This window comes from Phalacrocorax aristotelis, chromosome 1 (genome assembly GCF_949628215.1).
Source record: "Phalacrocorax aristotelis chromosome 1, bGulAri2.1, whole genome shotgun sequence".
Taxonomy (NCBI): Eukaryota; Metazoa; Chordata; class Aves; order Suliformes; family Phalacrocoracidae; genus Phalacrocorax; species Phalacrocorax aristotelis.
In genome coordinates this window covers 176,894,239-177,038,417 of record NC_134276.1, presented here as the reverse complement: position 1 = coordinate 177,038,417, position 144,179 = coordinate 176,894,239, and the positions used below count along the sequence as shown (strand labels likewise).

Below are 144,179 nucleotides of genomic sequence, written 5' to 3'. Positions count from 1 at the left end.
CTTATAATATTCAATTTCTGCCTCAGTCCAGACATTAGCTGGCGAGGAGGCATATCCACAGTCTGAGTCATAAACTCCTGCACTTCAAGTAACAGCAATCCCATTCCCACAATGTTTTCAAGCAGGCGCTCCATTCCCTGCCTCCTGGGTAGTTAATGATGGAAACAGCACACGCACCATATGCTTGCTGAGGCAGTTCAGAATAGCTCTGTTGGTCCTGGCCCAAAACAAGGAATGAAAAGCCATGGCAGAAATATAAAAGAGCCACCAAAAAATCTTGTTTTAAAAGAAGTCTGACTTTGGTTTTATTTACCTTTGAAGCAAATTATTGAGCTGGGACTTATGCAATCATCTTGTGTATTCTATTCAGATGGTTTTGTCCATTTTACTCTACCCTAACGCCTACAGAACTGATTTCTGCTCCCAGGAGTACCCCACTACAACTAAACCTAATGAATCCCAGACTTTGAAACTTATGTTCTCAGATACAATTTGCAAGGCCCCATTATTAAGCTGCAGTCCCACACACTAAATACCTCCTTTGCACCTGACAGCTATCAGTGAACACTCTACAGGACATTGCTGGTCTCAAAATCACGTACCAGGTTTAACTCTTAAGAGAAAGGCAGAACGAGGGTTTTTGCTCATTCCCAGTGAGAAAAGGATGAGGGAGTTCACAGGCAATGCAGCCCTGCTGGTATGGTGGTAGTCCTGGTAGAAAGTGGAATAGGGACAGCTGAACAGCGAGCATGAAGGATGAAGGCTGATTTTGCCATGTAACCATAGTGACTATGGAGAGGGTGACTGCTGTGACACCAACCCAGAAGGCTACTGCATCTGTTTCTGAACAGAAAACCTGCTCCACCATGAATGGCAAAGAGGAGTTAAAGAAAAGGATGGCCTCACATAAATGGTCTGCCAGCCAGAATGTTTCAGTCAGATTTTTTTCCTGGGTATGCAGTATTCACACCCATAATAAGATCTTTTTAGGATATGTCAGTATTGACAGCCTTTCATTTAGGAGAAAACTGCTGTGATATAGAAAAGCTGAGTTTTAACATTTTTTTAAAACTATGTTGAAAAGCTGTTTTAAAGAAAAAAATAATATAATAATACATTCATGAAAAGGTAAAATTTGAAATGAAATGTTTTGTCTCCCCAAATCAAAACCAAACAATCCAGCTAATTTAATACAAATTTTGGAATGGTTGTTGCTCTTCTTCTACTTCAGAGCAAGTGAAACATTCAGAAAATTAGAATTTTGACTGGAAAATACATTCCCAATTCAATTATTCAGTTTACAATGCAAATCTGACAGCCGCTTGGGTTTGTGCATATATTAGCATAGGTTTGCACATATTCCGCACATATATCTGGAAATATTTTGATATTGCTAAAGCTGTTCCTGATAGACTATTCTAATCTTCCTTCCTGAATTATCTGGGAAAAGGAAATATTAAGTCATTATCTGAATTTTCTCATTAACCGTATCGCCCATGTATTAGATACCACATATGAAATTTTGGTGTACTTTCCAAAGCAACTGTGTACTCTCATGGTCTCCTTTTTCCCTAGAAAAGGTGCATTAATTTTATTTTTAATAATGAAGGGTAAATGTGCCTATGGTGGGTTAGCCTTGGCTAACATGCAAACACCTTTCCCAGGGCTTGCTCACTTCATTCCCTTAGTGAGGTCAGGGAGAAAATAGGAAGAAGAGGAACAAGAAAACTCATCAGTTGGGATAAAGACAGGGAATTCACTTACCAGTTACTGTCAAAAGAGACTTGGCTTGGGGAAAATTAACTTAATTTGTTCACAACAAAAATAAAAAGGTAATTATTAATTCACATAGTGGGAACAGAAAGACAAACATTAAAAAAACACATTTCCTTCCCCCTTTTTCAGACTTAGGTTCACTCCACCCTCCTCTCCCCTGCTGCAAGCAGCACAGGGCTGGGGTATTTTGCTCAGTACACAGCAGTTTCTCTCTGCTGCTCCTTTCTTATACTTTTCCTCTGCTCCAGTACAGATCCTCTGTGGGCTGCAAGGGATATCTTCTTTGGTACCTGGAACACCTCCTCATCCTCCTGCTCCTATGATCTTTGGTGTTCCCTCTGCTTTTTCTCACTGTTCTTCCCTCCTCCTCTCTCGGTGGTGTTCTGCCCTTTCTTAAATGCATTTTCCCAGAGCCACTACCAGCTTGGCTCATAGGCTTAGTTGTGTCCTGTCAGTGGGTCTGTTGGAGCCAGCTGGAACTGGCTGTGTCCACCATGGGGTAGCCCCATGCCTCTTCTCACAGCCCCTGCAGCCCCCCTGGTGTCAATCTGAGCTGGCCAGACAGGTGAGATTCAGCTCACTTTCACCAGTTAGAAGTTTGTCCAAAGAAGACGTTTTTCTCTATGAAGAGGATAAGACCTTCTGAGAAAAATCCATCCCATCTTTCTGAAGTGTTTCAGGATGGTACAGCCCACCCTTTGGAGCTTCCTGTTTCCTGAGATGAAGAAACCACAGAGGTCACAACTTTTTTCAGTATTGGTTGAGAAAAGACCCCTCCCTCATCACAGCTGGTTGTCCAGGCTCTCCCTCTCACCAGGAAAGAACATTTGAAGATCAATTCTGGCCTCCAAGTGTGGGACTTCTCTCATTTCACCTGCGGCATTATCTGATTTTTAGCCATCAAAAGCTCAGACACATGATGGAAGCTTGTCATCTGATCTCCTCTACAGTTGATGAGAAGAGTCAGGCACCTTGAAGGGCAATTCAACATACTGACTTTAAACCCTTGTCTTTGGATAGAAGGCATCACCATCCTGAAGTATGAACTCTTTCCTTTGTCTGAAGAGGGGATCTTGGTGACTGACATGACTAAACACTACTTCTTCAGATATCACATCCTTAACCTTCAAGACCATATGGTGAAATTAATTCACAGCTCGCTTTCTATACCAGTCCTTGTAGTTGTACCTGATTGCTGTTATTTACAGAAGAGTCTGACAGGCAAAGAAGGAAAGTATTTAACAGAAAAAGAATTATAAAAGGAAAGCCAGCTAAATAGCCTGTCATCTGCAGGCTATAGACTCACAGCAAGCCATCCTGCCCTCCTGCAAGTCCCTGCCATCAGACAAGAAATATAGATGAGAGCAGCCACTCTTCTCCCTCGAACATGTTTTGTGTTCAACACAAAACCTCAGCCTGGAGAACCTGAATAATTTACAAATTGTAGTTCTGTGTTTCCTCGTCTTTATATGTAACAGTTAAATTTATTTGGCAGCCTAGAACTTAGATATTCTATCATTGTCTTGCAGTCAGTTGAATATGCTCAACTGATGCTGGAATGATACACAATCCCTAAATAAAATTACTGACATGTATCAGTGACAGCAAGAGCACCTGGAAGACCTTTGTAAGAGATGCACTACTGAAAAAGATGTAAAATCTATGGCTGAGGTTCTTTCTCCCCCTATACACATATTCCTCCGTCATATTTAATAACCTAGAATTTTGATGAGGGAAGGCGTTAAATACTCCAAAGCTTTCCTGTCAGTGAACATTAAGGCCCTGTATTGTGTTAGCCCAATACCAGATGACACAGCTTTCACAGTTTCAGAGCAAAGTGTTGAGTTGCCCCAATTTCAATTACAGTTGATAATGATAAATGGCAATGTACTTGTTTCCAAATGCTCCATTCTTTCTGAAGAGATAAATTCACAAAGCCTGTCATCCCAACTGCTGCTCAGTTCACTTTCACTCTTTTCTGTGTTTCAAGGCAAGTTCACATGAATTAGCTTTCAAGGTGTTTACTTACATTGTATCTTGAAAAATGTATTCTTTTAGTAAAGTTACTGCTATTCCTATCAGGTTTAATACTGTATTTTGTAACTTCTGTCTCTTATAGTTAGCAAGAGCTATAATTTTCACAACTCATATTGTTTTGAATTTCTCTACATGTAAATATTCTCTCACCTGTAAGATACCAGCAGTATTTTCTCTATTGTTCTATAAATATCTCTCCCACTATACATCTGAGCTAATCAAACACGTTTAAACTATAATAAGCTGCGCCCACCCAGCAGCCCCAACTAATAAAGTTTTGATGTTTCTCCTGTGCTGTTATCCTAATCAAATGCAAACAAGAATATTGATCAGGTTATTTTAAACAATAAAAAATGAAAACCACTTCAGCAGGTGTGTAACTTCTGAAGGTTTGTGCAATTTATCTCCTGCAATTTTTTCTTTGCAATCTCCTGTGGTTGTCACTGGCTGCTCCAACTGGTGAAATTAGTGTTCCCTCATGGGTATCTGCTTTTGAAAAAACTGCACAGGCCCTACCCTCTTTAAAAATACCTTCTCTTCAGCAGCCAAAGAATGTGTCACTTCTCAAAATCTTGGCTTATGCATCTGTTTCTTCAGGTTATGTAAAATACTGTTCCCCGCAGAGACTGCCTGGGGTGGTTCCTGTGCCTTAGTGCATTGTGCCTGCTGGTGACCAGCAGGACTGTACAAACCATGGGTGGAAACTTAGTGACTGCTTTTATCCCATCTGATTCTGTGTCTACCACTGACCTGCAGGACTGTACAAATGAAGGGTGGAAGCCCAGTGACTGCTTTTTTCTTTTTATTTCCCCCCCGCCCCCCGATGGTGTTTCTTCTTGATTCATCCCATGGTTTCAGTCAGATGCACAATCTCTTTCTATTTCTTATTACACAGCATTTCTGTAGGCTGATAAACAGCTGCTGGATATTTTCTATGCCAAAGAAGATCATAGCAGTGACAGGGAAAGTGTAATTCTTACAAAATAAATGAGACATTATGTAAATAATACACTTTTAAAGCCTCCAGGCTGCAAGGTGCTATCCAAATAAGACAGTATCGCCCACAGCTTCATGTGCTGCTTAAAAAAATCAGGGTTAAGTGTCAGTTTAGATGTGCATTTCAATTAAGGTTAATAGTTCCACTGTCTATGACTCATGCAAAAGCATTTGTTTGGGAGTGAGGCAGGCCACACGTGAATTTTTTTCTCCAGGAGAGATGTGTTTGAGAGGAACATTTTGTACATGAGCCTGATGCTTGAACAAAAGGACTTACAAATTCTCTGCATGGTTGAATAACTTACCCAAAGCAGCTAAAAACTATTTTTTAAAGAGTTCTTTCAAAATACAGCTAAAATAAAGTGGTGAAAACTGTAGGTTTCTTGGAAGATGAGGCATATGTTCCAGTATTTCTCCTTTGGGCCTACATGTTGCTATGGGTTCTTTCTTAAACCCTTCAGGTTTCCTATTCTTTTTCTTTCTTCTCATTGTATTGCTTTCCCATTCTCATGTAAGGATTTTACTTTCATGCGCGTAAACCTTCTGATTACTGTAGTTCAAGAGTAAGTGATCAGGGAGGCAGAGCTGCCCGAGAATGGGGCTGTCAGGGTAGGCAGCAGTGCTTGCCTCCCTTTAAAAAGAGTTTTGTAGTATAGGGATGAAAGGTGTCATGTAGGAATTTAGAGACAGATCCTGGAAACTTAGGTCAAGCGGTTAAATATATTTAAATATGTGGGCCTTAGTACTGTTTGTTAGGTGCCAACAGCATGCACTGTTTTAGACATTGAAAGTGTAATGAAGAAATCCCATACTCTGAAGGACTGATAAGACGTGATACTGTCAGGAGGAGGTTCTGAGCGCTGGGTGGCTGTTGAGTAACAACTTCAACAAAAGCCTTTATTTCCTTTCCTTTTCTGACTAAAACAAACAGGTTGTCATGATGATGGAAGGCTTAAATACCTAACGTTTTACAAATAGACGTCCATGGTACCAAAAACCTCCAAAGGGGGTTGATATTTCTATCATCTTCAAAGGAATCTAAAGCAAAATAGCATTCATTTCTATGAGTTACACAGAGCAAACCAGGAGGTATAGCAAAAATGAAAGTATGTGGGTAAGTGAAAGAGCACAGGAGCTGTACTAAGTAAGGAGATTATTGTTAAAGCAGTCATGAGCTAGAAGCAAAAGCGAACCCATGTTCAGCCTGATCTCAGGGCTGCTACTGATCAAAGAAAAGGCCAGGAGAAACCCTCACTCAGTATAAAAAGGCTGCAACAATTAATCATCAGAGAAATCTTTTGTTATTGATGTTGTTTTGGTGGAAACATATTGGGAACAGACCTGAAAATACTCTCCCTGGCATTTTGCCTTGCTGTCACAGGCAACTGCATGGCTTTGTTTCCAGGAGGGCATTCTCACTGAGAGCAGGCAGTAGTGGGGCTGTTAGCATTTTCCCCTGGAAGAATATAAGCCAGCCAAGTCATTTTGCTAAGGAACTACTTGGATTTCTGCAAAATGTGCTTTTTTCCACCCAGCTGGAAAAGTAGCTTTGCAGAAAAGGACCTGGGTGTCATGGTGGACACCAAGTTGAACATGAGCCAGCAACATGCCTTTCCTGCAAAGGCAGTTAATGGTGTCCTGGGCTTCATTAGGAGGAGCGCTGTCAGCAGGTTGAGGGATGTGATCGCTCCCCTCTGATCAGCACTGGTGAGGCCAAAGCTGGAGTGCTGGGTCCAGTTCTGGGCTTCTCAGTACATGAGAGACATGGAGCTACTGGAGAGAGTCCAACAAAGGACCATGAAGACAATTAAGGGACGGAAGCATCTCTCCTGTGAGGCAGGGCTGAGAGAGCTGGGACTGTCAGCCTGGAGAAGAGAAGGCCCAGGGACATTTTTTCATTGTGTATAAATACCTGAAGGGAGGGTGTAAAGAAGACAGTCAGGCTCTTTTCAGTGATGCCCAGTGACAGGACAAGAGGCAATGGGCACAAACTGAAACACAGGAGGTTCCCTCTGAACATCAGGAGACTCTTTTACTGTGTGGGTAACAGAGTACCAGTACAGGTTGCCCAGAGATTGTGGAGTCTCAATCCTTGCAGATAGTCAATAGCCATCTGGACATGGTTCTGGGCAACCAGCTCTAGGTGGCACTGCTTGAGCAGGGGGCTGAGCAAGATGACCTCCAGAGGTCCCTTCCATTCTGTGATTCTATGAAAATGAAAGGTAAAAAGAATTCAAAGCATTGAATACTTCATTTTATGAAAGAGGAAAGCTGTTTTCCATCCAGCACTGGTAATTACATCTTGATTTTTACCTTCTGCACATAATCTCCACAGAACTTCAGCACAACATATCTGCCCTTCACTCCACCTGCATACAACACCTTCTGTTGCAAAAACTTAACACAACACTTAAACAACACTGCAATGACAAACAACTGACAACTAGATAGAATCAACCAAATCCTGTCTACTTCATAACAACATCACTGCAATTTTTGGGAGAAATAAAAAAACTCTTTTCCTTAACATTTTATGCAGGAAGGAAAAAAGAATTGCCTGACTGAAGAGCCTCCAGATTTCCATGGAAAGGCAGAGGGAGCTAAGGGAGGTAGGTGTGACCATGATTTTGGCAAGGGTGCTAAATATTATGGAGCAGGTTTGAAATACAAAGGAGAATGGGGCCCCAGGTTGCATTAGGGCAGCAGTTTTAGCATACCAGTCTGGGCTCTGGTACACTGGCTCCCTGGTGGTGCTGCCTCAGCTGAAGGTCTCAAAGAAAAAAAAACATACATAATTTTACAGGTTGCTTGTGGAAACACAGACACATCAAAAGAAACTTTTAATCTGTTCTGATGTTTGCTACTCCTGGGAGAAGAAAGCACTTCATTCTGAGTTAGAAAATATGGCTGGAACCAAGTGGCTTCACTCTGCAGTTCTCCAGAACAATTACTATTGCAGCTGGTTAGACGGTGACCTTAATTTCCAGAAGGAATAACAGTGTAGAAGATTCATGCAGCACTGTATTGATCTGCCTTGCAAATTTGAATTTTCCTTCTCATCAATTTGTTCACATTGCCCATGTCTGCTGGTGCCTTCATTCATTAATTGTCCGTTACAGTCTTGTCCATCTTTAAGGAAAACTGACACTACAGGCTGGATTTATTCCACTCAGTGAAGACAGAAGTCATAAATCCTTCATAACAGGCTTCTTCCCACACTTTTAACTCTATTCTAGCACTGCAAATAATTACTGCATGCTTCAGCTGAGGGATTTTTTTTAATTGGCTCTTTGTAAGAAACTTGCAATTCAAATAAATTCATGAGCATTTAGAAATGTACACAAATCACATACACAAACTGCCTCTTCCTTGGCATTCCAGCTTGGGTTGTAAACTGGCACCAACAACCTGCTTCAAACAGTTCAGCAGTACTTGAATGCCTCCTTCCTATCAGTAAAAGTACTAAACTTAAAGTTTCTAATAACATTAGCTTCATCTAGATATCACTTTTTTTTTCATTGCATTTTTTTTCTGTTTAAAACCACTTAAAATTAACCAACCAAAGAAATTTGACAGTAGAATTTTAATGAGCCATGCTAACTCCTTCCATGTCAAGTATTATTAAACTTATGGGTTATTTTACTTGGTTTTAAAAACTTGGTTAGGTGGCAAGTTCATTTAACATCTCAAACCAAAGCACTTTATTTCAGTTCAAATTAATTACATTCAAGACAACATATCTAACATTATAGAGGGAAAAGGCCCAGATACAGCAATTAAATTACATTTCTTCATTAAATCAAAAGAATTCCATTCTCTGTCAAAAGGACAGATTTTCCCTGTTTACTCTAGGGTGCTTTCATCTCGTATAGTAAAAGAAACAAAGTGAGTTCGTATCTTGCTGTTACTACCTGAAGGATTGTAATGCTCGATATGGTCTGCCTGTAAAGAGGCGATGTATTTTGTGCAAGGGTGGTTTTTTTTGAAAGGAAAGCTATTTCTGACAATGTTGCAAAATACCAAAAGATACATGCCCAGTCTAATTTAGTGATATGATTCTGTATTGCCACTGGCCACGTTGTTGAACAGCAATGCAAACTATGTCAATGTTCTGGTTGCATTGCCTTATTTTGCCATGAGAAATGTTTTCTTTTTTTGAAGCACTTGTTAGCATAGTTAGAGTCTGACAACACTGGTGGTTACAGTAAGTACAACCTTCCACTAATTAAAGGACCTACTGCGCCTGAGTCAACAGCATAGAATTTGGGAGGCACCATGTAGGCCATTCTGGCATTCTCCAGCCAAAACCAAAGCCCCTTTCCCAGCACCAGACCAGGCATGCATTTGTGAGCTGGCTGAACACAGATATTCCCCCATTCCATAGGCAGAGTATTGTTGCTCTGAGTGGGGCAAACCAAACACAAATCAGAAAAAAGGTATCTAGAAATTATCCATTCATTTTTACTGCTTATTTAAATGATCGTGCAACCTGTGGCTCTATTTTCCTGCTCCAGGTATGGTTTGGGAAACTCCAAGAATTTCTATAGCCAACTTCAAAACTCAAACCAGGGGCAAGAGCCTCTCAACACTGTCCAACACAAAAGTCTCAGGCCCTCAAAGGGTTCAGGATCCAAAAGCTGTTGAATAATGCAGGTACTGAAGCAGCAGGATGACATATCAAATCTGCTTACTGCCTTCTGCCACATCAGCTCTACTGAATAATCAGGCAATTCTCTGCTAATAGGACTTTTTTTGTGGTAAGTCTGACCATATCTGCAGGTAGCAGAAATCAGTAGCCTCCTGGAAGGAAGCCAGCTGGCCCTGGGAATTGGTAGGAAGGTTTGATAAGGACCTATTCTAGCTATCCAGTTAACTAAGTGAATGAAGAAAGATCACTTTAGATTATCAAACTCCACAATTTTGGTGCAGAGAACAGTCACAGAATAAATAAAATACATTTTAATATTTCACTTAAAATTCTTTCTGCCCTGTGCCTGGCCATTCTACCTGACATTAAGATCCACTCCACATAAACACATCCACAGAGGTCACGTTTTAACTACAACACATTTGATACCCATAGAGGAAACCATATAATCATGCTTTATTAGCTGACATGTAACATTATGTTCCACAGAAGAATCAACTCTGTACAGGAACAGGGCACAATGACAAAATATCAAAGGTCTGCCACATCTCATCATGCAGATAGCAATGTGGTCCTTATGCTACACTGCAGCAATTTATTAATTAATGTACAGAAATGTTACATCTTCTATAGAGCATCTTTATTATCCTTCACTTTCTACAGATGATGTCCTATAGGGATTTCAGAATAAACCACTCCCATATCAGTATTATTAAGAATAAATATTGTTGTTATTATTATTGATATTATATTGACACTTCTCAGGTCATTTTGATATCCTTTTATACAGAAACAGAAATCTCACAAAAGCTGCCAACTGTGAAAAGCAATAAAATGGATGGGCATTTTCTCAATGTATTCCCTTCAATTTTGCTGCTAAAATAAAAATTTGAAATTGAGAACTCGTGAGCCATCAGGCATAAGGATGGCACTTGTTTGGTGGTATCCAGAAGAAGCTTTCTTTTCAGTTTTGGAAACACAGGCTCTTACATATGAACACTAGATTTTAGTAGAAAGCCAATTCTTTCCTGACACGGTCTTGCTTTTTTGCCTGCGTAGACTTTGTTTATCTTAATTATCGCAGTCTTTTTGATTTTCTGTTTTGAAGCAATCATCCTTTCACCTTCAAGACCATTGTCCTCCATGTGTGTCTCTGGGAAAACCCATCTACTTTCCACAGAAACCTATCTCCAAACTCCACAGGAACTTTATCACACTTCCATATAATTTTGAGTTTTTCTTTTTGTTTTATTCTCCCTTTTTTTTCTCTTACATTATTTCCTTTTCTCTCCCCATGGCTCATTTACTCTTTAGGGAAATCTTCCCAACAGGCTGTCATTGTTTAGCCAATGCTATATTGTGCACTTTATTTTTGACATTACTGATTCTTTAGGTTTTGTTTCTCCCCTGTAGTTGTGGATAACTGTGAGTCCATAAGGAGACCTCTCTCTGGTCGATTTTCTGAGATGAGGGCTATACCACCCTTGTACAGCCTAGGGTTCGCTCTTTGGAAAGAGACCAGAAAATATAGTTTGCTCAAGAGCAAAAACTCGGGTGATCTGGTTAAGTTGCTCCTTCCGCAATTAGACTGGTCCAAAAAAAGCATTTACATTTAGAAGCCCTACAGCCTGCGGCTTTACTTTAATCAAATAAGGGCTGCTCTTGTAATTTGTTTCCACACTAGAAAGTGGTTTACACCTCAAAAAATGCAGTATTAATATGTGCCATTCTGCAAGGGCAGCCCCCAGACAATTTCTGTTCATTGGTTAACACAAGTTCTGTCATTCACTGGGGAATGCACATTTCCAGCTTGTCATACAAACGAGCCAAGGGTGAAAAGAAAATAGGGGAAAAATTATAGTGCCATAATAGAAAATGATGATGCATGACCTGAAATGACCAAAAAATATAGACTAAAATTGAAAAATCCTTTTAAAGTAGTTGCAATTAACTGACCGTAATTGCTGCATATGAACACCAGACATCAGCCTTGTGTTAGTAATATTGGCTTTCAGTCACCATCAGGAAGGGCATTTCAGCTTATTATTTTCATCAGATGGATGAATGGTCCAAATTAACCCTTTACATTGTTTTATTATATTAATATTAGTATTAAAATAATGTCTGCATTATTTTAATATATTATTTTAATATAATATCTGTTATATGCCATCTATTCCTCTGCTTGAATACTGATAAACTTGGAGCACTATATGAATTCAAGGTGCTTCAAAATGAAGAAAAAAACCTCACTTGTTCTCAGTTTTATCAGTCCATATGTCACTCAGAAGAAAAAAAAAAAATCACATTTAAATAATTTGGGTTAGCCCTGCATATTAAAAATGTGTGCCTACAGTCTGGGTTTTTACACCACTCCCAAGAACTACACTATTAAGATGCCTTTGTACAACCCAATGACCATCTCCTCTCATGTGATGGTACTGCCAGTACAGAACCGTTTTAAGTTAAAGGAGTAAGAAAGGAATTTGCATTTATAAGAAAGAGGCTTTAATTATGAACACAGGAAAAATAGTAACTTAAATATCATAGATCAACACTTAATGAATATGTATGCTAGAGTTAAAAACAGATTTAGTGATGGCTTTTGGAGCTGTTCCTCTAAAAACTACTGCTGTGGATGTCACTCATCTTGTTTCTGACAGATGAGGCGTATCAGAAAGCTCCTGTGTTGTTAGAAACTGATTTGATGATGGCAGTGAAGATAGCTAACTTGGTGGAGAGCACTCTGGTTGGACACTCTGGTTCCAGAAAAGAGAAAGAGGGTGGAAGCTGAACCCTAGGGTGATGACAGTCTTGCACTTTGAACAGCTACACATGAGACAAACTGCTCGAATCACTTTTAGAGAAAGAAGGACTTACCTGGAAATGTTCTTCCACAGTCTCAAGGCTTTAGATCTCCTTAAAGAAAAGAGAAATTTCACCAAGGAATGTCAGAAGCATCTTCAATAAAAGACCAGGCAACCATCAGTTAAATATTTGCAGATCACCCTGGAACCTAATGAACTTCAGGAAAAATACAGACTTCCCTGCTGAGGTTTTCTGACTGGCATATAAAAGATGTGAGAAAATGCTATATTTCAGGAACCCAAACTTAAAATACTATCTTGTAAGGAAATGCATTTCAGCTCACAATATAAACAACTCTGACATGTCATCAGTTACTACTTAGTAACCTAAACATATAGGTAAGTATACAGACCCTCTCTCTTTGTTGCATAATATTACATCTTAATATTTTTAGTATCTTCCAGTAACTCCTGTTTCTGAAATCATGCGAATGACCACACTCTCCAAATTATCATCTAACCTTCCTCAGTGCAAAGAAAAGCTGGAAAAGTCATGAATGCTTAAATAGCTAGGGAACAATTAGAAATTAGCACATTTTTTTTTTAAGTCCTCATTTTTAAGGCATTGGTAAAATGGTTGGGATTCTGATCAATGAATTCTGAATATCTGGCTGGGTTAACCCCAGGGCTTAGACATACCTTCGCGTAGCAAAGGCAACAATGATTTAAGATATTATTGCTCCTCTCTGACATATGTTTTATTCCAGCAGGACAGTAGACAGTAGAAAAGATATATGATCGTTCCTTTAGCAAAGTCAAACACCTCAAAGGACAGCCCAGGCCACCAGATTTTGCACAGAAATGATTTACAAGTGCTCGCATGGCCACAGACTGTGCTGCAGGCACAATAAGCACCGTCAGAGGGACAGGAACAAGTAGCTGCAGGGCGCAAGTGTCAGAAAGCACCTTTTCCCTTTGCTGTGTTGATGCAATCATAAGCCCAAAGAGAAGCATGAAAGCATGCACAGAAATAAAAGCAGGGTACCAGAATTTGCATGGTGTTTGTTTATCCTGGTGCTGACCTGTACGTCATTAGCTTGCATAAGGGTATAGAAAACAATATTCAGAAGGCGTCTCATTTCTGAGAATAATGGGGTTATATATATGCTCTTCCAGCTAATGAGATTCCTGTTTAATGCTTTGTACTGTATCATCATAACTACATAGTAGTAAATAAGTCTGCATCTCTGAATGCTGATAAAGGAAGCAGTGGAAATTTTAGCATCTGAACCTGTGCTGAGCAATTTCACTGCTCCAAGCTGTACTGCAGTGCTGGACAACAAAGCTGCTTCTGCTACCACAAAGGCATATTTCTCTTCTTGTTCCAATCATTGACTGCATGATTCAAAAAAGCTTATTAGAAAAAAATTAATACCTCCTTAGGTATTTATATTGGCATTTTCAGTCAGCTTGGTAAGACTGATTTCCCAGTGCAGCAAGACAAGAGATATTTTGCTCTAATAAGCTCTTTGTAGGAGCTGAAAATAAGACACTGAAAGGTGTGAAGACATCGTCAATACCGACAGATTGACATCCATGATAGGATCAAATGGTTGTGAGAAACTGCCAATACCTGCATGTCTTCAGCGTCGCTGCCATAAGCAGTCAGTGGCTGACTGTTTTGAAGTGTTTCTCATGAATGTAATTAACTGTAATGATGGTTGATAAGGTTGGACACCTAACTGTCACCATCTAAACATCAGGCATCTGTTACAAGGTATACATTTCTGCTTTCTAAATTCAATTAAATGACATCTGAAAGCAGGTCATCCCATTTAGTTTAGACTCTTAAGGATGGCATGAATTGCCCACAGGAGGTGCATACCTCTCTCCATTGCCTCTAAGGAAAGTCTTGGTAAGTGGGCTGGACATTACACTTTCTTTCTCATTCTCTAGTATTTAATTAATGACTATGGATTGCTTTATTTACTTGTTCTTGAATATTCAAGCTTGATGAGTTGCTTTGGGATTTTTTTGAAAGGAACATATATATGGTGGCCTTTACTTTGGAAATTCATAGTTAAATTTTGCTCAAATTGAACGTAATGATGTCCTTCAATAGGAAATACTCTCTCTAATAGATAGCAATGAAATGTAACTTAAGAGGCTGCTGAAAATACAGGGGTTGAAAAATGGCTGTAATTAGTTGAACTTCATTGCTATGGAAACGCTATTATTATCTATTTATTATTATGATTATTATGATTATTATGATGATGATTATTATTATTATTATTATTATTATTATTTTGATTTTGATTTTGATTTTGATTTTAGGTCAAGGCTACGTTAAACTTACTAAAGGAAAGAGGAAACAGGGGAAAGGAATGCCTGACTATAACAATCAGTTTAACAGTGAGATGAAAAGTAATACAAAAATTAGGGTTAGAAAGTTCAAAATAAGAATTGCAAACTCTCTATTATTGTCATACATAAGAGCAGTTCTGCAACACCGTCATGTTTCAAGAACCATAACTCAGCTACGAGAAACCTGCCCAAGTCTGACATAGGTTTAAGATGCAGAGGCATCATTTCACAGTCTGACTTGAAATATGGTAAACTGCAGAAGTAATCTGTCACATTCCTTCTTGTCATAGACGTTTTTGCTGGGACTTCATAAGCATGATGAATGCTTGAAGAGTAATGAAGGGGAAGATTTACTTTATAGCCAGTCCAATTTAGACTTGACTTAGTACTGGACTCAAAACCAGTGTATTTTCAGTAGGCTGCAATTATAAGCTGCACAAGAAACACCACAAGCTTCCTCCTCACCTTCCCTTCAGCTCTCCTTAATGCTTCTTTTCACCCTAGAAAACTTGGGATTTCCTTTCCCAGCTAAATTGCTACAGCTTATGTATGTGTTTAGCAAAGCTGGCAAAAAGGTCAACAGCTAGACAACAGACTCGAATTAATGTATGCTATGCAAAAGGGACTATTCACAAAGGAATGTAAGTATAGAAGTACAAATGAAGACCCTCTCTATAATAAGAACGGGACTGTGAAAGGGAGCCCTGCAGACAACAGCCCTGGCCAGACGAGTTGGCCAGTGCAGTGACCATCACAGTGACAATGGTTCCGTGTGCCCTCATCTCACGGGTGCTCCATCCTACAGACCTCAGCCCAGACGGGCTGTGGCTTGGCTTCTCTTCATGCTGAAACAAGTCACAGTTGTGTATAGTTGTACCTAGGTGAAAACTTGGCACACAGTTGGAGTTTGGTGTAAGAAGACAAATTCTCCCAGCTGGAATTTCATTGGACAGATAACCCTGCTGGAAAAATAGCCTTCTGAAATACTAATATATCCATTACATTTCCATGTTCCATAAATAGTGTAACCAAAATGTATGGGAACCAGCTATGACTTTTCATATGGTTTGTGACCTCTCTAACAGCACTCTCTGTGATGTGTGCTTGGAAACCAATAGTTGTTATCAGCTATAAAACAAAACTTGTTGAGTTTTTCAGAAGTTAAAAGTCATTCATCTTACTAAGTCTAGTTTTGCCTTTTTTGTTCTATAGTTATGATTCCATCTCTACAGATATAAGATTTGAAAATTTCAGCTCATTTTTTTCAACCAGATACCATAATTTTTCTTTTGAAACCCGCTGGCTTGTTCTGACTTGCCAATGAAATAATGTGTGATATTCCTTCTTCATAACATAAAATTTTAACATGGAATGTTTTTCATTACAGTCTGTCTTCTGCCTAATGGCACCCAGATGAGTGAGGGCTCCCCATCTAGACATGAAAAAAATGAGGTTTTTTCTGTGACTTTGCTTCTTTAAGTGGTCCCAATAGTCTTGCTGTGAAATTAGAAACTATAGATCTAGTAAGAAGCTCAATTTTAAGTCCAACTTCTTCAACTTGTAAAGAAATTCAAATAACATTAGTTTATGGTTTCCTAAATCATATGGCTACAGAAGTGATGCTATTTTCTAAGGTGTCCCCATGCTGACATCTGGAAGATAGTGAAGCTAAGGGCTCCTGGCAGTGCTCTCACAAGGTAGTAGCTCACCAATTTTTTGCAGGTTTTTTGTAAGTTTGCATTTGACCTAGTACTACCTGGTATTAGCCCTTTCCCCCCTCCCCGAATTTTACATAAAAGTTTTCATCATGACACCTTAAAGCAATTTACAAAGGAGAACTGGATCAATATCTCAATTTGTACAGGCATAAGTTACCTGGGCTGTGTAACTGAGCAGCCCAAGGCTGACCCAGGCTTCCTGAGCATTCAAGATCTGATTAGCCAAATGTGAAAAACAGAGTTAGCAATGTTACAAATTACCCTCCCTTGGCTGGAAATCCACACCTCTCACCTGAGGCACTGTATCTGTCCATACTCTGCCCACAGCCCATTGCCATGACCAATAAAACAGCTTAACTAGCTGGCACTGAGGATGGACGGAGCTAGGAGAGTCATAACTTCCAGCTGAGGAGGTAGAAGCATGATTAAAACCAGTAACACCATGACTTGGGGCTTCTTGGTCTTCCTGTGCCCCAGATGCCCAATGGTTTCAGCACGCACCCAGAGCATGCCCTCAGCTCTGCCCTGGGATGTGTAGCACAGTGCATGTCCAGCTCACTGGCATTTTTTTTTTTCTATTAACACTGCAAGTTCTGGTGTATATTTTAGCTTGCAAGAAGTGTCTTGAGTAAAGACAAATCCCCTCCCTTTCCTAGCCAGGCTTTTCTGGCAAGAGTCAGCTCTGGGCACACATATGCAGGTGTCTACCTGTAAGCTGGATGCCTTAGCTCCCAATATAGCCAGTGAAGAAAAGACAGTCAGTGGAGCCTAGGCTGCAGGCCATCTTTTCAGATGGATTTAGCTGCTTCAACTTAGCCTTCTGGTGCCATTTGAGATGCCCTTCTGTATCTGCCTTGCCTCCAGCAGCCGCCACAGGAGATTCTGTAGATCCTGTGACATATCTGACAGTCCCAAGTCCCATGGAGATGTGTAGGTTCCCCAAAGGCATTGTAAATGACATCTGAATCATGCACTTGGTTTCCTTTGGAAAGAACTGAATCATTCTCTAGGCTCCAGTAGCTCTCAATCGACTAGCGTGGGAGTCTCCGGCACCCCACTCGTATGTAAACGCCACACAAAATCCGGCTTTCTTCTGCCTTGTCTAACTCTCACTGCTCTGTCATCTTTACTGAGCCACATACTAGGCCTTTGTTTAATTTATTCTCCTGCTCTGCTAATTAACACTCAAACATGGCTCTTTATTTTGAAATAGATTTCAAGTTCCTTGCAAATATTTCTTTCAAAGTTTAATAGAACCTGTTAGGAGCTATTAGAAGCTGTGTCGACAGCTTGCTAGGACTTCACTTACAAAGTCTCCATGTTTTCTCCTCAGATAAAGGCTCTCCCTCCTGGTCTCCCGGTTCAAGAGGTCTACATCTTCTGCTGAACTATAAAAGTTTGCTTTCCAAACTTCCAAGCCTAATGCTTTTAACTCCCACCTTTTCTTTTTCAAATGAAAAGATAAAAATCTTCATAGTGTCTGTAGGAGGTTGGGTTTTTTCTGTTTCACATTCAGTAAGTTTATGTGACTCCTTTCTATCCACTGTTCCTGGGTCAGGATGCTATTGCCTACACCAGTGCCTAAGTCTTTGTTTGAAACAGTGAAGGAAATGCAGCATGGGACCCATGTCACCATTTTTGCGCATTCTGACGTGAAGGCTTAGCTCCATGGCAAAGTACTGAACACAGGAACTGAGACTGTTTCATTGCAGTTGGACAACCAGGGCTGAGGCAGAGCCAAGAGATGTTGATGTCGAGGGTCCCATCTCTAGGCTGAGCAGTTTTCTCCTGACAAATTCTGCAAGGATTCAGTAAGATTTTTGGTTTGGTTTTCAGCTAAGTCATTTACTTTCTTTAATTTGGAAGCACTGTTTTCTTCCCTGACTCTCCCTACTGTCTGTTAGCAGTAGAAGACCTGGAAATAGATGACCATGAGAGCAGGGCGTGTTATTGGCACAGGTGCTATGTCCCAGGCCCCCTAAGAATTTATGCACCTAAGCACATCTGAGAATCCAGGACTCACAGTCAGTCCTTGATCTTTGATTCTGAATCCTAAGATCACATCAGGATCACAGCTTTCATTGAAAAGAAAAAAAAAAGCAAGTAGACAAAAGGTATTTGAGTCATCACAGGTTCAAGGGAAAGAGTTTGGACGCATAATACCCATTTAATCAATGCAGGAATCCAAGTGAGGGTGAAGGCAAGTCAAACCTCCTGCTATAAAGAACACCAACAGGAGAGAAGGAGGCATCATCCTGCCTCTCCTCCTGCATCCAGCTCCTGCATATCAGTAGTATCTCTGAAAACAAAAATAAGCCCTTATAATTGGGAAAGCAACCTCCCTGCTCAACATTTTCAGCTCTGAAGTGAAAGCCTTGGAGTGGAGAAAACCAACAACACTAAGGCAGGGCTGAAGCGTTCAATCATTTTGATTATAGCAACAAATTTTTAGGCAAAATTCTTATTGTAGCAACAGCAGCTGCTGAGGATGTCTGGTTTGAGTCTGGTGATACTTCCTATGCTTGGTACCTCAAGGGACTCTCTGAGTAATGGGGGAGCTCCCCTTCCCTTGGCTTTTCTCCTTTCTCCTCTAAATTTAGGGAAGCAGAAAGGGACTGAACAGTGGACAGGCATCCCAGTCATTTCTAAGGGCCTAAATCCACCAACACAGCCCAGGCAGGAAGCACAAAAGGGATGTCCCCCTGGCACTAAGCACTTGGCAGAAGGGATGTTCAAGGCCAAACGCAATCCTTGGGGGTCCCCAAGCACTCTCTCAACAGAAAAGTCTGTGTGTAGAAAGAAAAAGATGGACGTTTGCATTCAGTACTAAAAGGCACTGCAAAGCTTCTCTTGTCTCTCTGTAGGGAGAGAGGACCTCTACTATAGCTTTTGTGGGGCAAAGAGGCACCCTTCTCTCTGGAATATGTAGCTCTGCTACCCAGAGACCCCAGGGCAACTTGACTTGCTCCTGAGCTGATTTACAAGGTCTGGGGAAGAGCAAAGAGATTTTATACTCAGCGATTTTAAAGTTAGCTAAGAAGCTAGCAGCGCTTGCCCTTCAGCATAAGCAAATCTCCTCTTTCCCTCATGAGTACCAGATGTCCCCTGCTATCAGTTTATCCAGGGGACAGACAAGCACATTAAAACCACCTCTGTCACTCCGTAACAGGAAAGGGGTTGGGTGGAGGGTTTTGGACAGAGGGAGATCTGAAGGGTCAGAGGGGATCAGGGCACGTGCTCCTGTGACTACACCTCTGGTCTAACTCTCCCTGCGTTCTCATGGAGGAGGGAGGGATTTTGAGAATTCCCTCTGGATATGACTTGCAACCCATTATCCTCAAGCTCATAAATGAATTTTCAGAGAGCTTCCACTATTTCAAGTATTTTTTATGAGTGGTTTGAGTTTCTGGGAAAAATGTGACTTCAGTAGGAGGTCTTTAATTCTAGCATCAACAGATTTTCCTTTAAAATCATGGGCATATTCTTTGTGATTTTTTGGACCTGTAACCTGCAGAATATTTTTTATTCTTCCCTCACCAAAGAGATTGGTAAGATCTGACTCTGTGGCCGGAGGTAGGAATGCAGAGTTTAACAGTAGGCTGAGTTTCCTGTGATATACCCTGTGTGAGCCCTGTCATTGTTCACAATTATTGCTCAACACAATTTATAAGAGAAATGACAGTAATCTACATTTCCTCTAAAACTATTATCATTCTGCTCTGGCACTAAAATTCAGCTGCCCTCAAGAAATGTTTCAATAGGAACCTCCATATATAATACATGTGTTCAATTTATTATTAATGCACTTCAATCTGAATCGCAAATTCAACATGATGTCTGAATTTTTTCGTCTCATTCTATTCTTTGTCAGCTCTTATAACATGTTCATCACCATAGCATCTGTGCAACAGACCCATAGCACATTAAGCAATAGACTTAAAGATCAGTCACATGCATAGACTTAAAGATCAGTCACATGCCCTTTAGCTTCTCAGCTTTGCCACAGAGGTAGAAGTCTGGACCAAGTGGAACATTCAGTTTTGATAGTATTTTTATTTAGTTTGGTATGATGCAGGTTTTCTTTTAACATATTTGTATTTGAGCCAGAAACAATTTGAGCCAAAGCAATGTCTCTCACCATCGGAGTATGTGATGGCCAGGTCCTCAGCTCCTGCACAATTAGTTTCATGGTGTCGGCTCAGCCATGAAGAAAGGTCCATGCCCATGAGAGACAAGTCTCACCTCTGTGACAGAGAAAATGCCAGTCATCACTTGGCAGTTATCAGCTTTAGTCTTGATCCCAACACGTGAGGATGGTTTGTAGATATTCTGGGCCCAGGTTCAAAATAAAGACTAAAGTCTAGCAATTAGCTACAAGTCCTATGACCTAATCTCATCTGCATGCTGAGCTGCAGCAGTGGTACCTTATGCCTGGCTACAGTGCACGACTGATGGAGCAGCGAGTCAATCACACACTGCTCACGTGTTAGTGTTTAGCCTTAGGTTAACCAACAGCCATGAGATACTGGGGCAAATCCACAGGTGTGGGATCCTGAAGTGGTGACACAGCGTCCCAAATCTGATCACTCCATATACCACCCCAGGAGAGATGCAGGGCATCATTAGCACCTTCTCTGCATCCCTCTTTCAGACAGCAGAGCACCATCTCATGGGAACACAGCAACTGCCAGACTGCATCAGACTAATACCAGTCCTCAAGTATCTTTCATTTTATAAGCCAGCATCAGACAATTTTGGCTGGAAAGTTAAGCTTTCTCACCAGGCAAAACTTCTAAAGCTCCTTGGGTCCCTTCCCAGCACTACCCATTTGCTCCCGCGGAGAGGTTTAATAACCCCATTACCACCTAGTGAGGATAACGACTGTGCCACTGGGCATGCGGAGGCAGCGGGACCATTAAGCTCAGATCCACATGCTGATATCACTGGGATTTCAACAACCTTCTTTGGGAAGTTGAGAAACAGGGGGAAATGAAGCCCGAAGCAACTCAGATGCCACACACTGTCACGTCCCTTTGCAGAAATCTAAGGAGCTACAGGGAAGTGTAGATTTTAGAAGTGGTTATCTCTTTCCAGGAGCACAGAGTATTTTGCTGTCCGTGTAAATATTCCATTTATGACTGTCATCTTGTTATCCAGCTCCTGTATGTTGTTCAAAAGGCACCCCTCAGTATACTGCCTCAGACAGTAAAATACTAAGAATCCCACTAGTCAAGTTATGATTTGCTACAAAAGCACAGACACTATGTGCTATATACCAGCTGGAAGTAGTCCATAAGTACATCAAAGCACCCCTTCTGAAGTTCTTTGAGAACGTGAATGGCAAGCTAGTAATGCAATGATACTACTGAACAACTTCACATCCAACCATGGCAAATGTGAGATTGCTTTACTTGAACAGAACAATCTAGCCAAATTATCTTTCAAATCTCTGAAAATAAAAAAAAATCTTTCATGTGAGTAAGCATTTCAGAAGAATGTGGCTGAGCCAAATAATCATTATCCTGATATTCAGAAAACTCACTTTATTGAAGACCTCAGCATATATTACAATATTAATGCAGCTAGAAGAACTGGGGAACAGGCTGAGCCTAACATCTCCCAGCAAGTCAGAAGCAAACCTGGGAAGACAAATCCAGCACTCTGACTTGCAGGCTTCCTGTGCATCAGGCCACATCTCTCCTTCTAAAGACCTGTGTTGCCATCTCTGCAGTATATCCCCAGGTGTTGCAAAGCATGCTGCAATCCCCAGAAACCAAAGAGAGGCGAGAACAGCAGCTTCCACCCTAAGAGCCTGATCCTGCAAACAAGAGGTGTGTATCTCTTTCTGCATAGGTGAGCCCACTGAAGGACAGTCAGGTTGTATCTGCCTGCAGGACAGAAACCTCTCAGGGCCAAGTGCTCATCTGTGTAACCTGAGCCAGGATCTCACCTGAGGCAAGGCATCACGAACAGATAGGAAGTCAAACTAAGAAGGGAGGAAAGAAGAAAATGCTATCTGTAAGATGATAATATATTTACCACAGTGGATTGAGAAAGGGCTGCAGGAAAGCAGGTCTTGGTCAACAGATATTTGATAAATGCTGGGAAAAGAGTAAATTTTAAGAGGCTGTGTTCCACAAACAGGCTTTAATTCAGAAGGGCACTCTGTTCAAAGTGGAGAAAGCACAGCAGCAGCTCTTAGCTGCTGTAAAAATGACTTTTTATAAGTAGAGAGCTGGATCAGTGATCACAGCAGCAAGCATGAGACCCTATGAGTTTCCCTTATGCCTGTCTGTGAGTTACATGCTTTCCATGCCTGTGAATCCCTTGTGCCAGACAGCCAGCCGTTTCCCAAAATAGGCCAGCCTGCTGATCCCTTCTTTTTTCCAAGCTGAATTTCTGTTCATGAAAGCCAGCTGTCACTCAGGTGTTCCTATTAAATTTGTAGTTCATAGTGGTCAAGTGTTTTAAAAATTTACCAATGCTCCATTTGTGTGAAATAGTTCTGTGATATTCTAAGGAATTATATTGTAGTTTATAAATATTTGATTAATGTGGTTGCTAAAATATTACGTTATCAGCTTTTCTCTATGCTACACCCTTATCAAGAGTTTAAAATCAAAGTACGTGGAGGTTGCAAGGCCCTGCTTTAGCGAGCATAATCTGGGGACAAGGAAGCTCAGGGAAGGCTGAGGGGACGAAGGCTCAAGGACATGGGTGGCCCGCTTGCGTGTGCACAGAGATGTCTTATTGTCCTAAAGATGCGACAACTGTACCTCCATCCCCAAATCTGAGCACATGAAAACATCTTTGCAAAACTGGGGAAGGCTGCAGTCTCCCAGCTGCTGATCCATCCAAGACCGGGAAAGAAGCTGGCATGCCCAAGGCAGCTGTGCAGGGAGCTGTGAGGATTTACTGCTGGTGCTGGAAAATTAGACCCCTTTGGGGTTAGGCACCACTAAACAGTGCCTTGGAGGCTCTGGGTGTTGGATGTAAGCACTAATGGTGGAGGGGGGCAAGCCAGGTGAGTGCCTAGTCCTTTCAAACACTGAGCTAAAAATGAGACCAGAAAGGGTATGGAACAACACCCCAGAGCGGTGGGTTTTATGATCCATGGATAAAGGTATGAGATTTCCCAAGGAAAAATCTTATTGGACAAATCAGTACATTTAATTATGTTAATGAATAACCCAAAAATGAGCATTGTCCAGAGCCATTAAACAATTAATACTGCTATTTCCAGGTTGATCTACATTTAGCTTATTTTTTTTTCTACTGTCTGATTATTAGTAAGCAGAAGCAACAGTCACCCTTGAAAGAGACATTCAGTTTGAAGCTGCCAGAATTTTCCTGAACTGACTAAACATTTCCAGCAGATTTTGTGAATGATCAGAAGGATCTGAGTCATCTTATTGAAGAATTAGAAAAGGAAGCAATCTTTAAGCAGTATCTCACAGAAATACTCTACAAGATCTTTATCTGCTCAAAGGGCATTTTTTTGCAGTCTAGATTTTGATCATAACGGTGATTCACTAAGACACTTACAGATGTGTTTTAAGTGCATCTAAAGTCAATGGGTCTTGCATAAGTGCATACATTCAAGTGTACCAAACTACTCTGCTGGAAATGGATCGTTTCTCAGAACTTCAGATATTAGCCCTGACATTCATCTGGGTGGTCTGCGATCATGACCAAGCATTTCTGGCAGAAACATGCACTGTGTAAAGGACTTACACACTCAGTCTCAGAAACAGTTTGCCTCAAGTCAGAGCTAGTTAAATGGTGGGCATGCCAAAATTTTAAGAAAAAGTATGAAGCAGACAGCTTCCACATGCCTTGGCTGTGAGTAACTGATGAACAGCATGGTATCAGGAGTGCTGTGGATAAAGACAAAATCCTTAGTGGAAAAATGTGGAGGTTAAATTGCCCTAAAAGATTAAAATCTCTGGTGACTTCACTAGAGTGGGTGTTGCCCAGGTCAGGAAGGATGCCAAAGACTCTATATAGAGAACTGAGTCTTTTGGGGGGCTGATCACCTTGCCCAGATCGCTAGTGTAAGAGCAGAGACTTTCGGTTGACCTGGGATGAAACTGCAACCAAGAACTCAAGAAGCTGAAAGAGTCCTGAAGTTTTATGACAGCAGAAGACGACAATAATGGTACAGGAAGTGATAGTAAGAGGCTGTAAAAATTATATTGGATGCTGGAAGAAATGCAACTGCATTATGCCTGTCCCCTGAACAGGCTAATCAACCCATGCTGGCTGATTTTATTAGATCTTGTGAGTGACAGATAGACTCTTTCACACTGACATGTGCTTTGTAGATATACTCTAAGCTCTCCATGGAGAACTGGACGACTTTCATGACACTGTGAGTGAAACTGCAGACCAGCATCCTCCCAGGTACTTACACACACAGATAATGAAGGTCTTTGCTGATCATATTAAAGATGCTGAGACACTTTCTAGGAGACCAGTATTACCAGGAAATGACCAACGCACTGCTGCTTCCACAGGGTAGGATCAACTCCTGCACCTCCAGACAGGCGTGAGTGGGAAGCGCAAGAGGGTCTCAGTGGTCACAGACACCCATACTCCAAGTGCAACAAACAAGAACCAGTACAAGACTCTATCTGCACTGTTCAGTGAAAAGTGTGCCAGAGCTTAGACAAAAAGTGAGTGCAGCTAAGGATGGGGCTTGGCAGAAGGAAATTAAAGCAATTAGCACCCCCATTAAATGCTACTTTGGGCATGTTCTCAGCCCCTTGCATCAGTGAGAGGCAGAGCTCTCAGTAGTGGAATTTAATTATTTTTTTTCTAGAAACAGGACGGTGCATCATTCCTAAATAATTACAAAAAATGCATTTAAAAGGCTGTGTGAGGGTCATTCAGGGATTGAAAAATTTCAGAGGGGAACCAGAGACATTTTAGATTGACCTCAGATGAACTGTGCCATTATGGAAAGTCAAAAGGTTTGTCACATGTGCCAAAACACAAGACAAGCCAAATGAAACAGCCCATGTTGGTGGTACAGAAAAGGGAAAACCTGCTGCTTGGAGCAAAATAAGCATCAGTTTGTTTAACCTGCTGAAAAAAAAATAGTTCTTATTTAGATATATTTTTAAAAAATAGCAGAATCGCCTTTCTAGATCTGGATGTATGTTGTCAAATATTTTACATGACTCATCGCTTATTTTTTAATGCATTTATTAGAGTCGTAGCCATAAGAGTTTTTTGGGTTTGCTTTAAACATTTCTGTTATTGAATCCTACTGGCACCTCAGTTTAATTTGAGTGAAACCCATCTTTGTGCAGACGACAATATGAATTCAATGCACTATTTCAATCATCGCAATAAGAATAAGCAAGTTTTAGGATAGTGAATATTTACTGCACTGGCCTTTGAAGTAAAATGCAAAGTTGTGGATGCACATGACTGTAGAAAAACGAACTTTTAATTCACATATAGTAATGTTTATTCCAGAAATGCTAGTCCAATGAGGGATGTGATTGTTGTTATCAATCACAGATAACCACAGGCAGGTGAAATATGGATCACTCACAGACCCCATGGACTCCACAGTCACAATGTTTTTATCCTCAAAAGCAGCGAGAAAGGCTAAACTTTTAAGCTGAAGTTTTAGTCCTGAATTATTAGTTTTTCATTTACTCCTTTACTGTTTTTCACTTTCAGAGCTGGACAGGTAATCTAGATTTGCTTTCAAAGTTACATTTCTAGGACATTAATCTTTTCAAGGGCAGACTTTGGATGAGTGGGTTACAGTAAAACTTTGAGACTCAGCATGTTATTTTTTCTCTTGCATCTTTGCTGGTTTTTTCCTGCTCTGCACAAAGATACATTCATACTTCAAAGACGCCTGCTCTTGGCTCACTGCATATTAACCGGTGGCTTCTGACGTCTGCACATGACAGCATTCACTAATGCTTTTTCCTGTAAATCTCTTTTTCTTAATCTTCAGCTCCAGTCCTCTATTATAAGTAATAGATATTTACTTCATCTTACTTTAGTGCTTTTCATATCATCACAATTTCAGATGAAAATTTCATTGGGCCACTCTGGTTTGAAAATGTGAAAGCACCTGCCATTTTGATGCCGTTTTGAGGAAAAGAACAAATATGTGCTTGAGGCCAACCTGCAATCCGGTGTGCACTTTCATGCGTGTTTTCTGTAAAAGTCACATTTCTAAACTTACCTTGCTGCTGGTGAGGAATACATGAAAGGTAGGCAGAAGCCCAAAGGCTGCATAGAAAACAACACGCAGCATTTGCAGCCCCTCTGACTGATTCTGTCAAAGCCATTTATACCATTCTTCTGGAGGCCAAAAGAGTTACCTGTGTATAAGATCTCCATGCTAAGAGGCAGAGTGGGACATAAAAACACATAAACCGAAGAAGGGTTATTGTCCTTGTACTTCTCTTTATTTCTTATTTGTTCCTCCTGCAATTCAACTTTCCTCTGACTCTGAGTATGATGCCGCAATCTGGATCGTCTCACATCTGCAGCTAGAGGCCAAAGAGGGAAGTGAACCACGGGTAAAGGCAGGGACGCTGTCTGGGTGGACCTTGATCTGATGTATGTTATACTGGTCCCCAAAATTTGCAGTCAATGGACCATTGTCAGCTCTCTACACTGGCCACGAGCCACCAGGTTTTCTTTTTGTCAAACTGTAAATGAACTCTTGATGTAGCCAATTTGCATGAGATATTGCTCACATAGTTCTGAGAACAAGCTGCAGTGAGGTTTGGGCAAGGTTGACAGAAAAGCAAATCTTTCTCATTTTTTTCATAGGTAGAGGGCTGGGGGTGGGCAAACACCACAAGCTTTCGTAGTGCTCATACCACTTTCGTCGTCTAATTTCAATTCCTTAGTTTGAAACTGTGCTCCTAATCCTACATGGCAGGAAGAAATGTCTTCCCTAGGAAAAGATTGGCTATGATGTGAACAGGAGAATATACGAGACATTCAGTATTCATGTTAATTAGGACTGTTTGAACAGTGTTTATACAAGTTATGGTTGTTTGAATATTTTAACGACTGCGGGGGGTTTTTTTGTGAAAATGTTTGCGTGTGTCACACATTTGCAGCAGAAGAGCTCATCTCTCTGCTCCATTCATTGTCCGCTCAGATTCAGCCTGTGCAAAGAGTTGATGTGGCAGGCAGAAACATGTTAACCTCTTCACAGTTAAAATAGGACCGATGTATGGGGCACTGTGCTGTTCCTCTTCAGAATGGGGCATGTGCCCCAAACGATGAGTCAAGGCTACCAGATCGGAAACAGCTTACCCAGAAGCTAAAGCAGATTCAGCAAATGTTTAGTGATATTAATGACAGCTGAACACAGTCTCAATGGAAAGAGCTAATACATATGGCATCTGAAAATAACTTCGTCGAAATGGAATTTTGATGAAGACTTTTTATGCAATCTACTACTCTTAGCTTGACGTCATAGCTTGTTAAAAATAGTTCATGTTAATACCACCTTGTAATGGCTTTCTCTAAGTGTTTGATACACAAGGGAGGAAAGCAAAAAGGATAAGAACCCTTTACTCTGGACACCACCCACACAACATGGTTGCTGCCATAGTCTTTCATTATTGCCAGTAATACATTATGTTATTACTTCTTTACACACTAGCAGTTAAAAATTAGTGTTGGAGAAATCTGTATCTCTCCAGCATATAGCAGTCCTTGTACGCCTCAAAGGAAAGACATATTTTGATAGTGTCAAATGTTAAAGGGAAGTAAAACAGAATTCTTTTTCTAGTTTTTATTTAGATGGGAAAAAAATTACCTCAGTGTGATCAAGATGACAAGAATACAATATCAGTCAATTTGGATGATTATTGTAAAGGGGTGCTTTTGTTGTTATTATTTTAGTTTGATTGTTTATAAACAGTAAATAGGAATCTTTCTGCTGAAAGGCTCAGGAGATGAAAACTAAGGAAGTGCACTAATGGACATCTATCAGATTACATGAATTTTGCTTTCTTAAGTTATTTTTTCTGGGATTTCCTTGTCAACGTGATTTTTGGACAACCGTTATATTAAACAGTGCTCCAAAGCTACACAGTACTGCTTTTCAAGTATAACTTTTCTTCATCATTGTTCCTTTTTCTCCAGAAAAAAAATCATTTGTGACCCAGGTCTACAGAATAGGGCTTCCAAAGGTGGAATGAGTTTGTCCAAATTAAAGCTGGTGGCAGGCTGCGAAGTGTCCATACACCAAGGGAACGGAGTCTGTGGGGATGCTGCAGAGCCCACGTGTTGAAAGAGCATGTCCTGAACTGCAAACGCCTCTCCCCAGAGGGAGGGGATGCCTCCTGCCACGGACGGCTTCGCTGGCTTGGGGTACCAAGGAGTCTAATTCAGTGGTGCCAGCTGCCAGGTAGGGTTGTGACTTCCCTGTGCTTTCCAGGCAGCTGTGTACGATGCAGCGGAAACCTCTGGCACAACACACTAGCCCAGATAGCTCTAAAAGTTCAGCGCTAAGCTCTGAAACGTGTAGTCCATTTGCATAGATATTGTTCACTGCACTCACACTCACGAGCACTACTTGCTTCATTGTCTGAAGAGAAGGATAAAAATCCCTTTTTGGGGGGACAGAGTTTTATTTTATTGCGTGCTAGTGCAGCATGACAGAAAAATTAGTGGTCTCTGGAGCTGACAAGCTCTGGCAGTGCCTCAGCACTCACGGGCCCACTGCAGCCTTCTCATCTGCAGCTCGGTGTGTGGCAATGTTAGAGAGGTTATCCGCCACCCTCCCGAGTTACCTGTGATGAAAGAATCTAGCAGCTTCTTCACAGCACTTGTGTTTAACGGGCATACAAGGAAGGGTTTTCTCCAACTACGTCTTACCCTCTTTTAACCCCAGGGTCAGCGCAAGGCTGAGACTACCATTTACCTGACTCCCAGCTTCTCCCTCTGCACAGTACCTTATACACAAAGCACCTTTCAGAATTGGATGAATAATATTATCCCCATTTGGTTTTGGGGTTTTTTGTTTGGTTTTAAAGAAGGAAACAGAGGCCTAGTCACTTAGCATTTAAGCTAAGACAATGTAATAATTTAATGATCAAGTTTGGACTAACAGAGCTCTGGTACCCACATCTGGAGCAGATCGATTAAATCTGCCAGACCCAAAAGCATTTAGAAGCCTACACTCCATTGATTCCAGTGAATCCCAGGGTCTTAAATGCAGCCTCTTGGCTTTTATCTATTGGTCCCTGCTGTTTCTTTTTCCCTGGCTAAAGAACAGAATAGCCTGACATTTTCACCTGAGTGAGTTTGTGTAGACTAGCAGCGGGGCAGAAGCTTGTAGGACCAGAGCACCCATGCTCAAAACCACAGTATAGCCAGGAACTACCTTTCTATGGGAAGCCAGGACTTCTGACACAGAAAAAACATGAAATCAACACTGGTAGGAGGGAGGGCCCCTGGGATCCTTCCTTGCACATTTGACAATAAGTCCATTGTCCATAAAACCCATTACTGGAGATCTACAGTGCCAATAAAAGGACAGAATTTCTCCCTTGTTTATTTTTTGTTTGAATCCTTTGAGGGTGGAGGTGGTTACTTGTATTATTTTAGTATGCTTTTTAACAGAAACTCATCTGAAGTTATGTAAAATTAATCCAGAAACACTGGTGGCCTTGTAATACTGATGAGGCTAAAGACCACATGCAGCTGTGAAACTGTGAGCCGCCACTCACATTTCAACATCGGCTGCTATGCTTTTGATGTCTCCTTGAAACTGCCTCAAGTTGGTCTTGAAAGAGAAAATAGTGATGCTAAAAAAGGGGAAAAAATGAATTTCCTATGTAGAAGCTAAATTGGATATTTAAGCCTGACTAATTGGAGGCAAAAAACATGAAAGCTAATAAACAAGCTGTATTATCACCTTAAACACAACCAAAAGCAGGTTCTGGGACAATATCTAAAAGTGGAAAAAACCTCATGGTTGGAGATAAAGACAGTTCAAAAAATGAAATAAAAAAAATAAACAACAAAAAAGAAAAACAAAAGGTGCAAAACCCCCAAAAAATTGCTCACCACCAGCCAGCCGATACCCAGCCAGTCCCCATGCAACAGCAGCCCTGGCAAACTCACCCCTACCTGCCCCCCTGCAAGCTTTTGCTGCTGAATATGATGTCATATGGTGGTTTGGGACATCACTTTGGTCAGTTGGGGTCAGCTGTCCCAGCTGTGTCTCCTCACAACTTCCTGTGCACCTCCAGTCTGCTCACTGCAGTCTGCAGCAGAAAAGGCCTTGACCCTGTGTAAGCACTTCTCAGCAAAAGCTAAAACACAGATGTGTTATCACACTGTTTTGTTCACAAACCCAAATAATATCCCATATGAGATCCTATGAAGAAAATTAACTGTATCCCAGCCCAAACTAGTACAATCCCTCGTGCAAAATGTGTAATAACCGCACCTCTAGGGGTCTAGAGTTCACACCTAGCCCACGGAGGCGTTTAACAAACCTTGCGTTATGCTTGACCACATTGTTTTATGGGCTGGCTGTGGTGATCTCTTCATCTGTCACGGTGTCATCTTCACGGTGTCATCTTCATGGTGCCATCTTCTCGGTGATGTCACGATTGTCACCGGTGGTCAACTGTGATTCCCAGAGTGTGAGGGAAGGAAGAAAGCACAGTGGTTTCTCACTTTCCTGCTGCTGGGGATGCACAGAGGGCAAGGTGGGGCAAGAAGGAGAGGAGCTGGTAGCTGCAGTGATGCCTGGGAGAGAAGGATCTCCCCATATGCAGGGCAGCCAAGGAGCAAATGTTTCACTGTGTCCCCAGCCTGGGGGATGCTCTGTGCTTTCCCTTGGTCTCTCGAAGCCCAATCAAGCCTTAAAAGAGAAAACACAGGGAGTGGGGAGGAGCAAGGTACAGCTTTGTGGCAAAGGACAGAACACGTCCGGCTGTGAGCAGGAGGGGACATGCAGCGGGCAGTGATGCTGCACCCCACTATGCCCAGGCCCTGGCAGAAGCTCTCCCCACTGACCTGCAGCTTCTGCAGCTGCCTACCTCCTTGTGCGGCACAGCTCACTCACCTCCTGCCCACAACCAGAGCCCCAGCAGATGAGAACCAGCAGGATTTGGCCACTAAGACTGATTTGGGATAAACTGTCTCTGGTCTTCACAGTGTGGTCCACATCCAGCAGACCCCTTGGATCCTGCTGCAGGCAGGCCAGTGTGTGGACACAGGGACTGTCCATTGCACTTCTGCCCCCCTCTCAGGCCCACCTGGACCTGCATCACCCTCCAAATCCACCCACCTAGCCAATGGGCAAAAACACAAACTCCTTCTCTGTCTCTGAAAAAAAAAATCACAGCTGATCTCCCAAAGGCGTAGTCCTGCAGAGAGATTTGGAAAAGATCCCCTGCCTCCCACTGCCTTGTGCCATGTGGTACAATTTACAGTTTACACCAAGCACATGATGTTGTAGAACACCAAGACGTGGCATTATTCAAGCATTTTTTTTTTTGATGTGACTACTCTGCGAAGCCGTGGAGGCAAAGGGGAAGGGGGAGAGGGCTGCCATGTCTTCGGCACTCACCACACAGGTCTGCTCCCTTGCCAGCAGCTCTGCGAGCGAAGCCCACTGCACAGGAGGAAACACCCTCATTAAATCCTCAGGACAAGAGGACACAGAGGCATGCTGCAGCAGTGTTGTTGCTGTCACATAACACTGCTTCTTGGGCAGCCAGCACATTCCAGCTGACTAGCTAAAACTTCTGTCTGCGATTGCACAGTTTAGCGTTAAGGTCTGAATGCTGTTACACTTACCCCACGCACCACCTCTGGGTCCCAAACAAGGCGGCTGGCTGCAGGAGTGAAATCAATGTTGGTGATGCATGTGTAACAGCAGAGCTGTGCCTTGCAGAGGATGTCCACACTGCTGAGTGGCCTGGGACAGGCTTTTTTAGGGAGGCAGAAAGTAAATCCCAGTGCCAGCCATAGACAGATGCTGGCACCTCTCAGCTCTGCATGCTGAAATCTCTATGGGGAGTCAGAGAGCTGCAGTCTCAGCCCCTTCCTTTAGCTTAGACGTGGTAGCAACAGCCTAAATGAGGCAAAGCTAGCCCCACAAATCACCCCAAGGACCCACTGTGAACTACAGACCATTAATGTGTATCGTCTCTGTTGTTAAGCATATGGCTGCCTACCCTGCCAGTCATTACAAAACACCTCACCTGAAAACTTGGGGAAGCATATAACAGAGTTTGTCTAGAATTTTTAAATAGACACAGGCAATGCAGGAATGGCTGAACCAAAGACTTACCAGTTACTGCCTAAAGATTCAAATACAGATAAGTGAAACAGGTTTCCCAGTAATAAGGATGGTAAAAGTCTAGAAGTTATGCCTTATTTGAAGGGATCTGAGGACTATGAATAAAACTTAATGAACAGCTCTTGTCCAGGACTAGAATATAAAAATTTTCTTAAAGTAAATTCTTATAGATGCCTTTGAGGGATGTTTATTTCCTGACATTAATTTAGCTAATGCATCTATTTTCCTTGTATTTCTCTTCAGGTCTGAAGGAAATTTGGTATTACAGTAAGACTTAAAAAAAAGCAGAAAAAAACATGTCAGTATTTGTCATTATTTTTTATAAATTATTATATATTCAGCACTCCAATCATTCCGCTCAGTACTATTATATTGATTGGTAAATCAATAGTTCAGTGAATATGTGGTTGGAAAATCTAATTTCTGAATTTGGTTTCTAAGCAATCATCTCCATCTGTTTTTTGGCATGTCCCTCTGCAGTGTCCCTGGCACTGGCCATATTCCAGCTGCAAACTGCTCTTCATTGACAGCTGTGCTGCTTTTAGACAGCACGTTGTGGTTCCAAAATTTAATGTTCCCAACTGTGGTGACCATACAAAAGGAGCTGCAGAGAACTGCAAATTCATTCCATGCTGCGCTGGACCCAATTGCTTAAGGTGACATCTCCAACAAATGTTAGTCAGCTTCACAGGGAGACTCAGCCCTGTACTCATCTACCCTTGTGAGCGAGGTCGAAATTCACTTACCTTTTCCCTTCCCAGCAGCTCTCAGGCAGGCTACAGCTGCACTGTAACGAGGGGACGGGCAAAGGCGGGATGTGAGTAAGTCCTGAGTACAGGATGAGCAGAGCTGAAGCTAGAAAAGCTGCAGAAGGCAGACAGCAGTGAAGGCAGATGCAAAGAAAACAAGGGAATAATCTGCATAGTAGGTTCAGGCGACTGCAGAAGGAAAAAAAGCAAAGGAATAACATGAACTCTGCTTACAGCTTCTCAGATAGCCAAATGCTCTTCCAAGAAGTGCTTTTGAAGTATGCCTGGAGCTCACATGATAGGATGGTTTCAGTCAGAGGTGTATTTCTTGCAACAAAAAAAAAGAGACAAAAGCTTGGGAGTCTGTGGGGACATGTCAGTCCCACATCACCTGAGCACAAGCAACCTCCCAGGCAGGCTCTGACTGCACACTCCCTCCTTCTTCCGAGAAGAACGCAAGTGCTGAAAAAGAAATTATTTCTGGGGCAGTGGAGGGGAAAGGTTCATGAAGTAGCCTTGGCACTGCACACCTGCGAGAGCAGGCAAAGCACCAGAGGGGCAGGCACTAGGGGCACATTGCCCCTGCGCTGAGCCTCTGCTCCCGCACCAGGAGGGAGACAGATCTCGCTACATTTTCTGTCAACAGGCACTTGCAGAGATCAGTTTGACCCATACTGAAAGAGGTATTTAAGATATCGGTAAAATCACTTTCTGGACATGTCTGATCCATCGTCTTTAGCTCTGGAGAAACCCAAGCAGCCTGCTTGGAGTAGGCACAAGGCATGCATGGCACTGAGGTGTTGCTGCACACCCTGTGGGTGAGTTGGGTGCAGAGTTGCCAATTGCCTTCTCCTGCTCACCCCTGCACCTGCGGGGGGAGATTGGACCTTCCAGCTGCAACATGAAGCCCCCAGGCACTCACATGGGCCATTGTGCTGCCGCTGCAGTGGCCAGTGGGGGATGGACAAAAGGGGAATGGGCAAGGATAAAAGCTGCAGCTGCATATCCTTATGACTACTTGTACTCAAACCAGAATCAGTGACCACCGCGGTAAATCCATCATCTCTGAAAGGTCATGGAGAACAGGAGAGGTGCCTGAGGACTGGAGGAAAGCAAATGTCACTCCATTACTAAACAATGGCAGCATTTTAAGACTTTCAGAGCACCAAACACTGCATTGTACCAACAGCATTCATAGGCATGAAGAAAATAAGATTTTCATAAAACCCTGGTGCTGCATTTAGTCACAAAGCGAAGAAATCCCTGTAAGGAACTGAGAAATCCATTCTATATTTAGCATCAGCCTAATAGGATAATGTGGCTACGGTTTCCTATTCTTCAGATTGATGGAGTTTTGCATTGTTTCATTGCAAAGGCCAAGCTTCTTAAGTAAGTCTGATCTTGCTGCTTTGGCAAATAAGCTGTCTTAAGGTCAAGGGAAACAACTTCCACTTTCTTCTTTCGGTAGTTCATTATCTTAGGCAGGTCTAATGTGGCTCTGAGGAGGCTGACATGAAATCATCTGCTTTCTGTGTTTTAAAGAAAGGGTGCCTATACCATTCTGCAAGACAAAGATGGATTACAGCCATCTATTATAGCCTCAAGCCCAAGCAGTATCTTTTTCTTCATGTTACAACTCATGTTTACAGTCTATAGGAGTCACAACCATTCTACAGAGAACACATTTAACTTAAAATGGTACTCTCTGACTTGCCTAGCAACTTTTCTCCAAATTCCATTTTGGGAGAAAACTGAGAGCTTCATGTGATAGTAAAATGCAGCGATGATCTAACCAGATACAGAATATAAAATGAACACACCCTGAAAGTTTCAGTATAGCCTAGCTGTGGCCCCGGTTTTAAGCAGATCTCCAGTCTTCCACCTGCAAATAATACAGGAGATGTTAAATGAAATGAAGAACATTTTGGGGCCAAATTTTCAAAAAGTGTCCACCTCCAATCTCTTTTTTTTAATATGCTAGAATATTGCCATCTGTGAATGTGAAGCTGTGAAAGTATGAATCTGAAATCTGTCAGCTGTTCATCAACATGCTCATGAGAAAAAAATGCAAGCGACAGAAGGCTGTGTTTTGGAGAGGAGGTTGCAGAGGGTGGGGGAAGCACGCATATTTTGCCAGAAGGCAATGAGAAGCCGTACGTAGAACATGGCTTGGGGTGCTTCTGTAGGCTGTGCCATGGAGCCAGGAGCTCTGCACCGCGCACACCTGGCTGGAGCACACCCCGCCATCCCCTCAGAGCCAGCGTGTGACAGATCCGCATCTCTGGGGCCAGGAATCAGACATGTCTGCAATTTCAACATGTCCCAAGGATATTCAGTTAAGTAGGAAGGAAATGCTGGTAATGGTGCACCAGCTAGGTACCCAACACTAACATCTCAGTATTTGCTCATGAGCTAACTCCTGACTATTAAAAACAATCATTTCTTAAATAACTTGTCTCTTTAAAAATTAAATAATGAAAAGTATTTCCAAGGGGAAAATAATGTATTATAAAAATATTAACATTTCTGATAACTTTAACCTGATAGAAACCTTTGCTTTTTTTTTTTTATTTGTAATTTGTTCTCACTCAGTCAGTATTCAAAGGCTCTATTATGGAATTGTTCAAGCCACTGCTTGTAATACAGCATATTAATATATTCATTTTCTCTTTCTAGTAGCAGTTTTCCATTCCAATTTCCTTTATCTGACTTCTGCATGATTTATTCTGATGATAAAATGCCCTCCTCTTTCATACAGTTAATTCAGTCATGGCTTTTAAAATTCATATCTTCACATTAAATATGCTGGCAAGTTTGCTCATGTCAGATTGGTCCCTTCCCCCTCTAGTTTTCAGTAACCTATCTGAACAGAGGCTTCCTCAAATTTCCTTCTCTTTTAACAGTTTTAATTTAAAACAGACCTTTTGTAAGAGAAGTTCTAGGAACAATAACTGTTTCATACATGAAAAGGCCCCCTGACACACAGCATTATATTAATTATCATTAGCTGCATGCTTCTTAGCAATTCTGGCACTGGTTTAGAGTACACACCTATAACACTCCTAATCGTGTCTCAAAATTTGTTGGAACATCAACATTTTCTCAGTGCTGAATAAGGCCCCATAAGAACAATAACCGTGTTCAGAGTCCAAAGGTACCATAATCTGCTCATCTCCACAATATGTCACAGCTTTTGATCTCTGCACCAACCTTTCTGTTGCACTAGTTTATCTTTCAAAAAGGTGCTCATTTTTGACATTTTTGACTCTACAAGTTTAAAAGATGAACAAGCAACAACCTTTTGTAAGTTGGCTTAATGGATGCATTGTTTCTAAAAGCATTGCTGGTTTAACTCTGTCTAGTTTTGACTAATCCTCAAGTCTTAATTATACAAGGATTAAATAAGTTTTTTGACTCTTAAAGCAGCCCCAGAAATGCCAACAACCACCCCTTGGCGAGTATTTGATCCCTAGGATTCCCCCACTCACAGAGCATCTTCCTGATTGACCCAAAACTCCTTCCTCCAGGTGCAGTTTTGCTTCTACAGGGCTGAAGGCCTCTGGGGGCTCAGGCAGATCTGCTCTGCATAAACACATCACACTGTGAGGACCCCCTTTACAGAAGATCATTGTACCTACTTATTTTTAAAGGATGGCTAAAAAAGGAAGTGAATGTAAACGTGTTGCCCGTCCTTTACACAGTATCTGAGACATAAGAACTGCATTACCCTGAAGAGTGCGGTCTAGGTTCAGAACCTGCCTCAGTCTGAGAAAGTTAAACCTTGGTGGGCTACCTCCCATGAAAAAGCACTTTCACCCCTTCTTGGGCCCAGAAGCCAGGGAAGAATAGGAGGGGGCTAGTCTTTGAGGACTGGTGGTTAAGCCAACTCTTCCTCTTAGAACAGTGAGATCTAGTTTGTAGTCCCAAGACACATGAATGGTCAACGGACTCACCATCAGCTTGTCCTCCAGATGTGCTTTAAAAGAAAGCATTTAAACATGGACTTGGTTCTCTAGGGGAAAAATAAGTAGCTGCAATCAGGATATTCTGGACTCAAGGTCCTGCGCCGCTGGAGATCCATCCAGACTTAAGCTCCTTACCATCTAGAGACAGTAGAAGATGTCAGACACCATCTGGCCGTCAGTGTTTTCTACAGTCTTGCCCAACACAATGCACCACCTTGTCTGCAACCTAACTGGGGCTCCTCACTGTCCCATGTAGCACTGAGGAAAGCCAGACACCCCTCTTTGGGTGCTTGGGGGCAGACATCGGACCTGCATGACTGGAGCTGGCTGTCAGCCTTGTCCTGGCTAACCATTACATGTCTTCTTCATATGGATACTGCTCACAGGTCAGAATACAGACAACTTCTAAGCTTTGGGCAAACTCAGCACATTGAGTTTTCATGGTATGCAGCTGTAACACATTTTCCAAAACTTGAACACCTCTTGGTCCTGTTTTCTGGGATCTTTCTTACATTCCAGCACCTTTTCCAAAACACCGTGGTAACAGCCTCTCAGATCATGCATACAGCTCTACTAGCTCCCTCACCCCTCTCAGACACTCTGCTTGTGTATTCAGGGATTTCACTGGTTGCCCCAAATATGATACTGGATTAGGAGTTTTAAGCAACGATTTATCACCTCCTTTTTAGGTTGACTTCACATTAGGATGCAATAACACTATCTTGAGTCTGATAATTTCTAGTCAATAACACCTTCCACATGAGGCATGGGGTCATTAACAAGAAGAAAGATTTTAAATTGTTTTAGAAGCCAGCTCATGCTAGTCTTTGAATTGGCTCCTCATGTACCCCAGGAGACTGGTTTGAGAACTGGGATGGCCAGTGGCAGGCAGGGGACCGATACAGCTAAAGAAAGCGCATGAGCCACTTCAGAAGATATGTTCCAAGTTCCTCCCCAGGTCTTTTGCCTTTTATTCTCCAATTCAGGTATTACATTTCCACTGGTTTCCACCAGGATTGTGCATGCACCTTGACATGTTCACAGAAGTTCCACGATACAGAGTTTCACAACTGGGACAGGTCCCTGCAATCGGGACACCAGGGTGACAAAACAGATTCTGGAGAATTTCCCACTGAATAGGATGGAGAGAACATAATTACCACATCGTAGCACTATAATGTCTCATAAACATAGAATAGACTAGATCCATTTACCACAAAAATCACAGAAAGTAACTGATCAAAGAATATCTCTTTTATGTAAAATATACATTTGTAGGATATAATTTTAAGACATCTTTTATACTTATTGATGTTGGTTTCGCAACACTTTGAATAAAAAAAAAAAAAAACAAAATAGTCTTGCTGCCAGAATTTTATTTCTCATAATACTTATAGTTTGAGGTAACAATGAAAGAAGACTGTGTGCTGTGAACAAAGTTGGTGATGTCTGTCTGCAGTCACATTTCTGTTATCAAAGTGAAAAGTAAACTTAAGACTTGGCATGTACACTAGAATTCATACAAATATAGGTCATGGCAAACTGAGAAAGCAAGGACTTATGCAAACCTACTCTGTTCATATTTGTGACCTTTGCAAAATATACCATTATTATGACAGGAGTCAAGACAGATGTAGTTTACATCACTATCATTATTAAGTGCGTGTCTTTGTATGATCCACAGCACAACTTACTGCAGGAACCAGGAATAATACACACAGGGGTGTGGGTCTTTGCATGGAGCCTTAGCAATGATGACTTGAATTCAGCTTTCCTTGATATAGATAAAAACTGATATTCCATGCACACACGTTTTATTTACAGCTGACTCATCAACAGTGACTAGTCACCCCTTCCTCTGGCAGCAGTAATTATGAGCAGTCTTTAATCTTCTTTAACAAGCTCTACTTCGCATGTAAAGTCTCAGTGACCTCCTCAAGGCGTGAGTTGTTTATCAGGGCCCATTCAGCAGCAGCAGTCTCTTTCCAGTACAGTCCTTGGTATGGCTAAATTCCATTGTCCCTTTTTCAGCAGTCAAAAATCCATGATAAATTCTGTACAACACTGTAGTTAATATAACAGCAGCACCAGATATTATATTAATTCCTTTGCTAAAAGCTGTTTGCAATTATCTCTCTATTGACAATATCTTACCAAAACTAAATCAATGTACATCTCTAAATATCAGAAATGTATGCTTTGATAAATACATTATTGTACAAGAATTCTGACATGCAGGTCATGCTACCGGGCTAGGCTATATACAGAAGAACATGTTACATGGTCGACAATAAGTTATATTTCTTTTCCTAACAAAAAATAGAACATGACAATCAGGGATTATTCAACAATCTCAAGGATCTCTTAAGATTTGTGTTGTTATGGTCTTCCCCATGTAGTTCTAAAACTCTATGGTTTAGGGTAATTTTTCCTCACCAGCCCAGAACATCAAATCTGCCATTGCATTTGTTGCATCCGTTGCATAAACAGAGGTTAATATTGAATGAAAAAGCCAGTAGAGGAGATACAGTTTCAAAACTGTAGTGAATGCTGGTTGCTAGGAGGAAGATTGATGCAATAGGCAACTGGTCAGTACTGTAAAGCAGCTACTAAATCCCACTCAAAAAATCTTCAGAGTGCTCACATGAGTTAGTCTAGACAATACTAACTTGCGCTTGAAAAATATACATATTTGTATCTATACACATAAGTGTAGTCCATATGAAAAAAAGAGAAAAGGAGAAAAATGTCCTTAGTTAACCTTAAAAGAGGGGGGCATTTTAACAGTAACTCTGTGCTTTATGGATACAGATGGAGAATACAGGAGACAGGTTGCAAAACAGACAGACAAACAACATATAGGACAAAGCACCTCAGAAAACATTGACTGAAGAAATTTTTGAAGCTCGTGAGCCAGAGGTATAAGGCTGGTCAAAAACCCGACAGCAGTACAAAAAAGCCCCCAATAATCTTCTCAATTTTACTTGGTACTCAGCCTCTGAAAATGTTGAAGAACCCTGGAGTAGAGAAATGACTACAGTACCAAGCAGCACTTGCTAGCTTAAAATTGCAAGTCTGGATGGCGTTTACCTTTCTTGCATGTTTTGTGCCTTCCCCAAGCCATTAAGAAAGAGATCTGGCTTCTGCTTGCGTGTAACCAGTAATGACAACCTCTTTGCAGTTATCTGTGTGCAAACAACCGGAGACATTCAGAACTCTGATACAGCAATCCAGTACCCAAGTAAGTTAATCACAAAATAAAGCCATTTATAAACAAGTAGATCATTAAAAAATAAAGGAAAAAGGTTAAACAAAGAAAAACAATCCCACATGCAGACCAGTTTATCAGTGCTTTCATTTCAGCGGGATGGTACAATGCGAGAACACACATCCAGAGCCCTCTGTGGTCTCCGTGATCGGCAACACTGCTTGTCAGGTGATGGAGACAGGATGGTCCATGCAAATGAGCAGACCCAAGTCACATTGTGTGCAACCAAGACACGATTCCAGACATCTTCAGAATGGATTAGAGTCACAAGAAATGGAGGTTCAATGGAGTGACTGATAATTAGTTGGAAGCACATTATTTTAAGTAAATCTCCCTGAAAATATGCTTATTTATTGAATATACTGGCCAACGGCATCCACTAACTGTCCTTTTATTGCCACATGAAAGTAGGACAATATAGTAGATAAATGGAGAAGCGCTACTTCAAGGAATTTTTAAAAGCCAAGATAAAAATCTTCAGCTACCCAAGTGGCATTTCTTACTACTGACAGTTATATCATGCAGGAGTTATACCATATTTGTGGAGCCTATGGTTAGTGCTACATTTATTTCCAATATGTGGTAAACAGTATTTGAATTAATACTATGTAGCCGATTGATGCCATCTGTTTACAAGATGGAAGGGATGGGAGACCGAGAGCGCCTTAGAGGACAAGGTGAGCTGTAGGGTGATGTTACTGGAGACAGTCGCAGAGCATTGCCTGTCAAGCCAGCTATGTTGTTTAAGCTTCGAGATTTTTCATAGCCTTGTATGAGAAAATGCACAGACATCAGTTGAATTCAGCCAAAAAAATAGACAAAGACAAACAGTACAATGTAATGTAATCCAAGGAGCTATCTGGGACTCAGAGGGAATCTGCCTGTGAAAGAACTCAATGCTGAGACACATTACTACCAGAAGATACTAATAAATAAAATTATATACAAATTAATGCAGCTACTCATTTCCAGACAATTACACAGACCATCACACAAGAGGTCTGACCTGCTCTTCCACAACCCATCTTGCACTCAGTGCCGCTCTATTGGCTTCAGCAGGGTAGCAGAGAGTGCAAGATAAAGGATCCCAACAGGGTTACTGGGTGAGCTATATTGGCTAAGTGTAATCAAAACCACATTAAAACAGACTATAAAAACTGTTAGAATTATATGATCTCTGCTAAACCCAATTCCTAATACAGGATTATTTTTCTTAAAAACAAATAAAACAAAAACCAGATAAATTGCTTACAGCATGTGTAAAACACTTCTGCAGAGGACTGAATAATAATATGAGAAAGAAGGTCCATCTTCAGAAATATTAAACCTAAGACTTTATATCTAATATTAAAGTATAATAAGATAGTCGAGTTTGACATATTTGCAAATGCCTCCTGATTGGCAAATTTAAAACACTATATTTGTGCTCCTTCTCCAGCTGACCCAAATGAAATAATTGTTATTAATCCACGTAAGCAGGTAGTAAATAATTAATCATTAAATGAGGCAACCACATAATGCTTCACAATTTGGAGGGAACGTTGCACTTGCAGACATTTCTGTTCACATACACTGTGAGCTCTAGCTACCTACTTTTTGCTACGTATAGGTTGTTTCCACCTTGTAGAGGCTATGCTGTGAAATGATGGAAAAGCATTGCTATTCACTGCATCGCTATCTTCATACTCAAGGATTTTCAATAGCACCTGAAAAAGCCCACTTATGAAGAAAAGGATCAGCGCATCGGTCTGGAGAAAGATACCAGCAAGGAAATACAACGAAGATGAAGCTGGACAGGACCTCTCTCCTCAAGTGCATGGATACATGCTTCACTGCAAGCATGAGAAGGCCCATTGATTTCAGTGGCACTGCCTGTTTCCTTGAAGACAAGTATGCATCTAAGCATTCGTCAGGTTAAGACATACAAGTATAAACTGCTTATAGTGAAATACTGAAATTTTTCCCACAGAAACTGTAAAATTTCAATGACAATACAGCTAAACATTACACAGGACATCACCAGATATTTTTTTTCTTATTGAAATAGTTACTGGCTCAAATTCCAGATCTCCAGATAACAGACAGTTCACAGACAGTTGTTAGCATCTTCAGGAAAAATCATATCTTAGGGCCTCCCCTAACAACAATTACCCTGTTTCTTGCCTACTGAGAATTACATACTGTAAAGCTATACTTAAAGCAAATGCATAACCTCATGTCTGCTAAATGTTGTGCAACGTTATCTCCAGATTGCAAGGGCAGGCTAGACTGTGATGCTTCACAGACTTCGATACATTTCAAAAACAGCCTCTAGTTTCTGAGTTTCTGTAAGTATTTACACAGATTAGAAAGAATCATGTTTGAAATGGGAATCGAGGGGAAGCACAACACTAGTGTACATATTTAACCTCCCCTGTAAACATAAAGCTTACAAAAAAAGATCAAAATAATTAGGTATCTTTCTTACACAGAAAACTAGGAAGGTATTTTTAAAAAATATTTTTCCTGCTACTTTTCTAATGATAAAAGCAAAGAACTGATAGCAGAAGATGGTAAAGATGACAAAGAAAACAGAACTCCTAAAAAATGAAAACCAGATACACAAGATGAATAAAGATAGAGGCATGATCCAGAATTGGTACTTTGCAGGTATTATAGTGGGGGTTTTGATCAGCTCTGAATCAGTATCATCTTAGAGATGGAGATAAGGTGTTAATGCAAAAAAGGTCAGAATAAATTATGATTGAACACAACCAAGAACCATCCAAGGAACCAACCAAACAAGAAGGATACACCAAAAGAAAGAAAGGGAAAAAACAAAATGAAAACTAGTAGACTTGATGTGTGAATTAAATTCAAATATTCAAAACCATTTGGATGCCACTTGAAGATGTTTTCTGCTTATGAGCTAACTTCCCTACTCCGTATAAAATAAAATTGAAAGCCAGTGGCTAAAACATTTCAGCCTAGATTATGGTTATCATCAGAGCCAGTCAAAGAGCACATTTCTCATTGAGAAACTGCCAGTTCTGAACTCAAGCCCCATTTTCCTAGTGAAAGCTATGAAACAATTTTCTCTTGAATCTAGGTTTTGAAATGAAAGTGTTCATGTGGTCCCAGTATAAAATATGCTTTCTTTTTATATTAATATGTCTTTAGTAGTTAATGGGTAACTTCTTTTATTATTTCTGATCTGTTCTAATTATGGTTACTGCCAAGCAAACAGCACTCAAATGTTTATACTACCACTCCTAAAAGAAGTCAATAACCTTATCTTGCAAGATGCCATGACAGTCTGCCTTATTCAGATATTCCTGACCTCCTCAAAGACTGGACTCTTACCATTAGAGATATTTTAAATAATTCTAGTTGTTGAGAAGACAACGCAAGATATACAGTCAGTGAAAAGCATCCTAAATCTGTACAAAAAACGTTTGCAACAAGGTCCCATTTAATCTAAACATTATGTATAGGAATATGTAAAACTCTGGAATATACAGACAATCATGCTGTTTGCAAATACCATACACATTGAATTCTGTTTGCCTATCTGCTGTCACTGACCTCATGCTTTTGAAATGTAAAAAGAACATTTTCAGAATAACCCAAGAGAATTCCTTTAGGGTCTATGGCTGGCTGGGACAGCTATGTTTGCTGTTCAGAAAGCAAGTTAAAAAATAAATTAAAAAAAAAAAAAAAAAGCAGATAAAACTAAGCCAAGAACGCTGTCCAGTGCCACTTGGCTACTGCACATGAACTCTTGCAGTAAACAACTGCACATCAGCACTCAGGAACGTGAAACCTGTTGGAATGGTATAATTTGCCAAGAAACCAAAGCAATTTGGATGTAAGGAAATGGCAAGACTACAACTGGCATTGCTGATCTTGGGGCTGTGCCCTGAGGTTAGGTTTGCAGCCAAAGCCAGCTGTGGCCTGATGGGGTAGCCACACCGTCAGTCACACAGGTGATACGTACAACAGAAGGTTTTGCAAACTCCACCTGGGGAACCCAATCCTACTGAACAGTGAGTAATCAGATTTGAAGAGGCTGAAAGACTAGAAAGGCACTTTTAGCACCTTGCAAGATCAAATGTTGTTTACTGTGGTTGAATTCTGGTTGGGGTATACAGTCACGTTCTAGCATCGGTGGTGTATTACAAAAAGGAAACATTTTGTGGCATTATAAACTCAAACTTTTCTTTGAAAGAGATCTAAACAGCATCTCATATGATATGCTTTGTTGTGTTCAGAACAAAAACATTGCTTATTTCTGACTTTTCAACCTTTTAAGTGTAATTTATTCAGCTGTAATTTTTACTAAGTTATAAAGTGCAGACCAAAGTTATTAAATAACTAATTGGTCTTTTAGAATGACAAATGGTATTGAGTGATGAATGGCTAAATGAGCAAGGTCTGAATTGCAGGCTTTTCCATTGAAGATAACAGACAAATGAAGACACAAGTGAAAATGAGGGTCCAACATCAAGCACGTTTTGTGAACACTAAAGGACATGAATGTTTCTAAAAGGAAAGCAGGAATAAAATGACTAGGAATAAAGAAAAAAAGATACATTGTGAGTATAGTCTTTCCTCTAAGAGCATTGCGCACATCATTTTACTCTAAGATTGCTTTTCACAAGCACATTGCTGAGTAACCTTTTATGATCTAATGAAAGAAGTCCATACCTTTCCTGATCCCTCCATCAGTAGCACACGTGTAATCACCTGTCGTCAGTAGGAAACATGTTCCCCCTCTTCTGTTTTTGTCTCTTGTACTAGAGCGTCTGATGGGAGGGAGCCTTTCACCAGGTGAGAGTGGCTGCTCACTTCCTGCACTGTCTTCACCTGATAACACTGGTTAAAGCACCATGCCCATTTACAGACAATAATGAATGAGGAAATGAGACATCACAAAGAGCTTATGCTGAATGCTGGATATTCCCATCACTCAAAAATAGTTATAAGGTAAATCATTAGAAGAAAACAAGACTGCAATTAACCATTAATCAGTACAAAATGGCAAAAAGTATATTTTTATTCAAGAACAAATGATCTTTTGACTTTCCTGTTCTTCTTTTAAATCTCATATAAAGCTATACTAAACTGACATGAAATAAGAAATAATCAAACCAAGGCTCAGTTATTTGCCTATAATGGACTGTAACTTTTCAGAGTACAGTCATCCTTGGGTATTTCAAACAACTATTTACTATTTTGGCTATCCTTTTTGCTAAGCAGGAGGTCATGTTGGTAATTTTTGCTTAGAATATGTTGTTTAGCATATTTTAAAGACAACCCCTCCCCCATAAGGGTTAAATTTTCAACATTTGGCACTAAAACTTGTTTAATAACACACTTAGCTTTCATTTCTATATTTATCACACTTGCACTGCTTGTCATCATAAGTACCCAACATTAAATGCTGTCTTTGGTCTCTGTAGTTTATTTTGTCAAACAGCAAAACTCTTACCTCTCCTGATTTGGCACTCCCAGAGGACTCTCTTTTAAAATTAGCTACTATTTCAGATTCAGGTCACACTTCAAGAAAAAAATCTCTGCTCAGTACAGCACATAACAGGTAATGGCATGTTATTGACTTCATCTTTACCTTTGCATTTAAACCTGAGCACGTGTTTTTCTGCAATAGTAATGCAAAGGGTTATATTCAGCCTTGAAGTTTTGCACAGAATTCCTAGTGACTCTAATAGAATTCTCTACCAGAAATAAAGCTACAGTGCGTGATGTGAGTGGTGGCACTACTGAAGAGGAAGTTAACTCTTTAAAATGGCTCCTTTTTGCATATCTGCTTTCTCTGCTTTCTCTCTAACTTCAAGGATTATAGCACCTTGTAAATAAAGCTGCAGACACAGAAAAGCGTCTCTTTGCTCTGATCACACTGAGCCTCCACCATTCCAGAACACCTTTAGTAGGACCTGACGGCATGAAAAAGCTGTTAACACTTTAAAGATGTTGTCTGAAAGCTGGTATCAGTGAAAGCACTGTAAAACTAACTGTGTTCCACCCTCAGTGCGAGTCCTTTCAAAGGTTTCCATCCTCTTAAATATATTTAGGATGTTCAAAAAGCTGTGTTAACTTTGTCTGTGAACACTCACTTGGAGACTGAAACTGAGCTTCTTTGAACATAAATGCTATTCAGTAACAGAGCAACAGACCAAAGACAGATATTGTTCAGAGAGACTGATCTTCCAGACTCTTTTAAAAAATAAATTTCAATTATTGAATGACACCAGTAATGGGTGGTTTTGCTGTTATTGTTCTTTGGCAGCTTTCCAACAGGAGTCTAATGACTGGTATGTGAGCTTTGTAATCAGATTGTGCTTGGCTTACGAATAAATACATTCAAGAAACAGACAAAAAAAATCCTTGCTGCTAAAAATTTTGGTTTAATTACACTGAGAGGTAAAATTTACTCTTTAATTTGAAGAGATATGGAATATGGGGTAGTGGCTTGGAGGGGCAGAGGCTGTCATTTGATATGCATTTTCACAGCGAATGGCATAAAATACTCCTTATCCATCATTTGGAACTCTAACAAATAAGGTAATATAAATCACAAAAATCAGCACTAATAATGATCATGTTGTTAGGGGCTGTCATTTTCAGTTTTCTTGACAAACTTCACATAAGCTATGCTATTATCATTCAATTAATAGTAAATATCATGCAATGTCTCATCTAACACAGATGAATGAGGTTCTTCTAGCCAGGGAAGCAGAATGCCAAATGGAAAGAAAGCTAGAATGAGAATTTCTTCTTATTTCCTTTGAGTGCTGGGCTTTTGATGTAAAGCACCTGCTCCTTTTAAATGACTGCTTCTTTGTAGAATCTTGCTTAACAGGCCACGATGTGGCACAGGCAAAGCTGACACAAGAGACAGACACTGAGGCAAAACACCATGGAGTCCAACAGGGTGGGACACGGTGGCTGCTCAAATAGTCACAGTCATGCAGAAAAACAAGAAACATCCACACGACGCAACAAACAACAGGCAAAAGAAAAGGTTGATATTATCAGCAGGAAAGCATTCTCAACAGAGCAAGCAAAACTGTATAGACCAGCTACATAGAGGTTTGGGAACATCACTATACCTATTTTGCCCTCTATGAGACTGACACACGCAAACACTGGAGGGGAGAAGGGTGGGAGCTACATCTTCTCCTGGCAGAAAGACTGGCTGCTTTCTGACTCCTACCAAACATACTGGTCTATAAAGTGTTTTCAGAGGACATGCATTTCCAGTGGGGTCCTACCTGATGATCTGTTGTGCTCCATCAACTGGTTGTCCTTGCCCAGGCAGATGTCACCCTGTGTGCTATTGCAGGCCATGTTCAAGTCTGTCTTGCAGAAGGTGGGCGAGCTGGCTTGAGGAGCAGGAGGGATGTGCTTCTTCCGTTTCCTTGGCAGTTTCTGCTTTGCCATGGCCAGAGAGTAGTACATCCCAAAATTGTTAACTATCACAGGCACGGGCATGGCTATGGTGAGCACCCCTGCCAGAGCACACAGGGCTCCCACCAGCATGCCTGACCAGGTCCGTGGATACATATCCCCATATCCCAGGGTGGTCATGGTGACTACAGCCCACCAGAAGCCGATAGGGATATTTTTGAACTGTGTGTGCTCACTTGCTGATGGGTCATTAGGCTGGGCTCCCACCCGCTCTGCGTAGTAGATCATGGTGGCAAATATCAAAACACCGAGCGCCAGGAATATTATCAGCAGCAAAAATTCATTGGTGCTGGCTCGCAGAGTGTGGCCCAGCACCCTGAGGCCCACAAAGTGACGGGTGAGCTTGAAGATTCGCAGGATCCTCACGAATCTTACCACCCTGAGGAAACCAAGCACGTCTTTAGCAGCTTTGGAAGAGAGCCCACTCAGGCCCACTTCTAGGTAAAAGGGCAGGATGGCCACAAAGTCAATGATATTCAAGAGGTTTTTGATGAATTCAAGTTTGTTGGGGGAAAAAACAACACGTACTAAAAATTCAAATGTAAACCATACCACACAGACTCCTTCCACGTACGTCAGGGCAGGATCTGTCTCAATTTCATACTGTAGCACAGCTTCTGTCCCATTGACGACCTGCTCAGTTTTGTTTATAATAGTATTGAAAGCCTCATGTGTTTCCAGACAAAAGGTCGTGATTGAAACTAGGATGAAGAATAAAGAGGCAAAGGCGATGAACTGAAACAAAGAGGGAAAAGAAACATCAGAACCACACAGCTCTTCACATTAATGCTAACAATGTCAGTGATCATTCTGAATCTTTTACTGATTCATTCCTAAATGATTCACAAATTTGTATGCATAAAACTTTGCATCTAGGCCAGAAGAGAGCAGCACACAGCTCTCACACATAGGCCAGGAGTCCAAGAGCAGGAAAAGTCTTGTTGATGGACACCATGGGAGGCTGCAACTCATTCAGGAAGTAGCAAAAAATTCTTTAAGCTGTGCTAAACCATCTGAATTCCATTCAGTTGTCAAGGTACTTTACAAACAACTCCCATGCACACCAACCACAGCAAGATTTGAGGCTGTCCACCTCTCGCATAGTGGAAAACTGGGCTGACCCTAATAATTTTGAGATTACGGTTCAGTGATTCACACCTGGCCTGAAGGGTCCTAGGAACAGATCCAAACACTGTGTTTCCTTTGGATTTTCAGTGATTCACAAACACAGGATCTTTACTGAAAAGGCCTTCCATATTACAGGTATAGTTGGTTGCACAGCCTGTTATGTTCACAGTTATCCAGCACTCATACCCTTAGGCAGGACTAAGAGCAAACCTAGCAGAACCTCTCTCACTGTGGTGGCAGAGCTTTGCCAGTATGTTAGAATCCACAACCCTGCTATCAAAGTTACCAATCCAGGACAATCTGAACAAACACGGAAATACAAATTCCATTCTAGTAGCGGCACATGAATAGATAAAATACAGTTAAATAACCTGCAGACAGCCCTCACAGATGATTGTTAAGGACTTAAAAAATATTTACTGCCTGATCTTCAATTCAGTCATCACAGTCAAGCATTGAAGAAAAGAGAACATCCAGGACACGATCTCATACAAATTAACACTGAGCCAAACAGCTGGAGGGGGGAGATAAACTTTCTTACACCCAGTAAAATGTGCCAAATGAAAAGGTGTTTTGAGCCAGTTGTTCCTTTGCTACAATGGTTAACTTCTTTTAAGTGACAATACATTACCACCATGCTAGCACTCCAACAGCAATGGTGTGGTACATGAATAGACGCTGTGTTTAAATCCCTCCCTGAGCCAGGATTTCTAACGTGTTATCAGTGTGCTTGTTATTCTGGATTTTCAGCTTACTAGACATTTTATAGCCAATATTATCCTGAAAAAAACCCTCTGAAGACCTGAAGATTTTTGAAGGTGTTAGGGGCCCAAAAAGACAAAAAGATGCCTAAACAGGTTTGTGAAAATACCTAGTGCCTATGTGCTTCCTTCCATATCTAGCAGCTTGAAATTTTACCACTGCATAATATCAAGAAAGAAACACATTTCTTTCAAAATGGCAGCAAATTACTAACTCTTTTGGCTTCAGGTTTTTCTAATTTTAAACTGTTACTTGAATGTAAAACAAAAATACATGATAGGGGTCTCAGAGTTTGAGGCAGGCTTTTCATCCTTTTTAATATTATTTATTTTAGTAAATAAGGTATTTTATGTTCCCTTTAATACTACTTACAATCCATTAATTCCCAATCTGAAACTGAGTACCTTAAGGAAGCCAAGCAAGTAGGAAAAACAGTAGAAAATGCTCTGCAGGCAAAGTTCAAGCTGTAGTTTTAATGTATACACAATGTGCATAAAGATCAATCATCTCCTATATGTTCAAAAGCTCACTGTTTAAATCTTTCTTTGGGACTTCGTTTGTTGATTAAAAATAAAAATATACATATTTTTATACATATACATCTCTTAGTATAGGTGTAAAATAGAATGTATATGAAAGTATGCATACATAAAACTTATACATACTATTATTTATAGTATAGCATATATAGGTGTGTATATGTATACAAATTTTATTACTGATAGAACATTTGGAGTCAGTATACAGAATTATTTCTCATTTGTAAGCCACCTCCAGTGGTATGTTAAAGTACCATAATATATGGGGGATGTTATTGCGGTCTTCCAGTACTTAAAGGGGACTATAGGAAAGATAGGGGCAGTCTCTTTAGCAAGGCCTGGGGTGACAGGACAAGGTGCAATGGTTTTAAATTAAAGGAGGGTAGGATTACACTGGATATAAGGAAAAAAATTTTTTACAGTGAGGGTGGTGAAGCACTGGAATGGGTTTCCCAGAGAGGTAGTGGAGGTCCCATCCCTGGAAACATTCAAGGTCAGGTTGGACAGGCTCTGAGCAACCACATCTAGTTAGAGATGTTGCTGCTCACTGCAGGGCGGTTGGACTAGATGGCCTTTAACAGTCCCTTCCCACGCAAAGCATTCTGTGACTCTATGACTCTATCAGAATCTCTACTACCACCCCACTGGAAAGGGCAGCTTACAGTCCGGGTTCCAGAGGTGCAGGCAATAGAAAATGTGGCAGCAGGATGCTGCTATGTTACCACACCAAAATCTTGAATCTCATTGAAAGAAATCTGGTAACAATGGAGACAGAACAGCAGCCATCAGCAAGAATGCCTCTGTTAGGTCACTTTAATCCAGGCTGCAACATTGCCGCAGAACTGAATTTGTATACTTCAGATATCAATCACTAAATTTAGTGTTAGCATGCAGATTTAGTGTTGTGTGCCACAGGAGTTCATCTGAGCTGGTACAACACTGAATGGTTGCATTCTTCTAACACAGAACATTAGTTAGACAAGAAAATGTTGTCTCTACATCCAGTAGAGAAAACTGCTTTTATTCTGAGAAACAAGCTTAAATTTGCAATGCAGGCCTGGCAAATTTATTATATTCAGACTCACAAGATACATCTATTTATCAAAAAAACCCCATATATCTAACTCTATCAGATATTTGCAGCTTGTTTATGGCTTCCTTTCCTCAATCAATGAAACAAAAGTTATTACCAAGCCCCTCAATTATAAAAACTCTATATCTGTTATCTTTCAGAAAGGACTGACTCATGGACTGAACTGAACACTTATCATCCAGTCTGAACTTCTAGTCACGAGCTAAGCAAGCAATCTTACGCTGTCTGGCTGATTTTTACCGAAAAGGCTTTTCTGCCTTTGCCTTAAGAACTGTCATGGTTTAACCCCATCTGGCAACTATGCACCACCCAGCTGCTCGCTCGCTCCCCCACACAGAAGGATGGGGGAGACAACTGGAAGAGTAAAAATGAGAAAACTCATGGGTTGAGATAAAGACAGTTTAATAGGTAAAGCAAAAGCCGCACACACAAGCAAAGCAAAACAAGGAATTCATTCACCACTTCCCATGGGCAGGCAGGTGCTCACCCATCTCCAGGAAAGCAGGGCTCCATCACACTAACAGTTACTTGGGAAGACAAATGCCATCACTCCAAACATCCCCATATTCCTTCTTCTTGCCCCATGCATGACGTCATATGGTGTGAAATATCCCTTTGGTCAGTCGGGGTCAGCTGTCCCAGCTGTGCCCCCTCCCAGCTTCTTGTGCACCCCCAGCCTACTTGCTGGTGGGGTGGGGTGAGAGGCAGAAAAGGCCTTGACTCTGTGTAAGCACTGCTCAGCAGTAACTAAAACAGGCCTGTACTATGAAAACTATGAACCAAATCATAGCCTTTTACTAGCTATTATGAAGAAAACTAACTCTACCCCAGGAAAAACCAGCACAACTACAAAATTCCTGCAAGTTCATACCTCATTTATTCCTGGCACCTGACACCAACATTCACAGAAAAGCCTTAGTCTTGTGTTAGACAACTAGAGGCAGCAAATACAAACAGATTTATATAACCTAAGTGAATTAATCTCAGTAGATCTTTGCAAAATATCTCCATAACATGGATAGAGAATTTATCAGACTCTAAGCCACTGGTGGGCTAAGAATGACCCTTGGGAGGCTACTAGAGCATCCTCCAGAACCTTCCTACAGAGTGAAGGAGGGGAAAGCAAACAAATTTGTGGAGGTTGAGGATCACTGGAGCTAAGTCAGCACTGTAGCTTGCAAGCTCACTGAGCACTTTTAATAGATAAAATATTGGGCAACTTCTTTAACAGCAACAATTTGGTGATTTCAGACAACTGTGAACATTTTTTGTCTGAAAAGAACAGAAAATTACATTCAACCTTACCAAACTAAAATTTACCAACAATTCAGATACAATAAGGATTAAGTGGGCATTCAACAGTGCACTGAATCTAATAGTATGTAAATAATTAGCACCTGTTTCTGGGCTGAATTTCAGAAAGAGAGTCCATTCTGGTTCAGATCCTTTATAAAAAACATTGAATACCAAGGGATTAACCACAGGTAGAACTGCCTGACAAACTACTTATTACTGTTTTGCTCAACACTGACACTGTGAAAGGCCACAGTGCACTTGGAATTTGGCACTTGGCAAAGCAGATCGAAATTTTTGACTTTGCACCTACATTCAATGGCGCTTTATTGTCCTTAAAGGAAAAAAAACATTCAGTCATTTCCAAAATCCGCTGAGTATCCTACTCTGTTATCCTAAAGGCAATCATCTTTCAGAGGTTAGGATAAACAAAGGCAAGAGAAAACTATTAATGTGGTGACAGATTTGTTGATAATCCCAGTTTCCGTTCATAGCAATGTAAAACAACAAGATGTACACATTCCACCATGCACACAATAGCATATGCATCACTTTTTGAGCAAAAACATTCATTCCTTTTATCTCTTGTTGCATTTTGTTTTAAACTGTAAACTCCTTGGATCAGAACATTCTGGGTGAGCTTGCACAGCACTTACTGTGATGAAACCTCAGACACAAAAAGACCTACAATGTTATCGCAATAGTCAGAGGGTTCAGAGAACATGCAAGAAGAAAATGCAATGGCCAGTGCAGGAAGGAACATTTTATCAAATAAGAATGCTTAGGGATTTACTTTACATTAACAAAGATATTTCCTTAGTATTACATTACATAATACTAGGCAATGTGCTGAAAAGACTCCAGCATGTTTTTCACAGTTGTAATGAAAGAAATGAAATTGTCATGTGCTATCCTCACTTTATGCTTTCCTTCTGCTTCATCCATCTTTCCTCATTTTGAGGGTAATGAGCCTCTAAAAACACATCCATTTTTGTTCATGTGGGCAAGAACCACATTTCAGACAAAGTTGGTACAGATCCAAACTCCCAGATTCTCTGGTGGATGGGGCCAACCAAGCTGTATTCCTCAGTCCTGCTAATGTCCACAAAAATTGGGGTACCACACACAACTTTTGGTTTGTTGTTTGGTTTTTTTTTTCAATGAAACACACAAATCTAAAAGGAGTTAGCCTGATCATCATTTCAGAAAGGTCACAGCAAGATACAAATTTTTGTTTGAATCCTTAGCAACCTTTCACTGTGAGAAGTTCTGAAAGCTTAGGTTTTGGATAGTTGCAAGACAAATTCAGCCTCGGTATGGAGTAAAACAGCTTCAGCGACCCCCTTTTTTAAACCATATATTGTCGTTGGAGCATATGGCTTGAAACTCTTTGGAAAGAAGTTGACGAAAAATTTTCAAATATGATCCAAATAATCAGGATCCTTTTCTCATTTCCTAAAAGTTTTTTTAAAATAGTTGTTTCTTGTTTGTCTTAATGGATAAGATAAAATTATCTTTCTTCATTTAGGTTTTCTTTTTTGCCCTGAGGGACAACATTTTCTAAGTGAGAGAATGGTGGTACAGACACTCTAGGGCCACCAAACCAGACTTTTTCAAAATTGAAATGAATACAAATTGAATTAATAAAAAGGTCAGTCCGTTTTTGCCAGAAGAGAGCAGTTCAAAGTTACAAAAATGTTCAGTATGTAATACACAGCAAGCAGAAGATTCCTCATTAAGTAGTTAAAGCTCTCAGTAGGCTGCTGATTCCCCCTGCTCACATTCTGAAGGCAGTGTGCACCCATTTTTGTTCATGTGTGTCGGCATCACACTTCAGACAACGTTGGTACAGATTCCAGCTCCCAGCTTCTCTAGTTGATGGGATCACCAGCCAAGCTCTGATGCTGAGTTCTACTAATGCTCACACTAAGGGGATTATACATCTACAACTTGATTTTTAATGAAGCACATAAATCTAACATGAGTGTCAGATGCCTGCAGATAACTCATTGGAAGCAGAAAATTGTATGATTCCTATTCTGAATTCAGTGTCTCATGGGGAACTGAGTTGCTCAGAGTTTAAAGCAATTTCAAAAATGACAACTAATTCTAGGACTGTAAGTTGAGGAGCATGTGGATTATCAGAACTTCTGTGCATCCAATGTCATGTTTTGCCTCGCACATAGCTCCTAAAGTGCCTTGAAAAAATAAGGTCACTTTCAAAATCATGTCTGGAGATGACCTGACAACAGCCTCATAGGCCACGTCTGGATTCCACAGTAGGAAAAAGCACCTGGTCAGAGGATGCTGTGGCTCAGATCTAACACACCTGCCCAAGTTTCCTTTTCAACGCAAACCCAGACATGGCACTGATTGCATAACTTGTCATCACCCTGTGATGGAGCCAGGACCTGAATTCAGTCATTCTAAGGTTTACCAGCTTAGACACAGCCCAAACAAAACAGAAACAGAGCTAGAAATTGATCCTCACACTCAGGTGGCTTATTCGTATTCATAAAATCAGACTCATACTACTCCATATTTAAGATATGCTTTGTCTGTTCATCCCACACCCTTAAAACAGGCTATTTCTACACTTTATTTAGTATTCCAAGATGGACAGGTCATAGTCAGTGAAGAGGTTAACACACAGCTAATTGTTGGTAGTCACAGTCACACTTCTTGTTTCATAGTTAAGTTTTGAATAAAATCTCTCACAGTATTTCAGTATTTTCCCAGAAAGAGCCTGTATCCTGTCTGGATACAATTCATTCTGGGGTTGGATCTCAACACCTCCTCCTTCAACTCCCCTCACTGTGTAATGTATATTTTCTATCATCAGTATTCAATAGCAGCTTTTAAGGTTCGGTTAGTTCATCTGAGTTTTATTCCAGGGCTTAGAAGGCTTGCCCTTGACACACTTGAATACAGAAAAAGAAAACTACTGAATATTTAATAAACCCTTGGAAATACAACATTTAATATTCTCTAATGCAGGTGCAGAATTGCCTTTAAAGAAAAAAGATGACAATGTTACTTTAAATAAATATATTCACAAGCACATTATGAGGCTTGATACATGCATGTTGCTGGAATTTAAAATAATTTTAAAAACCCAATAATCCTCTCCACCACACTTAGTAGACTAAAACCACAGCTATAGGGAGACCATCACAGAAAAGAGGTTGTGTTTTATTTCTTGAAGAAACCATCTTTGATGGCTTGCTCACTATTGAAACCAAAACCCTGCTTTCGTTACACCAGATGTAAATTTACAGAATGACTTAACTTTTCCTGACCAAAACAAGAGTGGAGGAGTTTCCACAGTCGAGTTCTTGGCTTTCCCACCAGATCATTCGTGCTAAACAGAACCCTCAAGACAGAGTAACTTTTCTGTTGGATAACAAAGTACTTGAAAGTATTTTTTAACATCATACTCATTTTGAAAAATCAATAGTAAATTTCCATACTTTGGAGATTTAAAAATTATTTCCAGTGATGCCTGTTCACATTTGTTAGTTTAAGACTCATCCTTTCATAGTTCAGAATATGTTACAAATTATTTTAAGAAATAACTGACTCAATTTCTTCCTCCTCCTAAACTTCTGACCACAAGAAGTAAGCTAACCTATGCATTAAACACATCCAATCTCATTGACTGCAAAAATTTAGTCAGATCTATTCACTACAAAACTGTATTTTACAATTTTTCTTCATATGTACTGTAAGATTCACTGATCAACACTATTTCTTAGAATAAGATCGTTATAAGTGGTTATACCACAACTAAATATTCTCATCATAAACATTATAATCTGATATTGACCTTTTTTCTCTCAAGGTTCAGGGAAAAAAAAAAGTCTTTGCTCCTGTAAATCTTCCATATATTTCTCCTGTAATATTCTCCACAAGCCTTTTTTATTCTTCCAGGAATTAAAACCCCCGGTTACTTTGTGGAATCCCCCTAATTCTGTAGCAGTGAGACCCAGTCAAACAGGGAACAAAGCCAACGTCACGTACGGTTTCCAATCGGCCACAAGTAACTTGTGACGCTGATTTTTTAATCTAGTTTTATAGCTGCTTAGTCATATAAAGTCTTAAAAAAATCCCATAAAAGTTCCAATAAATTTGAGGGATTTGGGTGTTCAATGAAAATATGACTCGACTACGGATGTTATTTAAGCAGAAAAGAAACTGCGTTTGTAAAGTACAAGGCATGCTTCACTCTAATGAGTAGCAACTAACATCGGAATGAAATAACAGAATTGGATACCAATTCCAGCTTTAAAGAGAGCTGTCTCTGGGTTTAGATTTGATAGATTGTCCTCATTTCTGATTTTAACACGATAGAGTTTTCCCTCTGTTTAATTTCATCTGGCTATCAGAAGACTCCTAAAATCATAATGTGATTTCAGAAGGAGCTCTTGTGACGACCTTACCCTCTCTGTACGTTTTAATGTTCTCTGGGGTGAAATTTAAATATTAACCTTCATTTTACACAACCTCAAACATCTCACCAAACAGATCATCAGTTTCTGCATGACTCTATTTCTCAAAGTTGCTATTCTTCCTTAGCTATAAACTCCCATTGGAAAATTATCATTTCACGCAAAATAAAAAAGGAAAAGGCACATATGTTTTTATGGGTTTGCGCATTTTCAGTGCATTGCATCTAGGTATACTGAGTAAGAAAACAAATACCATCAGTAACTACTAACCAAACTACTGGCATTTAAAATATAAAATCAAGGCAAATATACTATCGGTTTGCTTCATCACTCATAAATCATAATCTCTCCCATTATCACTCTCCAAAGACTAAGGAATGGATACAGACACAACATTTTAAATAAATCTTCAAGGGAAAAACAAAAACATGATACATGAAGTATCAGGCACTAAGACCAATTTAATGTCTCTAAAAATCTGTAACTCATCCTCTTTCGTGGGGATAAGGTGGAATGTCAGCATTAAACTGTTTTTAAAATGTGTACATAAAGATTTAAGAGCTCAACCTTAGCATCCTAACTGGGACACTCTGGCCATTATAATTTTTCAACCAACATCAAGCCACAGTTTGTAGAGCTCTTGTCAATATTTTCATTTTCACCCTGTGAAAGGTAAGTCTACTCTCTTCAAATCCTCAGTACAGTTCTTCCTCATTTGTACTCACTCCTGCTAACATTATTTGGCATTCAATTTAACGGTTAACATTCTGCTGCTACAATTCTATGCATAGTCATAGTTGAATGAAAAAATCTATACATCAATATGCTTTTATTGATATACTGTTTAAGAACAGCCTATAAGTAATATGCTACGCATAGATTTATAGTGAGGGAGTATTTACAGCTCAGACTGGCTACCATCTGTACGTAGTAATGGGAACATAAACATTCTCTTGCTTGCTCATTCTTTTCCCATTTGTTATAGTTTTACAAAACAGTTGTCTTTCATTACCAGCTGGAGCACAAATAAGAAGGTTATGAACGCCTCTTTTCGTGTTCAGAAATCCAGGTCCACAATTAAGCCTCTCTAACTCAGCTGTCAGGTAAATCAGCAGTCTGACACCAGTTTGACCCAGATACATATCTGACTCAACAAATCTTAGACACATCTGCATTTTAAAGCAGATCATAAAGAAAACAGAGTTATAAATTATGCTGTATTTTAATTGCATTTAAGTGCCATATATCTTCCCAGAGGATTTAAAACTGATTTACAAGCCTACCCTCATAGAGAAACATGTTCTACTGCTCAGCATGGAAAACTGTCTCTGCTGAACAACTGGAAGGAAGATGTGACAATTTGTTTCAGTGGTGGGGCCACACTTCACGCAGTGGGAGTCCCTGGGACAGGACTGAGCTGCTGCACAGGACACTCCCTTGTACTCCATCCCTGGTTGCCTCACATCCAAGTAAGTTACTAATTTCCTAAATGGCCAGTGCCATTTCCCACTAGGCAAATCAAAACCATCTGACTTTGTTGGCCCATTGAGCAGCTAAGTGAAACAGGTCATACCGACACAAAACATATATCCCACTGCCTGTTTTTTTATCTCCTGAAGACTCAGCAGAACTTCTTGAAAAGTGATTATGCTGCCTCCAGAAACTTTCTTTTCCCATCCACTTGAATTTATCAAGCTTGTTTCATTTGTGATCTTTCTGAGCTGTGACTACTGCAGCAATGTTTTAGGTTTTACAGCCAGCTGTGCTGATTTTTTTAACTAGACTTGGCATTTATATTCAAGCAATCATTTTTTAAAAAGGCACCAGCAAGACTCACTTTCAAAACTCACTTTGACCTTGCTTAATTGAAAAGGTCTGCACGGTTACACAGCCGGATAAGCAAACCACTGCCACTCACTCATTAAACATTGCTATAAATCTATGCACTCAAACAGGCAAAATATTTCTAGTGGCTGCAAAAATGCAATGGATGCTCTTCCTGGAGTCAAGACAAAGGTGAGAAAAAGAGGAATACTCGGTCCATATTCTGGGTCTGGTTTCAGACATTCAGAGGCTTCTTATTACTGAAAGAGCATCTTCCAAAAAGAAGCTAAAATTCTCTGAAGGGCTGGAGAAGGCAGATTTTGAAGGACCCATATCAGCCAATCCAAAATTTATGTGCTGAGTTGAATTAGCCTCTCTGTATGCTGTTTCCCTTCCCTAGACTACCCGCTGTTCACACAATTACAGCAGAGATTAGGTTCTGGGACCCGGCAACTTGAAATACTACACAGGCAGTATCTTTCTTTCTGCACTTGATTTATTGTGAAAATGTTTCATTTGGCTCAATGGGTCAAAACTGGAAAAAAAAAATCTTTGGTATAATATTATTTATTATTAGCAGACTTTCATACCCATGGAGACAAACAGAGGGGAAAAAAAAAAAAAAAGATAAATTCTTAAGAAGACAAATTCATGAAAATTCTATTATAATGTAGTTTGCCTAGTACATAAACCTCATGTCCATTAAAATTGCAGAAACATCAGCCCTAATATCTCTGTCTCACTTAAGCACTCAGGCTCATTTATGTCTACTTTTTCTCTCACTCAAAACAAGTCTGATGGCCTAATTTAAAATTACACTTGGGCAAATTTAGACAACTTCAAGACTTCGAGGCTTGACACCAAGATTTAGAACAGAGCCCATCTTAGCTTTCACCAGAGAAGTATTATAACCAAACCATGTAACCTTTTTTTGCCATCCCAAATCTAATCAAAACAAACTGGAATTATTTACAGTTTTCCAGGCCTGTGTCTTTCTTGTACAACATAATAACAGAATAGGACTTCTACTGCAAGTGCTGGGATAGAAATTACCAAACTACTTCTTAAAAATTGAAGGGATGGAGCCATTACCAAGATACTGAAAAGTGTATGCAGAGCCTTCAAACAGCTGATTACCAGGTCTCTTTTGACTGGGAGCTCTTTCTTTCCTTATACTGATTAAGCAGAATTTGTTTAATTTTTCATACCTACACCACAGTAATAGAATACAGTTGATATTAACTGGTACCCGCTTTTTAATTGCGAATTAGTTATGGGAAATAAAAAACATAATGAATAGGCTACCTTGACTATGGAATTACCTAAATCTTAGTTGCTTGGTATGGTCGTCTTAATGATGAGCTTATTATTCTAGACTTAATAAAAGCAAATTATGAACCCAGAAACTTCAACCTAAGGCTTGTTACAGGAACTGTCACAGTTGCAATCCAGTAGACAAAACTCCTCTGCCACATGCAGTAGTAGCGTAGCCAAAACCAGGAGTAGTTTAATTGAATCACAGTAGAGCACACAGTGCCAAGACTCAATAGTCCCAAGCTCTGTGGTTCTGACATGAAAAGCCTCTTGAGAGTGTAGATTTGTTTTTTTCCCATGTGTCTATAGCTTGCTCCTTTCTGCATTTGAGTCTCCAGAGCGCCCCTGCCCTGGTACTGTCTCTTCCCTGTCCTTCACTCCCTTTCTCAACCCCAGCTCTACTCCTCAGGTTTACAGTTGGATCCCAGACTTCCCACTTCTCTTCTTCTGAACAACTTGTTCTTACCTTATTTGTATATCCATGTCCTGTATCTTCAATCACACCTTATTTTCATACGTAGTTCTCTCCCCAGAGTTGATGCACATCCCCTCTTCCAGGGTCCTCCTCCAACCTCAGCCTTCACTTCACATGCTACCCTGGCTCTTCGTCCCAGGCTGTTTGCTCAGCCAACCCTCTTTCCCTCCTAGCCTCAATCTCTGGATCTTTCTACCTCCCTGGTATAGGTATCATATGTGGTACATTTCTGGAGGGGAGGATCTTCAAGCACTTCTTCTCTGACGTAAATCACAACCACTTTCTTCTTCCCCATCTCCATAAGCATCTCCCTTCTGCTCCAGCGCTGATACCACCCCATGGTCTCCTGCTTCAGCCACTCTCAGGTATATTCTGCTTCCACTCACCACCTCATCAGGATTTTTATGCCAGTATACTCTCCCTGTGTGGTTTCTGTGATTTTCATATTTGAATCTGAAGAGCACACGTGCCTGCAGCAACCTCATCTGCTTTTTCCAACCAAATTCCTGGTCTAATGAAAAACATTAATTCTTCCTTCAATCCTGGCCTCACTTTGAGGCTGAAAGCTTCCTCCCCACATCAGCTGGATACCAGGAAAGTGGAAGGGAGCATAGGATAAATGCTGACCTTAGTTAAACAAATATCAAATGAAAACCTCTTCAGAGGAAGATTTATGCCTTTCTATAAGCAAATCACTGGATAGCGTATAAAATAAAAACGGTATCTCAGCTTTAACCTTTTCCTAGGCCAGACAAGACAGCGTCCTTGGAATTCCTCCATGATCTCACAGGAGCCTCTGAAAAGTCTTTTAATATTAAAAAAAACCCCAAAACCCAAAATTTGAGATACCTGAATTCACGAACTGTGTCCCCTAACGCCTTGGTACAGCTGAAAGAGTGAGGCACTTGGAGAAGAGTTTGAGGTCAGAAGGGTGTTTTTATGAGAGGGGGAAGGGTAAGGCTGTTAAAGCTCCTGTGCATGATGTATGTGAGTATGCTTCAAGCTCACAACACAATCACATAGATCAAAGCTAAATTTAGAGACAGTGAATTATTCATTGCAACAGTAGTCAGCTAGGCTTATCTGGACTCTCAGGAACTGAGCATATCACTCCAGACAAGACTAATTCATATACGTTATTTTTTCAGACATATCTTTTGGCTTCGTGGTGCAAAAAAATTGCATTGGTCAACCAGCTGCCCAGAATCTTGTTGAAGGGTTTCCTAAAGATAGGTAAAAAACTATATGTAGCTTATTTGCAGCTTTTAATACATTAAAATCCCATTTACCCCTGTCTCCAGGGATACAAAGGTGGCAGTTCAACTGAACTGAGAAAGGGAACATAAGAAGGAGAAAAGCCACCAGTGAGACATTTATTAGGATACTCACAAAGTGTGATGTTCAGATTTCCTTCCTGCCCTGTTCAAAACAGACACCTGAACTGAGATGAAAGATAGTTCAAGTCCCTCCTCTAGATCCTGGGAGAAGCATGTTTAAGCATATGAAAAAGATTACACAAGTTTATGAGAGGGATTATATGACACTGTGCCTGTGATAACAGGGAACTGGACTCAAAGACCCAAGAGGCTCCTCCAGCCCTCTGGCCCCATGAATATTTCCAAATCCAATTTACACATTTATTTAATACATAGATTATGTTCTAAGCTATTGCCATTGCAAGCATTAGCACTGAAGCCACATACAGCACCATTTCAAATGTATTCCTATTATTTAATAGCATCCGCATTGCCAACATTATTTAGCTGAAACATTCTCTTAGAGCTTTATCACCAGTTCGCCCTAGGGACTGACACTAATCCTTGTACTCAGGGCTTGACTAATTAGCACAATGACAAATACCAGTGATGTTGTGCAGAGACCATCATCCTGCTGAAGATTTCTTTATCCAAGAGCTCATTATTGATGACAGGGAGCTTGCTAGCAGCAGAGGGGAACTATGCAGGACTTGCCTTGTGACTTCAGGAGAACCAAGGAATGAATTCCTGTGTCAAACCTGTCAATCCACCATAGCATATATCTCTTCAGAACCAGGCGCTGGGATGGACAAGAGCATTCATCCCACTCCAGCAGGCTTCAGAAGCAGCCTTCCCAACTTGCTGGGGAAAGCTACTGTCTGTCTGCTGCACTTTTGCTTCTTATGACAACTCTTCTCTCTTCAAGTGGTATAACAGTTATTCCAAAAATAAACATATTTTCCTTTTGATTCAAAACCCTTTATTTATTTTTTAACTTACATTAATAGCATACTTATGAAAAATCAGCAGTAGAATAATCACAGTGGATCTATTCCAGGATTTTTTTTATTAAATTCTCCACACAAAGGGGTGTGGGAAGAAATATAAACTTAGTATAAACATTTGGATGTCCTGGCTGGCTAAAATTCATCTGCAGCAAAGCAGCCAGCAATACCAATACTTATCATTTATGCGTCAGAGTCAACATGCCATTGAGTTGGCTTGGGCAGTTCTTTCTCCATGCAACTAGGATTTCGGGCTAGCTAAAGGAAAATAACTCTGCACTGGTTACAGTTTGGGCTGGTATCTTTACAACTATCCTCACAGCAATGAAAGGCAACGTTTGTAGCATGCAGTGGAAAGCATTAAGGGAATGCAATTCTCTAGAGTGAGTTTCTGTGCTGAAGACCAGAGTCAGGAAATTATACAGTAAAGGGGGTCCTTGACATGACTTGAGATCTTGCTGCTTATTACACACGGAGTAGGAACTCTTGGAGAATGAATTACGACTGCTGCCATTACCAGGCAGACTATGCTCACTAGAGGCTCTTTGTGACTGTAATCTGCAAAAGCAGTGGCACACAATGCTGCACGGAGGCACAGTTCACAGTTTCCATTTCCAGTTTAAGGTCTACATGTGATATTTACTGGTGGCACATTCCTTTCGACCGGTTACGTCTGTCTGCATACGTCTCTTAAATAAGGAGCAGATTACTTATACATGGAATTACAAGTGTTGCCACTGCTGAAATATGCATGTGACATGCCAGCAGAGGTTGGTCACTGGTGGTGTTTATAAAGTGGCAAACTGGGCTTTGGGGAACTCTCTGGTTTTGATTTAGGGCTTTGCAGTCCTGATTTGAAGGGTAATAAATTATCTTTGTTTACATATCACTGACAGACATACAACAACTTAACAAAATGATGCATGCCAGGAAAAACAACTTTATTTAACAGCATACAAGCGGAGAAGACTAGTGGCAGGCTTAGCCTTCATTTTCACCTTGTTTTTTCAGCTCTTTCTCATCAGTTCACCTACCCACTCTTCTCTTACTGTTCTGCAGTTTGAGATGTAGAGTATGAAGATAAGCCATTTCATCATGAATTTTCCAGATGGTTTGCTTCTTCAGGATTTGAATGAAACCCCATTTTCCTGGTGTCTAGTGATATTTGCCCTGATAACTCTTGGGGAAACTGAAAACAAAAGCAAAAAATTAGCAGGATGCTAGTGGCAACTGCATTCTTTACAGTCTCTTAATTCCTAACAAAACCACTGTTACAAATGACTCTTAACTGTTAAGACTCTCTGTTCCTTAAGATGTTCATAATTATAATAACTGCATTAAAACATCAACCTTTATTCAAATAGGGGTTGGTGGAGCGGGTTTTTTTGGGGGGATGGTTTTTGGAGTGAAAATACTAGAAGAGATGATGCTCACTAAAATAGTCATCACTTGTGGTGTGCAGGATTACTTTGCCAAGCAAGAGCAAGGACACGTTAAGAGACTGTATGTGACAAACCTGGAAGACTGGAGGAAACAGAAGCAAAATTAAATGCACCAGAGAGTTCTTTCTGGTTTGCAGCACACAACAGAGAGACATCTTCTTTCTGCTCCATTTTAGGAGTAAAAGGCTGCTTCTTCCGTTAGTAAAAGATATGCTATACTGTAAATGTTATCTCAGTCAGGTATTTCCTCTGCCCTCAACGCATGAACAGCTCAAAAAATGTCATTCATGAGCAAGGTTTACCATGTATGCTATGTTTATAAATATATTTATAATATATGTTATTTCTAGTTCAAATACAGATTGCTTATACATCATCATGTTTGACCCGCAGTTTTATAACAGGCACCTTTGGTGCATGTCTCTCAGTGCAATTATGAGTTTGGCCCCTAGGGAAATACAGGGAGTGACCTGTGTCAGATGAGCATGATGGAGGTCTCACAAGGGGTGCCAAGGTTGAGAGCAGCACATCCACTCAATAAATGGACGAACGTTGCTACAAAGGGGATTTTTAGCATTGCAAGAAACTACAGTCATCTGATTGCACAGCAGTGGTAGTGACTACTGTCTGCAAATCCAGTCCCTCTCTTCTCTCGGGGAAAACAATGAAAAGAGATGTTGCTTGCTAAATTGAAATGAATAATAAAGAAACTCACCTGTACAGAATATTTTTTATCCACCCAGCTCAAGTACTCCAGAAAATCCTTGATACCATCTGTAATTGTGTGGGCTGGGATTTTGGATCCCAGGTGCTTCTAGTGCTTCCTGATCCTGAGCTCAAGTCCATCTCACCATGGCAAGGGAGGCAGCTCCCAGTCCACAACACTGCTCCAGATGTCCCAGTGCCAAAAAAGGACTATTTCTAGCTCCCTCATATACAACAGAGATGAAAATTATTGAAGTTCAGATAGAAATAACCTGTCTTCCACATGTCTTAGGGAGGTTGCTTCCCAGACCTTCAGACCTCTCATTTCTCTGTCATTGTTAGGTGAAATGAAAAATTCCTAGAGATTGAATGACATCCAGTTTTAAGTTAGGGTGTTTAGGTAAGTAAGTCTGTTGTGCTTTGGTTTGTTTTTTTCTCTTGGTCCAAATATGCCTACTTGCACCTGCTTTATTTATGTGAATTTGAACCAGGACATGCTTTCTGCACTAGTACCACATACACTGGTACACAAAAGCAGCACACAATAACAGCTATTAGTAACACCGGCACATTTGCACATCACTGAGAGCATTTGGAAGGACTGCATAGTGCATGGCACTTTCAATTGCAAATTCTTGTGTGGAGGCAAAACTCTTGTCTCAGACCTCCAAACCTACATACTTGCACATGAATACCACATTTCTAATCGTATCTTCCTTTGTGCTGAGTGTGGACATTGGTATGTTACCCTGTTTATCCAAAATAGTCTTAATACATAAATATGGCACTTACGTCTTTTAAAACGCTGTGGCAGCGGATCTTCCAAGAACGCTGAAAACTGTCAAACTTCTTCATCCTGTAAGTCTCAATATATTTTTGGGTGGAAGGACATAAAGAGGTGTTATACAACCTCTGGAAATGTTCCAGTTCGAAAAACCATAATGTCTGGTCAAGTCCCTTAGTTCTAGCACATCATTTGTATGCTGCTACTTTACTTTCTAAAATAATGCAATCCAAAAGGTGAAAAGCTGCAGTTATTCACAGAAAAACTGTTTGCAAAATTTGCATTAGGAATTCCAGTCTCTCTAGAAGAGAACTTAATTTCTGCTCTCCTGTCTCCCTCCTACAAAGGAGGTTTCTCACCAAAATAGCCAGTAGCTGGGATTTCGGTTGTTTGCAGGGGAGGAGAAAGATCATGTTAAAGTCTCTAAGGAGTCAATGCATGCCCCAAGCTACAGCCTTGGATGGATGTGGAGTCCACCTTTCCTCGCCTTCCAAAGGGCTACACAACAGACTACAAACCCCCAAAATTACATGAAAGAACATTTTTGTTTTCTAGTCAGCCATAACCATGATCTTATCCCAGTTCTTAGTGGATAAATTTTCTAACTGTAACACCCCAAAATACTCTCTCTCTCTTTTCCTCTTCATCTCTTCTTTCTGCATCAAGCGCCATCTGAAGTGACAGACAGGCAGACAATGCACCAGCCTTTTCAAATCCTACTGGGAAACACACTTGAAAGAAAAGTATCAAAACCATCCAAAACCACACACAAAATATAATGGCATGCAATTAATTAACCTGTCAAGAGAGAAGCAGACATTATTGTTCTGATGAGCTTTTTAGATTGTGGATTGCTTCCTCTTGCCAGGTGCAGCTGCAGTGATAGCAGGGGGGAAGCTCACAAAAATACTACACTGCCAACCCATGAACAAAAATTGGCCTTCAGACAAACGGCCTGGCCACACGCTCACTGAATACAAGAGCTTCTCTCCAGAAGAGATCAGACACAGAATGAGACAAAGCATGGGTGGGTTTTTATTTTTTTCCATTTTGCATAGCTGGCACCAAAACTATTTCTATGATTTAAAAAAGAAGGGGGGGAAAAAAAAAAAAAAGAGTGGCAGGAGCTCAAGCAAAGCCAAATACATGGAGCTTTTCAGGCTTGATCCTGTGAAATACTGAGCACCTCCTGCAGTGGGAACTGAGGATACTCAATAGAGGGAGAGATAAGCAGAACATCGGACTGGTCTGGTGAGAGCTGTTTACCCAGGCTCCCTGTAGGAAACATATGAATGTGGGAATCTGACAAAGCTCTTTCGCTTTATGGAAAATAAAAATAGTAGAAATCTCAGTCTGTACACACTGTTTCATCTGATGCTCTTGGGCTTTTATCTCCGTTTCTGTATGGCATTTATAGCAAACTTTATGTTAGTGCTTCCAGAGCTCATGCCTTGCTATCACAGCTTTCTGGAAATTTTTTCACTTGATTAACTTTTCGTCTACTGTTTCTTGATTATATAATGTCCTAGTGCAGCTCTTGCAGCTATCCACAGTGCCAGTTACAGCTTTGTTTTTTGGCCCAATCTTTAAAATTTTTCTGGGATTCAGAAAATTCTCTGTGTTACACAGGGTTAAATCACTACCAAGATTTAGAGAGCTTGATGAATAGTTGCCATTTCACAGGTTTCCTTATTCTGGGGCCTTTCTTGTTCATAAGATCATTGTAGTTTATTCATAAGGTAAATGAGTATGAAACAGATAATTCTTCAAGTACAGACAATTGCAGTACCAGGATGGGAGGTTCTGTGAAATAAAAAAGAGTTATTTATGTATTATTCACTTTTTTTTTTCGGATTTCATCCATGAAATTTCAGCTGAATCTCAAAAAGCATCTTGATGAACAGATACACATTATAGTCTGGGAACATATTGTAAAAGCTAGGTTCTGAAATTATGGATAGCAAGAAGTTGGGAAGCAAGAAATATTGTTTCTCTTACAAGATTACTAATAGGGAACAGGTTTTGAGAGCACTTTTGTAAAAAACAGGGTTATGGACACTTATGTCCCCAGCTGAAGTATGTGTCAGGCTAGCTGAGATGGAGTTTTGCTTGCTGAGTATAGGTCTATGTTTAAAACATAAAGAAAGTTTCATTCCCCATGTCACTGGTAGGGATTTAATTAAACGTTTCAACTACTAGCATGCTATCAAGTGATAAAATGCTTCAGATATTAGCAACAATGTGAATATCTAAGTTTCATTAACAATTTATTTCAAATATATGAAAAATGATGCTGGATATGACCAGAAAAAGTACCAAAATGTCTATCATTAAATCCCTTTTTATCTACCACTGGCTAATGATCCAAATATTCAGACGTTAGAAACTGAGGATGAAGAAAGCTGGGAAGGTTTTTGTGCATTTGCAGACAGATAGACTTGTGCCCACCCTAAAAGGACTGACTGCTGGTATATTACATTACTATTGTCACAAATCCATGACTGCATCAGATAACCAGAACAAGAAAACAGAAACTCACTACCTGTAATGGTTGAGTTAAAGACTTTTTCTTATTTTTATTTTACTAATCTGATAATAGTACTATGTGAAAACATGACTATATTTGTCTTCTGCAGTTCTGTGTTATTGAAATAAGCATACTGCAAGAGGCTAAAAAGTCCACAGTGTGACATTACCATAACTGGTTTGGCACATGAGGTTCTTGCACTTTCCAAGGGAAGAGTATAGGGTAGGTGGAAAACTTCCCTTATGAAAGCAGTGAGCCAAAATTCTGTGTAAATAGATCCAGATACTAAAACATGTTGGGGTATTTTTGGCTGCAGAAATTACAATGCATGACATTGGCTCATGTAAGAAATGGTCATATAAGATTTACATACACCAGCAGACGCACATGGAAAATTTGAAAATTTAGGCCCGTGAAAGATGATAGAAGGCAATAAGGCAAGCTACATGTAAGAGCAAAAGAAGAACATATATCGGCTGAATGTACATTTACAAGGCACACTAGGGAAGCAGTAGGCCATTAGATGATACAAGGTGTGGTACACATGTACCCATCCATGTGACAGAGCAGCAGCAGCCTGCACAGGAAAAAGTATCTTTCCCTCACTTCATTCAGATCCGGGCTGCCTGCAATGCTAGCTGGTATCAACGACACTCTCCCAAACATACAAGATGATTCAGGCTTGTACTCCTTCAGTGGCGGATCATCAACATACAAGACCTGATTATGAATGCAGCTGTACTGGTATAATAACAGAATAACTTAGTACGATGCAATGGAGTGTCATGCTGTTAGAATTGAGACCAGAAACAAACCCATTGTCATGGAACGGGGGAAATGGGAGAGTAAGCCAAAAAAAGTAACCTAGCCTGGCAATGTCAGACCATCTAAGATGGTGACTGTGCAATTCTTCTGAAGTCATTGTGACGACAAAGAGGTTTCGATGGGGCGCGTGCTTAAGAATCTTGCTGACCCAAGAATAAACACATTGATTTTGGTGAAGTGATGCTGACTCTGTGTCTCCTGTGTGTGTGTAACCTCTCAATGTGCAAGACTGCTGCTGTATTGTTCTGCAGCTACTAGGTGGAGTAAATTTATAGAGAAGCAATAAAAGAAGCTCTGAAATCCATTATTACGTGATCCAAGATTTGGCTCGTGACAGGGACCTTAAGATCTTTCTTTTATCCAAAGTAAATCTGGAAAAACTCATGTAATTTAGAAGTACCCAACAAATTTACTGAGTGCGGGCTTGTAGGATATGCAGAGATGCAGCGCGATGATGGTCTATGAACCATGAATTAATATTCTCTTGCATGCTTACCTCAGAAGTGAGCTTGAAATGAAGCTCAAAATGGTGACAGCATATGTAAGAAAGTTCCATTTCTCCCATGTCCCTGCTAAATTTTTCCATGAAGCTATCAGCATGATACAAGTGTTTATTAAACTAAATTTGGATTATATATATGCATTGAGCCACTGGAAACTCTTCATATACCAAACCAGCCAAACTGAAAGTACTCAGCTGTCACTGTAAACCAGGCACGTGTGGACAGGTTGGTGTAACAGAGAAGGTCAGTGAAATAAATCTTACCTAGCTCTCCCCAAGGCACTTCTAAGACTATGACACTGCCATTTTTAAGATTACCAGCTGAAATAACTTACAGGAGACTGCAAACTGTTGTTGCTATTTCCAAACTTTAGTTTCATAAAGGGAATCCTAATTTCACCAAATAATGTAGCTGAGTACAAAAGAAAAAGTAAACACAGCCTTATGCAACCTCTGGTAAAATTCTTATTTTAGATGCATCCCAAGTCGATGAAATGCCAGCAGAAATGTTTTGAATTAATGGCATTCAGCTGATTAGAAGCTTCATTTTGATCTTCAGCATGAAGTTACTCTAAACCTCAGGCTAGATTTGAGATCTGTTTATTGTATGTGTGCTAACTAGCTCACAGAGAAGACAGGAGGAATTCCCAGGTTAGGAGGGAAAGGAAGGCTCACATACTTGATGCAGAAAAATAAAACATTTTTTTTTCAATTCAGTGTCCTATCTTTTTTTTTTTTAAATAATTACCTGCAAATAGGGCAGTTTGATTTCGTTCAGAGGCTTTCTGCCACCATGCAGTACTGAAGGAGCACTTCTTCAGGATTTTCTGTTTCTCTGAAAGGTGTAATTTGGACAGTTGGTCTAAGTCATGGATAAAAACACCATGAGGCACAGGTTTAAATTTTCTGAAGTTCTTCCTCTGCTGGGTGTGTAAGTGTTCTTGTGTGCGTTTGTATATTCCGTTCAGTTCTTACTTTTTTTTTTTACATTTTCAGCCCACATTGTTAATAAGGAGAAAACTTTGAGAAAATATAATAACCCATTCCATGTTTCAACTACTGTAACAGAGATTTTCTCACAATCACTGAAAGAGGAAATAAATTCTGGGCTTTAAGTGTTTAATTTATTTTCTCAACTTGGTGGACTGAGAAAGAAGTAAAGAAGAAGGAAGAAGCCATCAGGACCTTCTAAATCAGTGCCAGATATTGGAATGAAACAGAAAAATAGGACTCAATCTACCTAAGGGAACCTGTCTACTAGTGGGAGCTGTGGTGCACCTTTAAATGAGCTGTTCTTAGCACAGCATTGCAGAAATACACCACAAAACTGTAATTCATTTTCTTAGAGCTGACCTTCAGTCAGATGGTTATTTATAGTGTTTCCCCTGGGACGAGCAGCCTGATTCCTCTAGTAGACAGCCTGGTTGGGGAAAAATGGGGTACGGGCAGAATATTTCCTCTGATGATCAGTACCTATTTAACATAGCAGCCATTCACACATGTTGTGGCAGTCATTCGTGCCACTGACAAAAACAAGTTTCTGTAAACATCTACCACCTCCCACAGAAAGACTAGGATCGGATGTGTACTTTAGACTCAGACCTCTAACTGTGCACACATCAGATCAGAGGCTTGTACCGTTGCACAAGCATGTCCACAGGTGGTGAGTTAATATTGAAAATTTGTGAGGAGGGAGCTTATCACAATTACCATAGCTGGAAAATGTGAAATGAAACAAGCATTTCCTCTGTCAGTGCAACAGCTTTGGGAATTGCTCTTGTGCACTCGGCAACAAAGGGCAGAGAGGAAGAGCTGCTGTTTAGAAGACAGGATCCCTCCCTGACAAATACACATAGCTGAAAATGTGCCATTGCTACTGGCTCCTCTGCAACTTCCATAGCATGCTACTTCCTCTATTTAGAATGTTTTAAGAGTACATCCAAAGAGAGACCATATTTTCACTAGGAACAATAAAAAAATACATCATCCTATCTTTAACAGGACCATGCCATAGGCAATCAATTTATTCGCTTTCCTAATGAAAAGGTAAATAAACATGACATAAATATTTAATCTGCAATCTTTCCCTCTTGCCAATATGTGGTTGGTTTCTCATAGCAACAACAGCCGGGCGATTGTCAACAACAGGCCACTTGAGCTACTGCAAGCCTGGACTAATTCCACTGAATGTAACAGTCCTACATCTGTCCTTCATCGTAGCTGCTCCTGTGGTGCCAGCTGGAAAGGTTTGCTTATGGTGGTTCTGCAAGCCAAGGGTCAGCAAACAGTCCTAGTCACAAACCCTCCCACCTCCCCTGGCTCATCTACCTTGGACGCTTCTCCTACAGGGATGCAGGAACAAGTGGCTATAAACATGGATAGCTATGTGCCCTCCAGAAAGCACTGAGCAGAAATAGCTCTGTAACAGTGAAAAGCAAGGAGAACAGAAACCCAGGCTGGTTCAGCAATTTCAGAAGTTAGTCCAGATTCAAAGTGGTGTGTCAGGAGCAGCATCTGACTCACCATCATCTCACTGTGATAATATTAAGCCTTTTATCTTGTAGCCCCTACTGCATTCTCCCTTTTGGCAATCAGTCATACAAAGTCCCTGATTTCATTCTGCAGATAATCATGCCATTTATCAGTGAACCAATTTTCTGCACGTGACCTTCTCCTTAACATCTAGTTGGCCTTGGTCAAACCCCCAATTAAAGATTCTTCCTTCATCAGTAAACTGTTTTTATACCACTTTTTTAGCATAATAGCACATCAGTCAAGACACCAGCAGTTACTAAAAGCAGGTTTCACACTCCATACTAGGTAGCTTTTTGTTTCTCAAGCTGCCTATAAATTTCACAGCGCAACTAATAATGCATGAAAGCAGCTAAATGTGAGGAAAATTATAACAAACTGAACTATAATAGCTTTTTATTGCAGTTTATGTTGCCAGTGTCTGGAATCCTGGAAATACTACTGATCAAATCACTATTATTGCAAATAATTGCACGTAACACAGTAATTTATTCCCTCATAATATTTGACTGCGAAAGAAACTGTCTAGATAAATTATCTGGAGTGTTCCAGAAGACAAGGATTTAATCAGAAATTAATCAGCATATATGCAGTTTGAATTTAATAATAAGGAACTGTCAGTCCAGGTAGAAAAATTCCCAAGTTAGATTTCACCATAGTTACTAGCCTGTTATAAGAATATGAAATATGATCTTAAAAATCCTTGTAACCAATTGACTACATGTGTCAACTTGCCTTGAAAGATTAACTTAATTATGCAGAAGGGGGGAAACAGAGCTGGTAGGATTGGCAGGATTTAAAACTCTTTGATGTATGTTTCTTAAGTGCTGAGATAGGGCAGTTGAAAACACATATAATACTATGAAAATGTGCTTTGAAATGCTTTGAAAATATACAGTGCTACATAGCTGCTATTACAATTAATGTATCTAAAATGTGAATGCAGACATCATCTTTGAATGGGAAATGTTATTAAATCCTTGACCAGACTGGGATATCTCAAAGAGGTCTTATTAAAGAATGTTCTCTTCCATCTTCTAAGTTCCTGTTATTGAAGGACTAATAAATCTCTGATCAAAGTTAGTGGGAAATAAGCCTGTGTTCACAATCTAGCACTTGCTCATTTTTCTTAATCAGCATTTATGTGTTTTCTGTTTCTTCTTAGCTAAAAAACTCCATTTTTCTTGGGTTCCAGGTTCACGGGCCAAATTCGGAGGTCTTAGACATCACATGTGACTTACAGTCCCGAACCCCACCAAAACTACGATCTAGAAGAGCCTTCTCATCTGTCACCAGAGCTTGGAGGTGCCCAAAATTACCAGCTGACTCCTTATTGAGTCTTTATAATTTTCCAGGCATAAGGAGATGCCCATATCCTCCTTACTCAGAACAGCCCAATTTGGGGAATTTTAAGGGCTTTGTTCTGTTTAAGCTGACTGAGGCTCCAGAAAATAGACATTCTCCCACATTTATAGAGTGTCCTCATAGAATTCCTACCTTCTAGCCTCTTTTTACAGTCACGGGAGAGAGTCAGGCAATTTTAAGCTACCACTCATCTGACCTGTAAATATGCCTCCTTTAGAGCTGAACCACAGGATATGAAAGTGGGCATTTGCCTCCGCTGACTATGAAAGGAGATCAGTGTGACTGAACTTCTCTGTGGACACCAACGTTTGAGCAGATGCCTCCCATCTCCGTATCTGTTGCACTCAGAATACTAATAGCACTGAAACAACATGTAGATACTTCATAAACAGAGAGCAGATTGCTGGTTAGATCTGTTAGGCTTCAGTTACCCTAATTCTGAGGTGAGGGAGAGGGGAAGTACAGATGTAGAATTCACATCATCTGAGGGAAGTCTGAAATGTTGAATATGAGGTATTACATTGGAGAGAAAATTCAGAATTTTTGAATGTTTACGGCATTCTAAAACTTCACTCAAACAAAAAAGAAAATCAAAGTGAGGAGAATATTTTCCCCCGAACTATTTCATTACGGCTAGACTGCATCCCATTCTTTAGATGTCCTTGAATGTCCATTAAAACTTTTTACCAATCCACATGTTTGTCTCAGACCCTGAAGCACAACAGTATAGTTTCTGCTTGTTACATCTCAGGCCATTTGTAGCAGTAAAATTATGTCAAAAGAAAGAATCCTGCTAAGTCAGGCATTAAGGGGAACTGTAATATAAGGGCAGGTTTTAAAAGATTTTTCCCAATATATTGTTAAAGCCAGACCAGAAGAAATTCTTATAGAAAGAATAACGCTGCAACTTTATCAGGTCATGAAACAAATGTGTTGTATTAATTTGACCTTCAGATACATTCTATTTGGTTGAATGACTGGCCGCTTACGCCTTTCTATTTAAAGTGCAGATATACAACCTGGGGTAGAAAAACAGTTAATAGAAAGGCTACAAATGAACTTCTATACTAGAGTGACAAAGCACTGTAATGAACAAAACCTCTTATTTTAGATACGAATTTAAATACAAATTACGAACTAGTTTGCTCTAGAGAAACAGTGCAAAGAAAAGTTTAAGAGAAAAACATCTTTGATATTGTATGGTTTAAAGAGTGCTTATAACCCCAGGGACCAGTGATATTTTCTGTTACACTAGCACAATTTAATTTAACGGAGGCAAACCTGGATTTGCTTGCTACTGTTCAGGCTAGACATCATGATTCAGAGAACATGAGCTTTTAAGGTCTCCCCAGAGACTTACCAACAATACTGGCTCTTCGGGGAATGATCCCTTTGTGGGAATCTTGGAAGGTGTTTTAATGCACACACTCAGGTGTGAAGCTTTTCTGAAGACCTCAGGGCTGAGAGCGGGATCTTCAGTGGGACAACATGCTGCTGAGAGCAAGAGTGACTGCAACAAAACAAACTTTCTTCTTGGGCCACAGTGCATTTTTTACAAAATTAGCAAGTCATCACAGCACATCTCTTCACCTTTGCACGTTTTAAAAATCAAGAAACTGACACTTAATGCTGTCAAATGAGTTTCCTTACAGGAGGTCAGAGTGATATTTCCCTTCCTTCCCATGCTGTGGCTCCACAGCTAGGTGTAGTATCCTCGCTAGTCACTTACGTCTCTTTTCAGAACACCACCTCTAACTTACTAATCCTGCCATCACATTTTCTCGTTTATCCAAACCCAGTTTAATCTCTTTACTTCCTGCTTTGACTACTAACTACTGAACTACTAACAAAGCCTAATCCTCCCATGTTCCCTAGGTAAAACGGCACTGAATTCAAAGATAAGAAAAGGAACTCTAGACCATAAAATTACTTTTATGAGGGAAAAATAAAGCTAAAACCACTCTGTTTTTCAAAGACTTTCTTCATATTTTCTCTATCATATGAATGCTTTGAAAATAAACAGTGCTACGTAGCTGGTGTTACACTTACTGTATCTAAAACCAAGCTTTTCAGGTTATCATAGAAAAACTCATTCAGAAAAAACATAAATCACAATACTCTAGTTCTATAAAAACCACATTCTTGAATGTTTTTATGAACTAGTTTCACAAAATACATACACAGAACTGTGATACACAGAGGCCAACTAAGGCAGCACATTAATATTCCCCTTCATAATATTTGATAAATAAGTCAATAATAATATTGACAACAAACCTCCTACTTCCTAGGCGTGCTACCATTGCTATATTTTCTTAAGCTATATATATTTTACTGTGACATATTTTGCATTTCTTGTTTCAGTTAAGTAGGGCTCTATATGGATCTACCAATGGCAAAAATAAACAGATAAATGGAAGACAGACTTGGGTTTGTTCAGCCTGGAGAAAAGATGACTGAGGGGGGATTTCATAAATACCTAGAAATATCTAAAGGGTGGGTGACAGGAGGATGAGACTAGGCTCTTTTCAGTGGTGCCCAATGACAGGACAAGGGCAATGGGCACAAGTTGGAACACAGGAAGACCCACCTCAATATGAGAAAAAAACTTCTTTCCTGTGAGGGTGACAGAGAAGTGGAACAGGCTGCCCAGGGAGGTTGTGGAGTCTCCTTCCCTGGAGACACTCAAAACCCACCTGGACACGTTCCTGTGCCCCCTGCTCTAGGTGTCCCTGCTCATGCAGGGGGGCTGGACAAGGTGATCTCCAGAGGTCCCTCCCAACCCCTTCCATTCTGTGAGTCTGTGAGAAGAGTGACCTCTTTAATATACCTACAACAGATGGATGATTATTGTGTTGCTGGGTGAACTCCTCCTATGTAAGAAATAGCAGACCAGTAGAAACTAACATGAGTAGATTTATAATCATTGGATGTAGACATTAGGTGAAACATTGTCCCTATGGAGTGAAAAATTAATTTTCAAATTGCTGACCTTCAGAATTGCTGATAACTATATCTATTTATACCTTTAGGTTTACAGCATATGAAAGAGAACTTCAACCTGCTGCCTGGCAGATGCACCTTTAGACTCTATGCTCTCTTTTGTGCTCTGGAACAAAAGAGGGAAAATAATAATAATGAAGTTCAAAAGAAGCAAACATTACATTGCAGATATCTCTTTAAATCTTCAAAGCTAAGAAATTATTAGCAATTAGGAATGAGAAGCATTCAAATAATAAAATTCACATTAAAATAATATATTTTTGCCAGCCTTTAAAGGCAGTACCTTCATTCTCTGATATTAAAGTATGTTTCTCATATAATTAGAAAGGATCTGTGATACCTTTCCCCTTATTTTTACATCCTCAGTCTACACATACACAGACTGCATCTTCCTATGGAGTTATCAGTGCAAGACAAAGCAAAGCAAAGCAAAACAAAGCAAAAATACAATAGATACTGCTTCCCTTGAAAGAGGAAAATCAAAGCAAAATTCAGTACCTGATGAAATCCTTTACCAATTGCTTCAAAAGTAAGAGTACACCATGGAAGAAAGCACTCTGTTTTCCCATTTAATTCAGTCAGTAAGACTCCCAAGGGGAAAGGATGTCTGACTTATGAACTAACGCCTCAGGAGTTCTCAGAATTCTTGAAGTATTTAGTTGCTTTACTTTCCTTGTCCTTCATCCCCGAACATCACGTAATAAGGTTAAAAAACAGCCTGAGTTTTGACAGGCAGGTTTACGCATGCATTAAACTGCTATGGCTTTCATTTCTTCCTTTTCACATGACAAATGGGGATTAATTATCTATATCTTTAATGGTGCTAAAATGTGCTTAGAAATAATATCTGAAAAAAAAAACCACGCAGAAGATAACAGCAAGAAAGCTTCTGTTCAGCGCTTTTTCTTTTGCAATGTAAAAATGCTTGCTGTAGAGACCTAGAAGTGACTTCATTTTGCGGGCATGTTTTTGTAGCGTAGTGGTGCAACACTGTTTGGTTTGACTTTTAAATTTGCTTTCAGATATTGAAAAGTTCTTAAGTTCTGTGGAATTAATTTTCATTTTAACTGTAAAGTAAAAATCTCATACATTTATCATAATTCCATGAAATTTCTTTCTAGGGAGCTTTTCTTTACCTCCCTTGTCTAGATTGTCTCCACCTGCTTACATATACTTAACAGCAATCAATAGACATTAGAAGGCTAGGTGCCTTCCTTTCTGCAGAACAGAAAATATGCAAAACATGTTCTTGCCCTTTGAGACACTATACACCAAGAAGGCTTTCTGAGCATGCTAAGTGAACTAAGATCAGAAATGTTCAGCTCAAATTTCCCATGAAGAGCTACATTTGCAACACTCCTTATTATTCTATCCTCACCTTTCTCAGGGTTTTTGGGGTTGAAGGTGGCATTTGTGACTGACCACTGAAACCAGAAGGGAGCCAACAGAAAGGAAGGAATCCATTAAACCTCTTATACTCATCATATAACGCTAAAACAGCATTCCTCCCCTTGTTTCATCTGCTACCACTCAGTATGACAGCTGAGGAGTCTCTGTACTTCACTGTTCAAAGCTAAGAAGATGATCAAGTAAAAGCCCTCCCTGAACCTTCTCAGTCTTTTTCACCTCTGCAAGTCAAAAGGGCAAATTTATTTGTTGTCAGACAGGCTATTGCTCCTTCTTAAAATATGGGGGTGGGGGCAGGGAGAGGGAAAAAATAACTGTTTCCCAACATTCAGCAAATCCCTGTTTTTTACACATTCCTCTCCAGAACTGTGTTCTCCTTGAATGTCTTCTCAATGAAACAGGGGTGGTTGGTGGGTCAGGAAGCTGTGAAAAGTAAAGGAAGGCCAGAGAAGCCAGGAACAAGGAAAATTGCGGCAAAAGGGGCACTGTCATGGAGAAGGAGGGCCTAACTAACAGTACAAGCCATCCATGAGTGACTGTCATTTGGGAAGTTCATGCGATGAGCAGTCTGCAGGCACGGGGTGTGAAAAGCATGTCCCATAAAACAAGTACACAGGATATGGGGCACACTTAAATGCCTACACAAAAATTGCCCATAAAATAAAAAGGCCCATAAAATGCCTACACAAATGCCCATGACGTGATAGCATCTGGCCCTCAGAGTACATTACTACAGTCGAATAAGATAATTCAGCAGCAAGGTTTATACTCCACAGTGGATGCTTCACAGCATAGATATGACACAGGCAAGATACTGTGACGCCAACCAGAATCCCTTTCACAAGAGATCACAGAGGCAGGAAGGTTGCCTTTCTGGGAACATACACTTTGGTACAGAGCTGAAACTGAAGATGTTAGATGGACAACATAAATGAAAGAAAAATTTAAAAGGAGACAGGGAAATGTTTCTGCCATTGACTATGAAGGTTACATACAAGATACTGCTTAGAGAGAGCTTCAAACGACAACAGATGGTGTTTACATTATTTCAATCCTACTTGACTCTTTTATGGATATATCACTTATCTATTGCTCCATTTGCCATGTAAACAAAGAATAACAGAAGAAGTTTAAATACTTGCTTTGATTGTGCATTTTCTTTTTGGTATTGAAATGGTTGCTCTTCTTAATTTCATACTTCAGTTGACTCACTTTGATACTCATTATGAAATAATAAAACTAGGAAATAATGAGTTATACAAAACATACATTTCTGCAATGGTCCCTTATGACACATGCTTGGGGCTAGACATAAAATAAAACCACCTTTCTGTTTAGCAGGCTTTGGCAGAGTTATATTTAACGTTGAATAATGTTGTCTAAAATGTTTGTTAATGCATGGATACACACAAAACCACAAGGGTTAAAATGGTATCTCTCTATTCTTTCTCCATACCCTCTCTGCAGAAAATTCTATAAAATGCTATTTGAAGTCACAGTGTGTATACCATCATACACTAAATAATTTCAAATTACCATCTGTAGATAGACATGTATACATGCATATTTCACACTTCCAAGAAAACTTGTTATATGTATGTTCTGGTATAATAATATTTGTAATTCTAAAAGTTTCCTTTTCTATATGAAACAATTTTCTCTCTCTGCCTCTACTGTATTAGGACACATCCCACAGTTAAAAGAAGAGAAAGCAAAGACAGAAGAAGAAATGCTACTGGCTGATTTGAAGTTACCGAAGAACACTGACTAGGACCGACCCATAATTTCACCTGCTACGGAGACCCTACGTATCCTCTGCATCACATACAGTCAAATGCAGTCTTCCTTCCTAGCAAGTGCTATCTTAACGTGTCAAAAAAGTCTGATAACTGATTATAGGGAAGAAAAGAGACAGGAAACCACACAGTTTTCTTCACCTCCTTCTGACAACGTGGGAAGAGCTGAATCAGTGGGCCCTCTGCTGTGCTTCCAGCAGGGAAGGGCATATTCACCACCCCCTCACCTTGGACAATGGCTCAAAGCCATGGTTTATTTTTAAACAATTTAATAATAGAAGGCTGAAATAACCTTCTGAGGTCTGAATGGGTCGGATCAGCGTGCACATCTGACAGCATGATAACTAACACTGCCTGCGCAGCTAGTAACAGTCAGGGGTAATCTGAACTACACTTGATTGAAGTACACAGCCAAGCGCTAGGTGTGTTTTGAAGGCAACCCCTCAGGCTGCAGCTTCTCACTCCCCTGCCCAAAGCACCAGCTCCGTGAGTGGGCTCTGAAGCAGCTGCAGCAGAAACACAGTGACTATTAATTGTGGATAGAAAAAGCCATTACAAGTGACAGGGGAAGAGGAAAAACACTGAAGTCTCAGGCATAGGGACCTGCTAAAGGAGAAACACAAAATAGTTTTAAGTCACATTATTTCCTCCCATAAAGCACAAAGAGAGTGGGCACCACTGAATGTAAAATGAGTAACTCCAATAAAAAAATCCAGTTTGCATTCATGCCATCGATAACTTGGTTTGCACAAAATACATGACCCTACATATTCTGTGAGCATAGAAAGGCTTGTTAAAACAAAATCCACATTTAAATCCACAAAGAAGGGAAATTCAGACTCAGGGCTCCTCTGAAATGTGATTTTATAAGGCACTTTTCACATCAGCCAACTTCCAGACAGTTCCCTCTGTAGAGAAAGGAGCACTATCAAGGAATCACTCTCTCCACTTACTACATAAGGTTCCTCAGAAGACTATTCTCTGAATTTGGCTGTGGTTTCATGAGAAGCACTGTCATTCTGACTTAAATTTTCCCAGCTCACATGCTTTTTAAGTCATCCATTTCCAAATCCACCTCACAGCACAGCTGCACAAAGCTTTGTGGCAAAACAGCAGAGGGAGCAACGCGGGAAGGGAAATGATGGGTTGGGGACAAAGCAGGACTACCACAGGCCAATATCACACATATGGCTTTGTCTGGTAAAACGCTCCTGGTAAACCTGCCCCTGTCTCACCGCGGCCAATCTGTACAATCCCTATGGCTTTCCAGAGCAACACACATCCTGAAACATCCAGTGAACAACAAAAAACTGAACAGTCTTTCAGTAATAGTAGAATAATCAAATTCAGTAAGGCCTTAATTTGCATTAAACCAACTTTTCATTGATGAATGAAGAGGGAATAGTTAACACACAAACAATCCAGCTCAAACAGCTTATTCCAGCAATGGAAAGTGACAGCATATGCACACATATAATCATATGGGAAATAATAACGGTACGTCCCAGTGCACTGCATAGCATAAGAAAGCCAACTGCCCAAGAGATACGTCAAGAATGATTTATTTGCATACAGGGCTCTCTTTCCATGTGTCACCGCCTGATTTCTTCAATGCAATCACCAAAAACTCAGTGGAAAAAGAGTTATAGCTTCTTTCCCTTACTTTATCTCTTGTCATTTGAAAATAACTTTAATACTCCTTTAAAAGAAATATAGGATCTTTCTCAGTAGTTGAAAAACTGGAGGAAGCTGTTTAAAAATACTTTGGTTCTAACTCACATTCACATACACATAAGCGGATAAAATGTTTTGATTCTACTGAAAATATCAGTATTTTGATTTCAAAAACACATTGCTAATTCAGAAACTGATTGATGGCTTTTCTCATCTCTTCCTGTAGATGTTATCTCATATACCTACCTCTCTCAATACCATCCAACTTTTGCAATGTGATTGTTTTGCTTCTGTGCATCTATTATATTATTTCAAACCAGTCAGATGTATACGTAACATATCCATAGGTAGTAGTCACAAACCTATTATCTTCTTTTCCTCAGAAGACTACTCTCTTCTTGCTATCTTCTTTTACTTCTTTGCTTGACACATCCTCTACTGCAACTTCCCTGGGATGTTTAAAGGAATCAGTATCTACTGGATAAGAAACTGAAAAACAGACAACACAAATGACTAGTGGTATCATCTGGTTTTCCCTGTAAGAATTGCTTCTGGAAGGCAGTTCTGGAAGAACTTTGCCAAAGGTTTAGCAACACTATCTGCAGTATGAGCTTTATCCAATGCACAGGGGCAAGCTGAGTACGAAACAATGCTGCCCCAACCAGTGGTCTGACAGATGAGTGGATACTGTGTTTTCAAATCACCAGTAGCATTAACACTTAAATAACATTAAATCAGAACTCCTCCAAAGGCAAAGGTAGTGCTCCTGAAAAGCATCCTAACTGTTCCCATTACTGCTGGACTTCAACAGTTAGTCCATCCTCTCTTCTTCCCATGTTCTACCTGCCACCAAAGCCCTTAAAGACACAATCCTGTTTCTCATGCTCTTTCTAGATTTACTGAAATTCTGAAAAAGTGCAAGTTCTTACAAGATTTCCAGGTGAGTTTTGAAGATCAGTGAGCTTTAACTGGCCCGGGAAGGTTTTGGAAAAATGAACAAAAATATTATGAAGCAAGACTACCTATTATATAAAAATTACGAGATGGTACACCATTATGGTGAAACAGAACGGTTTGCAAGAAGTCAATCTTAACACAATCAATTAAAGTGGGTCTGGATGAAACAAGTCAATCAGTAGCATTGAATGGCATAGATGACAAATGCATTAAACAGCTTTGTTTTCACTGATTTTCTTGTTACTGTCAAAGGAAATGAGGACAGAAATTATACACACAAAATGACATAACACTGACCACATTTTGACCTAGTCAAATAATCTAGATGAATAGAAATGTTCAATACTTGATACAACACAGCATTTTTAAACAGGATGCATTTGGTATTCCTGTTGATGATCTGCCTACATTGTACCGGAGATACAAGCAAACTATTGCTATTGTTTCCTTGACAGCATCAAAATTGTAATAAAAGGAGTCCTTGGTCAACAGGAAACAGCAAATCTCGTGAGAGAGGCTGCACATGTTAAGCATGTGTCCAAGTCAAAGGGAAGGAGCAATAGTGCTCCACCATGGAGTGAGACAGGTAGACACACAAGAAGCTACAGTCTAAGTGCCACACAGTGAGTGCCCAAGATACATGCCACAGCAGACAGCATAGCTTAGCCATGTGGGAGCTGGAGAGTTTCCTGATTCCCAGCACAGAATTTAAAGGCTTGTTCAGCAAGGGAGGAGGTGGGATGTACCGGAAAATCTAAAGGCAGAAGAAACCCAGCAAACAGACAAAGACACTGTCACGACATTATTCAGGGAGGCAGTGCAGAGACAGAGCCCCTTGGATGTGAAACCTACTGAAAGGTAGAGGTGGGAATGTCTACAAAAGTAGCCACATCCAAAGTACTTCTAACACTACTTTAGCAGTGTATTTGGCACAGTATGATCAGGTAGTGACAGATTTATTTCAGCAGTAACAATTACTGCCATTCTCCATGCTAAACTGCAGAAAAGAAACCAAAGATATCAACATTTAGTCAAGTTTACTGATGAGCTAGACTTATGCAGGGTAGGGGATTTCGTGTCTTCTATGTTTTCAGTTTGCCTAGAGAAAAAATACTGCATTCATTCATCATCAGCCAATTTGCATAAAGGAGAACAAAAGCATAAACAATCATCAAGCATTTTTATTTTCAAAACGTTGCGGCCAGAAGCCTCTCTTGCAAATTTCATAACCTGAGTTATTTTCCACCCATATTAGATAAGCGAGGCAAGGATGATTATGCATTATACAAATTGCATTAGACAAACCTCTAGAACAAACTATACATTCTGAGCTAATGCCTTTTAATCACAGTCCTGCATCAGCAACTAGGAAAAGTCACCCAGCTGGAGAGAATGACTGGGGTATGTGTCAGGAGACTCAGTCCCCAAAAGTCACCTTGCCTCCGGGACCGCAGAGGCTGAGCTGAGAAGGGTGGGAAAACCTTCTCTGAGCCCCTTAAGAATGTGTGAGCTGCTGAGGCCAGCAGCAATTCATTTCTGCAAGGTTCCTGATGCTCTGCAGCCCCACAACAGTCAGTCTCAAGTCAATTTTGCCTCTCCTCTCCACAACCCCAGATAACCTGAAAAGGTTACCTGGAAGCCTGAAAATAAAACAGATGCATGCAGCTCTCCGAAACATGCATATGCCACAGAGATTACACCAATGTAAATGTACCACAGTCAGGATGCAATCAGGAACAGGTTTGCTTTATTCATAACAGGAACCACATCGCCTCACCATGCAAATGTGAATCTATGCTGAAGAGAGAGGTAGTTTGTGCAGCATCAGTTATGCTTAAGTCATTTCCCCCTCTTCTTGAGCTCTTTTGAAGAAGCTTGGGAGACACATCTGTTCATTTTGTTATTTGACTGCTGGTAAGCAGACAATAAGGACTTGTAAATACTCATAAATACTGCAGTTACCAGTTCCTCTACATACAGTCATGAATTGCCACCAATTCAGTAGGGAAGACTTCAGAACCTACAATTCAACCAGCTAAACATAAGTTCTTTCTCTCCATAACTACCAGGACTTGTTCAAATACAAAGTTATGTAAACGTAGATCATTACCTAAGTGATTTAAAGGCTTTAATTAACTTTATTTGTTGGGTTTTTTTTAATATATGTTGCCCTTGCATTTAAACGAGCTTTTTATTTCCCTGATAAATATGAAATATTTCACATAAGAAAGAAAAATAAGCCTCTATAAAAGCAACATTTCTTCAGAAACAAGGAAATATATGTATCTTACAGTTTTACAACGCCTTCTATTACACAGGAATATGCAAATTAACACGTCATGTTAGTGAATTACATGTGGAAGTAAAAAAGGAAATGGCCAATTTTTAACAAAGTGCTGATAATGTTTGGGATGTTCAGAAGAAACAAAGTAGAACCATAAATTATTTAATGCACATCCTAAATACATGCAATTAAAAGATTCCTATCTTCTGCTATTAACTCAATTGCGGTAGTACCAAAACCTACAATTGCACTGAGAGCAGAATTTCACAAACACTGATGCGACAAGTCCCTGCCCCAGAGAGTTTCTAACATAATTTGGATCCATGAAATCAGTAATGCCTTAATTGCTTCAAAATTTTAGATGAAGAATATAACTACCTATTTGATGAAAGCACGGAAGATATTTCTGAATAAGCTTAGTGAAAATGCTATTTAATTAATTTGTTATAAGAATATAGCTCTTTGTATAGTTATTTCTACTTGCATCAACTTGGATAGCCAACGAGCCTTAATTAGTTGCGATTTTGACACGAGCATGATCTTCAGGGACAGTGGAGTAAGTTTACATTACAGCAATTAATCTGTTAAGCCCTGTAGCTGTATGCTTAAAAGGTACATAATACTTATTACTCATGCAGAATGGAAGCAGATTGCGTGGATTATGTGAGAATAAAACAGCTACGCAGTATATGATTCTTTCCCTCTCTCTGAAGTAGATATATAAATTAAAATTACATATATAAGTTTATATATAATGTATGTGTTCTACATATAGATATATGCATGTATAGAATTTATATATACATACACACACAACACCATTCACTCATTGAGAAGGACAACGTTCCTTGCAGTTTCAATCGGCTAACACACACGAAAATGAGAATTTGGGTTCTCCATGCTCATTCTAAAGACAGATTCCCAGAACTCGTTTACACGAATGCTGGCATTATGGTCATTTGTCTTCCTCCCAGCTACATAAAAGTCAGCTTTCTCTGCAGTCAGGTGAAGCAAGACTGCATAGTGCTCTAACACAGCATTTAACCGACAGGTCCTGGCTTCCAGTTGCTTCCTTTTCATCCTTAGACCGCACCAATCAAATAATAGTAGAATAGTAAATCTGGAAAAATTACTCTCTCCTTTATTCTTATGGCAGATTCCACAATTTCTCTGGCTCACTGGGCTATTTTATATGGAATCCAAAAAGACTACTGGCATACACAGCATTACGCAGGCATTAATGATCAAACGTAGATGCCTGCACCATAGACATCTAAATCTAGGTTCCCTTCACAGACAGTGGAGAGAAATAAGCATTCTTAAGAGGCACAGCATCTCAGCCCAAAGCAAAGATTTTCTCCTGCCCTTGCAGCCCAGACAGGCATGAGATAATAGTCCTGGAACATATAAACTGTTTGACATACTCAGTTCTACAGAGAAAAGCCAGGAGAAGCGGAAAGCATTGCTGGAGATGTCCTCTTCTGTGGATGAAAGGTATATAAAGACAAGTGCAAAACGAAGCAGACATGAGGGAACTAATTGAAGTGGCTCCAGGGGAAAAACCTCACAGATAAAGTCACGCCCACAGGAAAGGGCAAAGCACAATCTAGGTTCAGGGTGGTTTAACTTCATAAGCTGCAGAGGTTATTCTCTGTCTCCTCAAAGGAAAAAGCAATTCAAATACCAGCAATCACCAGGCAACGTACCTACTAGAAGGAACTGAGCATTATATGGATGGTAAGAAACCGGACGTTTTCTACTAGATGGATCTTCTGGGGCTTGCTGTGTTCCAGACAGGACCAGACGAGCACAACAAGGAGGGTAATTCCATAACTTTCCCGTAACCAAGTAATAAAGACAGGAAGTATTTTGCCTTTTAATTCACCCTCGGGACTACTCTACAGAGCCATGACATCTGAGTGATAGGCACTTTGGGTGCTGATATTAACATTAGCCTCCTTACTTTTATGGACTGTGTTGCTAAGAGACTCTTATGTGCTTTACTCTAAGGTTACAACTTTTTTTCTTTCACTTTTTTTTTTCATTTCCTGTGAGTTCTCACTTGCCATTGGACCTGTGCCATAAACTTCAGTGCTAACCCTGAACTTCTCCAAAGCCCATGAGGTAACCAGCTTTCATCTGGAAGCTTCTCTGTTTCATGTGACTTTAAAGAAAAAAATTCAATAGACTAAATATATAATAAAGCACCAGTTTTAAGAATTAATTTACTGAAACTTTTAACTTTATTAATTTAGCATGACCAGTGCAGACAGGAACATATGCAAACATTGTGCATTACAATTCAAGGTGAAATGCTCAAAATCAATAGGTAAGCATGGAATGGTTTCCACATTCATTTATTAGTCTGCAAATAAATGACTGAAGCTTAGTTATTCCTTTCTTATTCCATGCTGAAGAGGGGAGGTACACATGGGAGCTCAGGGACCCAGTTTAGTTTCTTGTGGGATACGCTGCATGGCTGTTTCAAAAAGAAACAGAAAACACTTGTTAATACATGGAAGTGCTCATGGTCCTGTCTTTTTCCACAGGACATGATTTAGACTGGGGCGAGGGGAGCAAATTACTTGCTAATTCCTGCAGGATTTTGCCTAGGGAGTAGAAAGATTGTCACTAAACTCAATTGAGACTACTCAGACCTTGTGTATTTTCTTAGTGATTTTTCTCCCTGGCTAACAAATGGTTGGACCCATGGAAACCTCATGGTGCTAATGCCTCCTACCAGGAACATCAACACAGCAAAGCAGATGTTTTCATGGGCTGTGAGTAAAACTATCATTGAATTATTTTCCCAAATTGATTGTATATATTTCTGCTGCATCAATTCCTACATCTTTTCAGACTGTCTGACTGGTTCTTGGTTTTGCACTAGCACTCCACTCCGAAATGCTGATTATTTTTCAAAAGGCCCGAGAGACTGGATGAGCCTGCAGAGAGAAGGACATAGATGTTAATAAATCCACAATGAAATAATTCCTAGAAATTTGTCCTTAAAGTGTTTTCTTAGGAACAAAAGCAGCTGAAATGAAAATTATAAAGCCTGCATTCATACATTTTAACAGGTCTTCTCAGTTCAGTATCAATGTTCAGATATTTTGATGCGATAAATCTGTCGTGGAATTTACACAGTCTATAGGCTTATCTGAGGGTGAACTAAATATTTGGCATAGCAGACAGCCTCAGAAACATTAAAATGGTTATTTGCACATAACATTTACAGCTCAATAAATCTACAGAAGAAAGTGAAAGTCACAGCTTCCATGTATAGCCCAAGCCCAAGCCTTAGAGCAGAATTCCTGCTGAAAGTAGCACTATCCTGCCAGTCCTTGTTTTCTTATTAGAAAGATTTTCTAGCTAGAAGAAATCCCCAGCCATAGTATGTTTTTGCTTTAAGCTGAGATTTTCATAGGCAACATCTCACTTTGAGTCTAGCTTTAGCCAAGGGTTACCTTCCTTGTGTTCTAGTCAATCTCAGGCTTGCTACCACAAGGGTTGCAGGCAGCATCTCCCCTCCAGCACTTATTGTCCTTATCAAGTGTAAACAATTAACATTTGCTTAAGGGACTTCAAGAGAGCACTCAGTTGTCCCCTTTCTCAGTAGACTGCAGTTTAGCTAAATATCAGCTCTCAGAAGAGTTTCATAAAAGTAAATCCTAATTAAAACTCTTTTCAGAAGAAAAAAATAATCTAGTTTGGTTTAGAGGCTTAATGGTGTATTAAAGAATTCTTCTGCACGTGATTAAAAGGCTCCTGGACATCAGAGCTGTGGCTGAACTTGGAGATGGGAGATTTTCTGAGCTCATGGATCCAGGAATTTGTTTTGACACGTGCTGGATCTGTGCTGTGGCCAAGACTCAGATATAAAACAGCTCCTTCTCTCCCCTCTTCCATAAGGTTTCCCCAAGAAGGAAAGCCAGGCATGCAAAGCTGGGAGTCTTGGGAGGATCTGGCAGATCCAGAATCTCTTCAGGCAGAAATTGTTCAGCCTTGACATAGCCTGAGGCACCCACCCAGCTCACCAAGAATTATTATTTAAATCTTTCCCACAGCTGTAATTATCATACTCCCAGCATGCAAAACCCCCCTTTTCCTCTGCGGCAGTAATTTCAGCTCCTCCACAATCCTAACATTCGTATATTTTAAGAGAGTTTTTTGTTCTCATCAAGAAAAAAAAATCAGAAGTAAACCTCCTGAAAGGCTCTTGCTACAAGAAAAGTCATTAAAAACAAACAAAAAGAAAATCAAGGATTTTGGTAGTTTTTTGCAGTACCCAGAAGTGCACTAGGTTACTTTAGCACTACAGTTACCTTAGGAGAACCCATGATCTGTAAAGTGTTTGTAACATGTATGTTATGTGAATGTGGTTACAAGAATAGAAGAGACAGCAAATGAGCAGTGTTAAACAAAGATGAAGGGAAGTGCCTGAAGAGGGGTTTATCAGAGGCTGGAATGACTAGCAGATAACTGAGGATCTAGCAGACAACTAGTGTGGAAAACAAGCAGCTGAGAAGCAACTGGAAAAAGCCAACTTGCTACAGATAGGTTCCATTTTGAAAGGGCAGGGTCTGCACCTCAGGTGGAAAACATGTCAAATTCTTCCAGCTGAGAAGTCATGCACACACCAGAGCGACTGACCTTCCAGCCTGGATAGGTCTGCAGGTACGGATACACTGTGGGGACAGGATTGATTTGGGTCAAAGACCCTGAAGTATAACAGCAACCAAGCTCAAGTCAGAACAAAAGCAGGAAAATACACTAGGTTTATATTTTTCAGAGTATAAATCCAGGTAGGGCTAACAGATCCCCTTGACTGAATATAGATCTAGTGCATAACAGAGATAAAAAATTCAAGAAGTTGGGACGAACACAAATACTTTTGCAAACATCATTCTTAACCAGGGATGCCTTCAGGAAAGCAATATGCTGGATGAGGAACCAAGAGTAGAATTACTCTTCTTAGTCTATAGAGAGAGATGTGTACCTCAGGAGAGTGATCTGTCTTACCCTATGGTAACTCTTTTTACTGATTACGATGAGAGTGCAGACACTAGCTAAATGCAGACAAATAAAGTTTAGATGGATTAGGCTAGGCAAAAAGAATGGTATACTCATTGATCATTTCCACCACCAGTTACTCTAATTCTGCACTACCCTGTCTCTTACATATTGCTGGCTGGGATCAGCATTTCAACAGGTTCAGTACAAAGAGTAACACGTATCAGTGACCTGCATGCAGAATGTTAGACAACATATACCACTCTAGGAAGCAATTTTGCATGGTCCCCAACCACAAGCCATGTACAATGAGAAACTAGGAATTAAAAATCTACAAGAGAAATTTCAGCTTCTCTTAATTATGTTTCTAACCTGTGTGTATGTGTATCATCATCATTAGAACACACTACTACTATCAAGAAGAGATTTACAAGAGGTTTATGCAAATGATATTCCAATGAATGTACCTGCGTCTTCCAAATAATCAAGTGTAGAGCTTTATGGATAGCTTCTGAAAGTTGCAGTTACAGTAGAATATGAACTATCAGAAGGTCGTAAGAACAAAACTCAGCTTATTCTTTTTCTGGGAAGCATGATTCAAATCAGTAAAGTTCTTCAGACTTCCATCTACCTGATAAAATGTTTTTTTCCACTCAAGTACAGACTCTAATACTAAACCTGTTCGTTCTTGACCTACTGGTTAAGCACAACTAAATGAGGTCCTGTATGGTACTCTACTCAATGTGAGCAGAACAACTTCTTGGGGAAGTTCTTTCTGAAAGGTTTCATGGGTTTCAGAGGTACCATAAACAAATAAATATATATTTCCATTTATTTCCTAAGACTGTATGAAGTTTAACAAGGCCAAGCACTTGGGATCCTGCACTTAGGTCACAACAACCCCATGCAACGCTACAGGCTTGGGGAAGAGTGGCTTGAAAGCTGCCTGGCAGAGAAGGGCCTGGGGGTGTTGGTTGACAGCCAGCTGAACATGAGCCAACAGTGTGCCCAGGTGGCCAAGAAGGCCAATAGCATCCTGGCTGTATCAGGAACAGTGTGTCCAGCAGGAGCAGGAAAGCCATCATGCCCCTGTACTCAGCCCTGGTGAGGCCACACCTTCAATACTGTGTTCATCTTTGGGCCCCTCGCTACGAGAAGGACATTAAGTTGCTGGAGCCTGTTCAGAGGAGGGCAACGAAGCTGGTGAAGGGTCTGGAGAGCAGGTCTTATGAGAAGCAGCTGAGGGAACTGGGGTTTAGTCTGAAGAAGAGGAGGCTGAGGGGAGACCTTATTCCTCTCTAGAACTATCTGAAAGGAGGCTGTAGTGAGGCAGGTGTTGGACTCTTCTCCCAAATAACAAGTGATAGGATGAGAGGAAACAGCTTCATGCTGCATCAGGGGAGATTTAGACTGGATATTAGGAAAAAATTCTTTACTGAAAGAGTAGTCAGGCATTGGAACAGGCTGCCCAGAGAGGTGGTAGAGTCACCATCCCTGGAGGTGTTCAAAAAAAATTGTAGATGTGGCACTTCAGGGCATGATTTAGGAGACACAGTAATGTTGGCTGACTGTTGGACTTGATGATCCTAGAGGTCTTTTTCAACCCTAATGATTCTATGATTCTAAGATGAACCTTCACAGAGAATCCAGCACAGCTGGTAACTCCCACTAGAAGCCAGGTTGCTAGGACTTTTAAAAGCCAGACAAATTCCATTTCCCCATGGAGCTGGTGAAATCTCTGGCTCTCCAGCACAGGCAATTACCCTGTTTATTGAGCTAGGGTCATGGTGTTGTTCAATCCATTAAGAACAAACAGGAAGAAAGATAATTGGAAGTCCAGTTGTCTTTCAAGCTCAGTGTGAATCTGTTGTTATAGTTCTGGATGAGTAGGCAAAAAATGTTTTACAAGCCTGACATAAACTGCTAGGAATAATCCCACTCCCATTCATAAAAAATTCTTGCACTCTATTTCCAACAGCTGTCTCCCAGATATCTGCCTCCCTTAATTTTTGTATTTAAACAGTGGGGAAAAAAAGAAAAAAACACTTTATGAAAAGGCTGAAAATCTTCCCCTGATGGATTTCTTCTGAATTTCTCTAGAGATACATCAGAAAACATGGCTATAGGCAACTGCCTATGAGTTTAGATTACCATTGAGCAAATTTTCTGTGCATATTCATGCTGCATGGTGCATACGGTGTTACAAATCTTTCTGCCTGGATAGTCTTCTACAGTTTTATGCAGCACAATATAAAAACAGTGTGGCTTCACCTGTACTTCAGAACTACCATTTTTAAGGCCAGGGTTTCTACAAAGCAGTTTAACTTGCATGATTTTCCCCTTAAGTCATTGTTTTCAAAAGAAATTTGGTAAAAGAAACCATATATTACTAGCTAATAGAAACTGTTCTAGTCAGACAGAGACCTTTTTGTGCAAATAATACTTTTTCTTTCAGGAACTACAGCTTTTCAAACTCCTATTTTCAAAAGCCAACTTGAAGTTCACTTGTTTTGATTCTTCTCCAAATTAAATATCCATGATTTTCAGGTCACTACTAAACAGAACAGAAATAAACATTTTTAAAGCTAGGGTTTAGGTAATTAAAATTCTTCTAGTATAAATTTTTAAGACATTTCCCTCTTTTGCATAGTTAGCTTTAAAGATGTAAGAAGAAAGGAGATAATTTAGTCCAACTATCTTTTACACAAATGAAACAAGCATCCACAGTTCTAAGAGTTGAAGGAAGAGAGACAATGAAATTTTGCACGTTTATTAAGCTAGAGAGCTACACAAACCACCATCTTCAGCCTCTTACTTACACCGGAAATCTTTATTTGATTCTGCCTTAGTTGCAGTGAGCAACTTAGCTCTGATAAAACAGCTTTTTACATCTATTACACAATCGCTTTATCTGGTCAGTACTCTGAAATAGCTTTGATGTTGCAATGCAAAAATGGCAAGAATCAATAGGTGAAGCATGTAAGACATTAATAAAACAAATGGCTGGGGAAAAGCCTCAGATACACTTGATCATTTTTTCCTTTAAGAGTTGGCAATGTCGAGATATTGTAAAATGTAGATGTGTAGGAATGCCTTGTGAAGGTCTGAGATTACTGGCTCAAAACCCTAGATCTGACATTCAAAATCACATCATCTTTTCTTGTATAAAAATAAAAAGATTGGCACAACTCACTCTGCTTATGACCCTGAGGCTGGGTCAATTTTGATTTATTCTTATTCTATACATTGTAAGAGGTGTGGAACATACAACCTAAAACTCATTCAAAGTTACTGCCAGGGATGAGGGAGGCTTCATTTTCTGTGTAAAGGCAGATTACCAGAAGGTGGAACCAATTTGGTTACTACCTCTTCTTGAAATCTACACAGGGATTTTGTATTTAGAAGGCGTGCACTTTAAAAGGTTGTTCATTCCTCTCTCTCATATATCACCTTGCAATCAAGTGCCTCAGGCTCTTGCAGACTTGAAAAGAAACATTAAAAGAGTTTCCTTCTGGATCTCAAACAACCTCCCCCTTTTACCTTCTTTACATATCTGTATTTCTTAGCATAGCAAAATTAGTAACTATAATAAACTATATGTTAGGGATAAAATTTTCAAATATAGAGTATTTGCCTAACCCAATAAAAGCTTATAATTTAATTAGGAGAATGTAAATCCTGATACCTTCAGTATTTTTTGCCTAGATGAAGAACCGATTTGGCTTCAGATTTTTCTCCTTTGTAATTTTTCCCTGGGAGGTTACTCATGGCAAAGACAGTTTCTTTCTATTGACTGATTTTCCATCAGGAAAATATACACAGCGTTTCGTTTTCTTTTCACTAAGGCAATAAACCCTTAGAGACACTTTAGTAAGTAACATGCATCTCATTAATTCATTATTCACTTATTTTTAGCTGTTTGTTTCATTTGCACAGACTGGCTCTTAAATATTTCACCATGGGACAATAAATGTTCTAATGCAGAGTAAATAAAAAACAACAGTATGCTTAACCTTAACGGGATGGATATTTTAAAACATAAAGTTGTTTTCCAATAGAAAAATGACTTAATTGAAGACAGTTCTATTGAAGAATATTTACTTTCCACCTCACACTCTAATATGAAACTAAACCAGATTCAAATTTCAAAGCGAAACACTGTTTCAACCATCTCAACCAAAGTACCTCCAAAGAACTTCACTTCTCCACCCGCCATACAACAGGACCTCTGGAGACCTCTCAAAGCATTTGCAAAATTAAATAGGTAGGATGGCCAGGAAGGGACAGGCTATCCATCAAAAACCTGTGCAAGTTAGTTGAACTCAGGGGTTTCCAAATAAGCTTTTTGAGCTCAAGGATTTCCAGATTTTGCTTTATTTGAAAATCTATGACCTTTTTTTTCTTTTTAGATAATGCTTGAGCATTATTGTTGTTGCACATTCCTGGTAGAAATTCAAAATTACTTCAGCGCTGGAATAAACTAAACAGAGACTATCAAAGCGGTCTCTGTTAAACGACATGAAAATGCAATTCATTTCTAGCTCTTCCACCGTTTTTTAAAATAAATTATTACTCTGATACACGTGAGCTACTCAGTAGCGTGCTTTATGTTCTAGATAAAAAATTAATTAGCATGGTAATCAAATTAATTTAAATAAGGTAAATTCTCATATTGAAATAAGTTGCAGTTGTTTCCATCTGACACATCCAGAGGTCTCTAAATACTTTGTAAGCCTTGAAGTAGCTTAGCTTTCCTGTATAGCTTTATCATGTCATTTTACAGACATGGAAACAAACACATGCAAAAAGGTTAAACAATTTCCTAAAGCTTCTGCCAGAGCTGTAAAGACCATGCCTGATTCTCATTTCTTTGCTTTAATTATGAGCCATTTCCTTTTTTCTCTAAAATATTTCTTCATAAATATAAATTCCAGCATTTTCAAAATGTTCCGCCTTACTTGCAGTCACTGTTAATATTGCAGTTCACCATTAGCTTTAGCATTTCTCTGTTTTGGGAAACAGGAAAAAACCAACACAACTATTCAATGCAAAAATAAAAAAAGAGCCTGAAAGTGCAGTAGTCTCATCAAAACCTGACAATTCAGTGATAAAGGCACTGGAAGCAAACTGGCTCGGTGTGCAGGGGAAAAGAGTAGTTCACGAACATAAACTCAAGTATTTTAATATAGCTTGTGTTCAAAGATTTGACATTACTGTGTGTCTTTACTAACTGGTTAGTCAGCAGTAGCTAGTGCTGGAGGCAATTAGTACATGTCAAATCTCACCTGCCATTTATGCCTAAAATCTATTCAGTCACTACAAATTTGTTTAGGCTACTTCACCTTATCATAAAAATCATTTACAGTAATATTCTTTAACCAGTTTATTGCCTTTCATTTTACACAAAGTACTCTGCAAGAAATGTAAATGTCCAAATGCTCCTCTTTGAAGCCGTTATATTGAAACTGCCTGACTCTATATGGATAAAGACAGTGAGGCACACTCCCCCTTTTGGAGGTCACATTTAATAATGGATTACTTTTATTTTGCTAGAGAAAAGAGACCTCAATCTTCAAATCCAGAACACTTCTACATGTGGATTGACATCACTGAAACCAAAGGCAAAGGCTGGTTTGTGTATTAAATGATGCTGGGTGTTCTCACTGAAAACACAGAAACCAAATTATTATTATTTAATAATAATAACAACAGTAATAATAATACAAAGACTTAATTGCTAGAGCCTTAGGCAAGGTAAAGGACATACTACAACAGCCATTGCAGGACATAGCCACTCTAACTGCTATGTATACCTCAGCCTCCATAACACAAAGAAAAAGCTGATACTCATTAACTTAAACCTGTACTAGTCCTCATTAGTATATTTTCACCTCACCTCATACTCTCCAGAAAGGGCTTAAACTATGCCAGGTTTATATGCCAGGTTTTGTGTCTGCATCATGCCAGAGTCATTTTGTTGGACTGGAGGACCGTTATGCATGGAGTTAAGACTCCATCCCTACAACTTGGCCCCACGTTTTTAAAGAAATATGTTTGTTTTTGGTATGGAAATTAAATCTTTTTAATAGATTATCTTTAAATATTGGCAGACAGGGTACTTACTGGTCACATGCAATTTTTCTTTCCGCTATGGCAGCATGTAAAAACACTACTCATAGACTAAAACACCAGTAAATTATGTACCATTTGAGAACAAAGGCTTGCTTTGATAGATAAGAGATCATTAATAGACAAGGTCATGGTCAAAAATGACGTGGATTGGAAAGGCGAAGTACCAGCAGTAAAACAAAAAGCTTGCATTTCTATTTAGCTAAAAAGCTCAATATCAATAAACATTATTTAATAACTTCATTCATACTTACATCATCAAACCTCTTAACTGCTAAAGAAAACGCCCTGAAGAAATGAAACTGATTGAGCAATTATATGCACTGTAATGAACAGCAGAAGGGAGGAGGTGAATTTGTGTGGGCTGCTTGAACTTTTGCATGCTCTGACTTTTGAAGTGTGCAAGTCTCATGACTTTCTTCTGGAATCACACACAGCAGTAAGTCTGAGCATCCCCCTAGGCTTCGTGCATCCCTTTGAAGCTTTACAGACCTCCTTTGTGCGTGGCGCTATTAATAGTCATCTCTGAACGATCTTAGAAATCTCAGTGCATCTCCAACACTGAAAATTGAAAATAAATTATCTGCTGCTACGCATAGGCTTTTTTAGAACAACCTGTTGAGCTCCAACAAATTTTGTTTTACAGATTAAGATGATGACAAGAGCTCACCCTTTCGTTAATCTGAGCTTGTTGAGAGTTGCCAGTCAGGTATGTGGTCAGCTTTCCTCTCCAGCTCAGCACCTGTACTGGGGAAGCTCTCCTTGAAAAGCGTCAGTAAAAATATTCTTGCAAGAGGGGATTAAAGCTGAAGCAGAGAGTAGATTTATTAGGAAAGTGTTCCCTTCCCTATTTTACCTATACTACTTTACAATATACCATGAATTTTCACAGTCAAAAGCTCATAGTTAAACTCTGTAAGGATTCAGGAGGCGGAGCAGAAAGTCGCCCTGCTCAGCTGAAAGGGGTTCTCTCCTACACGGAGTAGGAGATCAGACTACATGGCTTGAATCACAGGTTTTCAAACTTAATATGAAACATCACTTATCTGCTTAGGCAGCTTTTACAAGCCACTTCGAAGAGGGTTTCACACCACTAGTTACATGCTTTCCATAGTTGGGAACCCTGACCCTACATTAATAAGGGACACTGTAATTCATTACTTTTCCTGTCTAAAAATAACAACCTCTTACTTAGTATCACATAATTCACACTTCTTAAAAAAACCCAAAACGCTAAATTCTTCAAAGATCTACATTTGCATCTTTGCAACCATTGTGTATTTTTGTGTGTATACATGAAATTTGTTACAGTTCATGCATATAAACTGCTCATTTAATAATAAACCTTTTAAAATAGAGTTTCCCTTTGCTAAGGAAAAGGCATCTGCTTGATAAACTTCCCCTACTGTGCACTGTCAATTAGTTTAGTATATACAGGTATGGAGTGATTTTGACAAAAATATTAGCAACTGGAAAAAAGGGATTTGTAATGAAAAATAACAGGCGATGTAACTGCAGGTTACAGCTATGGGTTTCTTTGATTCTCACTGTGTTCAGAGAAACTACTGCCTTTGCTGGTAAACAAAAAGAAGGCATTAAAAAAGGCTAAAAAAAGAAAAGACTGAAAAAAAGAGGCATTACTGACCAGAACAAGGGGAAGAGCTAATTATGGAACATGCCTGAGTCAATCTTCAAATCCTCTATTCTTTATTTTGTCTGCTTATTCTGTATTTTTTTTTCTAATTGAAAAACACATATTACTGTTTTTAAGAGAGGGATGGAGAAGCTGTGAGAATGAGAATTGGCATGTAACTGACTTACTGGAACTGAATTACAAAGGAAAGAAAGAAGACAGCAACTCTTCTTTCAAGTATTCCCATGCTGGTAAACTAAACAAAACTGTCTGATCTCGTGACTTTTCCAGCTCAATAGTACATATCATGGTTGAGATGGGAGGAAATGAGAGCAAGTATACTCATATACTCATATAATTTTTTTCTTTCTTTCTTTTTCTTTTTTTCCCTTCCAAATTCCCAAACCTGGAAGGTCTCCAGATGGTAGAGTCATAGGTGCAATGCAAGAACTTGAAACCTAGTCAATTGTATCCATATTTTGTTCTGTTTGCTCCTTTTCCAGTTCTACTCTTGCAAAAATAAATCATTAACCGTTACAGAACATCACATGTATTAGTCTCAAAATCCAAACTCCAATTTTGATGACAACTGCAAACTCAAACTGCAAAACTGCAAAATTATGTCAACTGCAAAATGCAAAACGTCAACTCCAAACTCTTGAGAGGAAACGACAGAATTCCACTGTATAGGAACATCCATGGAAATAGTATATATGGAGTTTGACACAAAACAGAAGTTTAAAGTCAGTTTCCACGTTACTTTGTGCAAAAGTTCGCAGAAGTCTGAATATATGAAGCAGAAATACTCTATCTTCTCTCAGAATTAAGTACAAATTGTCTCCACAAACTGTCCGTTGAAGAGTTTAAATATGATAAATTATTGCAACATAATTTTCAATATGTTATGCACAGCTGAAGAGAAGGGATTTGAATAAAATGTCTGTTTCAGCTTTAATTACAGTGTCATTTCCTCATAGCTGTAATAAGGTTCATTTCCACAAAGCAGTTTTCCATTTTTCCCCTTGCTTATTTTATCTCAGCAGCAAATGCACAATTAAAAATTTCTTAGAATCAGACCAAATGTGCCATGCTATAGAATGATTTAACAAATCCTATGGATCAGTTCACAGGTGAAAATTAAGAGGGAAAAGAATAGGAAGTAAACAAATAAACTAAACACAAAAGAAGAAACTGTTCCACTGTAAGCATTGGAACAGAATAAACACTACTGGATCATTTTAAATACCAAAAAAAGTACTGGAAATATAATTTTTTTCCAAATTCTAAATGTGACAAAATCACTTGGAGTGAAGGTACTTGCATATTTGGCACACAGGACAGCTGTCTACATTAGCAGATCACAAATGGTTCACACGTCTATTTCAGCTGTTTCATCCACCTTTTTATCCTAAATCCTTTGCAAATAGCAAGTGAAAAAGGCTTTGAACAGTCTAGAAATACTCTGGACGCTTTATGAAGATCTTACAAAGTCTGAATCATCATGATCGCGTTTTGGTTGAAGGTTCTCCATGAAGCAGACAAACACAGTGCCGACCTGGGAAAGCCGCTAGGAGTTTGTCTCTTTTCTCATGTCAAGGCAAGAGGACTACATCCCTTGAAACAAACTGAATAAGCAAAGACAATACAGAATCTGAGGCTGAGCATGAACCTAAGCTCTATGCTAGCATGACTAAAGAGACTGCAAAACACACACATTAGAGTATAGACACAATAGCCATAGTCCACTTAAAAATGCATCACACCCAATATGATGGTGTAGGTCAGTCAGTGTCAGAGTCAGCCAAAACCACAGGTGGCCTTTATGCCTGAACCTGATTTCTTGAGTTTGAAAAGGAGTAAAAGAGGTTTGCAGAAAGTATAGCAAAAGAAAACATAGCTGACTTCTAGCCTTCTGCCTCCTAGCAAAGGCAAAAGATGGAAAAATTAGATTTTCTACGTGGATTAAGAAGAACCAGAAGAAAGGCTTAGTAGCAAAACATAAATAACACAGGTGTAAACAGGGAAGATTTTGTGTCACTGTTAAAAACAGGGAGAAGGTTAAGGAGGAGTCTAGACTTGGGAAAAGAAACTGTAGCTGTCTGCTGGTGTGTGGAACAGAACTGACTACGGTGCACAGACTGGAAGAGCTGTGTGCTGATACTGGGAACCACCTGATCCTGTGCACTATAATGAAACATTCGTTCAGTTCTGCTCCAGAGGGCCAGCTCTACGGACACCACACTGCTGTCACTTGTACTTCCAAACTCCTTAATGCAAAAATCTGCAATCTCAGGTAACTGAGACAAAGCATAAACTGCAATGAAAAACACGTTTCATTCTGGTATGTTGACTATTTGATGAAATAAGGCTAAAAACACATTAAAAATTAAAATTACTGCTTCCTGCACCCATCGTCTGGAACATCTGCCCAAACTGTTAAAAAAACCCAGTTGTTCTACTGCTCCAGAAAATTGAAAGGAGTTAATTTTTTTTCTGAAGTACAGTGGGGCAGAGTATCTAATAAACATCACAAAACTGCATGAAACCTCTTACTGGCTAGTTTATTACTCCAAGGGAAAAAAATCACAAACAACAAATATTTTTATACGGATGGTTATTTTCTATTTATATTTAAGTTTTGACTAAATGCACTAATCACATTTTAAATGGCCTGTGATCAAGAGCAGGATGTAACATATTGCGTCACTGTCAACATGGAGAGATAAACCTCCAGAGTACACAAAACTGAGCCCTCGCTTGTCTCCTGCCCTGTTCACACATTGCACTGGAGCACCGCTGAGGCAGGCATCATCATTCTGCGATGACTCTCTGATTTACAGGGCATGAAGAAATTGGGGAAAAAAAAAAAAAAAAAAAGAAAGGAAGTTCCAACTTTTTTTTTTAATCAAGACTATCAATCATTCTGACAAAATTTTGAACATTACAGCAACATAAAGCCTGTGAGCAATACAAATCCCTTTTGTTGTAGGAGCTGTCTCAGCTGGAGATGACTACAGTACTAGTATACGCTGCCCAATGTAGAATATTACCCTGCTGGGTTTAGACTAGTGCTAACTGAGTTGTTACATAAAAATAAGGAGATAAGCTTGCAAAAAAGCACCTGAACAGCAAAGAAGTTGTACAGCAATTTGTAACTATCATTAGGTTTTTAAAATATATTTAACTGGAATTTTCTCTTACTTACATAATCTCTTACTAACTGCACAAAAATACTCTATCTTCAAATAAATGTTTCCAAACTATGCTATATTGCAAAGTAGAAAACAGTTCTATTGCCCTGTTTCAGATCAGTCGTTACTCTTTTCCTTCTATTCTGACCACAGTAGTCTTTCATTACTTATTTACAAGCCTGTTGGTTGCAGAATTTTAGAGCTGTATTGTTGGGAAAGCAATACCCAAGCAGTCCAACTTTCCTCCCAAATATAGCACTGCCATTCACAGTGAACATGATATAAAAGCCACCATGGTCACTGGCAATGTTTGAAATAATTTACATCATTAGCTTAGTTTTTCACTGCTGAACATTTATTTGGGAGCACAGTACCAGAAGCAAGGCGTGCACGTCGCCCAGCCAAGGCACACCAATTTTGTCTGAAGGCCAAACGCTGCAACAAACACAAAAGGAAGAAGTTGAGTCTACGACCAGACAATCATTTCCAGCCCCGCCACAGCTCAGCCCAGCCTAGCGGTTGATATTCAGCAGAGCTCTTCTGCTTTTTATTCGGATGGTGCCCATTTCTGACAGATGGCGGTTTACATAATGATGACAAATGTGAGTGAGCAGCTGTCATCAGTGCTCATCATTTATGCACCATGCGGTATCGGCAGTCAAACACTCCCCTTCTGAAGGGGGTTAAAACCAAACCAAAATGTTTTCAAAGCACCAAAATCAACACCTAAAATCACACTCCCTGGCATAAAAATAGGAAGAGGAAATGGTAATCACTACAAAGTAGTGACTGGAGAGTTAGGGAAGAGATATCCTTGACTATTTTGGAAGCTACCAGAGTGGCTCAGTGTTACCACTCTTTCCCAGGCTGCTTGTTGTTTGTCCTCTCCTACAGCTTACCAGTCCAACAGGAAAAAAAATGAAACCACATAAGCATCCTTATTTAATTTCAAAGCAAAGCTTTTCCTCTTAGCTCTAAATACCTTCCTAACGCATTTTGGAAGACCTGAATGACAAAGGGATAAATAATTCTCCCTTGCAGTTAGTATCCTTTGGTCAAAATAACCTCCACCCTGGTGATAACACACAGGTAGCTGTAACATCATCTTTCATGTCTGCAGGAAAGGAGATCTGCTTTGCCCTTAGCAGAGGAGGAAACTGTCATTCAGGGTCCCTCTTAACAGCCACATTTCAGCATTTGTTACAGCTCTGCAATCACACTGAGGTCAATGCACTGGCACTAGTGTATATAAAGGCATACTTTGGCTCATCTTTTTAGTTTTTGACTCTGCCACACCAAGAAGAGGAGGAGCTATAAAATTAATAAACCACTAAATATTAATTTGCTAATATGTACTATTCCTATTTCTCTTTACATATTGGTTCTTTTTAGTAAGTCACCTACGTGGCCACAAACTCTTCATGCTTACAAGAAAAACTCAAAATAATTTAAAAGATTGATCCTCCCACCTTAATTATTGGTTTTTCTATACTACCAGATACCCTGCAATATACTTTCTTGTACTTTTGGGCTAGTATTATGAAACTGGGTTGGCACAGTGTCTTTCAAAACCAAAATGCAAGTTGATTTTTAAAAGAATCTTCCATCGATCTTTGTTCAGCTATAAAAAAAGTAAGATGAGAAGGCTATCTCCTGTCTGCGAGTAATGTAAATAAAGTTAGACAATGGCTAAATAACACACCTGTCATCTGCGGCTTCCTATCTTTTCCAGCTCATTCCCTTTAAATCAAAAAAGAGTCATTGGAGCTTTATATTCTGTCTCTCAGAACATTAAAAAAATGGAATTTCAACAAACAGCCATTTCCAGCCAAATCAGGTTCTGATTAAATGCAATCTGCAAAATGTAAAGTGGTGCCAATACACTTCACATATTTCCCTCATTTTCAGCTTTCATCATCCATTAGCATCTAATATGAAACTCTTAACTTTCTAATTATCCTTATATTTCTCAACAAGTAGTTGTTTCTGTTACGAAGTTCCATGAAAAAGCGCATTCTTTTAGCTGAGAAAAAAAGTGGTTTGACCTAAATTTAAAGCCATTCATTTTTTTTTTCATTCAAAACCTGATCTGATTCCAGATGGCAGATTTTCCAGCTGAAAACCACAATGGAGAACAGGTGTACTTGAAAGCACAGTTAGCAAATTGAGGCAATTGTACTCCATCTACGCAGCTACGCACTGTGTAGTGGCCAGCCCACCCACATAGCCATTAGCTCATTTGACCATTAAAATTCAGGAACTTAATAAACTATAATTTTGCATAATTCATAAGCAAACAAATTCCATCTGTTTTACCTTCAGAGTCAGTGTTGATTAGGGGGCACGAACGTAATGAAGCAATACTCAGTGGTACTCTACTGGTATAAACATATGCTGAGAGAAAAGCCTAAAGGCTTTGAAGATTTGCAATAGTTTCAAGCTTACATGCAAAAAGAAAAGCCATCAGGACTTGAAAAACTGCTAAAGGACACCGAGAGTTCCAGCACATCTTGCTATTCTACAATGCTATGCAGTTAATCCTCACGATCACCCTTGCAGGAAAGGTGTACACACACACACACACACAAAAAAAAAGGCAAAAAATAAAAAGAGTGCAAATGGGAATATGTAGTAACTTCACATCTTTAGTGACAGATTTGGAAGCAGAAGGGGAAGAAGGGTCTGGGCTTGCCTCCCTTCAACGGAGGCAAGCCCAGACCCATTTGTACAGCCTTCTTTTCAGACCATGTGAACTGGAAGAAAGGCAGCAGATTCAATGCATTTCCTACTTCCAGTACAGTTCAATCATAGATTATCTCTTCAATGGGCTGTGACAAAACATCTTCTCTCCTCCAGCTGCTGCATGGGTAAACATACACATTTTATTACACACAAGTCGCAGACTAACCTGAACTTTTCTTAAGTATACAGTAAATAGTGTTTCAAATCTTCAGTTTCAAATGAGGAGCTATGAATATCGTACATGTTTTCTATGTGTTTTGGCATATCCCTTCTTCTGATTAACAAGGATAACACACTTACAATACTATTGTACATTTTAGGATTTACAAAAATAAAACACAGACTTCTGACAAATCTTCAGTTGGTGTAAACTGTCTCTTTTCCACTGGTTTCTGTCCCATTCCACCAGCCATGAATTGCTCAGGTGCTCTTGGCTGTCCTACTGCATCTGTGTCCTGCTCCAGGGGACCATTCTGGAATTTGGTTACCAGTTACTAGCACTTCCATTTTTTGAAAAAGACAGTTATTCAGTTGCTGGCCCTTTACAGAGGATCTCCTGGCCACCTCAGAACTATAGCTACAGAATGATCGCCTAGTTTCAGCATCTGTACTCAATAAATGTTGGCAGCTGCTGAAGGCTTTCCTTTCCGCTGCCTCCAACTGCCACGCATACAGATCATTTCTTTACTTCTACATACCACGCATGTGATATGACATCTGGGGAGCTTGTACTGGCATGTTCAGTTAACTTTCTTGACATCTTGCCACAGAAAAGAGAACTCTCTGATTAACACTGAAAAATGAGAGTGAGATGTAAGCTAAGCAGATTTATGAAAGGGAGTGAGGGAGGAAAGAAAGAAGGAGGGAGGGAGGGAGGGAAGGAAGCAAGGAAGAAAAATCCCTTTTAAAAAAATGAGGGCACAGGGCAACAGAAGTTCTGGAGAGTCCTTGGGCGGGGAGGGGGGTAAAGCCATAAAACAAAAATTTTAAACTGCATTATAATAATTTGAACAGAAGCCTGTCAACAAGCAGTAAAAGAAATTCCAGGATGGCAACAAAATAATTGCCCAGACAAAAATGATCATGCATTTCCCCCTACCATACCTGTAGACTTGAAGGAAAATCTGTGTGTCAGCAATTTTTACCTGCCTAAGTCTTGCCTCCTCCAGATCAAACAATGTGATCCATCACAACAGCACACTCAGGTAGGAAGAATCCTTTTCTCTGAGTTGTCGTGACGACCTACATAATTAAATCAACAGCAGCTGTCTTCAACCTGTACTATCTCTGTTTTTTTCTATTTCTCAACTAAACAAGGGCTTACACAGCCAAAGCCTTGACTATTTCTTCCATCTATGCTTTCTCATCTAAGAAAGGGTATCATTTCTACCTGTAAATCATATATCTCTTCCATCTTTACTCTAGCCGAACTACTACAGCCTGACTACCAGAACTAGGACAAACATCTCATACAGAATGGTTGGTTTCTCTTCAGCTAGTTGCTCTGTCAAAAAGCCCATTTGCCAACATCCCAGGTTTCTGCTTCTGTCCTCAGTTCAGAAGGTTACAGAGTATTACAGCTCCCAGCAACAGAAAGGGTTCAAACTGTATTTTAATTTTGACATTCAGCATTATCATTTCAGAACTCCTTTTTTTTTTTTTTTTTCCTTTCTAAACTGCCCCAAGACTAAAGAAAAAGTCACAATCTGCTTTTTAGCTCAGTTCTTCACTAAGGGAACCTCCAGCCGATAAGGTCTGCCTTCAGCAATGAGTACTACTAAGTTGATGGGGATAATTTTAGAAGGTTTGTGGGAGATGAAAGGCTGATTCACCCATATGAAAACAAAAAAGGAATAAACAAAATGAAAAAAATGTAGCCCTTGTATGTTTGCTACATGGTTACTTTTCATCTCACAGAATAAAATATTCATGAACTTTCCAACACTAGCTGCCTACTGCTCAGTAAAACTGTTAAATATGTAGTAGGATGATATGCTGTGTGAGCTTTATACATTTAGACATTCAATTTTTTATATGATGCTTTTAGGATTTTCATGTATTTCACAGTTTTCTGCACCTCAGTTCCTTGCCAATGCCTCTCACAAAAGGTATTATGTCACATGGAAAACAGGCAAAGAAAGTTGAAGAATCTTCTCTTTTCTTCCAATTCAGGCAGAAACACTGCTAAAAAAGGCACAATTCATGTCAGACAGCAGAGAAAAATGCAACCAAAGAAAGCATCTCTTTAAAGAGAATAAATATTGTAAAGTAAAAAATAAAAACCATGGGAGGAAATTTAAGCTGAGAAGTTTTGCAATCCTTTAGTTTGCAAAACTTACAGAATTAAATATCTTCATCTTACTTCTAATGAGAATACAGGACAAAACTGTACTTCTCTCTTTACTGTCTACATCTATCCATACATAAAAGCCCATGATAAGTATTTGCAATAAACTAGTCATCCTATCAATGTCCAAACTGATCTCTGCCCCAAGGAAGGACCAGCCTTGAGACCCCTGCCAAGGCATTTTCATGTACAACTCGTACAAATTCAAGTCGGATCACAGCACACTTCTTTGTCAGCCCAAGATGTGATGCTGCCTCCTATACCTCTGACAGTGTGAAAGATGTCAGTTTCCAGGAGTTTTATAGTTGGAAGTTAGACAGTACAGTAGGTAATTAGATAATATTCCAAACTTTCTGAAGGCAGCAGCTTTATTTCCAATCACAGCCTGAACTAGTGCTACATTCAGAAGATTTTGAAGCAGTTTTTCATGTCTTTTGAAAAGAGAAAATGTGTTTATATGATAAACACACTCATAGCTCACAGACAATTGATAAATACCATTTGGGTAAACGACTCCTTTGCTGACATACATGAAAGAGGGATCATTAGTCAACACTTCATAACAGCTGCAGCCTATGTAGTGGCAACAGAAGTTCAAAATTTCTCATTAAACCCAGAAATCAGGTAAAATGTTTGAATGAAAGACCTATTGAGTGAGAAGGTGCAATATTTGTGTGCTACCTCAGCACAAAGTGAATTTTCAAATGTTTAAAAAGAACTGAATATTAAATCAATTTAATTTATATATATTTACCTTTTTGGAGAGAGGTCAACTTCAGGACTAAAAACATTTTTCGAGGGATACAATTCATGAGTGACTGGAGTGTAGCTAATGGAACAACTGTTGAAGCAGATGCCTGCTGCTTCTATATTTTATTTTCTTTAAGTGTAAGACCGAAGGTAAATGCTTCATCTTTCAGAATTAATACTGCCTGATAAATACGTTGATATAAAAAGGTAAAATACAAAAGGAAAATACAAATATCCCACACTGATGGAAAAGTACCTTTTCTATCATCTTTGTAGATATTTTCTACATGTGGAAGTTACTTTTTTTATAACTGAAAAGAATGAGATATTTTTCTATTCAGTATTTTTTAAAAAAACAATTTTCATAAAACAATATTCTGTATTATGTACTCCACTCGTAAGGAAGTACATCTAAAATATTAATTAGGCCATAAAAATCAAACACTCAGAAGCTGGAAATACCAGGCTCACTTGCTCAGCCCCCATTCACAGGAACAGACCATGTTACCAGCAACATCAAGCCTAATCCCTCGCAGGCCAAGTAGGCAAGTATTGCTGTTGCAGGCAAGTAGACTGTAGATTTTTATTTTATTTTTCAAAGAAGTGGCCCCATGTTGCTTCTAACAAGCACTTTACAACACTCTATTTAAAACAAAACAAGCCCTTCCCAAACAAAGAAAACCTTACATTTCTGTCATAGAGGAGACCTAAGGCTCCAAGGAGGTGGCCCAGCCCCCTTTTTGCAATGGAATTAAAACAATAACAAACCAAACAACTAACCCACTCCTGACTTCCAAACCTGGATGAGAATCCTCCCCTAGCTGTAAAACTGGTGGCAGGTCTGAGCATGTGAACATGACAAACCATCCAGGGATCGATGACACACTGGTACTTCTCATAGCATCAGCAGATCCTACCAGTTTCTCCTACCTACCTACCTACAGCCACTCTTGTATGCTTTAAAAAGAAAAATTAAGAAGAAGAAAACAAAAAAAAAGAAAAATCCCTGAGAAGACAGGATATACAATGGAAGGTCATGGGACAGTCCCAGTAAGCTGTGGGCTGTGATTCATACAAAAAGGGTGCCAATTAACACTGTCAATGCCAATCACATCTCCTCTGGGGATATCACCAAGCTGGACACTCACGAACTCATACTATTTGGTTCAATTTCTAGCAACCTTGTCATTCAATTCCATCCATAAGCCCTACCTTAAACAAGTGTTTCATCTTTGATATTGGATAGCATGCGTTCTCCTAGTTCCAGCAAAGCCTAAGCTAGGCTACATCAATATTGATTTTACCACTAGAGTCCACAAAAAAGCTGAAATGCATAAAAATGGTGGTCAAACGAAGGAATACAAGGATATACAGCTTCTCCTTCCACCCACCCTTCCTGAGCATTACTCCCTTAACCACTCCCACATATGACTGTCCTCTTCATGAAAGATCCCCAACTACTCCCAGATGGGCAGATAATCAAGAAATGCCTAGTTTTGTCTACATTTCTTTGTAAACAGAAAAATTTCATTCTTTCCTCAGCACACACGCATATGCGGTCCTGACTGGCCACAAGAGAGTATACATTGAAGCTTTAGGGCAGCTTTCAACCTGCTTCTGGTACCTCTGCCCTTAGGAACCATTTGCTGTAATCCCAGATCCTGACAGAAAGGCGTAATCAAACAGAAGGCAGTTCAAAGGACTGTATTTTCAGGCTCAGCAACCAGACTGGTTATAATCCAAGGCAATGCTCCGTGATACCTAATCATACATTCTGCAGCTGCTGAAGAGAGGGCATTTTTACTTCCCAAAAGAACTGTAATTATCCTCCACAGGCAAAGTCTGCAGACTTCTTGCAGGACAACAACTGCAGAAGTTAATGTCCTGTTGCTTAACTCTTGGACAGTCTGAGTGTACATGTTCTTCTCAAGCAGTAATTACCTCAGGACACATATGTCCCATTAGGGCAGCAAAAATTAATTTACACAAAGGCTCATGCCCCTGCATAAATCTGCAGGCTTAAAAAGAACAGACCATGATACTGGAAACTGATCTTCTACCTAATTCTCCTTTCTCCTCTTTAAGTAATAATCAAGCCATGATTTTTCTTTTTCTGAAAAAGTACATGAATTTTATTCATAATGCTGTTGGAGCTATAGAAGAGCCATTTCATGAATAAATGTTTTTCTTTTAGCAGTGAACATGAACTGGCCAAATCAGCAAACCTTGTGTTTCAATGTCTTAATGACAAAACTGTTTATTTTCCACAAAACTGGATTCAAATTTGACATTTAGTACAGATGAAACTGAGGCCATTGCTCTTAACCTAAGCACTCAGAGGGAAAAGTCCCCAGAGCAACTTTTTATCCTTTCACCGTAATGCAAAGCCTTCCAGAGGACAGATGATGCTGGGGAGGCTGGGGCCACTGGCTGGGGTGAAGCAACGCAGCAATCTGTGGCAAGAGTGCAGGATTTGAACCCAAGTGAAAGGCAACCTTCCTCACTCTCAAGAGCTTTCCATTAAAACAAATTAATTAAAGTAAAATCTTGTTGCTAAAATACCTTGTTGATCATATTTCAGAGCAGCAACAACGTAATAGTAGTTACATCCTGAAACCATGACTTACAATGGAAGCACTGACACATTCTGAATTGTTTGAAGCCACAAGTGAGAGCTAAATGAGCTTTCAAGCACTGTTTTAGTAGTTTAGGAACAATGGTGGAGAGTAGAGGTAGAGTTAATAACGACACACAAAAAAGCTGTCCAGACAATACGGTTTTCTGAAGGTCACCGAGGGCACCAAACACAAGACAACAAGAGACATGAGCTCTGGCAACAGCCACTTGCAGTTTCTGAGTCCAGTCTGCCTCAAATTCTTAAAATTTTCTATATAACAGGGAAATGTCTCAGCACTGAAGAAACTACCATGCCAAAGGCTAAGACCATAAGATTCTTCCCCATATTGTGAAGTAAATATCTGGACGTTTTTTCTGTGCTGTATTTATTCCTTGCTGAAAAGTAAAATACCCCACTCTCCCACTGGCTGAAAACTAAAACCAGCTGCTTGTCGTGTACATATTTAATGGTAGATTCACCTGTAAATGAAAATGCAATCATTTAGGCCCTCATTATTAAAGGCCCATTCTGTGCTATCAATTTTTTCTGCCAACAAAAGTGACACTGTAGATGTACGTTGTTTTATAAATGCATATTAATTTTATTCACTGAGCTAAAGACTTCTAACAGACAGCAGAAGATAATATGTGCAATAAGAAGGTGCTGTTTCCTCTGAAACAGAAATTTACCTTTCTTCCAGTGTACTCAATGTTTGTTTCCTTTTTTAAGTCAAATGAGTGAAAATTTATTTTAAATACTGAAAACTCATCAAAATGAAACATTAATAAATGACACCAAATGGAATACTAAGAATACTTTTTTTCCATATGGTCTTAGAAAAATCCAGAAAATATGTATCCTAATGCTTTAAAGTCTCCATTCAAACAATTTGATGCAGGTACATCAGGATTCAAAGCCAAGTGTAGGGCTGACCCAGCTCAGCCATGCACCAGTGAAAATGAAGGAAGACAAAAAGCCAGACTCTTCACAGATGTGCCCCGAGATGGGACAAGAGGAACTGGCACAAATCCGAATACAGGAAGTGACATTTAAATGCAAGAAAAACATGTTTTACTGCAAGGATAACCAAGCACTGGCACAGGCTGCCCAGAGACGTTGTGGAGTCTCCATCCCTGGAGATATTCGAAACCCAACTGGATGCAGCACTGAGCAACCAGCTCTAGGTGGCCCTGCTTGAGCAGGGTCTTAGACTAGACAATCTCAAGAAGCCCCTTCCCACCTCAACCGTTCTGTGATTCTACTGGAATTTCTTGGGATCACTGATGACCTAATATTCTCTTTTGTATGTGTGTCGTCACCTCAGCTCTTCCTCTAGCCTAAATAATGAGGCCAATAAACAAGCCTTTTGGCTTGACTCTGACTTAGAAGCACCTTCATGCTCTTGACTGGGCCAGAACTGTAAATAGGGATGTGTTACCTGAGGGAAACAAAAAGAAATGTGGCTTAGACTTCTGACTATAAGCTAGGAGAAAAAAATAGTATGGGAAAATACGTATTTTATCATCAAATTATACAAGGAACTATCAAGATAAGAAGAAAGAGCATGAAATCAAAATCCTAATCAGGTCTAGGAAATACTTCCATCTGTTGTGACAGTGACATTTAACAGGAAGTTGATACCAAACCTAGAAGTGTTCACAGTCCCACAAACAGGACTACATTTTGGTTTCCATCCCACATTAAGTTAATTTCTAAAGCTTTCCAGACATGCCCAGCAGAACATCATGCCAAACTCTTAAGTAACTGCCTCTCATGCACTTTATTTTGGTGTAATATAAAATAATAATTTCCTTTTCCCTCACAAAATTAAAATATTCTCCCATACCAATTTTCCACTGACTAGTCGAAAGAAGCAAATACTTTTCAATGTCTGATCCTCAAGCAGAAAACTCAGGATCTGCATATTTATTAAAAGCAAAGACATGGAATTCTCGCATACAAAACTGAGGCTTTTTTCCTACTTAATAAAGGATAGTGATACTGAGGAAAAAAAAATCCTGAAATAAATCAAGAAATAGTAACAATAGCTTTCTGATGCATCCAGTAAAGAAAAAAAGTTAGCTTCTATTGTGATATAAACAAGAGTTGCTCCACTGAACTACACCAGTATTCATTAAACCCAGTTCACGGCAATTTACAAGATGGGTGATATATTTGACTATTGATCTGTCAACCAGAAAACAAAAAGTAGTTTAATGAGTCAAAATATTATTGGCATGCAATACATTTTGGCACTTTGTTGTTTTTCTCCTTTGAAAACCACAGCTCTGAGCCATGGAGAACTTCAGCAACAAGCAGCCAGACTATCATTTAATTCTTGTTTGGAATAAAGGAAGCCTCACGTGACAGCAGTTCTAGTCATTGCATGTAGGATAAAGACAATCAGTCAATACTTCCCCGAACTCCAGAGCTCTGGATGGAGATAGATCCACAATTCCACTCCTCAAATGTTTCCTCTTCAAACGCTTCAGTGTTGAAAAAAGCAAATTTGTTCACAGTATATACAACTGATCCAGTGCTAAAAAATACAACTACCACAAATCAGAAAGTCATGCTGCATTCAGAACACAAGCACATAAAACATGTGAGTCATAACGTGACCCCTCCTACAATTTCACTGTGGGTTGTATTCTTCTGGCACATTTCACAGGCCTAAGACTGTGGAAAGTATCAGGCAGACCAGACCACTCACATCACCCTACATCAACAGCAGGCATTCAGCACTCCTGTGTTTGGAACTAATCGTACTACTTGCCTGCTAATGGAAACTTAACAGGCTCTGGGCTTGAAGGCAGTGATTAATATCACAAATTTACAAAAAGGGTTTCTCATCCTCTTTCACCCATTCCAATACTCCCATTGGTTTCAACGTGTCAGATGTTCTAACTTTGCCTCATCAACCTCTGCGGCATCCCATCTGACCAGCCACACATTCAAATGTCACCAGTTTAATTTTCAGTTGTGTCCTGAGACACCTGGCACTCTGTGTTTAACATTTCCACAAGGAAAAAAAGCTCCATGTGATTGATCAAATATATCATGTCAGAGCAACTTACGGTTCTATCTCTCTCTGTTCCACTGGCACTTCATCTCTTATTAAAAAAAATAATAATAATAATTTGGAAATCCCTAAATGCCTGATCTGTTATGGTGGAGGTTTAATTACACCTAAAACTGATTTGAAAGTGTCAGCAATATCTTTTCTGAAGAGCATTTAGGTATACTCCATTTAATAATACCATGACATGAAGTAAGTAATGAAATTATTAACGTAGGAGTGAAAATTGTTTTAAAAGAAAGACTATTATTCATACTGAATACCACATGTTTAAGTGACTAGCATTGCATTAATAATTATAGTGGTTATCACTCTTCATTGAAGAGAAAATATATTCAGATTACTAGCTCTATTATATTATAGCAAAAAGAAAAAGAAGACAGATTTAACAAATGTTATTGCTGAGTTGGGGTAGTCGTTTGCCAAATTCTATTCCCATTATTAGTAGCCAATTTGTTTTGAAGTCACTGAAAATCTGGGTAAGAAAACTGTTATTCATACAGACATATTTTATTGATAGAAGGCCGAATAGATATAAACACAGAGTTAATTTTTTTTAAATGCATTTTTGCATATCTCTGTTTTCTTCATCTTATTCTATCTGTCCCAAATATATAGACGTTAAGAAAAATTAAAAGTTTATTCTAGTTTCCATTGCTTTATGACAAGTAGAATTTCTATGTAGGAGAGATGGACATAAAAAAATGCTGCTTCAAGTTCTGTTTTCTATCAGAAACAGATAAGCTAGAAGTGCCTTTACCCTTGGCGGACTTCTTCAAATAACCATCTCCCATGACGACCACTTTGGTTTCCCTGGAAGATCTCTCTAGCGCTGCTTCTACTTCTCCATTAAACTGCTTGGTATTCTTTAAATAGTTGTAATGCCAGTCGGTCACTATCAAAAGAATGGCCACCTTGGATACACGCTGAAATTATACAGAGAGCAAAACGCCATTCTACTACTACTACAAAAAAAGAAAATTTATTTTCTAAAAGCTATTGGTTGCACCCATAGCAGTTATTCACTGATGCAAAAATCAGATTCTTCCAAGAAGAGAGCTGGTTCATCATCGTACTCGAAATGCTATGAAGAAGATTCAGTCTATCACTCCGAGCAAACCTGTCTGGAACTGCTTGTTACTCATGGGACAGACAGAAGGGAGAACAGAGGTGCCCCGTTTTGCCCTTTCAACCCCACATATGCATTTTCTAACTACCCTTCATGCCTCTTTCCTCACCACAGGCACTATAGCCCTTCCTCCAATGAAGAAGCAAGCCTCCTTAACATAGAACACAACCATGGGGTTCATTTTGCCCTAAAAAGCCCCTCATGATGCATATTCTGAAGAGTCAGTTCAAAAGGGCCTTGCATGGGTCACTCCTCACCTCCCTTACTACTGTACTTTCAGGTGCACTCAGTGTCCAGATCTACCTGGCCAATTATTAATTTCTAAGGCAGAGGAACACAGTGAAGAGAAGAGGACATAAAGATCATGTTTCAAAGCCCCAAGCAGAAGACCACGAGCTGAGTGATCACACTGAAGCCAAGGTGCTCATTTCTGCACAGCTGCCAAAATAATCCCGGCACTGCTCAAACTCGGGGCTGATTTGAGAAATCAACATATCCAGCCACATAGTTATCAGGGCAGGTTTGGTACTTTCCAGGTTTTTCTCCCCTCCTCCACCCCCCCCCCCTTTTGATTGAATTATTTACTGCTTTGATCAAAGAACTTCTTAAACCTCAAATATTCAGGATACATGCTTTCATTATTTCAGCATATCTCTCTCCCTTTAGCAGCATTGCTCTGAAAGAAAATTTTTCTATAACATTGTGAGTGCCAGAAAAACACACTGCTGCATCTCTCAGATGAAAAACTTCCAGCAGAAAAACTCATATTAAAAACTCCCACTCCTGGTAAAACACCTGCTGGAGACAGTTAACCTTGACAATCCTGTGAGCAAAAACATGAATAACAAAACCAGCTTACGCTGTGGGCATATGTGTCTGCTGACATTCCTGTACAAAAGGCCTTCACCTCAGACTCTGTCCATCTTCATTATCACGTCAAACAGGTTGCTGAACTGAGTTAACTCAGGTATCAACTCATGCTATAGTGATTGGGAAACCATACTGAGCATAGCGTGCGTAAGGACTGCAAAAAAAAAAGGTTTCTGTTAATAGAACAAAATTTTAATATAATTAAGGATTTTTGGTGGTTATTCTTTCACACGACACACCCTTTGTGTTGTAGTTATGCAAAAGTGCTCCTCATACATCTGCAGGGAACGCGCACAGCAGCAGTACACTCCTTTTGTATAAGGCTGCCAGCAAGTTGCACAAACTCTTTTTCTCCTCAAAAACTTCTTTTCCTGCAACCAGTAACTGCTCTTGCAGAGAACAGTTCTGGTCTAAATTTCTGACTAGTTTGTAACTTTTTCATCTTGGTGAGCAACTACCATTTAATTGAAATAGCATTTCTCCTGCTTTGAGTTTTCATAGTAAAGCAGTCATTTAAACCTTGCAAATGGGATTGGGACCGGTTAGTTTCATCAACAGAGCCAAGTCAAAACTGAGTGCCGTGCAAAAGAATTTTTATTATTTACAGAGCGAGAGCATGTAGGACCTAGTTCCCAATTCTCCCACGTATGGGAAAGTCCCTCTCTACACGAGTAGGTCTACAATGTTCTCTAGAAGAGGAGAAACACATACAGGTCTGCAAGTTGACATCACACCAGCCAGGTGGGCCTCAATAGAGGAATCTCACACCACTGGCACTAGATAACTCGGCCCCAACAGGATGGCTGACTTTCACAGGGCCAGGGACAAGCCTATGCCCTTACACAACAGCTCAGTGACACCGGGACAACATTTACACACACATCTTACTCGCAGCATAAAGAACATGCAACACGGTGCAAATTACAGGAGCATATAAAATTACATTTTGAGTAGGCATTCCAAACAGCAGAGCAAAAGCAACTGATTTCCCATGCAGAGATGCCTTTTAAAGTGTTTGTCTTTTTTTTTTCCTCCAATGGTGCATCTAAGAATGATACTTCTTAATTTCTTTAAAAGTCCTTCCCTTGTCTGCGTGCAGTCATACTCCATTAATTCAGAACAGTTGCTGTTATGGAAAAGTTAACTGTTGTGATTTCTCACGCTGAAACTTCTATCATTCTTCTCCAGTTGCTTTTTTGCTTCAATAAAATTTAAAAGTAATCTAAATTGGTAATATGTATTTATATCTTGTCTGCAAAGAAATTCTGTTCCATCTCTGCTGGTAATTGGGCCATTTCTGTTACAATTCACTTATTAATTCAGTAGAACAAAGCTCACCTTAGTAAGTTATGCACATTAATAACAGCCTATTACCCATGTCGCCTTCTTATGAATCAATTAAGTCTAATGTCCAAACTCTAAAATGAGCAGAAGAGACATATTTCTGCATAATGAACTCTGTTAAAATGCCAACAGATGTTCATAAAGACTCACTACCTCTATCTACACAGGCTTTTAATAGAAGATATTCGTGTTTATATAAGAAATCTCATCTACTACATTTTTCTAAAATTTGCCTCTACTTGAGCCTGAGACTTAATGAACTCATCAAGACTACCAAGCGTACCAGGTTTTGGTTTCTTTTTTTAACTCCTTGCACATCTCTTAGCTCTGCTGAAACGCTGAGCTGTGATTTCCATTTTTCCTCTCACAGGACAACTATTATTCTGGAATTAATGAACCTTCTCCAGACAACTGCTGTCAGACCGCACACAGCTCACACATACCGGCAGACGTTTCAGGCAGCCTGAGCACACGACTCCATGTTCTCTGACCTGAGCAGTCTGTCAGTTTTGCTTTGGGTGTTTGGCATCCAGGGTCTTTTGCCCTTTAATGTTGCTATTGTAAGACTCCTCTAGAGAGCATTAAGTTCTGCCCGTTTTCTTCTCGCTTCCCCAGAAAGCCTTAAATGTCTAACCAGGGACAGTCACCTGAGCGATAAAAATAATGGACTTATCTGTTTGAGGAACACACTGATATACTAAACATTACTACAGAACAGTCCATAACGGACTTTTTTTTTTCCAAGGAATATTTTTTTGCTCAACATCAAAATATTTAAACCTATCTTATCCTTTTTTCTAGTTTTTAATAAAATTTCTACTGAAAATGACATTTCAGAATTAACAGCTGATACAAAAAATGTTAGCACCTTAAAAATGTTGCCCCTTCTCATTATTTCTTCTTCACCATATCTAAATTATCCAACAACAATGACAAAAGTTATGAATAGTTTCTATCTCCTCTAAGCTGCAGTTTGGACAAATTTATTACTGGCCAAGTAATAAATACTGCCCGGTAGTTCAGCTGCTTTTCATGCATTTGAATGGACTTCCGTGTACGAAACACACACCACAGAAAAATATTACAGCCCTGACTCAGAAAAGCACGTAAGTGCATTAAACAGTCACTTATCTGTATTAGCACAAACGTGAAAAAGCACAACATTAGAAGGCATGACAAATTCAGAAGGAAAAAACAGTTGACTAAATATAAGGAAAATCTCATTGAGTTCAAGGTTTTGGAGGGTATTCCAGAAGTTTTTTATTATTTTCAAGTTTTCCAAAACCTATTTTCAGATCCTGTTTCAGTTAAAAATCTTGCTACCATTTTCCATGAGAAGGTCTCTCAATAAAGATTAATTATTTTTGACACAAGCACACACCATAAATGTTTCTATTTTTCCTGTGTTTATTTAGATACCTCACTGGATTATTTATAAACTAGTATGTATCTTTCACATGGAGTGTAGATACAGAGGTACAAATCGGCTGGAATCTCCTTTTATGTAGAAGAGACTTGTAAATCTTGATTGTGTGACAGAAATCATAGATGACGACTCTGGATTTGATGTGGCCAAAACAATAGGATCTGGCAACTCTTTAATCACCTTTTAGAGTCTACTTGTAAAAAAATAAAAAACCTAATGCTTGCTTCATGACCAGAAAACCATGGGGTGGGGCAGATATTCATGACTACAAATAGAGGCTGTAGAGCAAAAGTGTTCCAACTCCCCAGCCAACTCTTCTTGGTGGGCTACTGCTCTCTTCATCATCACTATTGTTACAGTGATTTAAATATGAACAAAAAACAGCTTCAGTCTATGTTGCCTGAGTTCACAATTCTCTTAGCTCCCAACACTCCTGTCATAGGGAACGACTTTTGTCGCTTGGTGCTTTTAGCAGCTACACACAATGACAACATGGAGTAAGAATGCCTGCAGAAAAAAAATTAACCAGGACTACACAAAACCTTAACCTACAATCTGAGACAACTGTCTTATTCTACAAGTCTATGTTCACAACCCACAAATACACAACTTCCCAAATTTCTTTGACTAGAAGTACATAATCTCCTAAATATTAACCATTACTACCACTTTTTAAAGCTCCTACAAAGTAGTACTGCAATTCAGAGCAAAACATAAAACAAGCATGGATGGGAATGAAGTATGGATGATCAGCTCCAAGGCAATTCCTTGTTCATCTATAGCTCTCCACCTACAATTTGAACTTTAATAAAGACTGTTCACAACTCCACAGAATTTGAAAAGATGCAAGGAGACAGGAGCAAAGTAAGGCTTGATGCTTCACTCTTACAGCTTCAGCTCAGTCTCATGAGAATCTGTTCTGGGTGAACTAAAGCACTGAACTGAATTAAAAGTAAACTAAATACATCCTAAATCTTTCCACCTCCAGTTTAATCCTATTACGTTTTGGTCTCTTTGGTATGAACACTTTAAAAGCTTACTCTTCTTCGTAGCAGCCTATTCGAAGTCCCCTATGTCTTTCTACATCATCCTGTTCCCTAACGCAAACAATCTTAGATCCTTTATCCTTTGCCATAGGCCATCATTTCTAAATTTCTGACTACTTTGGTGATCTGGACTGTCTCCATTAGTCCACACCTTTCCATATTTGTTCCATAATAAAAACAAATTCACGCTTTCAAGAACAGAGATTATGAGGAAGAAGCTGCACCTGCATATCCAGAATACTTGATCACAATAAGTCATTACCTTCTTCGATCCTTCCCCAAACACGTTGTTATCAGACATCAGTTCAGAGCAGTTTAGGGACACTTGAGAATTTGGCTAATGAGAAGATAATTCTCAACAGGAATTTATGCAGCAAATGGAAAAGGCAATGAGCCCGGCCCACCATTCATGCAAACACCCTGGGAAGAAAAGCAGCATCACCTAATCCTGCTCCTGGACAACAGCCACTAACTCACCCTGAGGTGGGACTTTGTTTGGCCCCACTGGAGAGCCTCTCAGAAGGAGTGCACGAGGAGTAGGAAGGCAGAAGTGCACTGGGAAAGCTCAAGGGGCAAAGGTTCAGGTAAACTCAGGGGGAGGAATACTGCGGTGTGTTCAGGGCCGCAGTTGAACATACAGCTTTTGTGCCTAAGAATAAGACCATGTCTTACAGAAAATGACAAAACCTTACAAACCACAACACGAAAGTCATGTAAGCTCTATAATATTGTCGTCTTAATGTTAGAATTTCACAATTCTAATTAATGAAAACATTATCTTTTATAATGCTAGTGTATCTGAATATTTAGTTTAAGTCTTAGTCCTTAAGCTATAACCTTTTCCAAGTTAATGGACTTCACGATTTTTTTTACAAGATTACATAAATAAGTAGAAAAACAAGATTATTTTTTTTTTACGTGTTCATCAGCTAAATGGTTAATGATGTCAGCACTCATATGGTCAGAACCTGGCTTCAGTATCCTCTGGGGTGAATGAGAAAGTTCATGCCTCTTCACACTATGGTTTACTTTGCCTGGCTCCAGGCTAAACAAAACATTACTTTGGATCCAGAATCAAACCCAAATTCTGCAACAGCCAAAGCTCGGAGGTCTTTGTGGCCTCAGAGGTCAAAATCATGAAACATTAATTTCCCTGCTAAGTCAGATCCTACAGTGGTTACAAACATTTGAAAATGTAATAAATCCTACTATATTTAGGAACAAACTTAATTAAAAGAAATCCATCAGTATGAGGTAATGCACCACATAAGCAGCCAGCAGCCAGTAAAGCGGCCAAACTTCTAGTTCTCATCACCTTTCCAGTTTGCTGGAAAGTAAATATACAATATTTCATTAATGAAAGAAAGAAAATACTTCTACGTGACACCGAGCAGCCACGCGTTGCATGACCGGGTTAGAGTCCCACTGGCAAGACCGGTTGTTTTGAAATTTAAAGTAAGAGGGGGGTGTGTTTCATCTTTATCACATTTCCAAGGACATTTAGTCAAACAATCACTTTCTAGTGCACTAAAAGACAGTTTCCTCTGAAACAGGTGAAGCCATTAACCGCAGTTGAGTAAATGGAGTTGGCTTCCAGCTTCTGGAAAAACAAAATAGGAATGGGAAGCTGTCCTTCACAAGCAGTTTTTCCACACTGCTTTTTTTATTCTGGCAATATTTGGAGGGCAGTTCTTGGCCTTTTTTGGAACGTCTGTATTTGCTCTCTAGCCTGTTTGCCACTGCTGAACACTACATTGCAGTAAACTGTCCATTCAGACCAGTGCATACATTAGTCATCCTGAACAAAAAGACAGCTTAGATGGATACAAATCACAGCAATGCCCACAGTGTTGAGAAGGTAGCGTAGCCAAGGTGGTCTTTACAGCATCACCACATTATCCTTCATTTAATCTCTGAATTTGTTTGTTTCAAACACATCCTATAAAAATGACATCCTTCTCAATGACTTTTGAAGTTACAAGAATATTTTCACTTTCCACAGCGGTAGAATAGATATAATCCAAAGAAAGAGAAACCATTTCAGCACAAAAGAAAACACAATGGTCCCAAATGAAAGCAATCCAGAGCCCACACTGGGATCCTTGCTTTTGATTACACCAGATTGCCTGATCTATAGATACTGAATTCATTACAAAGTTTTCCAGCAAATACAAGGACATGACAAACTAATAGCTTCCTACCAACATGTCTATACCATGTGATGGAGTTTGGTGAACAAATGGTGGTGGTAGCAAGAGCCCTAATTGACTAAGTGAACAGTATCACCCAGCACTACAATCTTGCATTTTAAATATACACTAAGGATGATGTTACTGCTGAAGGCTGGATTTTAGTATTCCCTAATTCAGGGTGCTAACTCTACAACTTTAATAGATGCCTTTTACTATAATTTCTGCATTTAAAGGCTATATATCAGGTAAGAAATTATTTCCCATTCAAGAAAGCATGGATCTATTATCTACAATGACAAAAATATCTTGAGAGAGTTTGGGGTTTCTGTTCCCCAGGCAGATACAGACTGAGTAAATTACATAAAAGCCGCAACTGCATAACCTCCTACCCCACCCAACACTGACGGCTGCATTCGTTTCCTCAAAATGAACAGGGGTATAAAGCAGTGGAAAGGAGACATTTAATGAAGAAGAGGACAAAAGGCAAAATTCAGTCCCAACAGTGTGTTCTCCTATTAAAAACTAGAACAGCAAAACTAGAATTTACAGTTATGGAATTTGTCCAGCTTCATAAAGAGAAACTAAACAGAGCTACCGTGATGCTGCACAGGCACACAGCGCTTTCCACGTGAACGCTACTTCAGCATGGCTGAGCAGGTGTGTGCCTACTGCAGCCCAGTCTGAGGCTTCCTGCTGAGCCCCTGCTTTACCTTCCCTTTGAACAGAGACTATTTACATGCCTTTTAAACTGAAAACGTGCTGGCCTCCATTTTGATTGTGATTACCGTTTATTGTTTCATGCAGAAAAACAGCTTTTAAGGTTGCTGATGCTCTGGTGTGTCTCTTATTCTATCACCAAAAAAGGCTGGAAAGATAAAAACAAGGCTGCACCTGCATGGACCTCCAAAGGTCCACCCAGGCAGCTGCCCATGCCAGCTCCTTCAGTACTGACCTCACTGCCTCTCATGGCAAAGGACAAAGAGACCTCACCCTTTGATCCTTCCACATACAACCCACTGCAAGAACACAAGCCCACTATTTACTACAAAAATTTCTCTGCTAATTCTGAACACATCCCAGCCTCACATCCATCCTCCCGTGTGGTGAAGCCATCCCAGCCTCTGCTCTCTGGCTTGGAAGTGCAGAAGCTGGAGCGTGGGGCAGGCAGGGGGAACAGAAAGCACTGTTGAAGTAACAGATTTAGAGGTATGCCTCAAATGGGTTCATGCAGTCACAGCATGTCCCAAGGGCATGCAATAGCTCTGTTGTGCATTTGAGGGGCATGGCAAACAAGGAGGGAATTCAGCATAAATGTAGAGAATGAAAGAAACATCACTTGGTGTTTACAGGATGTTATAAATTACAATAAGGTATGCTGGCAGCTGTCACAGTTCTTCCCCATTAACATTAATAAGACACGCTAGAACGGAATTAAGTTGATTTTATTGACTTGCTTAACAAAAAAAAAAAAATTCAAGCTCTCTAAAACTACACTTGACTTTGATGAGGCCACAAACTCGACAGCTAATTGCATTAGGAACTCATTACTATGTCTATTGCAGTAACACCTAGGGAAGACCCTAACCAACAACAGGGCTTCTGCCATGCAATCCAAAATGTGCACAAGGTGTGTACATATGGAAACAACAGTCTGTGCTTATATGGAATTTACAGCTGAAAGAGGCCAAGGCAAGGAGTAGGAGCAGAAAAGTACTAACCACAGATAGCGAGTGGCTCAGAAGAAACTATCCAAGTAGCTGAGTCTCGGTTCAATCTGATTTTACTCAAATACTTTAATTATTTCAAGAAAAGCACTGCACACTGAAAGCAAGCATACTTCAGATACATCAAGCATTCACGAGCAAAACTGGTAGCTCTAGGGATACAACAGTGGTTTCCTAAAATACCTCATGAGGGCCTGAACACCTTAATACCACAAGTGGCCTATGCAGAAATCACACAGAAATTGCACCAGTTTAGCTAAACTGGTTTGCAAATTGACTTATTTACATCAGAGCTAGCCTCTGGTGAATTCTGTTAAATGTGGGAAAATCAATTTGGAAGCCAAACTAAGCTAAATGAGTGCTGGCCACTCTTAACCTGATTGAAGCATGGTCATACAAGCTTGCTATACTGATTTAGGTAAATCAGCTTTAGCAAACAGTTTAGTTAAATTGGTGCCAATTCTGTATTTAGGCCGCAAATATGATTCACTCTTCTTTCACATGGCTTATTTGTCAGCAGTACAGCTTACGTGAAAACAAACGTATCACAATGTAGAGAACACGAATGCCTATTTCAGTCACAAATACAGCAGAATTATATTTAAAACACGCAAAAGGGGATTTACTCTGTCCACAGGTATGTATCTCTCTCAGCTAGTTTTAATCAGCTAGGCCTATATCTCTAGCTATTAAGAAGATCCTAGTTTTAGATGCTCTGAATTGCACCTCCTGGCCGCCTAGCTGAAAAATTATATACCGCAACATTTGAAAACTCTTCAAGCAGAAACTGTGTAGAGGATTCTGCAGATAGGATTAAAAAAAATAGAGGCAGTTCTTACTGCAGTTTTAAGTTTGTAAATCTAACCATGTTCGAAAAAAGAACAATATTATTCATTGTATTTAACAGTGCCAAGCTGTGAGTCTATAGGGGTTTGGGTTTGGTTTTGTTGTTTTTTTTTTCCACATTACCAACTAAAAGGGGAAAAAAAGGGAGTACGGACTCCACTGGCATAGTCTGTGTTGCAGGATCAGATATGATTATGAGATGTACCACTAGCTCTACAGATGTAAAGGCCCACACTTATAGAATGGAGCCTTGCTGATGAATCTTTCCACAGAGGAGCAATGAGTTGCTTAAATTTTGAAAGTCAAGTGATAAGAAAAAAATAAATAGGAAAAAACAAAGAGGAAAAACAAGTGAATTAGAAAAATAGGAAATAGCCAAAAGAATTGTGTTCCAAAAAACTAATAAATTTATGAAATAAGGATGATGGTGATGATTCATAGTCTTCAATTAAAAAGTTAAGAAAAAACTAGATTTAGTGCAGAACCAGAACTGTCTCTGACTGCGCATATCTAGGCAAAGTTCTCCTTTCCCCACGATTACCAATAAGGCATCCCAAAGTGAACCTCTGACAAAAAGTGTCAGAAAATCATCATTCACACATACCAATTTTCATGTTTGGCTGTTTCATTTCTTCCTGTTTGTTCCAAAATGATTCCAATTTTCATAAAGTGGTCTGATTATGAACACAAAGTAGTTTATCAAGACTGACACCTTAATTTCCATCATTTATAATCAGTAAAAGGGGTGCCACAAATCTCCAAGCTTCATTTTCTATTTTTACTGTTCTTCCTCTCCCTTTCAGAGTCTTCATCTTAATTGAATGAATACATAATAAGTCTCCTAAACACAATAATAAAAATGTATCCTAGGAGTCAAGCAACATAGCATTTTATGTTATTTTAAGTCACTTGTTCTGCTCATTTGTCTCTCATTCTTCATAACAAACTAACATTAGCTAGTCAAATTAACAGTGCTATCTAAAAGACAGAAAACCGATGATACAGTCAAGGACAATGATTCCACTTTTTTATGGTATTAATCCATAGCAGAAACAGTTTGCTCTGAAATTCCCCTTGAAAATAATGTAAGATTCCTACAGCCAAGCAAAGAATTTCCAGTTCTAGATTACTTACAAGCATGACTTCATTAACCACTATCAGAATTAGAGAGGCACGTTACGTGAATGATGAAGCAAACCACCTCTTCTCCATTGCTGTGAGCATAAAAATACATTATAAATCATCAACACTACATAACACAAAAACATTTTTATTGCCATAATATAAATTTACCACAAAAAAAAAATCTATAAAAAAAGGACTCTACTACAAAGCTTCAGATAGCTTTTAAGACACTAGAAACCAGGAATTTGTATTAGCTCAAGCCAGGGATTCCAGAGGCCATCACACTCCTGTATTCCAGGCAACAGATGAGAGAACTAAGAGAAAATTTAGTCCTTTTCATTCTACAGAGAAAATTTAAGACAAGCATGACTAAGATCAAAGGAGAAATATGGGCTTAGGAAACTAGTTTATTACGTTTCTAACTCATTCATATTTTGCTTTATTAAAAAAGGGGGGATCTCTGCACTGGGAAATGTAGAAAAAATTGACATCATCTTCTAGAAGTTCCAACCCATCATTTATAGTTATCTTCACTTTTTCTCTGCACAGAAAGAAATTAGCCATTCTTGACACTATATTCTGTCATTCTCTCCCAAAAGAATAAAAACCACTACTAGCTGATATCAAACAAACTGAACTTTTGCAGAAGAGTACCCCACAATGGACCTCAGCTCACCGATTTTTCTTAGTCTCTGGTAACTTTAAAATGTTCTTTTTCTTTAAAAAAGTAGAAGAATCACGTGGCATTTGAGGTTCTTCACAGCCTTATTAGGACACTTTCTTATCGTTGCAGTACCAGTGTTCTTCCAAGAACAGCCCTAAAGAAGGTTTTGAGAGGGAGGAAAAGCCTTGATTTGAGTATGTCAGTTCAGTGTGTACAATATAGCCCTCTCAGGATAATTTTATTCAAGGCTATTTTGTAAAAGCTAATGAACTAGAAATAAAAGGAAAAAAAAATCTCTATGCTACTTAGTGGTTTTCCAGAATTTCAAATATTAAACATTTATCTTATTAGCCTCTTCTCTTTACCATGACCTATTTTTCCTTTCCTATGAACTGAAAAAAAAGTGTTCCGTTTTCTTGAAAATCACCATATTATAATATTCATAATATTGGTATATATGGGTACATATTTAACTCAAAGCATTTTGTATAACACAGTTAGACCTCAATGCCATATATGTTACATATTTCCAGGCATTTAACTTCAAAATCTCCTATCTAAACAGCTACAAATACTGCCAAACAAGCGCCACATTTGATAGAGGTAGACACTGCACAAGCACAGTGTTAAGATTGTCAGCTACTGACTCTCTAGAAAAATACAAAGCAAATGCATGAACACGATCACATTCTGTAGCTTGCAGAGGTACACAATTTTTGCCATTTGGATACAGCTTCAGAGAGATTCCTGGTAAACTGAAAGATTTTTATATATTGCTTCTCAAAATGAAAGAACCAGGCATATAATTATGCTTAAGACAACTGTGTAGCTCTGTACAAATAGGCGTTGAGGCTTCTCCCTGTCCTCCTTTCCCTCCCCCTACCAATACTTTATCTAACCAGCTGAAGAATTCCCAAGGACTCTGATAAATGCAGATATTTTCACCCTGTAAAACTGTTAACATGTATTTTTTCTTCTCTAGGCAACAGAACAAAACAAATCCAGAAGTAACTATAACCAACACAACCTACAATTCAGGGCACCACCAGTCCCTAATTTCCCAAACCTCACTTACTTTGAGGTCTTCAAACAAAAAAACCCTCCCCAAAAGGCCTTTTCTTTTCTCTCCCCTGGCCTTTCTTTGTATTTAATTGCCATTTCAGATGTATCGTTTTTCTTCAGCATCTCCTGATTAGATTTTTTTCCTTTAAGATCCTCTCTCCTCAAGGTCCTAATGTATTTTTTTTCAGATTGGTTTCCTATTTATAGGAGCACTCAAATCCTCTAGCACACTTAGCTTGTCAATTTGACAATTGACGCAGGACTCCCTACATATTCTAGGAAATCTTTCCCAATTCAGAGACTGCCCGACTAAGGCGGGAAGCGCCGTGTTCGTTTAAACACAAAGACCCTCGATTTGAAAGCACAGTACCATGAAGTCCAATCTTTACAAAAAGCAAGGTGAGTATTTATCTTGGTAAGTTTTGAAAATATTTTGATACTAAAATATCACAGCAGTGAAGGAGGATCTTCTTAACATCTAGTGCCAAATTCAGTTTACAAAGTCCTGCAGCTCATTATCATGGCTACCAGCTCGTAGCTTTTTCAGGGCCAAAACGGCCACCCACGCCACGAATTTGCCATTACCACCAGGAATACATGGAAACATTTTTTCATGTTAGACTCTTGTAATAGAAGGGGGTTTTTTTAAGGTTATATGGTGAAACAAGATCTGTCCTACACTCCTGGTTCAGAACCAGCTTTTGCAAATTCACAGCCATGCGCAACATCAGTATGGTGCACGCGCAGAAGAAAAAGCAAATGCAGCAGACTTACAAAGCTATAATTCCATAAATTTTCTGTTGCTACATACTTTACAGTTGTACAGTTGTACAGTTTATTACTTGGAAACATACGCTTAATTCTAAATAAAAGATTTTTACATTGTTTCATGATCAGATGTTACTCTGTGTAAGGAATCATGCTGAAATCAGCTATTAACAATGCACCAGAGAAGAATTCTTCAAACCTCAAAGCCTCAGAAGAAATCCCAAAAATGCAGCTTTCTCCTGTCAAGGCTATAGGCAATGATCATTTCAGGTAGAAAAAAACCAAGCTGACTTGATTATCCTGCATCTTGTTCCAAAGCAATAAACTGAATGAAGAAATTGCTTGTCTGTCCACAATCAGAGCAGACTTGTCAGCTGCCAACTTTTGGAATTAATTCAGCCAACATCACCACAAGCTTCAAGCATATCCCCAAATCTTAGCCAGAGGTAGCTAGATGGTTTTTTTTTCTTTTTTTAACAGCACAGAAACACAGCAGTTAAATGATTAATTAATTTCCTGTAATAATTCAGTATGGCTTCCATGATATGTAAAAGTAATGTAGCAGTGTGTGCTGAACTGGGAAGGGGTGTTTGGCGGGGGAAGAGGGAAAAATCAGACTAACATTGTTGGTGACCCTAGGCAGATCTTCAAATACTTAACAATTCTGACAGCAATGCTCTTGCTCTCTGTGGCTTCCACCACCTACAGAACAATTTAGATTTCTGATCAAGTTAGAAAAATGTTTGGCTTTGATTCACAATCAACTATTAAACAACATCTTACTCATGAAAAACCATTCACCTATACATTAATAATTCACTCCTCTCTATAGGGAGAACTCACAGCTAGAGTTCTTGCATCAGTCAGTCTTGTAATTGAGAAGCAAGACAGACAGATGGGTGATATTTCCAAAGCAGTAGGTAATACCTGTTCCTTAATTCTGAAATATCTCTTACCAAATTTACAGTAACTCAATTACAATGCTGCCTTGTGCTTAGCCAATACTGATCACCAACACAGTTGAGCACAACTGGTCAACATAATAAAAAGCAGCAAAGAATAGCAAATAGCTTTCACTACATAATACAAATGCTCTTGAAATACAAGATCAGGTACTACCATAAGTATTGCTCACATTGCACACTCCTTTGGGATCTTGCCTTTTTTTTTTTTTAAAATAGGAGAAATCTGATAAAATGCAACCCCTAGAAGTACAGCCTGCAAGCTCCACCATTCCCCCCATATCTAGTGATGGTAATCTTTGGCCACCACCCTTCTAAAGCAGGTACAATACACAACCAAGAATCAACACGAGATCATTAAAAATATCAAACCATCTTTCTAGTATACTGCAGATCAAATTGGTAGCAGAGCCAAATGTAAAGATTGACCAATATTTCTCATTTCAAGACCCTCTACTCTGCTGTGCCAGAATTTAACTGCATAGGCCAAATGTCTTTCCAAACATTCAGCAATCTGTGAGAAAAATTGAGAAATACATTTTTTCCAGGTGTACTGAATTCTGGAAACCTTTTATTTCAGAAATGCTACCATTACATTTGGAAGGAAAAACTTTGGCAAACTGTATCTGTGCCAAACCCCACCTTAATTCGATTTCCTTGCGTTCATGTGCTACAAAACCATTTTTATTAACATGACTAAAGAATCTTTTCCCATGTAGACCCTGCCTCAATCGGTTCATAAAATGAACAAAGTTTTCTTGTTGAATTGCAAGTTTTCTATTTTCCATATTGTTTGGGTGTGGGATATACACCTCTTTTTCTGAATGCACTCTTCCAATTTCGCTCTGCAAACAAAATTATCAATATGAGGCTATCCTCTCATACTCATTACTGCATATATCCAAATGACTACATAGTCCCAGTTTATTTCCAGCATAGATCCATGCTATAAAGCGAATGAGGCAAAGGTCTTCGAAGAAGAAAAAAGGGGGGGGGGGGGGGGGGGGGAGGGGAAGAGGGAAAAAACCAAAAGCGGACCATGAGATTATTATATATGCTTAAATCTCTGGGCACAGAAAACAGCAAACTACCCCAACTTTCTTTAAAAGTACCTAAGCACTCCTCTGCACTGTATTTGACAGTCACAAACTAAAGTTCAACCCCCCTTTATTTTACTGCATTATTTGAGCACTGCATAATTTTTTAAGTTGTTGGGGTTGTTTTTTCCTAAGGTAAGAGAACATTTGCACCTTCCCAGTTTGCAGACAGGGTGAACCACAGTGGTGTAGTGAACCACAGAAGACGTTCCAGCCTAGCAAAGACATAAACCTGGATCTCCAGGATTCCCTGCTAGCACTCCAGTCACTGAGCTCTCTTCACTCCCCATCCCTCCCAGCCTGACTAGATGAGTTCATCACAACACAATCCCTGCACCATTCAGTTTTCACTGTACTGTGACCTTTTGCATCTTCCGCTTAAATGTTTTCATGTTTTTGTGCTTCTCTTTATTCAGTATTCCTCACAAGAAGCAGAGATGTATGAACTCGACTTGAACTGGTGCTCTCTTCCTTCTAAAAATATAACAAAATGAAAAAATACAGATAAACGAATAATAAAACAGGTTGCAACACTTCAAAGATAAAAAATCATGGTATTAGCAATGTGACCTGATGAAAACGATTACTAAATCTGATTGTATTTAATATATCCCCTTCCCAAAGGCTGAAGAGAGAGGACAGCTGCATCTGTGGGAGACATGATTTTTTTTTTACGTCTTATAAAAAATATTGGTTTTTACACTGTAAAAATCAGTAGGGTTCTAGTGCAACTCTAGATAATTTACCAGAAAAACTTGACCATTTTACAGGTTTTTGAGCCATTCTGTATAACTCTATAACAGGAACATAATTACTTGTAGGATGTTTGAAATAAAGCTGTAGAAAGAATAGTTTCTTTGCTTAGATTTTATAGGTGCTTTCCATTAAAAAAATTAATCCTTACAACAGTCAGGCCCCCTCCCAGTCACAACAGTCCTTCAGCCTCTGCTTGGCTTGCTCTTTTAACCCATTCTTGAGCTCCAGTTACTTAGGGGGGAGTTATGCTTCCTGATGTAACAAGTGTAAATATAAGTGCTTTCTTAAGAAAAGATGGCTTACATTGTCAAGAATTCCAAGTAAAAAGCAAGTTTACCTTGCTCTGCTGTTGTGTTTGGTTTGTTGGGTTTTTTTAAGGAAAAAAAAAAAAAAAAGGGAAAATATTTACTGATCTCCTTCCTCGGAGCTCTGAAGCACCTGGCTATTTATAACCAAGTTAGACCAAAGGACAGAAATATAGAAAACAATTTAATCTCTATGGGACTGTGAAAATAAGGGACCTGTTTAGACAGACCCAAAAATCCTTCAGCGAGAAAAGATTGCGAAGTGAGTTCAGGACCTTCTGACAGCAACAAATCTGCACTCAAAGGAGACTTTATGATAGGTCAAGTGCAGGAAAGTTTAACTGACCCTGAGAGTCTCCCATAAGATACACATGCACAGAATTCAAGATTTTTTTAGTTATGGAACTGCTTCAGGCTTTTCCCATTTTCAGTGACCTAACATTTATAACACATAGAACACTATTCCTATCATCAAACATTATTAACAAAATACCGTAAGTCAATATAGCAATACATATGTATATCCCATAATATAGATCTATCATATTCAGACAGCCACAAAACTCTACTTGAACTTGCAGCTGAGAGCTGAATTAAACAAGCAAATTCAGTATTCTTGCTTTTACTTAAGTCATGAGATCTGGGGTGCAGCCTTCTTCATTAAAATGTTCAAGGACAAATGGGTGAAAAAAAAAACTTCTTGACTACAGAATCACAGAATGGAAGGGGTTGGAAGGGGAGCTCTGGAGATCATCTCATCCAACCCCCCTGCTTGAGCAGGCACACCTAGAGCAGGGGGCACAGGACCATGTCCAGGCGGATTTTGAATGCCTCCAGGGAAGGAGACTCCACAGCTTCTCTGGGCAGCCTGTGCCACTTCTCTGTCACCCGCACAGGAAATTTTTTTCTCGTATTTAAGTGGAATTTCCTGTGTTCCAACTTGTGCCCATTGCCCCTTGTCCTGTCATTGGGCATTACTGCAAAGAGTCCAGTCCCATCGTCCTGACACCCACCCTTTAGATATTTGTAGGTATTGATGAGATCCCCCTCAGTCTTCTCCAGGCTGAACAAACCCAAGTCTCTCAGCCTTTCTTCATGAGAGAGATGCTCCTGTCCCCTGATCATCTTGGTACCTCTCCGCTGGACTTGCTCAAGGAGTTCCACGTCTGTCTTAAACTGGGGGGCCCAAACCTGGACACAGTACTCCAAATGTGGTCTCACCAGGACAGAGTAGAGGGGGAAGATAACCTCTCTCGATCCACTGGCCACATTCCTTTTAATGTAGCCCAGGATACCATTGGCCTTCTTGGCCATAATTACACATTAGGAACATCAATATATGCATTTGTTTAGAAATGTGTGTGCGTGTGTGTACATATACATACATATACACACACAAAAATATTTGTATCCATATTTACATATATATATATGGACAAAAAAAACCACCTGAAGTTTGAAAGCACTAGCACCACAAATTTTCTCGTTCCTTGTCTCAGACTCACATTTCATCCATTTCTGCAGTGCACACAGTTGTCACACTATACTTGTCTGAACAGTAGAACTGCAACAAAAAATTCATGTCACTCCTTTTCCTTTAGCCTCTGCTATTGCCAAGACTTTCCCACCCAGACACGAGGCTTGGGTTTCTGGAGGCAGCATTTTACTCACAGTATGCTTAGGAAACTGTAACAATTACCTTATTATTTTAAAATTGCATTGCCAATAAACAAACAAAACATGATTTGTGAAGTTTGTTCATTATAATTACTAATACACACCTCCTGTATTTTCCAGGACTACACAAACAGTAGCAGCACAAAACAGGAGTTTACTATTTTTTTCCGTGCTACTTCAGAAAGTTAGCTATTGATATTTGGAAAAAAGCAGACATTATTTCAAATAGGATTGCCTTCATCTCATTAATCTGTCACGACTGCAATGCAAGGTAGGCTGCTCTATGAAATACAAACCCAACATGAACTACATCTGCACTTCTCCAGAGACTAATGGGTACATTTCTGCTGCTGAATTTAAATGTCTTTAAATTGTTGAGAATACAAAATCATTGAAGTTTTACTAGGTTTTCATTTCAGTAAGTGATGTATGCCATCACACTTTCAAAGAAAAGCTGCTAACGTTGCTAAAGGTAGCGGTAACACTACTAAAGGTAGCATTAACAGTAGAAAGGTATTTATAACTGTCATTGTTCTTCAAGCTGTAGCAGAATGCTGGATTTTATTACAGAAGCATTGGAAAAGGCATTGACTTGGAAGTATTAGACTAGCCAGTCATTGGCTCAGTGACAGTGCAAAATACAGAATGCAACCCAGCGGGGCTGAAGAGTGGGGAAACAGATAAGCAACAACCAATTCTGAGAGCCTCCACAGAGAGTTTTGTGGCTGTCACAGTGCCTGGACTGAGGTGGAGACCGGCTGCAAGATACACCTACATACAGAAGCTGTTTCCAACACGTAATGCACCTACTCATTAGAGAAGTAATTCTGAAAATATCAAAGCTCCCTTCTCACTTTATTTTAAGATTAAGGAAGTGGCAACTGCAACAAGAAGTATATAAACCTGAAGTTTAAGGACAACTGTCTTCCATCCTTAAAGCAATGAACATCACTCAAAAGAAATCAGACATGCAACACAAAATGCCTTTGCCAGTTTTAAAGTTTGGCTGGCTATATTATCATAAACCAAAATAACGAAAATACGTCCTTTGCTTCAGTCCATAATGGCTCATTTTTCACCAAGATGTAGTCTTCGCTTTTATCAAATATTTTTTCCCTTTTAATTCCCCCAGCTCATTTGTTCTGCCATCAAGGCACCAACTTAAAACATGCAATGACTAACCAAGGAGACCCTGTAGCCGCAATGCATCAAACCAATTTTGTTGACCGTTCACGGGTCACTGAAACATCAGCTTCACATGCCTGTTTTGGAGACAAATGACAAACATGACCATTTCTTTGTCCAAGCTGCACAGGTATATCACCTAGGCAAGCAGGAAAAGAACTCCTGCCTGCTGTCAAAAGTCCCAATCCTCAAATTCAAAACTATATTCGAAAAGCCTTGAATATAGCCCATTTCTTTTTTTACTGGCCAAAGCATGAAGATGCCTAAGGTGTTTAAAATCAATCTCTTTAACATCAAGCATTACCAGATAATGGACAGAAAGTGAGTTATACAGCAGAGCTGATGTTCAATACCTGCACCAAAATCCCACCCTGACTGATTTCTACCCAAAAAAAACCCTGCTGATGACATTTGTTATATGCATTTACTACATACACTTAAGTTTTTTAAACCGTGAAAATATGAAACTTCACAATTATTAGGTAAAAGGACTATATTTTCCATTGTAAGGGCAAAGAAGGTTGGAAGACCAGAACTTAATTATTCAGGGCTGGCCAAGTTAAAGCATGTTATTAAGGGTATTGTCCAAATGCCTCTTAAACACTGACAGGCTTGGGGCATCAACCACCTCTCTAGGAAGCCTGTTCCAGTGTTTGGCCACCTCCCAGTAAAGAAATGCTTCCTAATATCCAGTCTAAACCTCCCCTAGCACAACTTTGCACCATTCCCATGAATCCTATCCCTGGATACCAGGGAGAAGAGATCAGCACCTCCCTCTCCAATTCCCCTTCTCAGGAAGCTGAAGAGCGCCAGAACTCAGTTCCCACTGAGTTTTTTATAATTTGTTTAAATAAATTCCTAGACTAATGCAAGAATGTTCAACATGAAATCCAGATGTGCTGGCACATCAATTATATCCTAAAACTCAAATGGAAAACTGAAGGTAGATATCAGAGCTAGAATTGAAAATGCAAGAAAACTCCTTTCCCGCATGTGATCAGCAACCAGGAAGACAAAAAAGGTTCTTCTCCAAACCATCTCTGGATTAAACTCAGAATACTGCCAAATTCCTGTCAGAAAAAAAAACCCCTATGTAACACTTGAGATGATATAAAAAATATCCAAGTTAACTTTTTCAGCTCCTAACAATCACTATCCTGTGAAAATTAAGATACTCCTGAAATGAATTATTAAAAATAATTGCCATTCATATGGGTAAAGCAAGACCAAGTGCCAATGAAGAAAATAAAATAGACAGCTCACTTGAAAAAGTATGAGAATTTTTGAACACCTATGTAAAAACAAGGACTAATGAGGACATCTCCTTTGGTATTGTCTAAGAACTAACGAAAGTTTATACCCACACATTTGTACGCTTTAAAAACACCTTTTACATTGTCCTGTAATAATTTTGACTGCTACTTTAAAAAATTAAAATCTGTGAGTGCACCGGCTTTACATAAAATACTAATTACTACATACTTGATTACCCTCAATCTTATCGCAGACAGCGCATAAAAGCCTAATATATTTTGTGAACATTTATGATCTGAGAAATTAAATAGGCCAGTATAAATATGACTAGAAGACATTATTTTTTCCTCTACTTAAGAGCCCCTGTCAGCCGGACGCTATTTGGGAGGGTTAAGCACTCTCACTCAGTGCTGCAGCAGGCACCAACGCAGCCCCCTTGCAACATCGCCAGGAACTCGGCACGCACTCCTTAACATTGCAACACGTACGTGGCATTTCACAGCACTGCTCTGTAGCCCTCTTTTTCACTCTACTGAACTTCATCTTCTCCAGGGCAATTCACTGAAAGAGAATTTTCTCATCCATTAATTGAGTTTTGGCATTTGATCTCTATTGCTTTAAAATCCCACACACTATCAGACCCCTAGTATTGGAGTATCCTTGTGCTTTTAGTGTGGTGGAAGTAATTCCTTAGAATTGTCTTAGGATAAAGATTAAACAGTTAAAAAGATTACTGCTATACAGCTAGTACTCTACACATTATGAAAACCAAGCCCACAAACTTCAAGAGATACTTCCCCTTTTTCAAAGACTAGGCACACCAAAAAAACATATAATTTTGTACGCTATACACTAATGAAAATGTAAACGCTTAAGAAACTAGACATATCTCAGAAATAAGACTAGATGAATTTGTGTGGTATATTTAATGCCTATTAATGAACTTTACCACAATATTCAGCACTGGGGTAAAACAGTGTTCTCTGTTCACAGCATTTTGCAGGAGCATATCAAAGACCTGTTATCTAAGGTTCACCTAGAAACAACAGAAAACTACAAAAGGCTGTCTGTAATAAGAAAGGACTGAATTATTACACCGCTGTAATAATTACCCTATTGGTACAAAGACCAAAACCACAAGAACATGTCAGAATTTTCAACTCGGAGGTAGAGGGGAAAAAACCAACACATGGTTCTAACATATAATTGGATAATTTGGATTTTAAGCTTCAAGTCACCACTTCAGTCAAAAATTCTGTGAAGAAAATAAAAAAATCACAAGAAGTTGTGTTTCATGTGACTAGTTGGCATCCTATTTTTAACAATACTGATTAACAGATGGAAGTGGAGTTTTTCCTTCAAAAGTGCTTTACTCATCATAAAGTACTAACAATGATGTTAAACAAACACATTTGTGGAACTAAAAGAAAAACAACCATGTGATTTCACATTTGTTCTCTACAGCTATTTCTACAGCGCTCTCTGACAAAACTACCATTTAGTTATATCAACATATACATGTGTATATCACAATAAGGAAGGGAATATACCACGTCATCACTACAACTTGAATCCCTTTTATCATGTTGATATTCCAAATACTACCATATCTATATTTTTATTTGCCCAGCTACTTTACTCATGGTAAAAAGAAAACTGCAGAAATCCGCACAAGTTTCAACAATGAATCAATAAGCTTACATAAATCACACTGCCAGAAGTCAGCTCTAAAGAAGAGTTTAGTAAAGAGAATTAAAAGGGAACATACTATCCCCATCGGGTGATAAATATATAGAGCATAAAGCCTTTCTTTCCAGTTCTGGCTGAAGGACTCCGTGCCTCCCCAAGACGTGCCAAGGGTCTGAAGCGCAGGACGAGCAGGAGGAGTCTCTGCAGAAATGAACAGTGCTGGAAGAGCACTTGATAATGAAAAGAACTTGTCTCTTCCATTTTAGAACTGCTGGACAGCAGCACTTCATAAAAGATTATCAAAATATTAAAAATTTATATAGAGATGCCTTTCTTCTTCTCTGATCCTTCTACCCCAATTGCAAGGTAAAGTCATAGGAAGAGAACAGGCACTTTCTGCCAGTGATCGTAGAGGAAGAAAAGGACAAGCAAGTTTTACACAAACTTCCCTTAAAATATCTTAAAGTTCCTACAGAGAAGGAAACTAATCAAGGATTTGGGATTAGTCTGAGTTCTGAATTTCTTTGATTATGACTTGACACGATTTCACCAAAAGAAGTGAAAATTCTGACTTCTTCGCAGGGTATTGATACATTTACCTTGGACTAAGTACCAGACATCTTAAGAAAACAGAGACCTCAAAGATACCAGGTTTTTACATCACTTTTTTCATATCCTGACTGCATCATGTGACAATGGAATAACACAATACCTCATCTGACGGTAGTGTTGAAACCTATATAATATTCACCAGAAGTTACGAGCTATTCCTTCCACCAACACCTTAATCAGTTTGAAGGTAAGTTCTTGTCCCCAAAGTAAACCATTTAAGAATTTTACCACAGTAAACAATACGTGACAGATAGCACATTACGTATTAAAGGAAGAAAACATGGTCTGCCAGATTTCTCAGCCGAAAACACTTCTCCCATCATTATCTTGGGCTGTGCGTGTTAAGCTAATTTCCTCTTCCAGTTACACCAAAGCAAATTCAACATTAAGTCCATTAACCAAATTATTTTAGAGTCATTGGAAGACGAATCTGGCTGTATGCACAAGCACATACGTAACAGCTATTTCTGAAATGATAGGGCAGATCATCTCTGTGGCATTCATGTCAGAGCCATGACAAAATGCTTTTCCCAGATGAATAAATGACAGCAAGAAGGCTGCGTTCAATGGGAAGAGGAAGCCAAGAGCTGGCTTGTTTCCATGGAAACAGTAGCAGCATCAGGCAGAACAGCTGTAGAAGCAGAGGCAGAAGTTCAGGACGCAGAAATCTTGCTGATTTTACCTCACTGATGTGTCAGTGCCATGGGAGACCATATGCATTTAAGGTAGATATGCTAGTTTATGTTGAATACATCATGTATTAAGCTATAATTTCCAATTAAAACTTTTAACAGCAGGCAAGCCAGAAGTACATTAATAAAAAATATTTATAATGGGTTTTAGTCAGCCCATGTACACATGAAACTACGGACAGTATGAATATCTGTAACAGTGATGCATTATAATTTTTGTCATTAGGAACAAATCTTGTAATTTCTTTGGAAACAACAGCTCCCATAGGCTAAATGCTTCAAGCAGAATGACTGGTTTTCTCCAATTTAATCTAATGGACTCTTTTCTGACCTAAATATAATACAGCATTTTGATTACCAACACTGCAAAAGGAATATCCTCTTTTCAGTTTCTTTATCAACCTTACTATTTTCTTTGTATACTTTTACAATCATTTTCAGACAGAGGACATCTGCATAACTCAAAAATTATTAAAGTTAAAATCTAAAGTGTACTGGCTTTCCATGACAGACAAAAGATAGAGAGTAGAGATTTGTACTTATAAATTAAAGGGCCTTTCTGTTTGTTATGAAAGCAAATAAACTCTGCTATTCACTATTAATCTATAAATGTGTATTGTGAGATTAACATATCTTCACCACTCCAGTCACGATGTCTCAATCGAACTACCCCAGCAGCGTTGCTTCCACCAAAAATAAAAACCATCTTGCATCACAAACAGCCAAAGCCCTAAATTTAACTCACCCCGTTCATTCACCCTAGTACATGACAGGAATCTAGGTACCTGGAGAAAACGTAAGCAAGCCACCAAATAAAGATATAACTTATCTTTGCTAAGAATGCTCTCTAATATGATTTCCATGGCTTTAACCTTTTGAGGGTATAAAATCATATTTTCTCCCTCTCCCATCTCACTCATTTCAGCTGATTCTTCCTACAGCCATTCCCACTGAATGTTCAAAGCTGGTGTAGATGTTATGGGACGCTAAAGGAGTCTCTTACTGTCACTTCACATAAAGCAGTAGATAGAAACTTTAGATTTCCATCCCACAATACCGCTCACTGCTCAAGCCCAGCTCCTCACGTCACCATGAAGCAGCATAAGATAAGTCTTTTTAAGGACTCTTGCAAGGGGTAAGGATCTTGGCGCCTAGACTGCAAGGCTGTCCTGGTTTTATCTGCATTTCAGTGAATACTTACAACAAACTTTACAAATACTTGCTAATTACTTTTTATCCTCCCCTCATAAACCAAGTAATTATGATCTCTCCTATAGATGAAAACCGTACAGCAAAGGAGTTGTGTAACTTGCCTTCGGCTGCTGAAAACAGCGCGGGTGTTGCAGGCAGCGCCTGCTGGAGTGCCCCGGGCCACAGACTCCAGCGCTGCTGAGCTACCCAACTTCGCAGGCGCTGTCCCCCTCTCTGTGAACAGATTTACAGTCTTCTCAGAAATGAAGGATCTATAGCTATGAACTTTGTGAACCCCCGGGCCTTTTTTGAGTTCCTGCACTAAGTACACGAGCAATCCATAATCCTTAGGAAAAATCGATGACAAATACTAATTACTTCTTCAATCAGCATCATGCTTCAACTATTATTCAAAAGTAAGAGGCCTTAAAAGCTAAATTAATTTGTAATACGATATCAGAGACGAGCACTGACATTCTAGGTCCTGCTGGGCATCTGCAGACGCTCATTTAAACTCCGCGCTTAATTATGCCTCTCGTGCTTTCTTACAAACTATTTAGACATTATCTTTGCACTTTACTAAAGCATAATGAATACTTTGCACTTATGAGTTACCAAAGGATACCAAAATCATTTGCGGGTATTCACTAGTCAAACTCACAACACACATGTATGGTTCAGATAAGAATCAGGTGTCTGTTTCAGGGATGCTTAAACCAACACATACAAAGATTCAGATGCCCAATGCTTCTCCTGTGACAGTATCTTACACCACTAGCCTTCCGTATCTACACAACAGCATTCTGTCAAATAGCAGTTTGTGAATGATCGTTCTGTTAAGCCTGGAGTGGAAGGAGTACCGCTGTACTATTTTCCTTTCACAGTCTACAAAATCCAAAACAATAAAATGAAAAGAGAAATAATATTCAGATGTAACTCCTGAACTTTAGAAACAAAGAAAAGTGTTGAAGGCTTCAAAGCAATTGCATGTACTTCGATTACTACTTATATCTACAAAAGAATGTGTTTAGTAGATGTCGCTATCTGAATATCAAACTGCATACACTAAAAGTTAAAATTTTTTTAGAATCTCAAATAAAGTAAACCTTCTTGTCAACAAACTAGTTTCACTATTTATATAACATCACTGGATGGTCTTGCTAGAATAATCTTGTGCGTTCACTATCCCCCAATAGGTTACCATGGCAACGTATATTTGAATTTCTATAAATTTCTATTTTTAGAGATCACAGTTTAGGATAAAGGAAATCACAAATATTAAGTACAATTTCATTAATAGAAAATATCCCATTTTTATCATCATCATACTGCCCAGAACAGACATTGCTGAAGTTAAATCAGGCAGCAATGCTAAAAAAAAATAATTACCACAGTTATTAAGAAAGTTTACCACTAAGCAGCCTCACCATAATCTAAGGGCATATGAGTCAGTATCTAACACTATGAGGCAAAGACTGATGTTCACAGAGTTTTGTCTCTATTTCAGTAAGGCCAGGATTACACTCAAATGTTTTTAGAGTTAGTCATCATTTCAGCTGACACAAAACAAAACTGTATTCGCCAGAACACTTAGAAAATAATATCTTTGTTTCAGGTGTGGGAAAACGTTGAATTGACAGTAATGTCAACTCCAAACTAAGGTTACTATCGCCATAAATTATGGTGCTCCAGAGTGCTCACTAAGTGCATGCTAGTCCTTAAATACAAATTTACTTCATGCTTTAAAACTTGCCAGTAATCCTCAAAGTTGTCTCCCTACCTGAAAGACCAAGGAGCAGAGAAGCAGCCTTAAAGAAAATGAAAACACTGATTTAGATACTGTTGTTACAGCTCTGACACTGCCCTACTCTGGCCACCTGGGGTTGAAATCTGTATATAACGTTTAAAACCAGTTTTTAAGTTATAAAAAGGTGAATACCTTATCTTCCAAGAGATTAATATTGCTGTGTCACAGTTTTATATTATAGTGTTAATTATGGCATTCATTTTGCAAGCTCGAAATATCTTTCCCTGAGCCACTGACAGTTCAGGATGGTCTAGTACAGACAGAAAATTTGGAAAGCAAGTACCTACAGGTCTGTCAAAGAGTGGACCAAAGCTGACTTAAAAACCAAGTAACAGCTACAAGTCCAGGGCGCAACTGCAATCAGCATGCCTACATTCCTATTTCTCCTAGTTATCTTCCATTTAACATTTACTTGGCACTCCGCAGTTCTCCAGCAAAGTTGAGTGGAAGGATTGCCTATCGTAAAAGCTGCAGATTCGTCACTGTCAGCAACTTTCCACGAAAGAGTAAAGTGAAAGACAACTTGCAGCGCAATCACTGCGCGCGCTACTGTTTCATCAGGTAACTGACAGCCAAATTTTCTTCAGGATTCAGACAGCTAAGATGCGAGCAACGTGGGTATGTCATTGATAAGCAAAGATAGACACTTCTCGTAGTTTTTCTTCAGAACCGATCCTTTATTAAAAACGTGTTGCAATTATCAGCTGGAGCCAGCTGTCAAGGCAAAACATACTGGTAGGAAACCTTCAAAAACATAAACAATGCTGGCACTCAGCAAGTGACAGTAATAACTACGACGACTTTTACTTTCTGTTTAACTTACCTAAGCTCACAGGAGTTGCTAATGTTCACAAGAAACTGCACCAGGCCACAGGGTACAATTCAAAAAAGCCACTTAACCACACGCTTATGGTCACATCTACGAGACTGCCAGTGAAACCAGTGGAACTGATCAGGAGATGACACCCACCGTAACTGCACTTTCTGCAGGATGAGGCTTGGCCCTGAACACTTCACGGGAATCCTGGTAAATATGCTGCAGAACACTTATTACCATTTTGTAATCAAACATTTCCAATTACAAGTTCTCTTTCTTGTATTGCAGGGACAATTTGCTGGTATGGTTGCTTTTCCCATTGTGATATTTGAGGCACTGTTGTGTATTTCCCTCAAAGGAATTACAACCATTTGTTTGCTTCAAAGCCCTGGGTTAGAAAGCAAACCCACATCGCCGCTGACAACAGCAACTAAAAGACTGAACTAAAATCCAAACCAGCTAAGTAGAAAGCAGTCAGCATCAGAATCTAAAATCCCTATTCAAACAACAGAAACTTAGGACAATCATTTACTGCCCTGTACCCATACCCTCCGTCACAGAGCTGGTGAGAGTCACCCTGAGAAATCAATGCAGAGAGAGCCAGGGTGACCCCCGTCACACTTACTTTGTTGAACTCAGATCACCTCCCAGGCGCAGACTGATCGAAGCTGGGAAAGGGCTGAGGTTGCTCTCCTGCACGGCTGTCACCACCTCACCCCAAACCCGAGACATCCAAAAGCCGGGGGAGGGATGATGGCCTCCCAGTGGGGCCAGCCGACCCGGCCCCAAACGCGCTTCCATGCTGGTGCTCCGAGAGGACGAGGGCACCTTGGGGCTGTTCCTGCCCACGCTCCCCCACGCACAAACAGGTCCGCCGGCGAGCACCTCCATAGCCCCACCCAGGCCAGGGGGGTGAGCGCGGCTCCCTCGCAGACTCCTCGGGGCACAGCTCCCACCTCACCCCACACACAGTCCCACGGGGGGGATGCCGACACAGCAGGACCCCCTCGTTGCCCGACATTGCCTGCACAGAGGACAAGCACCACCTCCCCACTGGGGCTGACATCACCCCCACGCAGCAACCCACTAAAGCAACACCTCTGCATGCCCACCCCAAGCAGGACGACCTTCCCCTTGACGCCTGTCACACCTGCCCCCTGTGCAAGGGACCGCGGCGTGCGCAGCCCTGGCAGCCCCTCGGCCTCCCCAGCAGCCCTGGGCGGGAGCGCCGTCCGACGGCGCTTACCCTGGCAGCCCGCGAGGAGTAGGGGTCCTCGAAGAGCGCCCAGACGCGGGGCTGCAGCCGCCTCCAGCGCCCGCCCTTGCCCTCGGCGGTGGCCCCCACGTCCTCGATGCCCAGCCTCTTGGCGGCCAGGTCGTCGTCGTCGCCGTCGGGGGGTGGCTCTCCGGTCAGTAGGTCGGGCGCCTCGAAGATGTCGAGGGCCTCCTCGGCGTCGCGGTGCTGGCGGTAGGTCATCCAGCAGCAGGGCTCCACGTCGGTCTCGTCGATGCCCCAAAAAGCCAGCTCCTCCTCGAAGAGCGGCCCGCAGACGTCGGCGGGGCAGTGCAGCTTGCCGGTGCGGTAGTAGTTGAGCACATAGGCGAAGACCCCCGGGTGCCGGTCGAAGAAGAACTCGCTGGCGCCGCCGCTGCCCCGGGGGCTGCAGCCGCTGCCGGGATCCGGGCAGCCGCCCGCCGCCGGCGGCGGGTTGGGGGGGGGCGGCGGCGGCGGCTCCTCGCCGCCCGGGGACTCGCTCTGGGACTCGCAGGCGAGCAGGGCCAGGCGGGTCCCCGGCAGGGTCTTCAGGGTGCTGCGGTAGGTCTCGTGCCGCGTACCCCCAACGTTGAGGATCACCCTCTCGTTGTCCTCGAGCTTCCCCATCGCTCCGGGTCGGACATGACTGGGGAGGGCGCGGGAGGCGGCGGCGGGGATGGAGGGGCTGGGGGCGGGGAGGGGGGCAGCCGGTGGCGGGCAGGTCCGCGGGGGGGACGAGCTTCTGCCTTAAACGCAAAGAGAAAGAAGAAATCGAGGAGAAGCCCCCCCAAGCATCACCGGGGCGGGGCTACTCCCCGCCTGCCCCAGCTCTCTCCATCTCCCCCCAGACTCTCGCCTCCCCGCACGGCCGGGAGAGCTCCCGGCCCCCCGCTTCCCCCCGCCGCGCGTCTCCCGCCTGCGGCCCCCCCCGCCCCGGGCAAAGCTCCTGGCAATGTCCCCGCTTTCCCCCCGCTAAAGAGGGCTACCGAAATGGCACTGCCGCTTCTCCCGCGTACGGATCCGCCACCGTCCCCACCCCCTTCTCCCTCGCGGGGCTGCGTGAACCGAGCTGATGGAATAGAAAGTGTGCGGTTAATTATTTAATGGGCTTCTATCTTTCATTATCCTAACAGCTTAAAGGGGGGGGGGGGGGGGGGAAGAAGGATTAGGGGTTTGCCTCTCTCCCCCCGCCTCTATTTTGGGAGGGAGGGATTGCTTTGGGGGAAGAAAGCCCCCCAGCAGCTCAGGCACACCCTTGGAAAAGCTGCCTGCGTGGAGCTGGGCTCGCTACTTTCTCAGACAAATGATGAAGACGAGAGTGCATCGCAGGGAAGAGCCGGCGGAACCAGCGCCGGGCTGCCGTGGGTTTCTCCCCGCCAGCCCCCCGCCCTCCCCTACCTTTGCCGGAGGAGAGAAAGCGGCTCCTCTTCCCGGGCGGGCTCCGCTTGCGCGTGGGGGCGGCCGCCGCTCCCCCGCTGGGCGAGAACTACTTGTTGTTGGGCTTTTCCTTCCGCGCTCAGGGAGCTGCTCTACCTCCCTCCATGCTCAACTCCGAAAGGCGTGAAAAAGGTGCCGGCTGGGAGATCCCGGTCCCGTCGTTTTCGAAGGGAAACGCCGCCGCCGCCGCCTTCCCACGGCGGGACGGGGAGCGGCGCCACGGGCGGCGGGTCCGGGCGCCTCGGGTAGCGGTGCTGCCGGGATCCCACCGCCTCTTCGGGAAGATGAAGGTGAAAACGCACCTCATTTGGGGCTGAAGCTCCTCCCCGGGGCGGGGGCAGGGCAGCCGTCCCTCCGTACCCCCTCCAGCCCCCCACTCCCGGCCCTGTGGGGCGGAGGGAGGCGATAGCAAAAACATACCACATCTCTCCGAAAAAAAGGCAACGCCGCCTCCGCTCCCGCTACATGTAAATTTGGTTCACACTTCGGGAAAACACGCGGGAAGGGAGCGGGGCTGAGAATAGCTATTTTTCGGAGGGATGCAGGGGAAGCAGCGCCTAGCTACAGGTGACTGCGGAGAGGGGCTGCTCAGCCCCCCAGGAGAGGGTCCTTCACCCGGCAGGTCTGTGCCTGCAGCACCCGGGTCCCCCAGCCTCGGCGTGCGGGGCATGGGGTGCGCCGGGTGCTG

At 40.0% G+C, this 144,179-nt stretch overlaps 1 protein-coding gene across 5 annotated transcripts; it reads right to left on the bottom strand.

Annotated features, from left to right (window-relative positions):
• Window positions 1-38,320: 38,320 nt before the first annotated feature.
• On the bottom strand, window positions 38,321-142,781 carry KCNC2 (potassium voltage-gated channel subfamily C member 2). Of its 5 annotated transcripts, XM_075080787.1 has the most exons (5): window positions 142,046-142,781; window positions 47,924-48,854; window positions 45,339-45,506; window positions 40,475-40,569; window positions 39,363-39,448 (listed from the first exon to the last, which is right to left on the bottom strand). In XM_075080787.1, the coding sequence occupies exons 1-4, from the start codon at window positions 142,679-142,681 to the stop codon at window positions 40,508-40,510; spliced, it is 1,797 nt and encodes a 598-aa protein (XP_074936888.1). In that variant the 5' UTR covers window positions 142,682-142,781; the 3' UTR covers window positions 39,363-39,448; window positions 40,475-40,507. The 5 variants fall into 5 exon arrangements, with proteins under 5 accessions (XP_074936886.1, XP_074936889.1, XP_074936884.1 ...); XM_075080785.1 differs by lacking the exon at window positions 40,475-40,569 and having other exon boundaries at window positions 38,321-39,448; XM_075080783.1 differs by having other exon boundaries at window positions 39,356-41,419.
• Window positions 142,782-144,179: the final 1,398 nt, after the last annotated feature.

Excerpts from the sequence above, each read along its gene's own strand:
- KCNC2 (XM_075080783.1), bottom strand. The coding sequence starts at position 142,681 with ATGGGGAAGCTCGAGGACAACGAGAGGGTGATCCTCAACGTTGGGGGT. Across the intron at positions 48,855-142,045 it reads ACTCCTCGCGGGCTGCCAGG|TTCATCGCCTTTGCCTCTTT; the intron begins GTAAGCGCCGTC and ends TCTTTGTTTCAG. Across the intron at positions 45,507-47,923 it reads GGAGCACAACAGATCATCAG|TGTTATCAGGTGAAGACAGT; the intron begins GTAGGACCCCAC and ends TGCTTTAACCAG.